At 38.8% G+C, this 144,179-nt stretch overlaps 5 protein-coding genes across 7 annotated transcripts; 1 reads left to right on the forward strand and 4 right to left on the reverse strand.

The window, feature by feature from the left end:
- The first annotated feature begins 8,975 nt into the window (after positions 1-8,975).
- Positions 8,976-96,998, forward strand: LOC128239861 (uncharacterized). Of its 3 annotated transcripts, none has more exons than XM_052956308.1 (3): positions 8,976-9,108; positions 58,359-59,354; positions 92,366-96,998. In XM_052956308.1, exons 2-3 carry the CDS (start codon positions 58,946-58,948, stop codon positions 93,325-93,327), a joined length of 1,371 nt encoding a protein of 456 aa, XP_052812268.1. In that variant the 5' UTR covers positions 8,976-9,108; positions 58,359-58,945; the 3' UTR covers positions 93,328-96,998. The 3 variants fall into 3 exon arrangements, with proteins under 3 accessions (XP_052812268.1, XP_052812269.1, XP_052812266.1); XM_052956309.1 differs by lacking the exon at positions 8,976-9,108 and adding an exon at positions 15,172-15,272; XM_052956306.1 differs by lacking the exon at positions 8,976-9,108 and adding an exon at positions 58,152-58,236.
- LOC128240925 (mucin-5AC-like) lies at positions 28,455-29,672 on the reverse strand. Its single transcript, XM_052957919.1, has one exon. It carries the CDS (start codon positions 29,670-29,672, stop codon positions 28,455-28,457), a length of 1,218 nt encoding a protein of 405 aa, XP_052813879.1.
- Positions 47,999-48,919, reverse strand: LOC128240926 (uncharacterized). Its single transcript, XM_052957920.1, has one exon. It carries the CDS (start codon positions 48,917-48,919, stop codon positions 47,999-48,001), a length of 921 nt encoding a protein of 306 aa, XP_052813880.1.
- Positions 52,830-53,366, reverse strand: LOC128240927 (uncharacterized). The gene has a single exon (XM_052957921.1). It carries the CDS (start codon positions 53,364-53,366, stop codon positions 52,830-52,832), a length of 537 nt encoding a protein of 178 aa, XP_052813881.1.
- A 43,875-nt stretch (positions 96,999-140,873) lies between the features above and the next one.
- On the reverse strand, positions 140,874-141,833 carry LOC128240928 (uncharacterized). Its single transcript, XM_052957922.1, has one exon. It carries the CDS (start codon positions 141,831-141,833, stop codon positions 140,874-140,876), a length of 960 nt encoding a protein of 319 aa, XP_052813882.1.
- Positions 141,834-144,179: the final 2,346 nt, after the last annotated feature.

Here is a 144,179-nt window from a genome sequence, read left to right on the forward strand (position 1 = left end):
TCTCGTGGTTCTTTGTGGCTCTGGTGGTGTGGTTCGTTTTGTTTTCGAAATGTTTTATGGCTCATGGAGTTGTCGATTTCTTTTACTGGGATGCTCCATCTTGAAATAGAAATCCATTGTGATAGTTTTGACTGCTGACTTTTGTATTGTATTGTCGTAAATAAGATTGAACATTAACGCAAATCGAAAAGTCTTAATAGCCAAGTTTTCATTTTAATAAATCTTTTTCGGTCATATTCCTATGCCGAATAATTGATAGAAAAAGTGGTCGTATAAGTCGTTGAATGAGACGCCGGACAGTAAATTTAAAACGTTGTGATTGAAGTGCAATGATAACTTGGGCGTATCTCAGATTGTGATTTAGTTAGATGTGAATTAGATAAAAACAATCTTCTGGATTATATACCTAACATTTAAAAAGGGTGGTGGTTATAGGGTATTATTGCAAATAATGAAATCAACTTGGTAATTATGTTGTCTTATTATAAGGATAATATCCATTGTATTCTAACCGTTTTAATTTGTAGCATATTTGGAGCGTGTGAGAAATATGAAATGAGGAAATATAAGTTGATAAGTTTATTCACCGTAACCCATCTTGCATGACATGCAAGATATACTGATATACAATTACTGACATTCCTTAGCGATACGGTAAGTCGCATTGACAGTGAAAATGTGAAGAAAAAAAACTTATATTGGGTCATATATCATCACAAAATTACACCAAAACACCTCGTATTGTCGGCATATTTTGTTGATATTTGAATTTGAGAGATTTAACCTATTGTGGTAGTTTGTTCAAAAAGGGAAATTTGTCAACATCGAACTCCTTACGTGCAGCAGTTCGACGCTTACGAGATTCGTTTGTTCTTATTAAAACCAAGTTGCACGTGCAGGTGTCCGATGCTAAAGAGCGTTATTTGTCAACAATAACATTAGCCTACAGCAGTCCGACGCTTACGAGATTTATCTGTCATTACCGAACCCTTTCGGTACAGCAGTCCGACGCTAACGAGCGTTATTTGTCAACACCGAACCCTTTAGTACAGCAGTCCGGCGCTAACGAGCGTTATTTGTCAACACCGAACCCCTTAGTACAGCAGTCCGACGCTAACGAGCGTTATTTGTCAACACCAAACCCATTAGTACAGCAGTCAGGCGCTAACGAACGTTATTTGTCAACACCGAACCCTTTAGTACAGCAGTCCGACTATAACGAGCGTTATTTGTCAACACCGATCCCTTTAGTACAGCAGTCCGGCGCTAACGAGCGTTATTTGTCAACACCAAACCCATTAGTACAGCAGTCCGGTGCTAACGAACGTTATTTGTCAACACCTAACCCTTTAGTACAGCAGTCCGGCGCTAACGAGCGTTATTTGTCAACACCGAACCCTTTGGTACAGCAGTCCGACTCTAACGAGCGTTATTTGTCAACACCGATCCCTTTAGTACAGCAGCCCGGCGCTAACGAGCGTTATTTGTCAACACCGAACCCTTTAGTACAGCAGTCCGACTCTAACGAGCGTTATTTGTCAACACCGAACCCTTTAGTACAGCAGTCCGGCGCTAACGAGCGTTATTTGTCAACACCGATTCCTTAACGTGCAGTAGTCCGGCGCTAACGAGCGTTATTTGTCAACACCGATCCCTTTAGTACAGTCCGGCGCTAACGAGCGTTATTTGTCAACACCGAACCCTTTAGTACATCAGTCCGGCGCTAACGAGCGTTATTTGTCAACACCGAACCCTTAAGTACAGTAGTCTGACTCTAACGAACGTTATTTGTCAACACCGAACCCTTTAGTACAGCAGTCCGACTATAACGAGCGTTATTTGTCAACACTGAACCCTTAACGTGCAGTTGTCCGGCGCTAACGAGCGTTATTTGTCAACACCGAACCCTTTAGTACAGCAGTCCGACTGTAACGAGCGTTATTTGTCAACACCGAACCCTTTAGTACAGCAGTCCGACTCTAACGAGCGTTATTTACCAACACCGAACGCGTACTAATAATATATGTCATGTGTTTCCGTTCCGGATAGAAAAATCCGACCCGAGAGCACCTGCGTTGCAAGGTAACGAGGCTTGCCGAGTTACCGGCATCGCAGCGTGCCCGAGGGTAGGATTTTTATATCCGGAACGGACACACATGATAGATTTTTTTCTAGCATACTTAAAATCACATTGTTTTGTGAAAAAAAATACATAAATAGCGCATTTGTGTTCATTTCACTAAAAGCGCGTGCGATGAGGTTTACTGACGTCATGACGCGCAGTAATTTGTATAAATTTACTGCATACGTCAATAAGTTCCTAAGATATCACGTCTTTTAAGGGTTATTTTGTTTTGTTTTGAAGATATATTTTTGTCAAGTTAATGTTTATGGAACTTATCTATTGAAATCGCATAATAATGGTTAAATAAAGTGCATTATAAAATAAATAAAAAGTATTACGTCACAGCGCGTGACTCATCTGGCATGGGGGGGGGGTGCCAGATGGAATTTTCCAGCACGGCTAAATTCACCGGAAATGCCTATCTGGTGTGCTAGAAAATATTAGCCGACCGTTGTACATGGCAACGGTTTAAAAGAGAAACTGAACGTGTTCAAACTGCTTTGCATTCTCCATTCAGTTATTGTGTCGACTTTATGGCTAGTTTTACTTCTAAACTATAAAATGTTAATGTTATGAAAATGTAAATTGGTTTTAATTACTTTGAATCATGTGACTACATTATTTGCACCAATCCGCCTCCGTGTAGAACAATATATAAATCAGTTCAGCTGACTGACCTTTAAGGTGAATGGTTGCAGTTTCGAAAAAGGAGCTTAAGCGAGAAAACAAAAGCAACAATAGCATTCGAAATACAACATAAACATATATGTCCCGTATTTTAATATAGATTGTGTGTCTCAATTCGTTGTGTCTTTTCGAGTGTGTCTCGTATATTTGTGTGTTTTGAGGTATATATCTCGCTGTATGGTTTTCGTGATGACGTCGTTTGTATCGTTGGATGGCTGGTGGTGTCGTTTTCCTCGTGGTGTCGTTCGTTTCGAGGGATTACGTGTCATGTGGCCTTGTGTGTCTCGTTGTTTGTATCGTGGTGTCGTTTTCCTCGTGGTGTCGTTGGTCGTGAGGTAGTATGTGTCTTGAAGCCTGTTGTGTCTAATTATTTGTATCGTGGTGTCGTTTTCCTCGTGGTGTCGTTGGTCGTGAGGTAGTATATGTCTTGTAGCCTTGTGTGTCTTATTGTTTGCATCGTGGTGTCGTTGGTCGTGAGGTAGTATGTGTCTTGTGGCCTTGTGTGTCTAATTGTTTGTATCGTGGTGTCGTTTTCCTCGTGGTGTCGTTGGTCGTGAGGTAGTATGTGTCTTATAGCCTTGTGTGTCTATTTGTTTGTATCGTGGTGTCGTTTTCCTCGTGGTGTCGTTGGTCGTGAGGTAGTATGTGTCTTATAGCCTTGTGTGTCTATTTGTTTGTATCGTGGTGTCGTTTTCCTCGTGGTGTCGTTGGTCGTGAGGTAGTATATGTCTTGTAGCCTTGTGTGTCTTATTGTTTTTCTCGTGGTGTCGTTTTTCTCGTGGTGTCGTTGGTCGTGAGGTAGCATGTGTCTTATAGCCTTGTGTGTCTAATTGTTTGTATCGTTGGATGGCTGGTGGTGTCATTTTTCTTGTGGTGTCGTTCCTCTTGAGGGATTACGTGTTATGTGGCCTTGTGTGGTTCGTTGTTTGTATCACGGTGTCGTTTTCCTCGTGGTGTCGTTCGTTTCGAGGGATTACGTGTCATGTTGCCTTGTGTGTCTCGTTGTTTGTATCGTGGTGTAGTTTTTCTCGTGGTGTCGTTGGTCGTGAGGTAGTATGTGTCTTGTAGCCTTGTGTGTCTAATTGTTTGTATCGTGGTGTCGTTTTTCTTGTGGTGTCGTTGGTCGTGAGGTAGTATGTGTCTTGAAGCCTTGTGTGTCTAATTGTTTGTATCGTGGTGTCGTTTTTCTTGTGGTGTCGTTGGTCGTGAGTTAGTATGTGTCTTGTAGCCTTGTGTGTCTCATTGTTTGCATCGTGGTGTCGTTTTCCTCGTGGTGTCGTTGGTCATGAGGTAGTATGTGTCTTGTGGCCTTGTGTGTCTAATTGTTTGTATCGTGGTGTCGTTTTTCTCGTGGTGTCGTTGGTCGTGAGGTAGTATGTGTCTTATAGCCTTGTGTGTCTAATTGTTTGTATCGTGGTGTCGTTTTTCTCGTGGTGTCGTTCGTCTCGAGGTATTATGTGTCTTGTGGCCTTGTGTGTATCGCTGTTTGTATCGTGGTGTCGTTTTACAATAGTGTTTTGAGTCTCGTTGGCGTTGTGTGTATCAATGCGTTTTGTATATAGTGGCGTTGCCTGTCTCATTGTTTGTCTCGTGGTGTTTGGCTTCTAGCGGGCGTAGTGTGTCTTTTTGGCGTTGTGTGTCTAGTGGGCGTAGTGTCTTTTTGCGTTGAGTGTCATTTGGTGTTTCGTTATGTGTCCCTTGACGTTGTACGTCTAGCGGCGTTGTGTGTCTTTTTGCGTTGTGTTTCTAGTTGTCTGTCACATTGTGCGTCTCGTGGTTTTGTCTGTCACATTGTGAGTCTCTTGGTGTCGTTCGTCTCGTGGTGTTGTCTGTCATATTGTGCGTCTCGTGGTGTCGTTCGTCTCGTGGTTTTGTCTGTCATATTGTGCGTCTCTTGGTGTCGTTTGTCTCGTGGTGTTGTCTGTCATATTGTGCGTCTCTTGGTGTCGTTCGTCTCGTGGTGTTGTCTGTCATATTGTGCGTCTCTTGGTGTCGTTCGTCTCGTGGTGTTGTCTGTCACATTGTGCGTCTCGTGGTGTTGTCTGTCACATTGTGCGTCTTGTGGTTTTGTCTGTCACATTGTGCGTCTCTTGGTGTCGTTCGTCTCGTGGTGTTGTCTGTCACATTGTGCGTTTCTTGGTGTCGTTCGTCTCGTGGTGTTGTCTGTCACATTGTGCGTCTCTTGGTGTCGTTCGTCTCGTGGTGTTGTCTGTCACATTGTGCGTCTCTTGGTGTCGTTCGTCTCGTGGTGTTGTCTGTCATATTGTGCGTCTCTTGGTGTCGTTCGTCTCGTGGTGTTGTCTGTCACATTGTGCGTCTCGTGGTGTTGTCTGTCACATTGTGCGTCTTGTGGTTTTGTCTGTCACATTGTGCGTCTCTTGGTGTCGTTCGTCTCGTGGTGTTGTCTGTCACATTGTGCGTTTCTTGGTGTCGTTCGTCTCGTGGTGTTGTCTGTCACATTGTGCGTCTCTTGGTGTCGTTCGTCTCGTGGTGTTGTCTGTCACATTGTGCGTCTCTTGGTGTCGTTCGTCTCGTGGTGTTGTCTGTCATATTGTGCGTCTCGTGGTGTCGTTCGTCACGTGGTGTTGTCAGTCACATTGTGCGTCTCGTGGTGTTGTTCGTCGCGTGGTGTTGTCTGTCATATTGTGCGTCTCTTGGTGTAGTTCGTCTCGTGGTGTTGTCTGTCATATTGTGCGTCTCTTGGTGTCGTTCGTCACGTGGTGTTGTCAGTCACATTGTGCGTCTCTTGGGGTCGTTCGTCTCGTGGTGTTGTCTGTCATATTGTGCGTCTCTTGGTGTAGTTCGTCTCGTGGTGTTGTCTGTCATATTGTGCGTCTCTTGGTGTCGTTCGTCACGTGGTGTTGTCAGTCACATTGTGCGTCTCTTGGGGTCGTTCGTCTCGTGGTGTTGTCTGTCATATTGTGCGTCTCTTGGTGTAGTTCGTCTCGTGGTGTTGTCTGTCATATTGTGCGTCTCTTGGTGTCGTTCGTCTCGTGGTGTTGTCTGTCACATTGTGCGTCTTGTGGTGTTGTCTGTCACATTGTGCGTCTTGTGGTTTTGTCTGTCACATTGTGCGTCTCTTGGTGTCGTTCGTCTCGTGGTGTTGTCTGTCACATTGTGCGTCTCTTGGTGTCGTTCGTCTCGTGGTGTTGTCTGTCATATTGTGCGTCTCGTGGTGTCGTTCGTCACGTGGTGTTGTCAGTCACATTGTGCGTCTCGTGGTGTTGTTCGTCGCGTGGTGTTGTCTGTCATATTGTGCGTCTCTTGGTGTAGTTCGTCACGTGGTGTTGTCTGTCATATTGTGCGTCTCTTGGTGTCGTTCGTCACGTGGTGTTGTCAGTCACATTGTGCGTCTCTTGGGGTCGTTCGTCTCGTGGTGTTGTCTGTCATATTGTGCGTCTCTTGGTGTAGTTCGTCTCGTGGTGTTGTCTGTCATATTGTGCGTCTCTTGGTGTCGTTCGTCTCGTGGTGTTGTCTGTCACATTGTGCGTCTTGTGGTGTTGTCTGTCACATTGTGCGTCTTGTGGTTTTGTCTGTCACATTGTGCGTCTCTTGGTGTCGTTCGTCTCGTGGTGTTGTCTGTCACATTGTGCGTCTCTTGGTGTCGTTCGTCTCGTGGTGTTGTCTGTCATATTGTGCGTCTCGTGGTGTCGTTCGTCACGTGGTGTTGTCAGTCACATTGTGCGTCTCGTGGTGTTGTTCGTCGCGTGGTGTTGTCTGTCACATTGTTCGTCTCGTGTCGTTGTCTGTCACATTGTTCGTCTCGTGGTGTCGTTCGTCTCGTGGTATTGTCTGTCACATTGTTCGTCTCGTGTCGTGGTCTGTCACATTGTTCGTCTCGTGTCGTTGTCTGTCACATTGTTCGTCTCGTGGTAGCGTTCGTCTCGTGGTATTGTCTGTCACATTGTTCGTCTCGTGGTGTTGTCTGTCACATTGTTCGTCTCGTGTCGTTGTCTGTCACATTGTTCGTCTCGTGGTGTCGTTCGTCTCGTGGTATTGTCTGTCACATTGTTCGTCTCGTGGTGTTGTCTGTCACATTGTTCGTCTCGTGTCGTTGTCTGTCACATTGTTCGTCTCGTGGTGTTTTCTGTCACATTGTTCGTCTCGTGTCGTTGTCTGTCACATTGTTCGTCTCGTGGTGTTGTCTGTCACATTGTGCGTTGCGTTGTATTGTTCATTGTTTTGCCTGTCTAACTGTGTTTCGCGTGGTGTTTTGTTGCTCATGGGTTTCCCGTGTTATTGTGGTCTCGTGAGTATTTAGACTCCCAAGTTTTCATTTTAATAAATCTTTTTCGGACTTATTCCTATGCCGACTAATTGATAGAAAAAGTGGTCGTATAATTCGTTGAAAGAGACGCCGGACATTAAATCATTTATAAGCCAGTAAATTTAAAACGTTGCGATTGAAGTGCAATGATAAATTGGGCGTATCTGAGATTGTGATTTAGTTAGATGTGAATTAGATAAAAAAAAATATTCTGGATTATGTACCTCCCTTCTTTAAAGGGTTGGGGTTATAGGGTATTATTGTAAATAATGAAATCAACTTGGTAATTATCTGGTCTTATTAAAACAATATTAACCTTTTTTCTAACTGTTTTCATTTGTAGCATATTTGGAGCGTGTGTGAAATAGGTAATATAAGTTGATAAGTTTATTCACCGTAACCCATCTTGCATGACATGCAAGATATACTGTTATACAATTACTGACATTCTTTAGCGATACGCTAAGTCGCATTGAAAGTGAAAAGGTGAAAAGAACTTCAACTTTTAGTGGATCATATATCATCACAAAATAACACCAGAACACCCCGTATTGTCGGCATATTTTGTTGATATATGAATTTGAGTGATTTAACCTCTTGTGGTAGTTAGTGCAAAACAGCGATTTTTCTCCGAAACGTCCGATTCTCATTTCAGTGTGTATTACAGACCTTAAAAATGTAATCAAAATATAGTACATCCTGTAAAGGGGGTCGAAGGGTCTTAAGATTTGCTTAAACTACAAAACAAGGAAATTTCAGACAATATTATATATATCCATTCTGTTGTTCTGCACTTAAGTGTAGAGAAAATAGAGTAGTGTACAGTCCCCAATCTTGTCACACTGCATTGATTATGTGCTTGCTATTTCACGAACTGACCTACTAGGCAATAACCTCAGATGTTATAAACATGGCATTGTTTTCATAAAAGTATGAATGAAATGGTTATTCAACTTCTGTTTTCGAATTTCTTTAATTAAATTAATTGATTATAGTTTCAACATATATTATTAGTCTAATAGTTGTGGGCTTAGAGACTGATAAAACAATTTTTAAAAACATATTATCAATTAATAAAATATCGTCTACGTTCACATGAACACAGGTAAATTAAACAAGCTAGTTTTGTCACATGAAGCTTAACATAATCATGAAATCAACGACTGAATAACTGCAGTATAACTCCATAAATACATAACCCTGTGGCGATTACTTGGGGCATTGCATTAAGTATAAATAGAATAAACATATTTGAGTGTTATGATTGTATGGTATTCAACCATTATTCATATACTCATACATGAGTTTTGAAAAAAATTATGTCGCAAATTAAGGGTATAAAATAATTATAAGACTATTTCAGTGAAGTATGTTTTAGAATCAATTAACTAGGCTTTCAGTAACATAGAACGAAATATTCACTAATAACAGGCAATCGGAAAAAAATGAGTTAAAAATGTAAGCAAAATCACCTGGTCACCGGAAATCATTCGGTCTTCATCGATTGGGTCCGGAAATTTATCGGCGATTTTACGGACATTACCGATTTGGCGATAAGCATGCAAACCGCCGAGACATATATCAAATAAACAGCTGATTATTTATTTCGTACATTTTGTTTGTGGTTTCGGTTTATGAAAACACATGTATCAATATCTGTATTTGTCGTCATTTTTGCAGGCTACTCGGCCATATGAGTCTATAATCTTCTTGTAAATAAATGTTCTGATCTGTATAAACAAAGACATTTGCCAAAGATGAGAATGCCCCTTTAACAATAAATGGGTCTCATATAACAGTCGCGCGATAAAACTTAACATTTAACCGCATTTTAAAACTACTTTATCAGTGCGCCCTCGCCTCACATCTCTATATCATAACCGTGCTGAATGTACTCTAGCACTAGCATTTCTGGCTCGTCACTGCGTGTTTATTAAGTATTTGGATTCGAGTAGCAGGTATTACGTGATTTGACGTGGAATTACTGGACAACAACTGCTCTTGTGGATATTACGCTGCTCATTATGAGGTGAGTGTGACATCGTTATACCGTAATATACTGTAAATTAATATCCTCATATTTGACAATAACCAGAGCATTTATCTATATGTAGACCATTTCATTGACCTTCATCTCAACATGAAGCGGCTGTGAAGCTTAGCGTATAAATATGAATTTCCATTTTCCTGTTACGTTCTCATATAAATCTTGTTTTATAATAAAACGTTTAGTGTAAATCTACTCATTGCGAGATACCTTCTCATAACGTTATTACACTAAACTATGACAAACATTAAAGTTTCGAGGTCGTTCTAATAATGTTTATCACAAAACAATGACGATAACTTTCATTGGTTTGAAAGCATTTTTGCTCGATGTATTCGAACTCGGTGTAAAATATAAACAAAAAAGTACAAAGGCAAAACTACTACCTGTTTGATAATACAATGTAAACTACAGGGGCACACGTACTACCTGCTCGATAATACAATGTAAACTACAGGGGCACACGTACTACCTGCTCGATAATACAATGTAAACTACAGGGGCGCATGTACTACCTGCTCGATAATACAATGTAAACTACAGGGGCGCATGTACTACCTGCTCGATAATACAATGTAAACTACAGGGGCGCATGTACTACCTGCTCGATAATACAATGTAAACTACAGGGGCGCATGTACTACCTGCTCGATAATACAATGTAAACTACAGGGGCACACGTACTACCTGCTCGATAATAAAATGTAAACTACAGGGGCGCATGTACTACCTGCTCGATAATACAATGTAAACTACAGGGGCGCATGTACTACCTGCTCGATAATACAATGTAAACTACAGGGGCACACGTACCACCTGTTTGATAATACAATGTAAACTAACGGGGCACACGTACTACCTGCTCGATAATACAATGTAAACTAATGAGGCACACGTACTACATGTTTGATAATACAATGTAAACTAATGAGGCACACGTACTACAAGTTTGATAATACAATGTAAACTAATGGGGCACACGTACTACAAGTTTGATAATACAATGTAAACTAAAGGGGCACACGTACTACATGTTTGATAATACAATGTAAACTAACGGGGCACACGTACCACCTGTTTGATAATACAATGTAAACTAAAGGGGCACACGTACTACATGTTTGATAATACAATGTAAACTAAAGGGACACACGTACTACATGTTTGATAATACAATGTAAACTAACGGGGCACACGTACTACATGTTTGATAATACAATGTAAACTAACGGGGCACACGTACTACAAGTTTGATAATACAATGTAAACTAATGAGGCACACGTACTACATGTTTGATAATACAATGTAAACTAACGGGGCACACGTACTACAAGTTTGATAATACAATATAAACTAACGGGGCACACGTACTACAAGTTTGATAATACAATGTAAACTAATGAGGCACACGTACTACAAGTTTGATAATACAATGTAAACTAACGGGGCACACGTACTACATGTTTGATAATACAATGTAAACTAATGGGGCACACGTACTACAAGTTTGATAATACAATGTAAACTAATGAGGCACACGTACTACATGTTTGATAATACAATGTAAACTAACGGGGCACACGTACTACATGTTTGATAATACAATGTAAACTAACGGGGCACACGTACTACAAGTTTGATAATACAATGTAAACTAATGAGGCACACGTACTACATGTTTGATAATACAATGTAAACTAACGGGGCACACGTACTACATGTTTGATAATACAATGTAAACTAAAGGGCCACACGTACTACAAGTTTGATAATACAATGTAAACTAACGGGGCACACGTACTACAAGTTTGATAATACAATGTAAACTAACGGGGCACACGTACTACATGTTTGATAATACAATGTAAACTAACGGGGCACACGTACTACAAGTTTGATAATACAATGTAAACTAATGAGGCACACGTACTACAGGTTTGATAATACAATGTAAACTAAAGGGGCACACGTACTACATGTTTGATAATACAATGTAAACTAACGGGGCACACGTACTACAAGTTTGATAATACAATGTAAACTAACGGGGCACACGTACTACAAGTTTGATAATACAATGTAAACTAACGGGGCACACGTACTACAAGTTTGATAATACAATGTAAACTAAAGGGCCACACGTACTACATGTTTGATAATACAATGTAAACTAACGGGGCACACGTACTACAAGTTTGATAATACAATGTAAACTAACGGGGCACACGTACTACATGTTTGATAATACAATGTAAACTAAAGGGGCACACGTACTACAAGTTTGATAATACAATGTAAACTAAAGGGCCACACGTACTACATGTTTGATAATACAATGTAAATAAAAGGGACGCACGTACTACAAGTTTGATAATACAATGTAAACTAACGGGGCACACGTACCACCTGTTTGATAATACAATGTAAACTAACGGGGCACACGTACTACAAGTTTGATAATACAATGTAAACTAACGGGGCACACGTACTACAAGTTTGATAATACAATGTAAACTAAAGGGGCACACGTACTACAAGTTTGATAATACAATGTAAACTAAAGGGCCACACGTACTACATGTTTGATAATACAATGTAAATAAAAGGGGCACACGTACTACAAGTTTGATAATACAATGTAAACTAAAGGGCCACACGTACTACATGTTTGATAATACAATGTAAATAAAAGGGACGCACGTACTACCTGTTTGATAATACAATGTAAACTAACGGGGCACACGTACTACAAGTTTGATAATACAATGTAAACTAACGGGGCACACGTACCACCTGTTTGATAATACAATGTAAACTAACGGGGCACACGTACCACCTGTTTGATAATACAATGTAAATTACAGGGACGCACGTACTACAAGTTTGATAATACAATGTAAACTAACGGGGCACACGTACTACATGTTTGATAATACAATGTAAACTAATGAGGCACACGTACTACATGTTTGATAATACAATGTAAACTAATGAGGCACACGTACTACAGGTTTGATAATACAATGTAAACTAAAGGGCCACACGTACTACATGTTTGATAATACAATGTAAACTAAAGGGCCACACGTACTACATGTTTGATAATACAATGTAAATAAAAGGGACGCACGTACTACATGTTTGATAATACAATGTAAATAAAAGGGACGCACGTACTACATGTTTGATAATACAATGTAAACTAACGGGGCACACGTACTACAAGTTTGATAATACAATGTAAACTAAAGGGGCACACGTACTACATGTTTGATAATACAATGTAAATAAAAGGGACGCACGTACTACAAGTTTGATAATACAATGTAACCTAACGGGGCACACGTACTACAAGTTTGATAATACAATGTAAACTAAAGGGCCACACGTACTACATGTTTGATAATACAATGTAAATAAAAGGGACGCACGTACTACATGTTTGATAATACAATGTAAATAAAAGGGACGCACGTACTACATGTTTGATAATACAATGTAAACTAACGGGGCACACGTACTACATGTTTGATAATACAATGTAAACTAACGGGGCACACGTACTACATGTTTGATAATACAATGTAAATCAAAGGGACGCACGTACTACATGTTTGATAATACAATGTAAACTAACGGGGCACACGTACTACATGTTTGATAATACAATGTAAACTACAGGGACGCACGTACTACAGGTTTGATAATACAATGTAAACTACAGGGGCACACGTACTACATGTTTGATAATACAATGTCATCTTCAGGGGCACACGTACTACATGTTTGATAATACAATGTCATCTTCAGGGGCACACGTACTACATGTTTGATAATACAATGTCATCTTCAGGGGCACACGTTCTACATGTTTGATAATACAATGTAAACTAAAGGGGCACACGTACCACATGTTTGATAATACAACGTAAACTACAGCGGCACACGTTCTACATGTTTGATAATACAATGTAAACTAAAGGGGCACACGTACTACAAGTTTGATAATACAATGTAAACTAAAGGGGCACACGTACTACCTGCTCGATAATACAATGTAAACTAAAGGGACGCACGTTCTACATGTTTGATAATACAACGTAAACTAAAGGGGCACACGTACTACAAGTTTGATAATACAATGTAAACTAAAGGGGCACACGTACTACAAGTTTGATAATACAACGTAAACTAAAGGGGCACACGTTCTACATGTTTGATAATACAACGTAAACTACAGCGGCACACGTTCTACATGTTTGATAATACAATGTAAACTAAAGGGACGCACGTACTACATGTTTGATAATACAATGTAAACTACAGGGACGCACGTACTACAGGTTTGATAAAACAATGTAAATTAAAGGGACGCACGTACTACAGGTTTGATAATACAACGTAAACTACAGAGGCACACGTACTACATGTTTGATAATACAACGTAAACTAAAGGGGCACACGTACTTCATGTTTGATAATACAATGTAAACTACAGAGGCACACGTACTACATGTTTGATAATACAACGTAAACTAATGGGGCACACGTTCTACATGTTTGATAATACAATGTAAACTAAAGGGGCACTCGTACTACATGTTTAATAATACAATGTCATCTTCAGGGGCACACGTTCTACATGTTTGATAATACAATGTCATCTTCAGGGGCACACGTTCTACATGTTTGATAATACAATGTCATCTTCAGGGGCACACGTACTTCATGTTTGATAATACATTGTCATCTTCAGGGGCACACGTACTACATGTTTAATAATACAATGTCATCTTCAGGGGCACACGTTCTACATGTTTGATAATACAATGTCATCTTCAGGGGCACACGTTCTACATGTTTGATAATACAATGTCATCTTCAGGGGCACACGTTCTACATGTTTGATAATACAATGTCATCTTCAGGGGCACACGTTCTACATGTTTGATAATACAATGTCATCTTCAGGGGCACACGTACTACATGTTTGATAATACAATGTCATCTTCAGGGGCACACGTACTACATGTTTGATAATACAATGTAAACTAAAGGGGCACTCGTACTACATGTTTGATAATACAATGTCATCTTCAGGGGCACACGTACTACATGTTTGATAATACAATGTAAACTACAGGGGCACACGTACTACATGTTTGATAATACAATGTCATCTTCAGGGGCACACGTACTACATGTTTGATAATACAATGTCATCTTCAGGGGCACATGTTCTACATGTTTGATAATACAATGTAAGCTGCATGCAAAATCAGCTGCCACTTATTTGACTGTGATCTTTTAAAAAGGCTTACAGACACTGAACGACCTGTAAACAAACATTTCAAACGCGTATTGTATTTAGGTCACAGACACTAAACGACCTATATACCAATATAACAACCAGGTATTGCATGTAGGTTAAGGCTATTGGTATATTTTAAGAATGGCCAGTGAATAGCGGAGGGAATTGGTAGCGTTAAGCTTTTTAACAAGATTTAAACACCCACACTAGTCTGGATATTTATCAATGCGTGTTGAACCTCAGCGGACAGTATTGACTTGGTGAATGAAACCATACAATATATTAACTTATAAATCGATTTTAAATACCTCATAGGTAAGACATGTTGAGGGTAGTCTAGTGGTGTGTAGGGTTCGATTCCCACCAGAATAATATTTGTTAAGAGGTAAAAGTGACCGCCTCTTACCTACAAGGTAAACTGGTTCGATCCCCTCTAGGGTGGATGTGGTCTAGTGGTTCAGGTGTCCACCTCTCACCTATGAGAAAAAAAAGTTCGATCCCTACCACGGTGAGAGTAGTCTTGTGGTATAGGTGTCCGCCTCTCACCTATAAAGAAAATAGTTTCGATCTCCACCAGGGTGATATTGGTCTTATGGTGTGTGTGTCCGCTTCTTACCTAATAGGAAAACGGGTTCGATCCTCACCAGGGTTAGAGTTGTCTATGTGTCCGCCTCTCACCTACGAGGACAATGGGTTCGATCTTCACCAGGGTTAGAGTTGTCTAGGTGTCCGCCTCTCACCTACGAGGAAAACGGGTTCGATCATCACCAGGGTGAGAGTTGTATAGGTGTCCGCCTCTCACCTACGAAGAAAACGGGTTCGATCCTCACCAGGGTGAGAGTTGTCTAGGTGTTCGCCTCTCACGAAGGCAACAGGTTTGATCCACACCAGATGTGATTGTTAATGGCCTTTTATAGGGACCCAAGTGCTGGTTACTTTCTAGAAAACATACTCGCGCGTGCTGTCCACACAATCAATCACAAATAATTAAGTACGACCAAGGTTTCTGCCATCAGGACAGCGTGATAACAAACTGAATTGAAACAACGAGGGCTGAGGTCTAAGCTAAGTCCTTTCATTTCGGGGGTTCATAAACTTAAGTTGTTTCTTTATTGGCTTCAAAATACTTGTTCACTTGTTTTTTTGGCTTTGTAAACTGAAGTTATTTCTTACATAGTGCCAAAAACTAAAGTGTTTTTATCTCTTAGTCATATTCTGAAAGTTTTTCTTTCTTTGGGTCCCATACTGACGTGTGTTCATTTTGAGGTCACATACTTAAGTTTTTTCTTTCTTAAGGTCAAATACCTAACTATCATCATAAACTTAAACCCAGTTTGTGACACGAGACAAACATAATAGGTTGAAATTGATACCTTAGTTGCAGTATTAACCAAATCAACTAAATACATAGGTGGGTCAATCCGTCAACCCGGCTATGCCATTACAGGGCAATGACTATAAATACATTGCAGCTACTGTCGTGCATGTATCATTTTCATGACTTTCATAGACGATTCTGTATATATAATTCAAACATTTCAAGCTAATTTACATTTCAAACCATTACAGTTAATTGTTCATAAAATGCAATTGGTTGAAATGTATGTTTATTGCAAAACGATTGAAACTCTGAGTTATTTAATCTAAACATGGCTTATGCCTCCGTTCGTTGATTTTCCTAAATCATGACCATTACGTTTTTACTTTGCGTAAACAAAGGTTACTTTTTAGTACCACTCTTTACATAAATACTGGATGTCATTGTGACATGCAGCAATCCCATTGCGTGACAATTGGAATAAAGACTTCGTTTGTAACCCCCACGTGCTGATGTGGGCCATGGAGTATGTAATATAGGGAACAGCGAGCACAGCCGGTCTAATAAAACCATGAGGTTCAATAAATTTGATATAACAAAAAGCTTTGAAAAGATATTGGAGTATGTCAAAGAAAATAAAAATTGATTCTCGTTCCTCAGTATGAGTTACTCCATTCAAATATGTAGGTCAGGAATAATACTTCGTCATTATATTAGTTCAAGAGTTTAGCGATACATCTGTCCTCTCGCACAATGCTTGTTGTTCTCGACTCTGTGGTATTACGTCTACCAATACCGTTTTGTTCAAAAATCGGGCCTCTTAACAGTCGGCCACAGTGAAATTTAATTTACAGACTTTTTTAAATGCGACCAGGTTCGATGAAATCAAAAGATGAATACCTGAATGTATTTGTTTAAATAGTAACGTGATACAGGCAAATATCATGAAAACCCTTATCAATACAAGTGTCCAATTAAGTGGCTTTCTTCCCCGTTGTGGGGTCACTAAATTCCACTCGTGTTATCGCCTGACGCATTTTACTTTTCTTTATTTGTCAGTTTCGTTATCAATGATTTGGATTTCGCAATAAGTCATTCTATATAACGTTATGTCATGTAATGTAAAGTGATGATTGTGCTAAATTTGTTTTGTCCCTATCACTCAAAGCTCAGATGTTTTTTCTTGTAACATTAGTTGCATTATTGTATTGCCTATGTTATCAATTCTATAACTTCGATTAGTGAAGATAATATTAGACAAGAAGACAGACGGACGGGGTGGAAGGATGTTCCAACATTCCTTGCTTATTTGTTTTTTTTTTCCTTTTTTAAAAAAGATACTCTAAAACGTGTATTTTCATGTGTTTTATTTTCATAAGAAAACATGAACAAATAATATCCTAACCCTAGTAGACTCAACCCCTGAATAATGCTTTGTTGTCCTGGACGAACAGACGGGCGGACGGATTCACAAATTGTGTCCGGTCCGGTTGCATTTATTGCCTCATAATCATACACTATTTCTTGGGACATCCACTATTTGTCAAATGTCAAACCTTGTTTCAGAGGTGTGTATTAATGACTAATTATTTATTTCTATGATAGCGATATGATGCTAGTTGCTGATTTCAGTGAGGCCAGAAGGATGCTATTAAAAAGGACAGGGTGTAGCACCCTTCCATAAATCTTATTCTAAAAGCCTAAAGTAGAATACTTTGTACTGTTAATGTATAACCAATTTCCAAAGGCGATATATTATGGAAAACAATGAAGATTAAAAAGTATGTTACCCCTTTCAATTTGAACAATAATGTTTTAAAATGAGGAGATTAATGATGTCGCACTGCTATATTTTGCCTATCTTCTATATTGTTCCATTTTGAACGACTGGGGTCAATTATTTCTATTTTTGTTTCCTTTTAAATGTAAACATATAGATATATCTCGATCTTAATTTAAACTTTATCAATATGCACTTTTGCAATGTTAGCATTTGATTTCGATTCGATAGTCATACCAAGAGCGGCTATTCACCGTTCAACATCGGCTATCAGCCTTGCCAATAGAATTGTGAAGTTGAGTACTCAACAACTAGTTTAATCCCTCTGTGAACTATGGCTCAGCAATCCAGGGCTATAACCAACACATGGGACAGGACTGAAATTGAGTACATATAATCTAGGTAATTCCTCTGTAGTACTCATAAACTAGAACAATCCCTCTGTCAACTATGGCTAGGCATTCGAAGGCAGTTACCTTGTGGCGCTATGTCTGTCGTTGAGTGTTTATTGTGTTGTGATTGTGTTTCCCGATGTGTGACTGTTACGCTGTGTCTCTCGTTGAGTGTTGAGTTGTGTCTCTCGTTGAGTGTTGATTTGTGGCGTTGTGTCTCTCGTTGAGTGTTGAGTTGTGGCGTTGTGTCTCTCGTTGAGTGTTGAGTTGGGGCATTGTGTCTCTCGTTGAGTGTTGAGTTGTGTCTCTCGTTGAGTGTTGAGTTGTGGCGTTGTGTCTCTTGTTGAGTGTTGAGGTGTGGCGTTGTGTCTCTCGCTAAGTGTTAAGTTGTGGCGTTGTGTCTCTCGTTGAGTGTTGAGTTGTGGCGTTGTATCTGTCTTTGACAGTTGTGTTGTTGCGTTGTATTTCTCGATGTGTGTTGTATTGTGGCGTTGTATCTGTCGTTGACAGTTGTGTTGTGGCTTTGTGTCTCTCGTTGAGTGTTGAGTTGTGGCGTTGTATCTCTCGATGTGTGTTGTATTGTGGCGTTGTGTCTCTTGTTGAGTGTTGTTTTGTGGTATTGTGTCTCTCGTTGAATGTTGAGTTGTGGCGTTGTATCTCTCGTTGAGTGTTGAGTTGTGGCGTTGTGTCTCTCGTAAAGTGTTGAATTGTGGCGTCGTGTCTCTCGTTGAGTGTTGAGTTGTGGCGTTGTGTCTCTCGTTAAGTGTTGAGTTGTGGCGTTGTGTCTTTCGTTGAGTGTTGAATTGTGGCGTTGCGTCTCTCGTTGAGTGTTGAGTTGTGGCGTTGTATCTGTCGTTGACAGTTGTGTTGTGGTGTTGTATTTCTCGATGTGTGTTGTATTTTGGCGTTGTATCTGTCGTTGGCATTTGGGTTGTGGCGTTGTATCTCTCGATGAGTGTTGTATTGTGGCGTTGTGTCTATTGTTGAGTGTTGTTTTGTGGTATTGTGTCTCGTGTTGAGTGTTGTTTTGTGTTTTTGTGTCTCTTGTTGAGTGTTGTATTGTGGCGTTGTGTCTTTTGTTGAGTGTTGTTTTGTCGTATTGTGTCTCTTGTTGAGTGTTGTTTTGTGGTATTGTGTCTCTTGTTGCGTGTTGTATTGTGGCGTTGTGTCTCTTGTTGAGTGTTGTATTGTGGCGTTGTGTCTCTTGTTGAGTGTTGTTTTGCTGTATTGTGTCTCTTGTTGAGTGTTGTGTAGTGGGATTGTATCTCTCATTGAGTGTTTAATTGCGGCGTTGTATCTGTCGTTGACAGTCGTGTTGTGGCGTTGTATCTCTTATTGAGTGTTGTGTTGTGACACTGTACCTCTCGTTGAGTTTGTGTTGTGTTGTGGCGTTGTATCTCTCGTTGATTGTGTGTTGTGTTGTGGCGTTGATACTCTTGTTGAGTGTCTATTAGACGTTTACATATTGCCACTCAACTGATTCATCGTCAGGCCTAACAATTTTCGCTACTTATACTTTCCCTTTTCCCATTGTATAAATGTATCATTTGATATCATTAACATTATAAATTGCAGTCGGTCGATAAACCGAGTTCACACAATATGAACATATATAGTACAGGTGTAAGGTTTAGAACTACAAAGTGTAATATCAACTACAAAGCCTGCCTGGGCGTAGGTAAGTTTGGTCTGAGGTCGGCAAGTTAGATGAGATATTTTTGTTCCTGGTACTCCCGATTTACCCCGCAAGACTACACTTGCACAATATCATGCCAACGGGAATGGCTTAGTCTTAGTCAATATCACCTTCTTCATAACCGTAAAGCAAATAGAATTTCAACTAAAGACGCAAAACATTAATAATGGTTCGTGGTGGAATAATCAAAAGTCAACATTTTTATGTTAATATCAACACTTTCAGACAAACTATTGTTAATCGCGATCTTCGTCTGTACATTATAATATGATTGCCCTTCTTTTTGTCGCGCCGAGAGTAGCATCGCTGCATCGCCCCAAACTCAAATGACATGCTTTTTTTATTCACAAACGATTGAATAGAATGCCGAGAATGTGAATTAGCTCCTTGCAAAACAGATATGCATCCAAATTAAATGATACTAACGCTGCTGTTACCGAAGGCTTGTCTTTGCATACGGAGTAATTTATGCGTACAAAATGGTTATGTCACCAATTCAAACGATTGAAAAACTGTAATATGATATGGGATACAACTCTTTGTGGTGAGATGTGGCGGACTTGAATTAATGTGAACAAAATGCAAATTGACACCTTAATAAAAACCATCTCCTGATGCAGTTATTTTGTTACATGTGCTGTGAGAGTAAAAACTTGGTCAGGGGACTTTGGTTCCAACGTTTTAAATATGTCATTGATTGCAAATATGTATGCATTCCAGAAAGTATATTACTGTATTGCTATTATTATATTTTGACATCTTGTCTTAAAAGTATTTTCCGTTAAGTTTCGACATGTAAATGAAATAAAAAGCAAAAACCTAGCTTAAAAGCCATATGTCAGAATAACAAATAAAAAACACACAAAAAAGCAACATCATCAACAACAAGATTAACAATACAAACAGGCAACAACGACATGCATCGACAATCAAGATAAAATAAGCTCTATAAGAACTGAAATATACCGTCAGTCAGTTTCAGAGTCTTCGTTTAATGGGACCAGACTCTATAATGGCGCATATTGTATTTACTGATGATGTGATGATGTATTATGGGACAGTATATAGTATATACTGATGATGTGATTGTGTAGTATGCAAGCGCATATAGTATATGCTGATGATGTGATTGTGTAGTATGCAAGCGCATATAGTATATGCTGATGATGTGATTGTGTAGTATGCAAGCGCATATAGTATATGCTGATGATGTGATTGTGTAGTATGCAAGCGCATATAGTATATGCTGATGATGTGATGATGTATTATGGGATTGTATATAGTATATGCTGATGATGTGATTGTGTAGTATGCAAGCGCATATAGTATATGCTGATGATGAGATTGTGTAGTATGCAAGCGCATATAGTATATGCTGATGATGTGATTGTGTAGTATGCAAGCGCAAATAGTATATACTGATGATGTGATTGTGTAGTATGCAAGCGCAAATAGTATAAACTGATGATGTGATTGTGTAGTATGGAAGCGCATTATACTGATGATGTGATTGTGTAGTATGGAAGCACATATAGTATATACTGATGATGTGATTGTGTAGTATGGAGGAGTATATAGAATATACTGATGATGTGATTGTGTAGTATGCAAGCGCATATAGTATATACTGCTGGTGTGATTGTGTTGTATGCAAGCGCAAATGGTATATGCTGATGATGTGATTGTGTAGTATGCAAGCGCATATAGTATATACTGCTGGTGTGATTGTGTTGTATGCAAGCGCAAATAGTATATACTGATGATGTGATTGTGTAGTATGCAAGCGCATTTAGTATATGCTGATGATGTGATTGTGTAGTATGCAAGCGCAAATAGTATATACTGATGATGTGATTGTGTTGTATGCAAGCGCAAATAGTATATACTGATGATGTGATTGTGTAGTATGGAAGCGCATTATACTGATGATGTGATTGTGTTGTATGCAAGCGCATATAGTATATACTGATGATGTGATTGTGTAGTATGGAGGAGTATATAGTATATACTGATGATGTGATTGTGTAGTATGCAAGCGCATTATACTGATGATGTGATTGTGTAGTATGCAAGCGCATATAGTATATACTGATGATGAGATTGTCTATCATGGAGGCGTACTGATGATGTGATTGTGTAGTATGCAAGCGCATATAGTATATACAGATGATGTGATTGTGTAGTATGCAAGCGCATATATTTTTTACTGATGATGTGATTGTGCAGTATGCAAGGGCATATAGTATATACAGATGATGTGATTGTGTAGTATGGAAGCGCATATAGTATATACTGATGATGTGATTGTGTAGTATGCAAGCGCATAAAGTATATACTGATGATGTGATTGTGTAGAATGGAGGCGTTTATAGTATATACTGATGATGTGATTGTGTAGTATGGAAGCGCATAAAGTATATACTGATGATGTGATGGTATAGTAAGGAGGCGGATATAGTATATACAGATGATGTGATTGTGTAGTATGGAGGAGTATATAGTATATACAGATGATGTGATTGTGTAGCATGGAGGAGTATATAGTATATACAGATGATGTGATTGTGTAGTATTGGATGAGAATATAGTGTATACAGATGATGTGATTGTGTAGTATGGAGGAGTATATAGTATATACAGATGATGTGATTGTGTAGTATGGAGGAGTATATAGTATATACAGATGATGTGATTGTGTAGTATGGAGGAGAATATAGTATACACAGATGATGTGATTGTGTAGTATGGAGGAGTATATAGTATATACTGATGATGTGATTGTGTAGTATGGAGGAGAATATAGTATATACAGATGATGTGATTGTGTAGTGTGGAGGCGTATATAGTATATACTGATTATGTGATTGTCTAGTATGGAAGCGCATATAGTATATACTGATGATGTGATTGTTAAGTGATTGTATAGTATGAAGGCGTATACAGTATATACTGATGATGTGATTGTGTATTATGGAGGCGTATATAGTATGTACTGATGATGTGATTGTGTAGTATGGAAGCGCACAAAGTATATACTGATGATGTGATTGTGTATTATGGAGGCGTATATAGTATATACTGATAATGTGATTGTGTAGTATGGAAGCGCATAAAGTAAATACTGATGATGTGATTGTGTAGTATGGAGGCGTATATAGTATATACTAATGATGTGAGTGTGTAGAATGGAAGCGCATATAGTATATACAGATGATGTGATAGTGTTGTATAGAAGTGCATATAGTATATACATATGATGTGATTGTGTAGAATGGAAGCGCATATAGTATATACTGATTATGTGATTGCATGTAAGCGCATATAGTATATACTGATGATGTGATTGTGTAGTATGGAAGCGCATATAGTATATACAGATGATGTGATTGTGTAGTATTCAAGCGCAAATAGTATATACTAATGATGTGAGTGTGTAGTATGGAAGCGCATATCGAATATATTGATTATGTTATTGTATAGTATTGAAGTACATATAATATATACTGATGATTTGATTGTCTGGTATGAAAGCGTATATTGTGTGTACTGATGATTTGATTGTGTAGTATGGAAGCGTATATTGTATATACTGATGATGTGATTATGTAGTATGGAAGCGTATATTGTATATACTGATGGTGTGATTGTGTAGTATGGAAGCGTATATCGTATATACTGAATATGTGATGGTGTAGTATGGAAGCGTAAATCGTTTATATTGAATATGTGATGGTGTAGTATGGAAGCGTATTTTGCATATACTGATGGTGTGATTGTGTAGTATGGAAGCGTATATCGTATATACTGAATATGTGATGGTGTAGCATGGAAGCGTAAATCGTATATATTGAATATGTGATGGTGTAGTATGAAAGCGTATGCTGTATATACTGATGGTGTGATTTTGTATTATGGAAGCGTATATCGTAGATACTTAATATGTGATGGTGTAGCATGGAAGCGTAAATCGTATATATTGAATATCTGATGGTGTAGTATCGAAGCGTATATTGTATATACTGATGAAGTGATTGTGTAATATGGAAGCGTAAATCGCATATACTAAATATGTAATGGTGTAGTATGGAAGCGTAAATCGTATATACTAAATATGTGATGGTGTAGTATGGAAGCGTATATCGTATATACTAAATATGTGATGGTGTAGTATGGAAGCGTAAATCGTATATACTAAATATATGATGGTGTAGTATGGAAGCGTATATCGTATATACTAAATATGTGATGGTGTAGTATGGAAGCGTAAATCGTATATACTAAATATGTGATGGTGTAGTATGGAAGCGTAAATCGTATACACTGATGATGTGATGATGTAGTATGAGAGTGTGATTCTGCACACGTTTTGCATTATTATCATTTATATCAGTTACATTTACAATTCTTTTATATTTTGTGTTTTAGGCGATTTAACTTAAATTCTATGAAAGACTTACTAGTCTAGTCGAACGAGATAAAAAAAATAATTAGTGTATGGTTAAGTGAAAAAGAAAATTAAGTCATGTTATACATCTACAAAAACATGTTTGTTAATAATTATGTATTTTCCATATTACATATACGTTCATATTTCGTTCCACCACGAGGCTGAAACCTTATAACGTGTCTAACACCATGTTCCTCATGAGTCATCCCCTCCTTCTGGCATTTTATGAATGGTTATGCAAATTACCAGCTCTGTCTTTTATACGCGACGCTCCTTTATTGGAAAATTCTGTTAAAAGATCCGTTTCAGCGCCTATTCAAATTAAGAAATACCCTATGGGTACGCTAGAAGTCGCGTCCAAAACCATCTGCATCATCTCATCGCTTATCATATATAGAAGCGTACATAATACATTCATATTATGAGACGTAACTCGCGGTATGTTATTCATTATTGCTCGACTTTCAGAAGAAACAAAAAAAAACACGTTTGCACTTTAGATGTCTTGAGCGCCTTTATGGTGTTGTTATCTTGAAAGGTCCATGCCAAAGTATTTCCGTGTTCAGCGCCATACGGCTGGTAGGTTTTTGGCTTTCGAAACCAATAAAACTTGTTTTGAAAATAAAGATACTGCCAGCAAAAGTCCATTTATAAAGCTAACATAATAATGAAGAAGGATTAGAAGTAAAAAAAAATAAAACATATACAGGTCTAGATTAAGTAATATAGTTTTTGGAAGTTTTTACACTAACGGCCAGCCTTTCTTGGCGGTTTCAGAGACGTGGAATACTAATACACTGCACTTGTTTTGAAACTGGAACTTGTTCTGTATCATCCTTTTCAAGTAAATAATCAGTGATTACTCTTAAAGCTGCACTCTCACAGATATATTTTTTTTCCATTTTTTTTGTCTTGGAAGAGCATTTTTTTGCGTAAATATCTGCAAACCAATGTTATAAGATTGCTGACCAAAATCAGATCGTAGATTTTCATATTCCCGTTCGAAAATTAATGTTTTATGGCTTTAACCGTTACTAACGGTTTAAGAAAAATGCATAAAAAATCATTTTTTTTAACTTAAATATAGAAATCTGCGATCTGCTTTTTGTCAGCAGTCTAATATAACTGGTTTCCATGGATTTTCGCTAAAATTGGCTCGTTCCAAGACAAATAATAAAAGAAGTTGTCAAAACGTTCAATCTGTGAGATTGCAGCTTTAACATACGTTCTTATTTTTAAATCGATACAGCCTATTGAGTGAGACATTAAATTATTTATCCTCCTCATTTGTGCTGACGTTTGTGCATTGTGTTATAACAATCAATTAATCTAAGCTCAGTATTTTTGTTTTGGTATCCATTGTGTAATTTTCTTATTTAAAAGAGTTTTTAGAGTTTTAAAGCTGCACTCTCATAGACTTACGGTTTTGACAACTTATTTACTTGAAATGAGCTATTTTTTGTGCAAATATCTACAAACTAGTGATATAAGACTTCTGACGAAAGATCAGATCGCATTGTTCATATTTACGTTCGAAAATGTATAATTTATGGGTAAAAGCGTTACTAACGTTTTCATAGATTAAACGTTTTGACAACTTTTCTTTTGTCTTGGAACGAGCCAATTTTTGCGAAAATCCATGGAAACAAGAGATATAAGACTGCTGACAAAAACATTAGATCGCAGATATTTATATTTAAGTTAAAAAATTGATGTTTTATGCATTTTTCTTACACCGTTAGTAACGGTTTAAGCCATAAAACATTAATTTTCGAACGAAAATATGAAAATCTACGATCTGGGTTTTAGTCAGCAATCTCTTACATTGATTTGCAGATATCTACGCAAAAATTTGCCCTTTCAAAGACAATTTTTTTTTTAAAGTTGTAAAAAATGGTAAATCTGTGAGAGTGCAGCTTTAATAAAAATGCTTATTAAAATATCAACTTTTGATCATGATTGAATTTTCGCAAAAATTGGCTCCTTACAAAACAAAACATAAACAAGTTGCCGAAACGTTCAATCTGTGAGAATGCAGCTTTAAGACTTGCTTTAACGAAAATCTCATGATAAACGCATTGTGTTATGTAAAATCAAATACACGCATGTTATAAGCCTAAATAAAGTATTAAAGCTACTTAAAATGGTTGTTTTTAAGATTTTTCAAGAACTTAGGACCAGTGAGTTTATGTTACCCGATATGTGTTCTTCTTTCTGTTCTATTCATTAACTTCCATATATAGATTCCTGATAACATTATACTCATATTCTATAAATAGGTGTTACGTAAAACTACGCAATTCGTGCATGCTAGGAAACGCAGATTCATGCTGTAGTCATTCATTGAGTAAGCACGGTGTTTGCTAATGTTAAAAATGTTAATAGAGGAAAGACGGTTGTCCAGAATGGGAGTGATCAAGATTATGTTTCAGAAGTTTCCTTTTGAGTCTTAAGCTTGTATAATTATCATCATCGTATTCGCTGCCAAACAAATAAATAGCACATGACACAGTCAAATATTGTTCCATACTATGATGCTAAAGTATGGTTAACCGAGTGGTCGAACCTTTCACCAGAATGGCGCTATAACGATCATGCCTAAAATGTGACAGTGTTGCCTTCACAATTACTGCCAATCTACAGCTTACAGTTTCAATTAAATGCCCTCGCCTGATGTATCTCTATTTTATATTGAAGTGTTACAAATCCATAGACACCGACCAATGGGAAAAAAACCCACCATACCTCTTCAGGGCCAAAACCAAATCACAAGACTTCTTCAATAGGTTTTATATTTATAATTAAAGCATCGCATTCATCAAAATAATAGTTTGCTTTAATTTACACAGAGGAAGGCACATTGCAATATTTCCGAAAGTACCAACACTATTCTAAATGAACTATATCTGCATTTAAATTCTATCTGTTCTCAAACTTTTAATTATGCAATGAAAACTACAGGGACAAGCCCAGAGGTCAATATTCAAATATGAGCGTATCACAAAGTGACCAAACACTCATCAAAATAGCTTTACTGATAAATGATGGGATTACCGCCCTGGACCGCTCAGTAATACACGAGTTCACTTGTCCACAAGTGAAATAGAAGAAAACATAACATGCAAACTGATAAAGTTATATCAGGTAATCAACGACTCAAGTCGCCAACCAACTAGAAACTAGAAATGATGCATGTTTATGCTGTTTACTCATATGCAAAAAAACACTTCTTGCAGATCATGTATATGCATGTCATAAATTACATACACGTGATAAATCTATCAGAACCGCTGCCAAAAGTACTTATCTGCAGGGGTTGTATTCACTATTCAACTTAAGTATCTTATGGTCATACATCATTGATCCCATTCACTGTAAATGTCCCCTATTTATAACACGTTATCCGATTAGCTACATCGTTCTTAATCCAAGAATACCTTATATTAGGCAATGTAAATATCATATATCTCTTACAGGTGTATGTTAGTTTTTAGATCTTTTTCTAAATGTTAACTGCATTTGTAGATGGAATGGGTAATCAAATAATAGGTCCAAATACATGGTTCTTGCTAAACTGCAACATTCAGTTTAAGCAAACGTTTCGTTGAAAGGAATGCTGCACCATATAAAGTCGATTTTCCTTTTGTTTTAATGATACTCCACATATGTCTCATTCTATTATTACGGAATCCCTGGAACGGTTCTGAAGAAACACGTTCTGAAAGATACTTCATTACATCATGAACTGTTTGGGCTAAAGGAGCAATTTGCTACACAATGATCTCCCTTGGAGAACAAAGCGACGTGGAGTTTAGCTTTCCACTGTTTATGTAACTAATTTCATCTACAATATTGAATGTTTTATAGGTGCTACGAATAAGAAATGATTGTATTTGAATTATTTGTTTTTCAAGATTTCGATAGCAGTCACAGGATTTTTATTACCGTCATTACATATTCGGGGGTTTTCCGGGGACTTTCATCAGTTAAGATTGTACTTTATGAGACATAAGAACACAGCTTACATTTCTCAGCCAATGAGCTTGCAGATAGGTAATCATTAAGTTCTAAGTTTTGCGGCTGTTTAAAAGTCATCCTACTGCCACTCATCCGATAAACACTGATGCATTTAAACAGGAAAATAATTAAATTTAAGACTTTTTGGCTTGCAAAATTTTCCCTGTAGTTTTCATTGTTTTATTCAACTAGGACTTGCAAACAAGGGATGTAAAAAAGAAAGCACACATAATGTTAGTCAAAACAGAACTGATCTTGTACATGAGTGATGTGTTAGACCGCCATGAACTAGCCTCCTGAATACTCGATCTGACATATATGTAAACACGTTGTCAAACGTCTAGTATTAAACCACATAAACTGCATTCACATCAAAACGTCATTTATATCATTTGTTGGGGTTATCGTTATGGAACGGGCATTGATATCATAAGTTATAACAGGCGTTGAAGTAATCGCCGTTGAAAATGCATTGATATTATGAGTAATGTGATATGCTGGGGTTACTGCCGTGAAACGGGCATTGGTGTCAGGGGCAGTAATAGTTGTGGGGGTTACTGCCGTGAAACGGGCATTGGTGTCAGGGGCAGTAATAGTTGTGGGGGTTACTGCCGTGAAACGGGCATTGATGTCAGGGGCAGTAATAGTTGTTGGGGTTACTGCCGTGGAACGGGCATTGGTGTCAGGGGCAGTAATAGTTGTTGGGGTTACTGCCGTGGAACGGGCATTGATGTCAGGGGCAGTAATAGTTGTGGGGGTTACTGCCGTGAAACGGGCATTGATGTCAGGGGCAGTAATAGTTGTGGGGGTTACTGCCGTGAAACGGGCATTGATGTCAGGGGCAGTAATAGTTGTGGGGGTTACTGCCGTGAAACGGGCATTGATGTCAGGGGCAGTAATAGTTGTTGGGGTTACTGCCGTGAAACGGGCATTGATGTCAGGGGCAGTAATAGTTGTGGGGGTTACTGCCGTGAAACGGGCATTGATGTCAGGGGCAGTAATAGTTGTGGGGGTTACTGCCGTGGAACGGGCATTGGTGTCAGGGGCAGTAATAGTTGTGGGGGTTACTGCCGTGAAACGGGCATTGATGTCAGGGGCAGTAATAGTTGTGGGGGTTACTGCCGTGAAACGGGCATTGGTGTCAGGGGCAGTAATAGTTGTGGGGGTTACTGCCGTGAAACGGGCATTGATGTCAGGGGCAGTAATAGTTGTTGGGGTTACTGCCGTGGAACGGGCATTGGTGTCAGGGGCAGTAATAGTTGTTGGGGTTACTGCCGTGGAACGGGCATTGATGTCAGGGGCAGTAATAGTTGTGGGGGTTACTGCCGTGAAACGGGCATTGATGTCAGGGGCAGTAATAGTTGTGGGGGTTACTGCCGTGAAACGGGCATTGATGTCAGGGGCAGTAATAGTTGTGGGGGTTACTGCCGTGAAACGGGCATTGATGTCAGGGGCAGTAATAGTTGTGGGGGTTACTGCCGTGGAACGGGCATTGGTGTCAGGGGCAGTAATAGTTGTGGGGGTTACTGCCGTGGAACGGGCATTGATGTCAGGGGCAGTAATAGTTGTGGGGGCTATAGCCATTGAAAGGGCATTGCTAAGGAGTAAATGTATGTGCTCGGGTTATCGCTTTGGACGGGCATTGATATGAAGAGTAAATATCTGTGCTGGGGTTATCGCCTTGTAAGGGTATTGATATCAGGAGTAAATATATGTGCTGGGGCTATCGCCTGTGACGGGCATTGATATCAGGAGTAAATATATGTGCTGGGGCTATCGCCTTAGAACGGGCATTGATATCAGCAGTAAATATCTTTGCTGGGACTATCGCCTTGTACGGGCATTGATATCAGGAATAAATATCTTTGCTGGGACTATCGCCTTGTACGGGCATTGATATCAGGAATAAATATCTTTGTTGGGACTATCGCCTTGGACGGGCATTGATACCAGGAGTAAATATCTTTGCTGGGACTATCGCCTTTGACGGGCATTGATATCAGGAGTAAATATATATGCTGGGGTTATCGTCTTGGACGAGCATTAATATCAGGCGTAAATATCTGTGCTGGGGCTATCGCCTTGGACGAGCATTAATATCAGAAAAAATATATATGCTGGATATATGCTGGGATTATCGCTTTGGACGGTCATTGATATAAAGAGTAAATATCTGTGCTGGGGTTATCGTCTCGGACGGGCATTGATATCAGGAGTAAATATGTGCTAGGATTACCGCCTTCGATCGGGCATTGATATTATGAGTAATGTTATGTGCTGAGGTTTTCGTCATGGAACGGGCATTGATATCAGGAGTACATATCTGTGCTGTGGTTATTGTCTTGGACGGGTATTGATATCAGGAGTAAATATCTGTGCTGGTGTTATCGTCTTGGGCGGGCATTGCTATCAGGAGTAAATATAAGTGCTGGGGCTATCGCCTTGGACGGGCATTGATATCAAGAGAAATACTATGTGCTGGGATTACCGTCTTCGACCGGGCATTAATACTATGAGTAATGTTATGTGCTGGCGTTACCGTCTTGGACGGGCAATGATATCAAGAGCAAATATATATGCTGAGGTTATCGCCTTGAACGGGCATTGATATCAGGAGTAAAGATTTGTGCTTGGGATATCGCCTTGGTCGGGCAATGATATCAGGAGTAAATATCTGTGATAGGGGTTATCGCCTTGGACGGGCACTGATATCAGGAGTACATGTATGTGCTGGAGTTACCGTCTTGGAACGGGCATTGATATCAGGAATAAATAATTGGCTGGGGTACCGATTTGGAGCGGGCATTGATATCAGGAGTAAATATATGTGCTGAGGTTACCGTCATTGAACGGGCAATGATATCAGGAGTAAATATATGTGCTGAGGTCACGTCATTGAACGGGCAATGATATCAGGAGTAAATATATGTGCTGGGGTTATAACCAGCGACGGGCATTGATATCAGGAGTAAATATATGTGTTGGGATTACCGTCTTCGATGGGGCATTGATATTATGAGTAATGCTATATGCTGGGGTTACCGATTTGGAGCGGGCATTGATGATATCAGGAGTAAATGATTGTGCTGGGGTTATCGTCTTGGAACGGGCATTGGTATCAGGACTTATTATTTGTGCTGGGGTTACCGTCTTGGAACGGTCAACGATATCAGGAGTAAATATCTGTGCTGAGGTTATCGCATTGGACGGGCATTGATATCAGGAGTAAATATATGTGCTTGGAATACCGTCTTCAATCGGGCATTGATATTATGCGTAATGTTAAGTGTTGTTTTTGTCTTGGAACGTACATTGATATCAGGTGTAAATATATGTTTTGGGGTTACCGATTTGGAGCGGGCATTGATATCAGGAGTAAATATCTTTGCTGGGTTATCGCCTTGGACTGGCATTGATATCAGGAGCAAATATATGTGCTGGGGTTAACGCCTATAGACGGGCATTGATATCAGGAGTAAATATATTTGCTGGGGTTATCGCCTTAAACGGGCATTGATATCAGGAGTAAATATCTTTGCTGGGGTTATCGCCTTGGACGGGCATTGACATCAGTAGTAAATATATGTGCTGGGGTTAACGCCTATGGACGGGCATTGACATAAGGAGTAAATAAATGTGCTGGGGTTAACGCCTATGGACGGGCATTGATATCAGGAGTAAATATATGTGCTGGGGTTAACGCCTATGGACGGGCATTGACATCAGGAGTAAATATATGTGCTGGGGTTAACGCCTATGGACGCGCATTGATATCAGGAGTACGAAAGTGAAGGAGTATGTGCTGGCGTTACCGCTTTGAAGCACATGTTTTAATCATGAAGGGTCATCATGTTTAAGAGACGTCAAAGTCACACCAATTACAGTATGTAAAGCAAAACGAAACATCTAAGGCTCATCGGGAACAAAGTGAGATATTTTTATGAAAACTCAAAACCCGAATGTTCTAACCATTGGCATGGGTTGCTTTGTTTTCATTTCGAACATAGGATAAGGAAAGTAAGTCACATTACAGGTAGCCAACTAAGATACGTCATAAGGCATAGTCATACCTTCAGCATATTAAGTAAACTTATTTTTTCACAGACATGGACGCCACATAACGGCGAAACCTCATTTAAATATCAATGTGCGAAAATTGTTCACATTCATTGATTTGAAAAAAGAAAAGTTCATTTCAAATTATTTATGAGTTCCTTGCATCATTACCTTTGTTATAATGTCATTTACGGTGTGAAAGCTAACACAGAATGTTATGCTACGTTAAAGTGTTGTGTTTTTTTTTGCTTGGTCGTTGTTTTGGTTGTTGTTGTTGCTGCTGCTGTTGTTGTTGCTGCTGTTGTTGTTGTTGCTCCGGCTATTCATATCTACAAGATACATGACGTGCATTTTTGTCCATGTCATGGCGCCATTAAGTCGATTATCATGTACCAAGTGATAAAGAAATCACGGAACAGATCCCCTCAAGACCTTACATTATATCTTATTTTTTAAAAACACTTAACGTTCATTAAAACAGCACATTTTTTATTTGCGAGCTAAATGTCGTATGAAATATTCATACACAAAGCACGCTCTTGACTTTGGTGAACTAAAAATGCAGATTGATGAGTAACCTGACCTTGATTAAGGCCGAGGTCACTGAGTTGTGAAGGTATGGAGTGCTTTGGCCCAATGCCCGATAAAAAGTTGAATTTGTGCACAAAAAAAAAGAAAGTTTAGTTTCCAAATACGTCTTCATTTGAAGTCCTAATCGAGGACCAGTCACGATTTATTAAGGCTGATTGCAACCTTTAGGCGTTGAAAGTAAACAACCCCACGAACTGGTTCAACTTTGGGCACTGAACAACTCGAATGGGCGTTCTCACAGTATAAGGAGTGTGTGTGATTTAAAACGGCAATTTTGATCACGATCAATTACAAATTTGGACAGGTTGCGTATCTTGTAATAACAAAGGGTGGATAAACTCTTTTAACATTTGAAAGAAGTTGACATTTTATGAGCAGAAATAGCGCTTGAATCATGCATTAACCATTCGAGTGTACATCTTGTATCTTCGCAGGTTAACGGGTACGTTAGAACGACCATTTCCTACTTACTTTAAATGGCGGATTGCTCAACTTGATTCAAACGGATTATACCTAGTGAATGTAACCGTTAGCAAACGTGATTGGATGAGAAACAGCTAAGCACTTGGAAATAAAACAAGGAAAAAAATCCGGAAGGCAATCCAATAACGCGTTGCTAAGTTAACCACTCACATTTAAATGATTTCATTGGTTAGAAGTATGTTTTATTACTATTGGTCAATCAATGAACACTTTGAGCAAACCAAAGAATTAATTTGTTTTATACAATTGGCCTCTGTAATTTAAAATGTAGCCAAGCTCTTGATTAAGGTCACAATATTTATTAAAATGACACTCTTATTCAAATTCAATGCAAACACATTTATAACAAACATAAATTTTGAGTGATGAATCTTTAACTTCTTACTTAATAATGCATTTATTGAAAATATTAATTGCTGATAACAAGATTCTAACCGTGTATTTTAAATAGCAGAAAGCGCTAAAATAATATGTAAATGATTGGTGAATTGCTAAAAGATTTACTATGGTTAACTCTTCTCTCATGAGGTAGAAATACAGTGTTTTATGCTCATTTCTTTCAAATTAAACTAGGTATCTTCCATAAGAACCATTGTTTTCGACATTTATTCATCTTTTTTTAATATTAAAACAATAGTGTTAATTGTGGTAAATCTTATTTGGGAGTAAAAGTGCATCTTTAAGCTGACCAATTTTGCAGCATTGCTCATGGCGCGTCGTGGTTTGCGACTAGTAAAGGATGGGGGGGGGGGAGTGGCCATACTCCACGAAACTACAAGTCTGTGAATCTCTCCTAGATTTGGAAAATACATGTATACGTATGTAGTTTAGAAATGAAATAATTGGAAGAAAGGAAAATAAAAAAGCGCTTGCAAAAGACGTCGACCAAACTTCTTCCACTTGACAAAATCAAGTACTTTTATCACTTAACAATGGTGCTGTCAAATCAAGAGTTATGTATATAAATAAATACATTTCATAATCACTGCAGATATTAATGATTTTATTGAAAATTTGAGATACTTTGTCTTACAGCTGTCATAACAAACATTTCACGTAAAACACATTATTTAAAAAAAAATAGATGCAGTTTTACACTGCTTTACCCTTTATTCACTGTTCGTAGCAAATGATTCATTAAGCAATTGTTCACATTACTAATGAGATCTATGGAAGAAAATATTGGCAGTCAGTATTTTACAAAATTTAGATAGTTCTCTATTTAAGCGTATTCCTGACTTCTGTTTTTTTAGATTGAAAAAATCCGAACCCTAAATCGATGAAACAATAGTTTAAAAAAGGTAAATTGTAATTCTACAGAAAACATGATAATGACGGTTTATCAAACTGCAAGATTTTATTTTTGTAATTACTAGCATCTCCAAGCGCCTGCTATGTAAGCATGCTACTTTAAGGTTAAAATGACATTGCTTCGTTAAATCGGAGCACCTCGGCCACTTTCCATCGTGGAAAAATAACACCAATTCGGAAGTTCCTCCCCATTGTTGCAGCCTTTTTTAATTGACACATGACAGTTTAGTTTAAACATATTTATTTTACAACGATTGTGAAACAAGTTATTACAACATTATATTAATCACTCTCGTTGGCACGATTTTACGCGAGAATGTGGTCTTGTGTTGTGGGGGGAAACCGGAGAACCCGGAGGAAACCCACTTGTCCGGCTTGGTGACCACAAACCAAGCTCACATGCGCCTAAGCCGGGAATCGAACCCGGGTCGCCTAGGTGAGAAGCGAGTGCGCTAACCACTGCGCTAACCAGACAACCGATAGTGAATCAGCGCCTGATCATACCTCATATCTCAGACCATTGGCCTCCTTCGATATTTATAGATTTTGAAGCTGAATGGTTTGTGAATTAAAAAAACAGGCTGAATATGCTGGATCTTCTCCATCTAGGGGTGAGAGTGGTCTAGTGGTATAGGTATCTGCCTCTAACCCAAGAGGTCCTGGGTTCGTTCCTCACTAGGGGTGCTTTCTAAAAGGACATAGTACTGGTTTCTGCCCAGGAACCAGACTCGAGAGTGATTCTTTTAGCTGTCAGCTTTCGTCACAATCGATTTTAAATAAATTAGTATATACTACTTGACCTACTTGTTATTGTATTGTTAGTCATCGTACATCGGATATAGTCAATTCACCAAATACAGAGTGGTTACGTTCAATCAATTATATTTCTTAAGAGAAACTTTATTCTTTTCTAACTCTGTTAAATGTTTAGTAAGCAAGGGGAGTCTCACCCCGTATCGTATGTTGGGGGTCTCGAAGTACATGAAATCTGTGTAATATTGCATCCAAATTGCTCAATTGACGAAAGAATATAAGGGACCTTCATTTAATGGCGTCTTACCTTTAAAAATAATTTTTGAGTTTTTTTCCCAAGGGTGCTTTGCTTAGTGTTTTCTACAACTTTTTTCCTTTTCTTGTCTAGTTGGAACCTGACGCTAAAATGGAATCAGTCTGGAATGTTTCATACTTTGGGGTGGGGAGGGGGAGGGGAAGCGGGAGGGGGAGGGGGAGGGGCAGGGGCAGGGTGATTTAAGTGTTATTAACCTATTTAATAATACTGATTTGCTGTTTAATGTGGATACACGTTCTACTAGCTTGGTATACCAATGATTACAGTATACATGTTATATGTTCAGCAGATTAATTTGAACATTCTATCCCGCATTAAAAATGCTGACTACCATGATGCATACAATTACATAACTTTCTGGTCGAGGGATAGTAATAGCAAATGTTTACGAATGGTGGTAATACGTATTATATCTAGATGCTGCGCGTGGGTATGTACTTCATAATAACCGCAAAGCCACTTGCTGATACCACACTATTTAAGGCTATTAAAAATGAATATAAAAAATGACAGTGATAACATCTTCAAATATGTATACATACACTTAAAAAAGGATGCACAACGCCCGTGTCAGTGTCATAGTTTCCGGATTTGAATATTTCGCGGTTTTACCTATCCCATGCTTCCGTTTCCCTTTTAAACATCGCGTGCCAATATGACAGGCCCAGGAGCCAGAAGCTTGCTGTGGATTCCATTACTCTTACACTGCGTGCCAATACGATTCTAGTGAATAATGACTTCTGTGTTTGCTGTGTTCAAAGGGTTAGCCCCAACAATGTGGATGCGGGGATGGTCAAATGTTTCTCTATTGTGAGGATGGTGAACTGTGAGTTTTTAGTGCGAATGGTCAGGAGTGTCCATTTTGTCTATAGGGGAGGTTTAGGCTTTGAGTATTTCCCCATTAAATAATACCACAGCACGTTTTAAAGGCGCACACTATAGGTCAAATTAGTTAAATATGATGCGATTATTTAATGCATTATCGTATTTAACTAATTTGACTTTAATGAAAAAATAAGCATAGGAATTGTTTACAGATAAAATAAAAGCTATGTTTTGGCGCTTTTTATGGATAAATTTGTGGTGTAACCACGTAGCTATCATTTAAAAAACATTTATAAATGGTTTTATAATGTTTCTATCTGTAAAAACATCATGTTTTTGTTGTTGTTTTTATCAATAAAGTCAAAGGCGGTAAATATGATAACGCATTAAAAGTTAAAACTAAAATAAAAAGATACTATTAGCAGTCATTTTCTTCCGTCCTGGCACGTCATAAAACAAAGTCAATGCAAGCATATGCATACGGATGTAAATTTTAAATATATGTGGTACATATAAATGTTATCAATTATGTTATGTTTGGTATATTGGCGAGATAGACGTCCGTTTGCCCTACTACTTGGCCTTGTCCATAAACACGTGCTTGATATCGCGTTGCATGTTAATTTAATCAATTAAGTATGACATCTGGCTTCTAGTCTTGAAGGTAGCGCCTCTTGTTTGAATACTGTATTGTCTTCAAGTTGATAGTGAATGCAATGCTTCTGTTTAGCAATATAAGGACAAGAGTGAGATTGAATCCTGGTTAACCGATCCGTAAACCGGCCATTAACCGGTTTAAGCCCGCTGTGACGTCATGTTGAATGTTGCGATAGGTTTGTTATCTTGTAACAGTATGTGTCTCTTGTTCGGGGGTGTTTGACCTGGATTCTTGTACAAGGATATATTTTATTTAGCTTCTGCCTGCACTTTCCTTCCGTTGTATTTTTATGAGGTACGGCGCAGGGTATTAAGCCGCCTTTCCTTGTACATGCTGTTGTTTCTATTGATGTATGGGTGTAAAGTATATCATATATCATAATTGACGTCACCATAGTTGGAACAACGTCATTATAATAAAATTATATGTTTGATATGTAACTACTAAACTAGTCGAGTAAGTTTTAAATTTATCCCATGAAAAGTACTTGTACCATCACCTCCGTGATCGTCCAATATGAAATTTATCAACCCCTTTACTAAATGATACTCGCAAAGGCTCGTGTTTTTTTCATAAAATTTGGAAGCCTCGTTTCCGTGTTGAATAACCACGCATGCAACATCCCCTGCGTATACATATCCAACCATTATTTTTTTTACAACGAGTGGGCAGAAAGGTATATGACAATCATGCTACGTCACGCTCGTGGTAAATGCTGCGCGAGGTTGTGGTCTTGTGTTGTGCAGGAAACCGTACACATATTCGCCGAGGCCGGGAGTCCAATCCGGGATGCTTGAGTGCATTCATTCAATGCATAACTCATATGGCTTTCTATGGTTACAGTTGTTAATACTTTGATACAAATATATAGAGGATATTTGTTTGTTTCAGTGTAAGATCGTATTTTATTTCACGAGTGTCATAGAAATGCATATTTTCACGAGTGGCGAAGCCACTTTTTCTATGATCAAGAGTGAAATTAAATACGATCTTACACTGAAATAAACAAATTTTCTGTTTCTTTTATGCTTATTTTCGGAGTTTTATTAGTTTTTTTTATTTATTTCTGAATTACCCCCTTTTTTGAAAAGGGTGGTTTTTACGCCACTACCCGTGGGGCGCCCCTCATGCAAAAATATAACTGTCAACTTTTCTATTTTCGGTTTGCTGAGAAATAGTTCTCTGCTATTCATTCTTATAGCTTATTATTCGCTCGTTTTTTAGTGCAAAGCTTTTATGAACAGTAAACAATGAAGTTTTATAAGTGCACACATGTTCCAAAAAATAATGAAAACACTTTAATTTTAAGTTGGGCATGAATACATAACCAAATTACTACGCCGCTATTTAATGAATGAAAATTTGGAAGGTCAAATGTGTTAGCAAAACAAATGCGGATACTCATTGGATTTTAAACATTCTTCTTAGTTTATGACTGCATGTGTTTCATAGTAAATTAATATTCAGCCATCTTACTGTCAGAGACCAGTCTGTTTCGCTTGAAAGCAGGTTTTTTTCCAGATAAAGAGTGAATGCCACGCTAGTTTGTTGACAAATTTTGAGGTGTGGGTGGGGTAAAAAAATATCGGATTATCTGTAAATTGTTGTGTGAATTTTCCAGGAAGCTTATTTTACGTACTACAACGGCAAACAGTTCAAAATACATTTGAACGATGATTTAAAATTGTATTTATGTTCGAACAGTTGTTTTTGTTTGTAATTTGTTTGGTATGAAAGCAAATGTTCGAACATTAAGGTTCAAAGATCAGGAAAATGTTTGAAAAACGGGATAACCGGTATTAAACGGAAAGTTGTAATTTCCAAATATATATTTATAAAACATTTCTTTACTTTTTAAGCATTTTTTTTTGACAAAATTTACTGGTTCAAAGTCCAGTGTTCTGTTTTGATCAAGGCAAGTAATTACAAACGAATTTAAAAGTAGTTCTGAAAGTTGATATTTTCACTCCTTATTTTGCAGTAAAAATATCAAATTGATATTTTTACTGTTGTTATTCCACTGTTTTAACACCATATTTCATCGTAAAGCATGATAGAAACTTGTTTATAGTTTAATTTATATTTTAGATATGATATGTATATCAAATTCTATAGATACAGCTATTGATACTATTATACAAATTACTTGTTTACAGTTTAATTCATTTATTTTTATGATACTAGTATCATAATGTATATCAAATGCAATTGATACAGTTCTTAATACTAAAATTTAAAAATACTTGTTAATAGTTTACATGTTTACTATTTGTATACGTAAGCCATTTTTTTCTATGAACTTGACCATGGGTCATATTGGCCTATTTCAAATATATATTATGTGTTATATTTCCTTGAATAAACTTTCTCCTACTTCTTCACTGCCCTTACCACAACGAAAGCCTGTTCGCCAGTTACATGGTTCTAATCTAGCATTAAAACCAACATTTATTGCGCTATACGAACAGGACATCACAAAAAATGAAAAAAAAATCCATTCTTAGTGTGTTTGTCTTTGAATTCGAAACTAAGTAGGTCATTGCAACACGTTCCTTAGGATAGTCTATGTTTTACTTTAACCAGCTCAACTGCGTTCATATGCTCGATTATGACCTCAATCACGCAATTCATTACTTACAAATATATCAATAGTTCATTTTTTCTTTACATATTTGTTTTAAACAAATACTTCATTTCACTTCAAATCACTTTAAACGTTAAATCGAAACGCTAATGACAACAATACATTTAATATATATTAAATTGACACTGTCTAACACGTTGATTTTAGTTTCCGTGCTATGTTGACACAATACAAATACTAACAAGATCAGTTTTCAATTAACATGTATAAAGATAAGCGATCCAAACATATCCGAAGATATTGTGTTCAGCGGAAAATATTCGCAATTGCCTAAAGGAAGCTCATTTAAGGAATGAAAATTGAGGTGAAATATTGACATTTGTCGAACTAGCTCAACATAAATGTAATGAATGTTAAAAGGCGTCACGTTCGTTTACTCATTGTCAAATAGCGTTTGTTGAGCCTCCTGTACAATCATTTGCTGAATGTAGTTTGTTGTTGATAGAAGCAGCTCAACTTCTAATGTTGACTGTTGTTTGTTGAGCCAGTTTGACATTCATTGTCTGTTTGTTTGTGTCAATGACACCATGATAAACATTATCGTTGAAATCATTGATACGATGTAAGTCATTATTTCTCCCGCATTTATACGATGAACATCATTATTTCTCCTGCCAAAAGTACGATGGAAACCGTTATTATTTATCGAAGTATTGAAGCATGATGCCGTTTCTTTGAAATAAGATAGCATACATATAACACGACGGTTGTGGTTTATGTGAGATTCACACTTAATCGAGATACGCGCTGAAATAACCATTCAACCCCAATTGCGTACGCAGTGATTTTCCTGGAAGAGCAGCGAATAACCATGCCACCAGATTCGTACAAAGCTGGAATTCAGCTATAAATTCTCGTTTGAAAAATAGATTTGTGCACACATATAACGACTGAGGAAAGTAACTGTTGAACGGAGTTTCATTCAGCCCGTGTGACACTGTTTTATTCTGCATGTTTGACCGTTTTTGTGTTTGACCGTATTTGTGTTGGATTCACCCCGTGTGACACTGTTTTATTCTGACTGTCTGATCGTATTCGTCTTTGATTCACCCCTTGTGACACTGTTTTATTCTGAATGTTTGACCGTATTTGTGTTGGATTCACCCCGTGTGACACTGTTTTATTCTGACTGTTTGAACGTATTTGTGTCTGATTCAGCCCGTGTGACACTGTTTTATTCTGACTGTCTGACCGTATTTGTGTCTGATTCAGCCCGTGTGACACTGTTTTATTCTGGCTGTCTGTCCGTATTTGCGTCTGATTCACCCCGTGTGACACTGTTTTATTCTGACTGTTTGACCGTATTTGCGTCTGATTCACCCCGTGTGACACTGTTTTATTCTGACTGACTGACCGTATTTGAGTCTGATTCACCCCGTGTGACACTATTTTATTCTGACTGACTGACCGTATTTGTGTTGGATTCACCCCGTTTGACATTGTTTTATTCTGACTGTTTGACAGTATTTGAGTCGGATTCATCCCGTGTGACACTGTTTTATTCTGACTGTCTGACCGTATTTGTGTTGGATTCATCCCGTGTGACATTGTATTATTCTGACTATTTGACCGTATTTGTGTTGGATTCACCCCGTGTGACACTGTTTTTATTCTGACTATTTGACCGTATTTGTGACTGATTCACCCCGTGTGGCACTGTTTTATTCTGAATGTTTGACCGTATTTGTATTGGATTCACCCCCGTGTGACACTGTTTTATTCTGAATGTATGACCGTATTTGTGTTGGATTCACCCCGTGTGACACTGTTTTATTCTGAATGTCTGGCCGTATTTGTGTTGGATTCACCCCGTGTGGCACTGTTTTATTCTGACTGTCTGACCGTATTTGTGTCTGATTCACCCCGTGTGACACTGTTTTATTCTGACTGTCTGACCGTATTTGTGTCTGATTCACCCCGTGTGGCACTGTTTTATTCTGACTGTTTGACCGTATTTGTGTCTGATTCACCCCGCGTGACACTGTTTTATTCTGACTGTTTGACCGTATTTGTGTTGGATTCACCCCGTGTGACACTGTTTTATTCTGTTTAACCGTATTTTAATAACGCCGCTAACAATGGCATACCAGATACTGGCTGACACGATGGTATTTACAGGTATCGGATTCCACTGTAGGCAGGCATTTAATAGAGTGTGGCTTTTGATATTTAGCTATTATAGAAGACAAACGTTGATCCTCCCAGCTCGAATTCCACCGACATGTCTTTTATTTAATAAGCCAAGGCATTGATGACGGAAATAATTATAATCATATTGTTTTAGCGTAGGCAATGCACTTAATCGAAATCCCAATAACGCTAACCTTTACGCCAATTTATACAATTATCCGCCCGCGTATGAATACACGGTTAAACCTTCATATCATGATCGGTCTTAATCTCGATAATATCTCTACATTTGGTTTAATGATTCGTTTGACGTAGTAGTTAGTTCCGTAAAACGGTGTTAAATCATTGAATCATTCTTTGATGCTGTTTAATGTGTGTCAAATAGTAAATCACCATTCATGTCATTGCTTTCTTGTTATATAATTATGTTCGTGCAATTTCGACTCGGGTCAATAATTGTTAGACCAAAAATGAATAAATGTTAGTTCCCACTTACATCTTTAAAAAGCAAAATAGTAGGTAGGTAGGCATTCTCTTTTTTCTATTTTTTCTTGAGAACCGAGATTCTGTATCACACCCCCGGACCTATATCAGGGACCATCCTTATTGTAGAAAAGTTTCTATATAAACTGTTCAAAGTTAAACATACTTATTCAAATAGACTCCACATTTTTGTAATAACTAAAAATATTTTGTTCAAATTGAGAAAGTGTAGGATCGGGTTGAACGGATTGAGCAGAAAGGGCGTTGTCAGTCACTGCCTTACATGGGTGGCACCTCACCTAACAACTATTGCCCCACCCCATACTTTTCCCTGCCATACCAGCAAACAAGGACTTTGACTCAATCAAATATGAATCCCTGTCTGCAATTCATATTGTGTTTGGATGCATATATGTTTCTTTTTATTTTGCCTTTGTGTTGAAAAAAAAGTAAACAGAATCGTCCTCCCGTTGTCAGGATTGGAAAAATATCCCTCAATTATAAAGGAGACCGATTTATATTTATTATACAACAGAGTACCGAGAGCATACTGAAACGAGCTTTACAGTATCAAATAAGAAATGATAAACGTTTTCAACAGAACAAAATTAATGCTTTAAATACGCTAATCCTTTTCTCGTATTTCCCAAGACAAAAAACATTAGGACAATCTTAACCAAAAAGGAAGAAAAATCAGATTAAAATTTGCCTTTTAACCGCTTCATGCCCTGAGTGATTTGATTCAATAATTATGATAACCTTGGTCTTCAACGTTAATGTATATTTCTTTTTACTGTATATTCTTTTTTTGTTATATTGTTTAAGTTATTCTGTTGTTAGTCTAAAAGTCTGCAGGCTTAAATATACGCATTTTGTTAACACTGAAATGGGTGAAATTTAAAACCTCTCCATTTATTAATATAAACATGTTTCTTATGATTACGTAATTGCTTAATCTTTTGACCTGGAAACTTTGGGGGAAAAAGCCAAAAGTCGCGAAATGAAACACAATGCAAAATGAATACCCTCTTCTATATGACCTTGGTGCACTACAACTATATTTGGGAAAATATGTTCTCGTCTTTCAGAGGTTAAAATTTGATCGGGTGTTGTGTATTTTATTTAAATGGCTGTTGAGGTAGCGTTCAGTGCATCACAAGTTTATGAAAAAAAGGGAAAATGTCAAACTATATATTTTGAACAGGTGTTTGGAAAAATGTCAAACTATATATTTAGAACAGTCCTATTTGCACTGATATCCAGATGTTCCTCAAATACTGAAATAACTCGTATGTAAATAATGTCACAAGTGTCCTATTTGTGACAGAAATTTAAAAATACTTGCTTTTTTGTTGCGCAACGCTTCAGTTTCTAAAAATCTGTTGTAATCATTTTTACAATAAGGTATCTATGACGATATCACATCACTATCAATCTGTAAATGGTACGGTCATATATTATATTGGAACGCAGGAAAAGATCTCTCTTTCTCTTCGTACTGCTGGTATTAAGTGATGATTTTTAAACTTTAATTGTCCACTGTACCTTGTCCATAAAGTAATGATATATTTGCATAGTCCTCGGGGTGATTCCATATGACTTCGTGTTTAGGCGCATGCCTCCACCAACGGGAGTGCCTGACAAATTCACATTTATTTAATTATAAGATTTCTGACAAACATAATAAATATTAAGCATATGATAACCGCCAAATATCCATTCACACAAGAAAATGAAGTCATAATTCGGTTTATTTAAGTGAGCATTTAGACGCTCGCACATGCGCAGTAGCTTAATAAAAGGCTTTCACAGGGCATTTCCTGCTGAACACTTAGAAGATAGCATTACCTTTTTGTCTTCTTAACGGGCCTGGCGCTCGGACTTCCGACTTGATTGTTCAGAAGACCAAGAATAAACACTTACTCATACCTAGTGAATGTTATTACCTAGTGACTGCTGGAGAAATATAAAACAATTGAAGACCTTACTTATGGGCGTTAAAACAATCTGATATATAAACTTGGCTTTACGTCTGCGTAAGAGCTCTTGGTTTATATTCCAGAAACGTCCTCATGTAGAAATGACTTTATTTCACCTCGACCTTCAGCGAATACCTAATAAGTCGACGACGTTTGGCCTTCAAAATAGTTTACATGTTTCAACTACCTAAAATATCAACACATTAAAATGAGTACAGAATTAGAAGCGTGTACGTTATATCTGAAGCACTCCTTGCTTCAAGAATGGAAATCCAAGTTAGTTTACCCATATGTGTGGTTCCCAGTAATAAATATTTCAGATAACAAGCATTTACACTCATCAGAACCGTTACGAGCAATTATGGGACTTCTTATCCTGTTAAAGTTACGTTTTAGACGACCATTGGACAAATGCAAATGCAGCGTAGGAGTGATCTGTGTGCTTAACAAGCTGCCTACGTCATCATATTGGTGTTACAAAGAACGTTTGCGACCAGAAATCCTTAACATTTTAATTCATGATGTTTGTCAGTTAATTAAGCAAATTTATCGGCGTCAATCGAAGATCCATGAATGACACACCGCATGAGAACGCTACTTCATCATCGATTACAAGCATGCAGTAAAAACTTTATGGACACGACAAATCATCCCCGGCTTACATACGTAAAGATATATAGATTTTTTTAGTAGTTTTTGTTCCGAGAAAGCATTGTCAGCAGAAAGAGGGAAACTGACAGAAAGTCAGTTTTCTCTTGCATTCGAAGTTTTTGATAAAAGTATATAAGTTCATGGATAAACACTCATTATTTAGGTTTATCTTACCATATAATGTTCGGTAGCCCATGGTATAACATTGTATAACACTGGTTAAATGTTAGGGATGGTCAAAGTTATTCAAAATAAGACGCAACCGAATAACTCAAAAGCATGTGTTAATATATAACTCCAAAAATTATAAACAATTCGGGACGAGTTAGAACACTGCGGACTATCTAAAGATGACCTTGGCAATTGTGTGTTATGCGATGAATTGACGCTTATTGTCATGTCCGAAATCTCATTAAGTACAAGTAAAGATATGCATACTTGTTATTTCAAATATAACAATTGATATACCATGTTACACGTATTTGCTAGCGGTCGCTGGCAATGTTACACCTAGTTAGAATGTCAATGAACTATCTTGGTACTTAACATGCAGTTTTAACACTGAAACGTATTTCCACATTAATAATTTATGCTTGATCAAGTTCATTCATAGTAAATGTTAGACTTTATATATGAAGTAAACGTGCAAGGGCATTAACTCCATCTACAACAGTTCGATATCCGTGAAATACGCGTGCAGTATAAGGGAATAATTTTCCCATGCTAATGTAACGTCCGAATCATCTGCATATGCGCAATATGGAGCAATGAATAACATAAACCATGCATGTGTGCATCGTAATTGAACGTCTGCCGTTCATCAAAATAAGGCTAAAACTCCCATTGGGGTCTACTTCGTTGAAATATAGTTTAACAATATCTGCGTATTTAAATTAACTCCGACATACCACTTTTGAAACAATAATAAACCGATATCATTGACTGTACCAGAATGTCAATGAGATTCCGAAACTGGAACTCATAACCATAGCGGGAAACACGGGTTGTCAGGTACTAGAACTCATGATCATAGCGGGGAACACGGGTTGTCAAATACGGGAACTCATGATCATAGCGGGGAACACGGGTTGTCAGGTACTAGAACTCATGATCATACCGGGGAGCACGGGTTGTCAAATACGGGAACTCATGATCATAGCGGGAAACACGGGTTGTCAGGTACTAGAACTCATGATCATAGCGGGGAACACGGGTTGTCAAATACGGGAACTCATGATCATAGCGGGGAATACGGGTTGTCATATACGAGAACTCATGATCATAGCTAGGAATACGGGTTGTCATATACGAGAACTCATGATCATAGCTGGGAATACGGGTTGTCATATACGAGAACTCATGATCATAGCTGGGAATACGGGTTGTCATATACGATATCTCATGATCATAGCGGGGAGCGCGGGTTGTCATATACGAGAGCTCATGATCATAGCTGGGAATACGGGTTGTCAGATACGAGAACTCATTATCATAGCGGGGAGCACGGGTTGTCATATACGACAACTCATGATCATAGCTGGGAATACGGGTTGTCATATACGAGAACTCATGATCATAGCTGGGAATACGGGTTGTCATATACGAGAACTCATTATCATAGCGGGGAGCACGGGTTGTCATATACGAGAACTCATGATCATAGCTGGGAATACGGGTTGTCATATACGAGACCTCATGATCATAGTGGGGGGCACGGGTTGTCATATACGAGAACTCATTATCATAGCGGGGAACACGGGTTGTCATATACGAGAACTCATGATCATAGTGGGGGGCACGGGTTATTATATACGAGAACTCATGATCATTGCTGGGAGCACGGGTTGTCATATACGAGAACTCATGATCATAGCGGGGAACACGGGTTGTCATATACGAGAACTCATGATCATAGCGGGGAGCACGGGTTGTCATATACGAGAACTCATGATCATAGCGGGGAGCACGGGTTGTCATATACGAGAACTCATGATCATAGCGGGGAGCACGGGTTGTCATATACGTGAACTCATGATCATAGCGGGGAGCACGGGTTGTCATATACGAGAACTCATGATCAAAGCGGGGAGCACGGGTTATCATATACGAGAACTCGTGATCATAGCGGAGAGCACGGGTTGTCATATACGAGAACTCATTATCATAGCGGGGAGCACGGGTTGTCATATACGAGAACTCATGATCATAGCGGGGAGCACGGGTTATCATATACGAGAACTCATGATCATAGCGGGGAGCACGGGTTGTCATATACGAGAACTCATGATCATAGCGGGGAGCACGGGTTGTCATATACGAGAACTCATGATCATAGCGGGGAGCACGGGTTGTCATATACGAGAACTCATGATCATAGCGGGGAGCACGGGTTGTCATATACGAGAACTCATGATCATAGCGGGGAGCACGGGTTGTCATATACGAGAACTCATGATCATAGCGGGGAGCACGGGTTGTCATATACGAGAACTCATGATCATAGCGTGGAGCACGGGTTATCATATACGAGAACTCGTGATCATAGCGGGGAGCACGGGTTGTCAGATACGAGAACTCATAATCAAATCGGGGAACACGGGTTGTCATATACGAGAACTCATGATCATAGCGGGGAGCACGGGTTATCATATACGAGAACTCATGATCATAGCGGGGAGCACGGGTTGTCATATACGAGAACTCATGATCATAGCAGGGAACACGGGTTGTCAAATACGAGAACTCATGATCATAACGGGGAGCACGGGTTGTCAAATACGGGAACTCATGATCATAGCGGGAAACACGGGTTGTCAGGTACGAGAGCTCATGATCATAGCGGGGAGCACGGGATGTCAAATACGATAACTCATGATTATAGCGGGGAGCACGGGTTGTCAAATACGGGAACTCATGATCATAGCGGGGAACACGGGTTGTCATATACGAGAACTCATGATCATAGCGGTGAGCACGGGTTGTCAGGTACGAGAACTCATGATCATAACGGGGAACACGGGTTGTTATATACTAGAACTCATGATCATAACGGGGAACACGGGTTGTCATATACGAGAACTCATGATCATAACGGGGAACACGGGTTTTCATATACGAGAACTCATGATCATAGCGGGGAACACGGGTTGTCATATACGAGAACTCATGATCATAGCGGGGAGCACGGGTTGTCATATACGAGAACTCATGATCATAGCGGGAAACACGGGTTATCATATACGTTAACTCATGGTCATAGCGGGGAGCACGGGTTGTCATATACGGGAACTCATGATCATAGCGGGGAGCGCGGGTTGTCATATACGAGAACTCATGATCATAGCTGGGAATACGGGTTGTCATATACGAGAACTCATGATCATAGCTGGGAATACGGGTTGTCATATACGATATCTCATGATCATAGCGGGGAGCGCGGGTTGTCATATACGAGAGCTCATGATCATAGCTGGGAATACGGGTTGTCAGATACGAGAACTCATTATCATAGCGGGGAGCACGGGTTGTCATATACGACAACTCATGATCATAGCTGGGAATACGGGTTGTCATATACGAGAACTCATGATCATAGCTGGGAATACGGGTTGTCATATACGAGAACTCATTATCATAGCGGGGAGCACGGGTTGTCATATACGAGAACTCATGATCATAGCTGGGAATACGGGTTGTCATATACGAGAACTCATGATCATAGTGGGGGGCACGGGTTGTCATATACGAGAACTCATTATCATAGCGGGGAACACGGGTTGTCATATACGAGAACTCATGATCATAGTGGGGGGCACGGGTTATTATATACGAGAACTCATGATCATTGCTGGGAGCACGGGTTGTCATATACGAGAACTCATGATCATAGCGGGGAACACGGGTTGTCATATACGAGAACTCATGATCATAGCGGGGAGCACGGGTTGTCATATACTAGAACTCATGATCATAGCGGGGAGCACGGGTTGTCATATACGAGAACTCATGATCATAGCTGGGAGCACGGGTTGTCATATACGTTAAATCATGATCATAGCGGGGAGCACGGGTTGTCATATACGAGAACTCATGATCAAAGCGGGGAGCACGGGTTATCATATACGAGAACTCGTGATCATAGCGGAGAGCACGGGTTGTCATATACGAGAACTCATTATCATAGCGGGGAGCACGGGTTGTCATATACGAGAACTCATGATCATAGCGGGGAGCACGGGTTATCATATACGAGAACTCATGATCATAGCGGGGAGCACGGGTTGTCATATACGAGAACTCATGATCATAGCGGGGAGCACGGGTTGTCATATACGAGAACTCATGATCATAGCGGGGAGCACGGGTTATCATATACGAGAACTCATGATCATAGCGGGGAGCACGGGTTGTCATATACGAGAACTCATGATCATAGCGGGGAGCACGGGTTGTCATATACGAGAACTCATGATCATAGCGGGGAGCACGGGTTGTCATATACGAGAACTCATGATCATAGCGTGGAGCACGGGTTATCATATACGAGAACTCGTGATCATAGCGGGGAGCACGGGTTGTCAGATACGAGAACTCATAATCAAATCGGGGAACACGGGTTGTCATATACGAGAACTCATGATCATAGCGGGGAGCACGGGTTATCATATACGAGAACTCATGATCATAGCGGGGAGCACGGGTTGTCATATACGAGAACTCATGATCATAGCAGGGAACACGGGTTGTCAAATACGAGAACTCATGATCATAACGGGGAGCACGGGTTGTCAAATACGGGAACTCATGATCATAGCGGGAAACACGGGTTGTCAGGTACGAGAGCTCATGATCATAGCGGGGAGCACGGGATGTCAAATACGATAACTCATGATTATAGCGGGGAGCACGGGTTGTCAAATACGGGAACTCATGATCATAGCGGGGAACACGGGTTGTCATATACGAGAACTCATGATCATAGCGGTGAGCACGGGTTGTCAGGTACGAGAACTCATGATCATAACGGGGAACACGGGTTGTTATATACTAGAACTCATGATCATAACGGGGAACACGGGTTGTCATATACGAGAACTCATGATCATAACGGGGAACACGGGTTTTCATATACGAGAACTCATGATCATAGCGGGGAACACGGGTTGTCATATACGAGAACTCATGATCATAGCGGGGAGCACGGGTTGTCATATACGAGAACTCATGATCATAGCGGGAAACACGGGTTATCATATACGTTAACTCATGGTCATAGCGGGGAGCACGGGTTGTCATATACGGGAACTCATGATCATAGCGGGGAGCGCGGGTTGTCATATACGAGAACTCATGATCATAGCGGGGAGCGCGGGTTGTCATATACGGGAACTCATGATCATAGCGGGAACACGGGTTGTCATATACGAGAACTCATGATCATAGCGGGGAGCACGGGTTGTCATATACGATAACTCATGATCATAGCGGGGAGCACGGGTTGTCATATACATTAACTCATGATCATAGCGGGGAGCACGGGTTGTCATATACGAGAACTCATGATCATAGCGGGGAGCACGGGTTGTCATATACGAGAACTCATTATCATAGCGGGAACACGGGTTGTCATATACGAGAACTAAAGATCATAGCTGGGAATATGGGTTGTCATATACGATAACTCATGATCATAGCTGGGAATACGGGTTGTCATATACGAAAACTCATTATCATAGCGGGGAGCGCGGGTTGTCATATACGAGAACTCATGATCATAGCTTGGAATACGGGTTGTCATATACGTGAACTCATGATCATAGCGGGGAGCGCGGGTTGTCATATACGAGAACTCTTGATCATAGCGGGGAGCGCGGGTTGTCATATACGAGAACTCATGATCATAGCTGGGAATATGGGTTGTCAGATACGAGAACTCATGATGATAGTGGGGGCACGGGTTGTCATATACGAGAACTCATGATCATTGCTGGGAACACGGGTTGTCATATACCAGAACTCATGATCATAGCGGGGAACACGGGTTGTCATATACGAGAACTCATGATCATAGCGGGGAGCACGGGTTGTCATATACTTTAACTCATGATCATAGCGGGGAGCACGGGTTGTCATATACGATAACTCATGATCATAGCGGGGAGCACGGGTTATCATATACGTGAACTCATGATCATAGCGGGGAGCGCGGGTTGTCATATACGAGAACTCTTGATCATAGCGGGGAACACGGGTTGTCATATACGAGAACTCATGATCATAGCGGGGAGCACGGTTTCTCATATACGTTAACTCATGATCATAGCGGGGAGCACGGGTTGTCATATACGTTAACTCATGATCATAGCGGGGAGCACGGGTTGTCATATACGAGAACTCATGATCATAGCGGGGAGCACGGGTTGTCATATACGAGAACTCATTATCATAGCGGGAACACGGGTTGTCATATACGAGAACTAAAGATCATAGCTGGGAATATGTCTTGTCATATACGATAACTCATGATCATAGCTGGGAATACGGGTTGTCATATACGAGAACTCATGATCATAGCGGGGAATACGGGTTGTCATATACGAGAACTCATGATCATAGCTAGGAATACGGATTGTCATATACGAGAACTCATGATCATAGCTGGGAATACGGGTTGTCATATACGAGAACTCATGATCATAGCTGGGAATACGGGTTGTCATATACGATATCTCATGATCATAGCGGGGAGCGCGGGTTGTCATATACGAGAGCTCATGATCATAGCTGGGAATACGGGTTGTCAGATACGAGAACTCATTATCATAGCGGGGAGCACGGGTTGTCATATACGACAACTCATGATCATAGCTGGGAATACGGGTTGTCATATACGAGAACTCATGATCATAGCTGGGAATACGGGTTGTCATATACGAGAACTCATTATCATAGCGGGGAGCACGGGTTGTCATATACGAGAACTCATGATCATAGCTGGGAATACGGGTTGTCATATACGAGAACTCATGATCATAGTGGGGGGCACGGGTTGTCATATACGAGAACTCATTATCATAGCGGGGAACACGGGTTGTCATATACGAGAACTCATGATCATAGTGGGGGGCACGGGTTATTATATACGAGAACTCATGATCATTGCTGGGAGCACGGGTTGTCATATACGAGAACTCATGATCATAGCGGGGAACACGGGTTGTCATATACGAGAACTCATGATCATAGCGGGGAGCACGGGTTGTCATATACGTTAACTCATGATCATAGCGGGGAGCACGGGTTGTCATATACGAGAACTCATGATCATAGCTGGGAGCACGGGTTGTCATATACGTTAAATCATGATCATAGCGGGGAGCACGGGTTGTCATATACGTGAACTCGTGATCATAGCGGGGAGCACGGGTTGTCATATACGAGAACTCGTGATCATAGCGGGGAGCACGGGTTGTCATATACGAGAACTCATGATCATAGCGGGGAGCACGGGTTGTCATATACGAGAACTCATGATCATAGCGGGGAGCACGGGTTGTCATAAATACGAGCTTATGATCATAGCGGGGAGCACGGGTTGTCATATACGATAACTCATGATCATAGCGGGGAGCACGGGTTGTCATATACTAGAACTCATGATCATAGCGGGGAGCACGGGTTGTCAGATACGAGAACTCATGATCAAAGCGGGGAGCACGGGTTGTCATGTACGTTAACTCATGATCATAGCGGGGAGCACGGGTTGTCATATACGAGAATTCATGATCATAGCGGGGAGCACGGGTTGTCATATACGAGAACTCATTATCATAGCGGGAACACGGGTTGTCATTTACGAGAACTAAAGATCATAGCTGGGAATATGGGTTGTCATATACGATAACTCATGATCATAGCTGGGAATACGGGTTGTCATATACGAGAACTCATTATCATAGCGGGGAATACGGGTTGTCATATACGAGAACTCATGATCATAGCTAGGAATACGGGTTGTCATATACGAGAACTCATGATCATAGCTGGGAATACGGGTTGTCATATACGAGAACTCATGATCATAGCTGGGAATACGGGTTGTCATATACGAGAACTCATGATCATAGCGGGGAGTGAGGGTTGTCATATACGAGAACTCATGATCATAGCGGGGAATACGGGTTGTCATATACGAGAACTCATTATCATAGCGGGGAGCACGGGTTGTCATATACGAGAACTCATGATCATAGCTGGGAATACGGGTTGTCATATACGAGAACTCATGATCATAGCTGGGAATACGGGTTGTCATATACGAGAACTCATTATCATAGCGGGGAGCACGGGTTGTCATATACGAGAACTCATGATCATAGCTGGGAATACGGGTTGTCATATACGATAACTCATGATCATAGCGGGGAGCACGGGTTGTCATATACTAGAACTCATGATCATAGCGGGGAGCACGGGTTGTCAGATACGAGAACTCATGATCAAAGCTGGGAGCACGGGTTGTCATATACGAGAACTCATGATCATAACGGGGAGCACGGGTTGTCAGATACGAGAACTCATGATCATAGCGGGGAGCACGGGTTGTCATATACGAGAACTCATGATCATAGCGGGGAACACGGGTTTCAGATACGGGAACTCATGATCATAGCGGGGAACACGGGTTATCAGATACGGGAACTCATGATCATAGCGTGGAGCACGGGTTGTCATATACGAGAACTCATGATCATAGCGGGGAGCACGGGTTGCCAGATACGAGAACTCATGATCATAGCGGGGAGCACGGGTTGTCATATACGAGAACTCATGATTATAGCGGGGAGCATGGGTTGTCATATACGAGAACTCATGACCATAGCGGGGAGCACGGGTTGTCATATACGAGAACTCATGATCATAGCGGGGAACACGGGTTGTCATATACGAGAACTCATGATCATAGCGGGGAGCACGGGTTGCCAGATACGAGAACTCATGATCATTGCGGGGAGCACGGTTTGTCAGAGACGAGAACTCATGATCATAGCAGGGAGCACGAGTTGTCATATACGAGAACTCATGATCAAAACGGGGAACACGGGTTATCAGATATGAGAACTCATGATCATAACGGGGAGCACGGGTTGTCAGATACGAGAGCTCATGATCATAGCGGGGGTGCTAGGGTTGTCATATACGAGAGCTCATGATCATAGCGGGGAGCACGGGTTGTCATATACGAGAGCTCATGATCATAGCGGGGAACACGGGTTGTCATATACGAGAGCTCATGATCATAGCGGGGAACACGGATTGTCAAATACGAGTATGTTTAACTAGCATTTATTGTTATATACTGTGATAAATGCGTGGTTGAGCGCCCGAATGTCGTCTATGACGGTTACCCAAACACTTCACTGACAGTTCTAAGACAGTAACCGTAATGTTGCGCTGAACGTTGTAAGAAGATAACCCCAACATATTACTTATTAACGATGTCTTTATAGATATACTGACTGTGTGATAATTCGTTGTTTGTATCACTACGATGTTTAACAGGGATCATATAGGCTATATGACATCTCTGTAAGAGTCACCAGGCCCATTGTCTGCACAACAGCTAGTGTGGTTCGTTACCGTGCTCTTCTTGATAAGAATCGTTCTTCATTTCCGGTCTTTCTTTTTCCCGGCTTCTTATCCCGTATACCCCCGTACTGGTAGTTACCACTTTTGACACATGTGTCGTCTGCTTACCTTTGGTCTTTGCTCCTTCTGTTTAAAAAAAAATGGCTACTGGGTGTGTCTGTGTTAATTTAATTGTAGTTTGTTTATCTGATGGGCACAATTGTAAATAGTCAATATATCTGATACTGTTTGAAACGGTGCCACACCTAACTTATACAAATATTTAATAGAAATCATCCAATGCAACCGTATGTGAAGCCACATTATTGAATTTCTGTTGTTCTTTTTTTGGACTATTGACTATGTCTAAAGGATTGCTGAAAATAGAATGTTGTTTAAGTTTGTGCAAGGAGTTGTTGGCATTCATTTTAAACCCCAGAGAACTCCTGTCTCGACGACTGTTCCGGTGCGATTACCCCTAAATAACACCTGTTTCGACGACTGTTCCAGTGCGTTTACCCCCAAAGAACACCTGTTTCGACGACTGTTCCAGTGCGTTGACCCCCTACGAACTCCTGTTTCGACGATTGTTCTAGTGCGTTTACCCCCAAAGAACACCTGTTTCGACGACTGTTCCAGTGCGTTGACCCCCTACGAACTCCTGTCTCGACGATTGTTCTAGTGCGTTTTCCCATCAGAAAACCTGTTTCGACGACTGTTCAAGTGCGTTGACCGCCAAAAGACACCCGTGTCGGCGATTGTTCCAGTGCGCCGACCCCCAAAGCAGACTTGTTTCGACGACTGTTCCAGTGCGTTGACCCCAAAAGAACACCTGTTTCGACGACTGTTTAAGTGTGTTGACCGCCTTCGAACTCCTGTTTCGACGATTGTTCTAGTGCGTTGAACCCCAAAAGAACAACTGTTCCGACGACTGTTCCAGTGCGCTTACCCCCTACGAACACCTGTTTCGACGACTGTTCCAGTGCGCTTACCCCCTACGAACACATGTTCCGACGACTGTTTAAGGCGGTGAGCCCAAACAAACACATGTTTCGCGGAACTCTGTGAATACCTGTTTCGCACTTTTTTTCTACACAGTTACCCTTGTGATTACCCGTTTCGCAAATCTTTTTAAGGCGATTACCCCTGTGAACACCTGTTTCGCAAATCTTTCCCGGCGGTTACCACTGTGAACGCCTGTTTCGCAAATCTTTCCAGGCGGTTACCCCTGTAAACACCTGTTTCGTAATTCATCCAAGGCGTTTACTCTTGTGAACATCTGTTTTTCAAATCTTCCCAGGTGGTTACCCTTGTGAACACCTGTTTTTCAAATCTTCCCAGGCGGTTACCCTTGTGAAAACCTGTTCCGATAGCTAATATAAAGCGTTAACCCCAAAATATGTTTATTTAACATTGCGGGCTTACCTCTACTGTTCGATTGCATTATTTAATTCGTTTAATTGCTTCGAAAGTTCGCTAAAACGACTCATTCCTTGCGACATATTTTTGTATTTTTATGAACGAACTTTAGAGACTACGACAAATGGAATGCATATAAAAAATGTATCTGTATTCTGACTTCAAATATTCGGCATTGAACCAGGGGCCTGACACACATGTGTCTGTTTTGTCATTAATTTGATCGCGCTAAATAGACTTCGCATTGTTAACCCCTGCATTGAAATCTTTGTCAATATCTTGACAACTGTGAGCTTCCAATTATGATCTGACAATGCCTTCAAATGTGCTGATCTGAAGCTTTCTTACAGACCTATGCCTTTTGTGATATACATGTAATTAATACCATTGTCATTCTGAATGTATAGCTCGAAATCTATCGCTTCAATCTTGTTCGCTTTGGGCTTGTCAGAAGGTTGTTATCAAAGACTTCCCGTAGATCTTGCCTGTTGGTAGGAGTATTATAGCAATGTAGTTGGAGGACCAAACGGCTTGCATGCTTTAATCCGTGGTTAGTAAGTGGCTCACACGCCATAAATATAATTCATCGAGGGAGGGAAATGCCAAGTTATTTAGGTGTCAGCTGTTCTTTGCCTGCTATCGTGTAAGGTTATTTTGTTATTCCAAATCCGATTCCTTAGATATTGCAGGTTTCTGCTTTCTGACAGTTCGTAAGCATTGAAAACGACTAAGTTTAACCCCCAGTGACCCCTCTAATTTCGCTAACAGTTCCATGACGGTAACCACAACATTATTTTATATGGGAGTATGTTAATTTACATGCTTTTGCCAAAGTTCTTATAGCGGGTCCAATATATTGGAAGTGGTTCTTGCAAAATTTAAAACCGCTAAGGGTTGTACTAGGGAGCAGGCCGGACCTAGGGAGTAGGTCGGTACTAGGGGGCATGCCGGCACTAGGGCGTCAGGCCGGTACTTGGAGGTCAGGCCGGTACTTGGGTACATATCAGTTCTAAGGGTGAAGTCCGTAGCTAGGAGGTCAGGCCGGTACTTGGGTACATATCAGTTCTAAGGGTGAAGTCCGGAACTAGGGGTTCAGGCCGGTTCTTGGGGTTAAGGCCAAAAGTAGGGGGTCAGACCGGTTCTCGGGGGGCAGGCCAGTACTAGAAGTTCAGGCCGATACTAGGGGGTCAGGCTGAAACTAGGGGGAAGGGACAGGCCGGTACTTGGGGGTCATGCCGGTAAAAGGGTGCAGGTCGGTACTATTGGGGAAGGCCGGCTTAGGTTGACAAGCCGGTACAAGGGGCCAGGTTGGTACTAGGGGGTACCCCAGTATTTGAAGGGCATGTCTGTACTAGGGGACGGGTCGGTACAAGTACTATATCATTTTCATGCGTTACTTTTCAAATCGATTTACAAGTATTTTTTTTCAAGATCGAACTCCGTCATTTGTCGGCTCCATAGCAAAACCAAGCATTTTTTTTAAATCAATGTTTAATCCTTAATCATGAGATATCAGTCTGCTATAGATTCTGAACAGAGTTAATATAGCTTTGTTTGTCTTCATTAACCCATAAATTATATATTAAAACAAAATCGATGTCTGGAAATATCTTATTATGGCAACCATTCATCGCGTACATATGCGTTACACCAGCGCTGTATTTATTATCCAGAGTTCAACTATTTAAGATAATTCTCTACCTGACATTGGCGATACTTAAAATAAACATTCGAGCAGGGTTAAAAAGAATACATTGAGAGCACACTATAAAAGGGTAATGATCTCTTAACCAGCGACTCACAGCGTGAATGATCGATTGATTAACCGGTAATTCATGAACAATATATTTATATTTGTTCTCAAGAGCCTATTAAGATATGGATATCCACGATTTCATGAATGGAGTAATCTCCACCATGTGGGAATACAAACTAAGTTCGTGAGAATCGCACGTGGTTTTAACCGACTCTGATTGGCTGAAAGTAGAACACAGTGCTCCCACACTTGTGAATGAAACTCGGGTCGTACTTCATTCGTAATATATAGAACAGAAGATAAGTGGCGAAATGTATATGCAAATTTCACGTGTTAAGATCTTTATTTAGACGAACAAGGAGTGTTAAATTAATGGAATTACTCCATTCCATAAAGTCTAAGACGTCGCGAAAAGAGAAAAAAAAGTTTGAATATAAATCGTGATCGGAAATCCCGGAGCGAGAAGGTACAGTTTCGGCAATAGAGCGGCTATTTATTGGGAATTCTGATCCTGCTGACTGCATTGGATAAATTCCGATATCTTCAAGTATCTCTTTTCTTCTAAATATTTTTTTTTTTTATTTCTAGGAGGGTGATGACCAGTGACGGCCGCTCATATTGGAGGCGCACGCAAATTTTGAGACTCGCTACATATACAAGCGTCTGACAGTGCGCGGCTGCATCAGTATCCACAGAGCGCTTGAAGAGAGAATATCTTTTCTCACTCATAGGAAAAGTTTTAAGAAACGAGCTAAACCAACTCAAAGCTGACATTTTGAAGACTAAATGCGCTGAATTAAAACGACATAAATCAAGACGAATACACATAAAACTATTCATTAACATTTTTTGTGGACGTTAAATTGATGCAAAAACGTAAAACAAAGAATTTAACTGATTCTGATAATAAAAATAAACTCGTCAAATTTATCGAGTTTATTTAACATCAATAAAATACAAGCTTGAATTAGGAGCTGAAAATTCCTTCCGTTGTTAAAAGACGTTATCGACAAGACATTTAGTATAGTACGTTGTCATTGTGGGACAATCATACGGACTAATTAATTGAGAATAAATTTAAACTGCCGGTAACCATCTGTCTACACTGTATTTGATATCATATAGTATGGCATTAAGTTGTACACTACGTTAAGTATCAGCCTAACAGTGAGTGAATGAGACGAGAAAACGGTTCTAACAAGTACAGGGTTGTCATCATGAATACACGGAGAGGGGTGATTGTAATACTATATTCTGCCTGGATTATTTGCCTTTCTTTGGGCCAGGAAGTCGGTAACATTGAACGGCAGGTACAGATAGCGCGACAGACTGAGATTATTAAAAACAAAATTCTTGCTGAGTTGGAACGAAACGAAGCTAAGCTTCCGAGGGACGATTCAAACATATTCGGAGATTACAACAGTTTTCCGGAAATAAAGACTAACTTGAACATGTTGCCACCGCCGACCAAAGAAGAGCGACTTCCGGTGGCGTCTCCCATTGTCCCACCTGTCAATGAGGTGCGTGCAAATCCTCCACCAAAAAAGGTCGAGCCACTCATCATTCTAGGAGAGGAAACATCATGTAAGTACCCTTACTTTTCTATGTAAGTACCTAACTTTTCTATATAAGTATCTAACTTTTCTATATAAGTATCTTACTTTTCTATATAAGTATCTTACTTTTCTATATAAGTATCTAACTTTTCTATATACGTATCTTACTTTTCTATAGAAGTACCCTTAATTTTCTATATGAGTTCCCTAAGTTTTGCTATATCAGTATAAATTCACCTTAACGCAAATGATTTTATTCATACTCGCAATGAATAAATAGGTAAAAACAACTCCATTCATTATTTTAAGTAATCAAGATTACAAGTAAAATACTATAATACATTCATCATTTTTCTATATCGGATTCCGCACTTTTATGTTTAAGTACCAAAACATTCTTATAGTTAAGTGCAATTACTATCCTAATTACTAACTAGATCATTTCACAAATAACAAAAATGCAGTAACACAAACATGACAGTATGGTTTCGCATGAAATTGCAAAGATTATATTTCATGACGATATCATCTCTTAAAAGGATCTAAGTTGGTCACTGATCCTGTGAATTTCCAGTATTTGTCGTATGCTGTGGAACGCTGGTGTTTAATGCATACACGTTCCTCTCTCAGCACAAAGGAGTATATCCTTCAATACTTCCAACAAGCATCGTCCATTATCCGCCTGCATCGTTTTTCTGAACAGATAAATGGTTGTCACAAATTGTCATGTAAAGTAATGGTTCGTTTTTGACAAATTTGTTCATCATGTAAAGATATCAGAGAGGATCACGTTAGTATCAGCATTTTAAATGTAAATGATGTTAAGTTGAAAACCTGTGTTATTAAAGCTACATGTAATACAACTATTTTATACAAGTAGTTTATGCATGCAGATACCAATATCATTATCGTGTCTAATGTTCTAATCATCTCGGCTATATGTCTTAATTTCTTCCACATCGGTAAGAGGCCTAAGTTAAGATTGACAGGTTGAGTTATGGCAGAACAATCGATTCGTTATAAATGATACAATATTTGATTACTTCGTAGTGGCCTCATGTGCTTAGCCTGTGGTTGCAGTGGTTTCTCATATTTTTTTATGAATGCTTACTTTTTATTTGTTATTTTGTCTCCTACTAAATTCCCTCTAGAAACATAATACGCCGTTGAGAGCTACGAAAACATGAAACACTAAAATGGCTAAAGAATGTCTGTCATTTTTATTACATTTTTATGCTAAATAATGACTATGTTTGTATACAACGAACAGCGAGACGTACTCATTCATTTTGAACGGAGTAGATTCTATAAATCAATTTAATACACCAATTTTCTGTAGCTGTTTTCGCTCCATGGACTTGATTCAGTTTCCATTATCACATTGTTACATGTGTGTGTGTGTTTGCAAGTTCACTACAGCTTTAACAGATGTTGCTTCATTCACGATTTAATATCAAAACTACTTCACTAAAACTTGCACCGCGATGACAATATTAGGACATTGATAGCTATGTATGTATTTAACAAACATAAAAAGACCTAAGTATTTTCCTCGACCTAAATCCTAAAATAAAGCTTCTTGTCTAAATACGGAATCTATGAATGGTAATAAATAATTATTGCCATGTCGAAGGACAATGTACAAGTACTTATGGCGTGATCTTAAACCTCCTCAATTTAAACTTTTATTAGGCAGACAATTTTCTTCAACTACTTCGACGGTGAATGCGATATGATACTCAGTTACAATGATGTCGGCTCGTTAAAATAACCCCAGCACAATGTTCAAGAGTATAATTACCATAATAAAGCGACCAAATCAACTAGACATTATCTTTAATTAACTAGTTTATGTTGAAAGAGCTAAATTGCTTCTGTAGCATTTGAAGGCCATAAACTGAGCCCATGTGTTAAAGTGGGATCTGGTTTCCAGTCGCGAATCCTCTCCCTCTGATCTATTGTCTCGTGTGTTAATTCACCACACACCGCAAGTATTTTAATCAATGGCCTAGTGAAGTCTGTATTCGTGATAGAATTAGGCCGTATGTGTTTTTGATTGTTTTGGATAACCTGACCCTGCCTTATAAAAGCCGCCAACCAAAGTATTTTTAATTTAAAAAGGGAAACCCTGCAAGATTGTGATCTTGTCAGAAAGTATATAAAAAAGTAAAGAAAAACAAATCCCTACCTACCCTGGATGACTACCCTACCTAGTAAGTTTTGGCATGTTACCCGAAAAAAACTATATTTTGTTTTAACCTTAAAATAAATGTATAGAGTCTCCAAGGTGATATGACCCCTTATATGCGTTCTGGTCTTTTTCTTACTACTAGAACTCAAACAGCTAAATGAAACTTTTTTTCCGCACGCCTCTCCGCTCATCAAGGGAGATCACTGCGTAGGCTCTTGGTCACTGATGTCCAGCACTGCTCTGCAAACATAGCTTAGAAACAAACAAACCAGGAATACTTGTGATATTTGAGGATTTAAACAATAAAAACAAATACCGAGCAAACCAATTAGAAACACATAATACAAGTTGTATATCTTACGTCTGATATAATCAATAAAAATAATAATTATGTATTGTGACGCAACAGCGATACCAAGCAAGACAGTTTGCAAAATTAGCTAATTTGCGCGACTGTTGGTCTAAACTGAACTCAGGGCTTGTGCTATTAAGATGACTTCACTATTTCTTCAACATTTTAAATGAAACATAGCGCAGTCTATGCCGCTTACGGAGCCCCGCCTTCGGTCTTTTACCAGAGTTTGATTGAGAGTTTAGTTTCTTAAAAACACTTAGACAAACCTTTTCACAATACGGCCGTCTAACGGAGCACGGTCAAATCATTATTCGGGATAAAGGTTTGTCGAAGTGTTTGATGAATCTAATGGTCTTATCAAATTTCGGTAATAAAACAAATGCGGGGCTTTATAAGCAGCATAGACTGCCCTTTGTTTCATTTAAAATGGAGTTGTAAAAGAAAAGTAATCTTTGATTTAAGTCTTCATTTTAACCAAAATGTTGCCTTCCGACGTAGCATATATGACGTTATTTATCACGTGGTATACACATACTGGATATGCATACACTTTATTCATTGGGGGAGATAGATCGTTTAGAAAATTTAATGAAATATCCATCGTTACAACAGAATAACCTTCCAGAAATACTTCATCAAAATTATCATGGTTGGCCTGCGATAATATTTTTTAAGTTTACCAGTTGAATAATGTCTTTCAATTAATATATCCAGTAATACAAGTTTGTGGGTTTGTGTTTCTTTGTCTGATACTGTTATTTAAGAGTACAGAGATACATAAACCGCTAGTTTAGAGATAACATATTATCTTTTTATAAGACGCAAGGGGTAGAATTACGCTGACAGATATCGGATATTTGACAATCGAAATAGCCTTCCCTGATATATTACCTATACACACAAAGGTTGCATACGCAATGCAGGCGCAAGGTAGCTGTTGAAACAAATAATATATCTATAGAAACTTGATCTCTTAACTGTTCGGCATTTAAGAAACTACTGAACGACACCCAGCACGTGTGGAGTGTATTTGCCGTAGGTTGCACCGAGTGACTTACTGTGAACAGTTAGTACAAACACTGAATTTACCATTTTGTGCTTGTAACTGAGTGAACATTTGAACCATTATCAAATCAACTTGTACTCGTAATAAAATATAAAATGTCACCTATGACTAAAATTCAGGGAGCCGTTTCTATAAAGGATTTTATGCACCAGTCAATTGTAACCACGGCCCCCCAGGTCCGGGGGTATACCGGGGATAGCCAGGGAAATGGGCCGTGTTTTTACCTTCCAGGTGGCCCCGCAGTGCCGGGTGAATGCGGTGGTTTTGTGTTCGCAAAAATATAGCGGGAAATGGGCCTAACCTCAGGTCCCTTGGGTGCGGGGGCAGTTGGTGGGGGTTTTACCATCAGTTCGTCATCAGGGCGGGGATTTTACCCGGGTTTGGCTGGACCGAAAGTCAAAGTCCCCGCTATTCCCCGGACCTGGGGGGGGGGGCGTGGTTACAATTGACTGGTGCATTAACTTTAATAATCTTAAATCTGTATAAACACGTCACAAATGGCAACACATTGAATTTTATTTCCTCAACATTGTGTTCATTTTTGATTATTGTTCAAGTTTCATTTTTTTCGAATTTGTAACAACTTAGCAAAAAAATAAGGCAGATAGATAATTTCAATCTACGACTATTTATTGACCCCCCCCCCCTCCCTTAAGTCAACTCAACTCAACTCGACAACTCAACCTTCTTATATTTCACTTAATTTCAAGATTAAAAAGTGTTTTGATTGGATTGTAAAACTAACTGGCCATGGGACTGAATGGTAACACTGGTACAAGCTTAAGGAGAAGGATTAGAATATATTGAATACGGTCCAGTACTTTTTCCATATTTAAGCAATGTGCCTCCAGGCCTCCGGGATCATTGACATTGTATTTTTGAATACAAAATGTCGGTACAAGGTGACAACAACCATATAATGCTCTCAATGAAAGTTTTAAGATCAATAAATTCATATTTTTTTGCTTGGCAGGGATTTCCATTATTTGGGCTGTTCGTTATGACGAGTCATATATATTTATATTATACCTCACATAAATTTGTCTCTTCTTTATATATATAAACTCGATCGGTCCGTATAACACTGTATTTTGATGAAAATCCAGTTTAATGACGTCAGCGGTCCATATTATATTTTTGGCCATAACACACCACTTCGGGCCATATGGCATTATAAGGAACGGTCATTCAGCCCCCGAATGTGAATATACACCTTCGGTGACTGACTGGCCGGTCCTTATAATGTCATATGACCCTTAGTGGTGTGTTATATTTCATTAATATGAATCAGTTTAACCGCCATTAAGTGCATCAAGTTCCATTTAATTATCAACTAGGATTATCAACTTTTATGATTTTTGTTATATACCGGTTCGCGCATGCATGGCTAGCATAGAGACATTCGAGCCAACACATAGTTTATACATACTAACAACCTTTTACCATTACATAGCAGCGACGTCTACGGTATTTTGTTTGCCATAATCAATCAAAACAGAAGCACAATGGACAACTTACACGTGTCCGAAACCGGCTTAACATAATTGAAACAAAATAAGTCAACATAGAGCCTATTTAGTGTTTTTGTTTTTACTTACCTAATGCAAGTCATTCATGCTATTCTGTGTTGTTTTAGTTCGCGTTTGTAATATCAATTGTGGCTCATTAAGCAAACGCTTCTCTGTTATCCCAGCGATCTATCTACAACTTTTGAAAATCAAAACCACATTTTTAAACTTGTTCTATATAAATGATTGATCTGTCAAGGATGTCAAGGATTTATTGTAACTGCCTTGCAAGCAGTTAATAATTTAAGGTCATGTAAGTTCGCTAATTTATTCGATGTAATGTCACTATCTCTTTGTGAACTGCTCAAAACAAGTCAATATTTTTACAACACGAAATAACCATCTATTGAACTTAACAGATATAAAATCACAAATTTGAAATGGCGTGTTCATGAGTGTTGGGTTTAAAACATGTTTGTAGCATGATTGTATCGTATGAAAGAAATGTTAGCACTATTGCTCCGACTGTATTCCTTGAGCTAATTTTTAAGTTGAAAAGTTGTTTGTTTTTTATTTATACTTTTAAAGTCGTCATCCTCTAGTGAACTCCTGTTGATATCTCGTCAGACTCTAGTGAACTCCTGTTGACATATCATGATATCCCACAATTCTCTAGTGAACTCCTGTTGACATATCATGATATCCCACAATCCTCTAGTGAACTCCTGTTGATATCTCGTCACACTCTAGTGTACTCCTGTTGACATATCATGATATCCCACAATCCTCTAGTGTACTCCTGTTGACATATCATGATATCCCACAATCCTCTAGTGAACTCCTGTTGATATCTCGTCAGACTCTAGTGAACTCCTGTTGACATATCATGATATCCCACAATCCTCTAGTGAACTCCTGTTGATATCTCGTCACACTCTAGTGTACTCCTGTTGACATATCGTGATATCCCACAATCCTCTAGTGAACTCATGTTGATATCTCGTGACACTCTAGTGTACTCCTGTTGACATATCGTGATATCCCACAATCCTCTAGTGAACTCCTGTTAACATATCGTGATATCCCAAAATCCTCTAGTGAACTCCAGTTGACATATCGTGATATCCCACAATCCTCTAGTGAACTCCTGTTGACATATCGTGATATCCCACAATCCTCTAGTGAACTCCTGTTGATATCTCGTCACACTCTAGTGAACTCCTGTTGATATATCGTGATATCCCACAATCCTCTAGTGAACTCCTGTTGACATATCGTGATATCCCACCATCCTCTAGTGAACTCCTGTTGACATATCGTGATATCCCACAATCCTCTAGTGAACTCCTGTTGTAAACTGCTGTTGATAAATCGTTAGCCTCTAGTGATCTCATGTTGATATATTGTAACCCTCCAGTGAAGTTCTGTTGATATCACGTAACCCTCTAGTGAACTCATGTTGATATCTCGTTACCCTCTAGTGAACTCATGTTGATATCCCACAATCCTCTAGTGAACTCCTGTTGATATATCGTAACTCGTATTTCTCAAGTGAACTCCTGTTGATATTCCGTAACCCTCTTGTGATTTCATGTTGATATATCGTAACCCTCTTTTGTACTCCTGTTGATATTTCGCAATCCTCGATTAAACTGCCGTTGATATATCGTAACCCTCTAGTGATCTCTTATTAATATATCGTTACCCTGTAGTAAACTCCTGTTGATAAACCGTAAGCCTCTAGTGATCTCATGTTGATATATCGTAACCCGCTAGTGAACTCCTGTTGATATATCATAACCTTATAATGAACTGATATGGAATTCTCGTAACTTTTAAGTAAACTCCTGTTGTGATTTCCCTCAACATTTAGTGATTTTTTTGTGAGATCTCGTACGTTATAGTTAACTCCTGATGAGATATCGTACCTTGTAGTGAACTCCTGTTGAGATCGTGTACCTTGTTGTTAACTCCTGTTGAGATCTCGTACCCTGTTAGTGAACTCCTGTTAAGATCGCGTACCTTGTAGTGAACTCCTGTTGAGATCTCGTACCCTGTAGTGAACTCCTGTTGAGATCTCGTAGCTTGTAGTGAACTCCTGTTGAGATCTCGTAGCTTGTAGTGAACTCCTGTTGAGATCTCGTAGCTTGTAGTGAACTCCTGTTGAGATCTCGTACCCTGTTAGTGAACTCCTGTTAAGATCGCGTACCTTGTAGTGAACTCCTGTTGAGATCTCGTACCCTGTTAGTGAACTCCTGTTAAGATCGCGTACCTTGTAGTGAACTCCTGATTAGATCTCGTACCCTGTTAGTGAACTCCTGTTAAGATCGCGTACCTTGTAGTGAACTCCTGTTGAGATCTCGTACCCTGTAGTGAACTCCTGTTGAGATCTCGTAGCTTGTAGTGAACTCCTGTTGAGATCTCGTAGCTTGTAGTGAACTCCTGTTGAGATCTCGTAGCTTGTAGTGAACTCCTGTTGAGATCTCGTAGCTTGTAGTGAACTCCTGTTGAGATCTCGTAGCTTGTAGTGAACTCCTGGTGAGATCTCGTAACTTGTAGTGAACTCCTGATGAGATATCGTACCTTGTAGTGAACTCCTGTTGAGATCGTGTACCTAATTGTTAACTCCTGTTGAGATCTCGTACCCTGTTAGTGAACTCCTGTTAAGATCGCGTACCTTGTAGTGAACTCCTGTTGAGATCTCGTATCCTGTAGTGAACTCCTGTTGAGATCTCGTACCCTGTAGTGAACTCCTGTTAAGATCGCGTACCTTGTAGTGAACTCCTGTTGAGATCTTGTACCCTGTAGTGAACTCCTGTTGAGATCTCGTAGCTTGTAGTGAACTCCTGTTGAGATCTCGTAGCTTGTAGTGAACTCCTGTTGAGATCTCGTAGCTTGTAGTGAACTCCTGTTAAGATCGCGTAGCTTGTAGTGAACTCCTGGTGAGATCTCGTAACTTGTAGTGAACTCCTGATGAGATCTCGTATCTTGTAGTGAACTCCTGTTGAGATCTCGTAGTTTGTAGTGAACTCCTATTGAGATCTCGTAACTTGTAGTGAACTCCTGTTGAGATCTCGTAGCTTGTAGTGAACTCCTGGTGAGATCTCGTAGCTTGTAGTGAACTCCTGGTGAGATCTCGTAGCTTGTAGTGAACTCCTGTTGATGCAAGCCCAGTATTTGTTTAGTTTTAGCCTCATACTATTATACAATGAAAACTACAGGAACAAGCCAGGGAGTTACTCAATACTTGCCATTAAGTACAAACCCAGTGGGCAAAGAATGAACAATAGCCCTGAGTAGAGGTACAAGGTTCAAGATCTAGCAGATACTTGACGAGAACACACAACAATGCAATATATAACACGAACAAACCATTGATAAATGATTGGGATGTGGCGAATCAGTGATCTAGTGGTAACACACTTGACTGTAAATCCAGGGGTCGCAGGTTCGATTCACCGTCGAACCACTAAACAAATACTAATCGTCTTCCGGTAGGAACGTTAAATGGGGGTCCCGTGTGACAATGTTATACACTGGTGCACGTTAAAGAACCAGGGTAGCTCTAGCCAGGGTTCATTCTGTCTGTGCACTTTGATCGAAAAAACATAAAATGACTAACAATTTTATCGGAGCACTCGCCGAATGGGCAAGGCCCGAGTGCGAGTCTAAATAAGGTTACACACCACCATGTTTGGAATACCGATTTGTAACGGACAACGAAACAAGACTGTGGATGGCAAATCAAGACCTTTCGATACTGTTAAACCTAGATGCTCACCTCTCTTTTTTTTTTATAAAAGTGTCCTTTATACATTGGCCAAATGAAATAACCAATGTATGAATCTCAATGAATTAACACGGTAATGCATGATGACGATTTCGTGTAAAACAATGAATTGAGAAAAAACCATTTCCTCCCGAATACAAATAATTTTACAATGAGTTGCCAAAACGATGGTTAAGAAAAAAATATCATTTAATGTCATATTATTGTCATCGCATTGCAAACATTTTTGTTCGATGTAAAGTAAAATTATGAATGAAGTCATCTAACAGAATATGTTCTGTTTGTAATTAATCATACATTTTGACATGTCATTTCTCTTCGCATTTTTAAGCATATCCCGCGCATGGAGACAACCTTATTCAAATGCTGCAGTTTTTATCCGGACTAACATGTCCTCATCGTTCATTCAAGTCAAGCATCGTGAGTTATGGGACATAAACATAATCGTATCGTTTTTTATGAACGTATGTCTTCTTAGATGTTGAAACTGCGACCTTGAGAAAAATAATGTGTTTACATCATCCTGATTGATCAATACTCACCTATTATCATCAGTTTTAAGATTTCATGGAACAGAGCAACTGACAATATTAAATTATTACATTAGTGTTGTGGTTTTTTTTAAATACTTTGGGATTGAGAAGTAAAAAACCTGTTTGCAAATGCCTGTAGCTGTGTGCATGCCGACGGTTACCCTATGTTTGATTGAATAATAGAATCCCTATTTAAAAATAATACTCGAATACCTATTTAAACCTCTAGCTGTTATCAGCTGAATGTCTTCATGGGGAACCCCAACGTTGATTGTGATATAACTCACAGTCGTGTTAAACATGTAGAGTGTTTCCTCTGCATTTAGCCTAAACATTCTAAGGCTGTAACTCAAGTTTGTTTCAATCAAGACCCTCTGAAGTAGTACTCGGATACATATTAAAACATCTAACAGTGTTTTCGCTTGGTTCCCCTGACAGATTTCATGTCGGAACCCAAACGTCGATTGAAGCCCTATTTAACCTATAGCAGTGTTTCCTCTGCATTTCAAATGAACGTTCTAAGGCTGTAACTGAAATTAATTTTAATCAGGTGCCTCTGTAGCAGTACTCGAATACCTCTCCGTGTTTCTTATGAATATTCTAAGGCGGCAGTCCCAATTGTAATTAAATCCCTCTGAAGAAGTACTAAAATACCTATTTAAACACATATCAGTGCGTATATTCCTATGTTGTAGTTGTAATCGGAGCTCTGTTTAATCGGTTTCCCTGTTTTCGCTAGCCTTTCTTATTGAATTCCTCTGTATTACTAGTATGTACTTGAATACATGCCTAAACCTCTACTAGTATCTCTATGCTAACCGTTCAAATGTGGTTACCAAAACTAACTCTTAGTTTCAGAATTCCTCTGTATTACTAGTATGTACTTAACACTCTGTGTTTCTATACTCGATTACCTTTTCAACCTCAAGCAGCCTATCCACTGTGCTTTAATTAACCCCTGTAAGGTGGTAACCCAAAATTTAATTGAATAACATGAACCCTGTCTGAACTAACTGACCGTTATCAAGCGGAAACCCAACTTTTATCAAACACGCCTGCAGTACATGTACTCGATAACCTGTTTTACCTCTTGTAGTGGATTCCTCTGTGTTTACGTGTTGTAATATTACTATTGGGCTTGTCCCTGTAGTTCCCATTGTAATATCGCTACTGGGCTTGTCCCTGTAGTTTCCATTGTAATATCGCTACTGGGCTTGTCCCTGTAGTTCCCATTGTAATATCGCTACTGGGCTTGTCCCTGTAGTTTCCATTGTAATATCGCTACTGGGCTTGTCCCTGTAGATTCCATTGCAATATCGCTACTGGGCTTGTCCCTGTAGTTTCCCATGGTAATATCGCTACTGGGCTTGTCCGTGTAGTTTCCATTGTAATATCGCTACTGGGCTTGTACCTGTAGTTTCCCATGGTAATATCGCTACTGGGCTTGTCCCTTTAGTTTCCCATGGTAATATCGCTACTGGGCTTGTCCGTGTAGTTTCCATTGTAATATCGCTACTGGGCTTGTCCCTGTAGTTTCCATTGTAATATCGCTACTGGGCTTGTCCGTGTAGTTTCCATTGTAATATCGCTACTGGGCTTGTCCGTGTAGTTTCCATTGTAATATTGCTACTGGGCTTGTCCGTGTAGTTTCCATTGTAATATCGCTACTGGGCTTGTCCGTGTAGTTTCCATTGTAATATCGCTACTGGGCTTGTCCGTGTAGTTTCCATGGTAATATCGCTACTGGGCTTGTCCGTGTAGTTTCCATTGTAATATCGCTACTGGGCTTGTCCGTGTAGTTTCCATTGTAATATCGCTACTGGGTTTGTCCGTGTAGTTTCCATTGTAATATCGCTACTGGGCTTGTCCGTGTAGTTTCCATTGTAATATCGCTACTGGGCTTGTCCGTGTAGTTTCCATGGTAATATCGCTACTGGGCTTGTCCGTGTAGTTTCCATTGTAATATCGCTACTGGGCTTGTCCCTGTAGTTTCCATTGTAATATCGCTACTGGGCTTGTACCTGTAGTTTCCCATTGTAATATCGCTACTGGGCTTGTCCCTGTAGTTTCCCATGGTAATATCGCTATTGGGCTTGTCCGTGTAGTTTCCATTGTAATATCGCTACTGGGCTTGTCCGTGTAGTTCCCATTGTAATATCGCTACTGGGCTTGTCCCTGTAGTTCCCATTATAATATCGCTACTGGGCTTGTCCGTGTAGTTCCATTGTAATATTGCTACTGGGCTTGTCCCTGTAGTTCCCATTGTAATATCGCTACTGGGCTTGTCCGTGTAGTTCCCATTGTAATATTGCTACTGGGCTTGTCCCTGTAGTTCCCATTGTAATATAGCTACTGGGCTTGTCCGTGTAGTTTCCATTGTAATATCGCCACTGGGCTTGTCCCTGTAGTTTCCATTGTAATATCGCTACTGGGCTTGTCCCTGTAGTTTCCATTGCAATATCGCTACTGGGCTTGTCCGTGTAGTTTCCCATGGTAATATCGCTACTGGGCTTGTCCGTGTAGTTTCCATTGTAATATTGCTACTGGGCTTGTCCGTGTAGTTTCCATGGTAATATCGCTACTGGGCTTGTCCCTGTAGTTTCCCATGGTAATATCGCTACTGGGCTTGTCCGTGTAGTTCCCATTGTAATATCGCTACTGGGCTTGTCCGTGTAGTTTCCATTGCAATATCGCTACTGGGCTTGTACCTGTAGTTTGCATTGTAATATCGCTACTGGGCTTGTCCCTGTAGTTTCCCATGGTAATATCGCTACTGGGCTTGTCCGTGTAGTTTCCATTGTAATAGTGCTACTGGGCTTGTCCCTGTAGTTCCCATTGTAATATCGCTACTGGGCTTGTCCCTGTATTTTCCATTGTAATAGTGCTACTGGGCTTGTCCGTGTAGTTTCCATTGCAATATCGCTACTGGGCTTGTCCCTGTAGTTTCCATTGCAATATCGCTACTGGGCTGGTGCCTGTAGTTTCCCATGGTAATATAGCTGCTGGGCTTGTCCGTGTAGTTTCCATTGTAATATCGCTACTGGGCTTGTCCGTGTAGTTTCAATTGTAATATTGCTACTCGGCTTGTCCGTGTAGTTCCCATTGTAATATCGCTACTGGGCTTGTACCTGTAGTTTGCATTGTAATATCGCTACTGGGCTTGTCCGTGTAGTTTCCATTGTAATATTGCTACTCGGCTTGTCCGTGTAGTTCCCATTGTAATATCGCTACTGGGCTTGTCCGTGTAGTTTCCATTGTAATATCGCTACTGGGCTTGTCCCTTTAGTTTCCCATGGTAATATCGCTACTGGGCTTGTCCGTGTAGTTTGCATTGTAATATCGCTACTGGGCTTGTCCGTGTAGTTCCCATTGTAATATCGCTACTGGGCTTGTCCGTGTAGTTTCCATTGTAATATCGCTACTGGGCTTGTCTGTGTAGTTTTCATTGTAATATCGCTACTGGGCTTGTCCGTGTAGTTTCCATTGTAATATCGCTACTGGGCTTGTCCGTGTAGTTTCCATGGTAATATTGCTTCTGGGCTTGTCCGTGTAGTTTCCATTGTAATATCGCTACTGGGCTTGTCCGTGTAGTTTCCATTGTAATATCGCTACTGGGCTTGTCCGTGTAGTTTCCATGGTAATATTGCTTCTGGGCTTGTCCGTGTAGTTTTCATTGTAATATCGCTACTGGGCTTGTCCGTGTAGTTTCCATTGTAATATCGCTACTGGGCTTGTCCGTGTAGTTTCCATTGTAATATCGCTACTGGGCTTGTCCGTGTAGTTTCCATTGTAATATCGCTACTGGGCTTGTACCTGTAGTTGTCCGTGTAGTTTCCATTGTAAAATCGCTACTGGGCTTGTCCGTGTAGTTTCCATTGTAATATCGCTACTGGGCTTGTCCGTGTAGTTCCCATTGTAACATAGCTACCGGGCTTGTCCGTGTAGTTTCCATTGTAAAATCGCTACTGGGCTTGTCCGTGTAGTTTCCATTGTAATATCGCTACTGGGCTTGTCCGTGTAGTTTCCATTGTAATATCGCTACTGGGCTTGTCCGTGTAGTTTCCATTGTAATATCGCTACTGGGCTTGTCCCTGTAGATGCCATTGTAATATCGCTACTGGGCTTGTACCTGTAGTTTCCATTGTAATATCGCTACTGGGCTTGTCCGGGAAGTTTCCATGGTAATATCGCTACTGGGCTTGTACCTGTAGTTTCCCATGGTAACATCGCTACTGGGCTTGTCCGTGTAGTTTCCATTGTAATATCGCTACTGGGCTTGTCCGTGTAGTTTCCATTGTAATATCGCTACTTGGCTTGTACCTGTAGTTTCCCGTGGTAATATCGCTACTGGGCTTGTCCGTGTAGTTTCCATGGTAATATAGCTACCGGGCTTGTCCCTGTAGTTTCCCATTGTAATATTGTTACTGGGCTTGTCCCTGTATTTTCCCATGGTAAGAGTGCTACTGGGCTTGTCTCTGTAGTTTCCCATGGTAATATTGCTACTGGGCTTGTCCCTGTAGATTCCCATGGTAATATCGCTACTGGGCTTGTCCCTGTAGATTCCCATGGTAATATCGCTACTGGGCTTGTCCCTGTAGATTCTAATGGTAATAGTGCTACTGGGCTTGTCCCTGTAGATTCCCATGGTAATATTGCTACTGGGCTTGTCCCTGTAGTTTCCCATGGTAATATTGCTACTGGGCTTGTCCCTGTAGTTTCCCATGGTAATATTGCTACTGGGCTTGTCCCTGTAGATTCCCATGGTAATATTGCTACTGGGCTTGTCCCTGTAGTTTCCAATGGTAATATTGCTACTGGGCTTGTCCCTGTAGATTCCCATGGTAATATTGCTACTGGGCTTGTCCCTGTAGTTTCCAATGGTAATATTGCTACTGGGCTTGTCCCTGTAGTTTCCCATGGTAATATTGCTACTGGGCTTGTCCGTGTAGTTTCCCATGGTAATAGTGCTACTGGGCTTGTCCCTGTAGTTTCCCATAGTAATATCGCTACTGGGCTTGTCCCTGTAGATTCCCATGGTAATATCGCTACTGGGCTTGTCCCTGTAGATTCCCATGGTAATATCGCTACTGGGCTTGTCCCTGTAGTTTCCCATGGTAATATCGCTACTGGGCTTGTCCCTGTAGTTTCCCATGGTAATAGTGCTACTGGGCTTGTCCCTGTATTTCCCATGGTAATATTGCTACTGGGCTTGTCCCTGTAGTTTCCCATGGTAATATTGCTACTGGGCTTGTCCCTGTAGATTCCCATGGTAATAGTGCTACTGGGCTTGTCCCTGTAGTTTCCCATGGTAATATTGCTACTGGGCTTGTCCCTGTAGTTTCCCATGGTAATATTGCTACTGGGCTTGTCCCTGTAGTTTCCCATGGTAATAGTGCTACTGGGCTTGTCCCTGTATTTCCCATGGTAATATTGCTACTGGGCTTGTCCCTGTAGTTTCCCATGGTAATAGTGCTACTGGGCTTGTCCCTGTAGTTTCCCATGGTAATATCGCTACTGGGCTTGTCCGTGTAGTTTCCGTAGTTTCCCGTGGTAATAGTGCAATTGGGCCTGTCCCTGTAGATTCCCATGGTAATAGTGCTACTGGGCCTGTCCCTGTATTTCCCATGGTAATAGTGCTACTGGGCTTGTCCCTGTATTTCCCATGGTAATAGTGCTACTGGGCTTGTCCCTGTAGATTCCCATGGTAATAGTGCTACTGGGCTTGTCCCTGTAGTTTCCCATGGTAATATCGCTACTGGGCTTGTCCGTGTAGTTTCCGTAGTTTCCCGTGGTAATAGTGCTACTGAGCTTGTCCCTGTAGATTCCCATGGTAATATCGCTACTGGGCTTGTCCGTGTAGTTTCCGTAGTTTCCCGTGGTAATAGTGCTACTGGGCTTGTCCGTGTAGATTCCCATGGTAATATCGCTACTGGGCTTGTCCCTGTAGTTTCCCATGGTAATATCGCTACTGGGCTTGTCCCTGTAGTTTCCCATGGTAATATTGCTACTGGGGTTGTCCCTGTAGTTTCCCATGGTAATATCGCTACTGGGCTTGTCCCTGTAGTTTCCCATGGTAATATCGCTACTGGGCTTGTCCCTGTAGATTCCCATGGTAATATCGCTACTGGGCTTGTCCCTGTAGATTCCCATGGTAATATCGCTACTGGGCTTGTCCGTGTAGATTCCCATGGTAATATTGCTACTGGGCTTGTCCCTGTAGTTTCCCATGGTAAGAGTGCTACTGGGCTTGTCCCTGTAGTTTCCCATGGTAATATTGCTACTGGGCTTGTCCCTGTAGATTCCCATGGTAATATTGCTACTGGGCTTGTCCCTGTAGTTTCCATTGTAATATCGCTACTGGGCTTGTCCCTGTAGTTTCCCATGGTAATATCGCTACTGGGCTTGTCCCTGTAGATTCCCATGGTAATATTGCTACTGGGCTTGTCCCTGTAGATTCCCATGGTAATATTGCTACTGGGCTTGTCCCTGTAGTTTCCAATGGTAATATTGCTACTGGGCTTGTCCCTGTAGTTTCCCATGGTAATATTGCTACTGGGCTTGTCCGTGTAGTTTCCATTGTAATATCGCTACTGGGCTTGTCCCTGTAGTTTCCCATGGTAATATCGCTACTGGGCTTGTCCCTGTAGATTCCCATGGTAATAGTGCTACTGGGCTTGTCCCTGTAGTTTCCCATGGTAATATTGCTACTGGGCTTGTCCCTGTAGTTTCCCATGGTAATATCGCTACTGGGCTTGTCCCTGTAGATTCCCATGGTAATAGTGCTACTGGGCTTGTCCCTGTAGATTCCCATGGTAATATTGCTACTGGGCTTGTCCCTGTAGATTCCCATGGTAATATTGCTACTGGGCTTGTCCCTGTAGATTCCCATGGTAATATCGCTACTGGGCTTGTCCGTGTAGATTCCCATGGTAATATTGCTACCGGGCTTGTCCCTGTAGTTTCCCATGGTAATATCGCTACTGGGCTTGTCCCTGTAGTTTCCCATGGTAATATCGCTACTGGGCTTGTCCCTGTAGTTTCCCATGGTAATATCGCTACTGGGCTTGTCCCTGTAGTTTCCCATGGTAATATTGCTACTGGGCTTGTCCCTGTATTTCCCATGGTAATATCGCTACTGGGCTTGTCCCTGTAGTTTCCCATGGTAATATTGCTACTGGGGTTGTCCCTGTAGTTTCCCATGGTAATATTGCTACTGGGGTTGTCCCTGTAGTTTCCCATGGTAATATCGCTACTGGGCTTGTCCCTGTAGTTTCCCATGGTAATATTGCTACTGGGCTTGTCCCTGTAGTTTCCCATGGTAATATTGCTACTGGGCTTGTCCCTGTAGTTTCCCATGGTAAGAGTACTAGGGCTTGTCCCTGTAGTTTCCCGTGGTAATAGTGCAATTGGGCTTGTCCCTGTAGATTCCAATGGTAATAGTGCAACTGGGCTTGTCCCTGTAGATTCCAATGGTAATAGTGCAACTGTACCTGTCTCCACAGTTCCGTTTTCATTACGTTGTTGACGTTATGTAACGACAGAAAATGGAGTTAATTATAAGCGATTTCGCGGAAGTTGTTATTATGGGGAACACGACATTTATTGTTAAACATTATATTTTATTGCAAAAACACATATTTCGGTTGTAGTTTCTATATTAATTCGAGCGTTATGATATATAGGATCTTTTTACTGCTTTATGTTATTTAAAGATAAAAAAAATCGTGTACATGTGTCATAAATGTGAGCAGCTTGGCCTTTTTGTTAAGACGTTCAACCTTGAAATGTCAAATACCAAAAAGCCGACCGGCTCAAGTGTTGTTATTTTAAAATTCATAATTGCAATTAGATGTTTTTTGTTGAGATGCAAAAAAAGAGCTAAAACCAAAATGTTCTGTCCTTGGCCCTGAGTTAAAAGTAGACAACATTCGATGAGTAACATAAACACGTTTTGTCGTTGGCATTGAGTTGAATGAACGCAAAGGAACGCACGTAATTTTTAACATTTCACCGATGTGACATGTCGCGTCATTTTAGGATTGATGTGTTCCTGCTTTACGAACACGTTAGGGCAAACGAGAATGATCAATGAAATTCATCGTACCCTTCGTCGTTCATACCGCTGGAAAACGCGTAAAGTTATACCTACATTGAATATATCGTTAAAAATGAATATTGTTTTTTAAAGCTGCACTCTCACAGATTGAAAGTTTTGAAAAAAAAAATTGTCTTGGAACGAGCCAATTTTTGCGAAAATCCATGGAAACCAGTGATATAAGACTGCTGACAAAAATCGGATTGCAGATTTTTATATCTAAGTTCAAAAATTGATGTTTTATGCATTTTTCAGAAAGTGTTAGTAACGGTTTAATCCATAAAACATTATTTTTCGAACGGAAATAAGAATATCTACGATCTCATATTTTGTCAGCATTCTTATATCATTAGTTTGAAGATATTTACGCAAAAAATTGCTATTTCCAAGACAAAAATTTAAAAAGTTGTTAAAATAGTCAATCTGTGCAGCTTTAAAGCAAGGTTATCGACAACATACGTCTAGAAATATAGCCGATAACTTTGACGTCATAAGTTATAGATTAACTTAAGTTGCATATAAAATTCCACCCCAGAACGTGATGTTAGGGAAAATACTGCATTGTAAATTGTTGGTCTCTCATGTTGCATGACTTATATATTAGTAATTAGCAAGCACTTTCCTTTCAGGTGATATCATCATTTATATCACGTGGCGTATCAATATAAACTTTCGCCAATGACTCTAAAAATCATGAAACATGGGAAGCTAATTGTATTAAACTGGTTAGGTTATACACAGACTATCCTCTGGCCAGTTTAAGCAGCGCTTTGATTGGTCAACAGTTTTAAGCGATAAGTATACCTTTATAGTTGTTCAGCGTTTCAACCTATTACGGTTTTAATTTGTTTTAAACTGCTGCTTTAATAGTATACACGTGTAACAGGGGCAGTCGGAGAGTTTACAACAAATCATGTTCAATAGACTCTTGAAATAAATCATTTCAAACTAAGAAATTTCGGAAATTAAAAAGGTTCGATAAAAGGTGTGCAGACCATTTGAAGTGTATTTCCATTCCTGTATTTAGTTCCGCCATGTGCCTGACCCATTGACATTATTTCCCTAAGGTCATATAGTCCCTTCCACTTAGCCACTATCGCGGCCTATTGACCCACATACCAGATTGTGCCTCTGACGTCAGTGAAGCGCCATATACGTTCAATCAATTTATATTTCGGCGTCAAGTATTAAACCATGGGCCGATTTCTGTAAATCCCTGAGTTCGATTGTTTCTATAAATGGCTGTAAACAACTGTTTGTATATTTGCCGACTTCTTTCAATCCTTGGTAATTGAGCATGAGTTGCGTCACGTGACCAGGAATGGATATCAATTTTCCTATAACAGAAGGCATTAAGGAAAGCCCGGCGATATATGAAGTTATTCATGAGATATTATAAGGTATTGGATATTAGATACAGATACAAATAAGAATACAATACTATTTGTATCTATCCTAAAATAGGCCATTCAAGTATGTGATTGCTTCTTGTAAGGAATGAATCTTTAAAACATGTCCATGTAACGCAGGGGTGGTTCCATGAGTTTATGTTAGAGGGGTCGTAAGTTAGGGGCGCAACCTTTTTACATGCGCCCCTCCACCAGTTCCGAAACCATTTGCCACTCACTGTTTGCATGACGGTTTTGTGTTAACCCCTCAAGGAAATATTTAACATTTGTAGTCGAAAATGGTGCATTTTGAAAGTATTCTAAAAAAAATTCCAACAGGCGGGCACGCGCCGTGTGCGCCTCACCTCAAAATCCGCTAGTGTAACGGGACCAGTATTACAATCTAATGTGTATTATCGCGAGACATTTGTATTTACCTTGTACTTAGGTGATTAAAAATTAATTTCTAAATTGTCATCTCCGCCCCCCCCCCCCTTTTCTGCCGCCTCTTCAGTTTTGCTGACTCAAATAAAAGTATTGAACTGGGCTCTTTATTTGCGTATCGTTACGGTTCTGTCCTGGGGCAGCGTTTATTCATACTAGTCGGTGTCGATATAAACATTTACGTGGGAAAAAGAGAATTGTTACGATGTTGTTCGTTGCTCCTCTAGAAACACATGTATATGGTCCTCGAGCAATAAGAAAGAGCATGAACACATATTCAATGGTAAAACAGTTATCTAAGAAAAAGCATTTAAAAAAGTAATTGGAATGAAAATCTAGCAACTGATTTATATTCGCCTTTCTGATCGTCAATCAGAATAGTCCACAGGCGGGGTTATGAGCTAACAGGATCACAATCTTTCACGTGTCCTGATATATTTTTTTATGAATAGAAAAACGAAAATAAGAAAACAAAAAACCCTGCTGTGGTATTCAATTAAATGCAACTTATGTAAATCGTATACTGACCAATCACTGCAAATGTCCGTTATTTATATCATGTGATCCGATTGACTATATCTTCCTTGGATCAATTTACGATCAATATTGAATATCACACATGTGCGCGTCATCGGGGCTGGCGTCAACGTAATGGCCTTCTACAATTAAACAAAATGGTGGGGAAGGTCTAAACTTCCCCTTTCCTTAAGTCTTGAGGTACAATCTTTCGCAAAGGTAAATATATTCGTATGTAGGTGCAGTTATAAAATATAGGAATGAGACGTCGAAGGGAAAACTCTTCTGGTTTATTAAGTATCTGTATTGTATCGAAAAATATCGTATTGGCAGATAGTTGTATCGATATGTATCGTATCGGAAAGTATCGTATCGACATGTAGTTGTATCGATACTGTATCATCTCATTCTTTATATAAGTAGCCAGGAGTAACATACTATCAGAGATTTGTGGCGATTCACTTTACAGTAAATGAGTCCAGCCGGAGTAACTAAGATGACGTTCTCAATGTAAGAGGACACTTATCATACACTGCACCGTACAGCAGCTTTTATTATCACAGTACCACTAGTAGTGCAATTTGTCTCTAAACTAATTCCAATTTCATAATAGTATTTACAAGTGCAAAAGCGAAATGGCATGTCATGATTAACATGACACATCCATTTGGCGCTCGTACTGCTTCCTGCCAAATATAAATATATAAAACGCAATAAGTTGTAAACATATCCTTTAAATGACCTACCAAAGACACTTTAGGGGCTTTATTTACGCATTGGAATGATGATTCTTCTGGTGAGACATGTTCTGTTGTTCTGTGATTGCCATATAGGGATTGATGAATAAGCTTGGCTTGGTTTATCAGTGAATTTTCCATTATGATCAAAGCCGAAGAAGTGTTAGTTTATCTCTATAACTGGTGAATATCGTTCCTTTGAATATCATAGATGAAGTTATTTCCATTCCTTATTTTAGGAACGCCAAACATATCCATTCCTTTGACAACTGCGCATTACTCTTTGAAGGTGACGAGTCTACAACTGACATTGTCTCTTTAACAAACCATTGAAATAAAAGCTTAATTTCGATGACCTGTTACCCCATAACATGTTGCTAACATTTGAAAAGTATTTGTTTGCTGATGACTTATATGTAAATATATGACCAAAGTTTGCTCCTTAGTTTAACTATCAGAGGTAAAAAAAACATGAGTAAGACTTGTTTATTAGATTAAAGTGACACTCGTATTTAAAATCAATACATGCACGTGTATAACAAACATAATTTTTGAGTTGTAAACCTTTAACTACTCGCTAAAAAATGCATTTATGGAAAATATTAATTACTGACAGAAAGATTGTAACCGCGTATTGAAAGGCTGAAAACGCACACATATTAAATAATTGGTGAGTGCTAAACGATTTACAGTGAACAACTATCGTCTCATAAGTTAGAAATACCATGTTTTCTGCACCTTTCTTTGAAATAGAGCACGGTATCCTTTATAAGAACCATTGTTTTCGAAAACAATTGTAATTAATTGTGGTAAATCTTATTTGGGAGTAAGAGTGAATCTTTAAGTTCTTCTGGTTAACACTTTCTTTTTTGTCTCACAAACTCTTTCCAAATGATATCTAGATACTATGGGTCCACCATGCAACTATGATTCACATTTCTGTGGGTCCACCATGCAACTATGATTCACATTTCTGTAGGTCCACCATGCAACTATGATTCACATTTCTGTGGTCCACCATGCAACTATGATTCACATTTCTGTGGGTCCACCATGCAACTATGATTCACATTTCTGTGGTCCACCATGCAACTATGATTCACATTTCTGTGGGTCCACCATACAACTATGATTCACATTTCTGTGGTCCACCATGCAACTATGATTCACATTTCTGTAGGTCCACCATGCAACTATGATTCACATTTCTGTGGGTCCACCATACAACTATGATTCACATTTCTGTGGGTCCACCATGCAACTATGATTCACATTTCTGTAGGTCCACCATACAACTATGATTCACATTTCTGTGGGTCCACCATACAACTATGATTCACATTTCTGTGGGTCCACCATGCAACTATGATTCACATTTCTGTAGGTCCACCATGCAACTATGATTCACATTTCTGTGGTCCACCATGCAACTATGATTCACATTTCTGTGGGTCCACCATGCAACTATGATTCACATTTCTGTGGTCCACCATGCAACTATGATTCACATTTCTGTGGGTCCACCATACAACTATGATTCACATTTCTGTGGTCCACCATGCAACTATGATTCACATTTCTGTGGGTCCACCATGCAACTATGATTCACATTTCTATGGGTCCACCATGCAACTATGATTCACATTTCTGTGGGTCCACCATGCAACTATGATTCACATTTCTGTAGGTCCACCATGCAACTATGATTCACATTTCTGTGGTCCACCATGCAACTATGATTCACATTTCTGTGGGTCCACCATACAACTATGATTCACATTTCTGTGGTCCACCATGCAACTATGATTCACATTTCTGTGGGTCCACCATACAACTATGATTCACATTTCTGTGGGTCCACCATGCAACTATGATTCACATTTCTGTGGTCCACCATGCAACTATGATTCACATTTCTGTGGGTCCACCATACAACTATGATTCACATTTCTGTGGGTCCACCATGCAACTATGATTCACATTTCTGTGGGTCCACCATGCAACTATGATTCACATTTCTGTGGGTCCACCATGCAACTATGATTCACATTTCTGTGGGTCCACCATGCAACTATGATTCACATTTCTGTGGGTCCACCATACAACTATGATTCACATTTCTGTGGGTCCACCATGCAACTATGATTCACATTTCTGTGGGTCGGATACGCTAAATTTTCATATGTGCTAAATCTATTGCTTTATATGTAACTTTTACCAAGCTAAACTCGTCTGTCGTATTTCGGCCTTGGAATACACATACGTCACTGCAGATCTGGACGGTAAATATTTATGAAGACGTCATGCCATGGATTAATTCATATTACGTTAGCAATTCTTTAGTAATCAACGATTATATTGACTGTCTGTGACCTCAGAGCTATGCGCAAACAGAAGTTCATGTTTATTTTGGTTGGTATTTTTCTCATACTATTTCCATCCAACATAACTCGTCTTTACCGGGTAATGTTTAAGGCTCAGGGGATACAGACTTTCTTTTACGTTATGTTATTAAAATCCATGCGGGAATGTTCCAGGGAATCGAAAATCCTTTGGGAAATCTTACCAACTCCTACATCCCGCCTGTGGCAAATCACCTGCAGTCTATAAAATCACCGTTATGCGCAACGCTCCCAACCCCATTCCCCCCGCGCTTTGGAAAAATATCATACTCGTTCGAAATATTGGCTCAAAATCCGCGAATAAATAAATGCGGTCTGATTATCTAACTGAATACTTGTTTTTTTGTACGAATATTTGGACATCAAGATAGTAGATCCTTGATCATTCCAGGACATAAAAATGTTAACAGGTCAATGCCATTTGGCCTTTGTTTTGTTCTCATTTCCGACTTAAACCTAAGCCAACCCATGATGAACAATGCCAAAATAGCCTGATTACTTATTTCCTGGTAAGTGTAACATGAGCTTTGTACTTCTTCAGCCCCCATGTCAGACAGAATATCGGTGTTCAGGTGCAAAAAAGTAAAGTCTTAAAACATGATCTCTTTTTCTATAATTCTTCTTTCAAATAAACCTGAACATGTTTATCAAAACATTTGCATAAACTAACTTGGTATAAGTTCACATTACCTGCTTCGTAGTGATATTTTAAGTGCTTGAAGATCGAGTCATCTTATGGATGCGTACAAACATTCCATGTATGAACATACAGGTAGCACTGGCAGTATGCTGTGACATTCATGGTGAGTGCAGTAATGTCCACGCCATCTAGGCAATCGAATCACCTCGGCCATTATCCAATTAATATGACCTCGGAAATAATACGGGTCTTTAAAAATGTCCATTTAGAGAGCGCCCGTATTGAAATTGTGTTGAATGTGTTTACCCGCCTGTGCTTGCCGGAGATGGCCGAGTTGTTACGATTGACCCTCTAGGGTAATATGAGGTATTCTTATTCCGAGAGACATTCAATCACATTTGCTGACCACAAAGGAAATGACTTAAATAGAACGGCCTCGAAACAAGTGTGAACGCCTGGGTATAGCGATGAATAATACGTCTTAGAAGAGGGCCAGGATGAGATTGATCTTTGGTATTGCGAATGAAAGTCTCTTCCTTTTACTGTGCCTCAATGTTTTGGTCAAATTTTCAATACAGTGATTCCTCCGCCCAATATTTTTCGAGATTGTTAGGCCACAACAAGTTGTCCGTCGGATTGACCGAAATGCAAAAGAGTACTTAAATTATTTTGTTGCACCTACACGTAACATCTTGCCTAGGCTGACTATTCTTTCGTAGTACTTCTTGAAATGTTTACAAAATAAATGTTAAATATATGCTTTAAATGTTCTGATAAAAAAACTATTAATGCCTGGGTTTTTTTTAAAAAAAAACATGCAAGTGTTGTTTTCAAGAAGTGAATAAACTTGCAAAGTTCATCAACCTCGGCGGAAACGGAAGTCGATAATCTGAGAATATCAACATTAAAAAATCGGGGGGGGGGACGCATTTTCATTAAAAGAACGTATTTATCAAACTGTCTGTGTGTTTTAACACATGTAGATTGTACATAATATCCTTAAAGCAGCTTGATTAAGACCATGGTATAGCAGTGAATGTTATTTTAAATAACTGGCATTCATTTCGGACATGTTGAGTTTTCGGATATTATTTTACGATTCGACTTAATATGACTAACAGCGGATTATTTTCCATTTTATTTCATAAGGCAAACCTAGAAAAGGAATTTTAACCACTCTGAAGGCAGAAAGTGTGATTGTGCTAAGCAGTTTCATAATATTTTCTGCTTCTTGGAACATCATCAAGAAAACAAATAAGATGGGGAAATTTCCCAATTATGGCAGTAAACAAATCGTACTTTAAAATATAGGGTGGAGAAAGTACACTACGATTTGACCATGAACCAATCTCTGGAAACAATAATAAGATTGGCTATCCAGATACTAGCCCAGTGATTGACAACTGTTCTTTGGTACTCTACTTCTGCCTCCTGCCTCCTGAGTTAAAATATTGTGTTAACAACTTCAGCTTTCGACGACTTAATTTGTAAGTGGCATGTTAGAGAAGTAGATTATTCAGTCTTGTAATAATGTATACATCTATATTTCACTAATGTCAACTTCTCAATGTATAACAATGTATAAAAGCATTACACACGGTGGCGTGACATCTGTTTACAACAGTATAATTAGTAAAGTTTTCTTACAATTCCATATGCACTGTTCATGTAAAACTACTGCTATGATGATTTGATTTTATGCTAGAAATGCTTACAAAACCTTGATACATCCGAGTAAAACGTGTTTTGCATCAAATAGGTGAAGATTAATAATATATACATTTCTTTTCGCTCGCCTTCAGAATCAAAATCGCCCTTTGCCGCTTTTTATATCCTGGAAATGGAAAAGTATTTTATAAAATTAAAAAAAATCGTGCTATCGCCCTGAAAACAATCTTGAAAATCCGTAGAACAGAAACAAATATTGTTAGGCCTTATATTTAATCGATTGGAATATGCAATCACGTGCAATTATTTACTCAAACATTTGGTTATATCATCGGTGTACTAACTGTCTGACAAAACGCTGAACAAAAAAAACACGTTTACGAACGCTAACTAATACGACATAGTTGCAAAGTTGCGTGTGTCATGTTTGTTTGTTCGGTAGCATTTGGTCCTTGTACCATAAAACATATAACAAGTCTATATAACAAGTTCTCAAGAACGGGCGTGCGGGATTTTTTTCAATCGTTGGTTACGATAAAAAATAAATTGTGCTAGCATTGATGGATAGTAATGAAAGTTGGTGTGTATGTAGCTGATGTGAAGAGCTAGGTTTGTAATGCTTTTTAGGGGTGGAGTTAAGGTCAAGGTCACTGTTACTAAAATAGAATAAATGTTTCCGCCCAATAACTAAAATAAATATTGATTGAAAGTGATATTGATGGATAGTTATAACAAATAGTGTGTAGGTTGCTAGTGTGAAGAGCTAGCCTGGGATTGCTTCTGATGGGGAAGGGGTCAAGATCAATGGAAATGTTACTAAAACAGAAAAATGGCAGAAACATTTGTTTCCGCCCGATAAATTAAGCTACCAATGATTGAAATTTATGAAATTTGGTGTGTATGTAGCTAATATTTAGAGCTAGCTTTGGGATGCTTATGAAGGTCAAGGTCAAAGTCACTGTTACTAAAAATACAAAAACAAAGTTTCCGCCAAATAACTAAGCTAAGAACTGATGGACAGTGGTGAAAAATAGTTTGTAGGTAGCTTATGTGAAGAGCTAGCTTGGAATTGCTTTTGAGGGGGTGGAGTCAAGTTCAAGGTCACTGTCATTAAAAATAGAAAAATTGGTTTCCGCCCGATAACTACGGAGTGATGGATATTATTTGAAGTTGGTGTGTAGGTAGCTTATGTAAAGAGCTAGCTCGAGATTACTTTTGAGTGGATGGGGTAAAGATCAAGGCCAATGTTACTTAAAATAGGAAACGGTTTCCGCCCAATAATAAAGGTTAGTATTGATGGATAGTTATTAAAGTTGGTGCGTGGATAGCTTATATGAAACGCTTGCTTGGAATTGCCTTTGCAGGGGGGAGACATACAATTAATTAATTGGCTATTATTTTTGATTGCTCATAGGAAAAAAACTGGTTTTGTCGCATTGCGGCATCTCTGGTTGAACCATAGCATGATGCTATAAGGAAAATTCATATTGCATTCCTGCTGAAATCAGTTACAAAAAAATGAACATTCTGATATATGATGAGATAATTAGAACTTTATGCTAATATAAGGAAATAAAAATCTTTGACCCGTACATAAGATGGCAGTATCATTTAAAATATATTTTGATATTTGCATCGAAAGTACACGGTATAAATATTTCGAATTCTTAAAGTCTATAATTTATTCATTGAGACAAATAAATAATAGTATATTCATTGAGTACCTACTACGAAAACACCTATTTGATACCCAAAAGCCAAGACTAAAATAGATGGAAATGCTCATAACTTCTTGTGTCATTTTGGTCGACATCTTCAAATAATGCGGCCACAGATTTCGGATATACTAGTAATTAGGCTTCTTTCATTTATTGGCTGTGACATTGACCTGCAAGTCAAAGGTTTTAGTAGTATCTAGTGATAAACTACTCACGGAATTCGTAATTGATGCCTCATTCCTCATACAGAACAGAAAAGGGCAGAGCTGTTCTGCTGATCTCGCATACACTGCGGTCGCCGACCAGAGCATAATTGTCTATGTTTATTTATTTTTATTTTGCTTATGGTAGGTCTGACTATTTTTAATTGCCATTGAAAATAAAAACGGTTTTGCTTGGGGGGGGGGTACGGCTACAGGACATATTGTAATGCTATATTATTTAAATATAAGATCTCGTTGAGGGCGCTAGCAAATGCTGTAAACCCGATAATTGTTATGCCAACCGAAGCGTTAGTAACTTATCCCAAACCCGATATTTAACGTCAACTACTGGTCATTGGCCATATTTAGAGCCAAGTCCACACAGCGGTTACTTCCCATTGTTGTATATTTGGGGTATGTCAAGATAAAACCTCCCAGCAGTCAAAATATTACATTGACAGACGTCTGAATGTGCGATTGGCAGCAGTCTAAATATACCATTGACAGCCGTCTGAATGTGCGATTGGCAGCAGTCTAAATATACCATTGACAGCCGTCTAAATGTGCGATTGGCAGCAGTCAAAAAAGCCATTGACAGCCGTCTAAATGTGCGATTGGCAGCAGTCTTACTAAATATGCCATTGACAGCCGTCTAAATATGCGATTGGCAGCAGTCTAAATATGCCATTGACAGCCGTCTAAAAGTGCGATTGGCAGCAGTCTAAATATGCCATTGGCAGCAATCTAATTACACCATTGGCAGCAGTCTAAATATGCCATTGGCAGCCGTCTAAATATGCCACTGACAGCCGTCTAAATGAGCGATTGACAGCCGTCTAAATATGCCATTGACAGCCGTCTAAATGTGCCATTGGCAGCCGTCTAAATATGCCATTGGCAGCCGTCTAAATGTGCGATTGGCAGCAGCCTTAATTTGCCATTGACAGTCGTCTTAATATGCGATTGACAGCAGTCTAAATATACTATTGACAGCCGTCTAAATATGCCATTGGCAGCAGTCGTAATATGTCCTTGGCATCCGTCTAAATATGTCATTGACAGCAGTCTTGATATGCCATTGGCAGCCGTCTAAATATGCCATTGGCAGTCGTCTAGATATGACATTGACAGCCGTCTAGATATGCCATTGGCAGCAGTCTAAATATGTCATTGACAGCAGTCTTAATATGTCCTTGGCAGCCGTCTAAATATGTCATTGACAGCAGTCTTAATATGTCATTGGCAGCCATCTAGATATGCCATTGGCAGCCGTCTAGATATGCCATTGGCAGCCGTCTAGATATGTCATTGGCAGCAGTCTAAATATGTCATTGACAGCAGTCTTAATATGCCCTTGGCAGCCGTCTAAATATGCCATTGGCAGCCGTCTCAATATGCGATTGGCAGCAGTATAGATATGCGATTGACAGCAGTCTAAATATGCCATTGGCAGCCGTCTGAATATGCGATTGGCAGCCGTCTAAATATGCGATTAGCAGCATAGATATGCGATTGGCAGCAGTCTAAATTTGCCATTGGCAGCCGTCTGAATATGCGATTGGCAGCAGTCTAGATATGTCATTGGCAGCCGTCTGAATATGCGATTGGCAGCAGTCTAGATATGTCATTGGTAGCAGTCTAAATATGCGATTGGCAGCAGCCTAGATATGTAATTGGCAGCAGTCTAAATATGCGATTTGCAGCAGTCTAGCTATGTCATTGGCAGCAGTCTAAATATGCGATTGGCAGCAGTCGTGATATGTAATTGGCAGCAGTCTAAATATGCGATTGGCAGCAGTCTAGATATGTCATTGGCAGCCGTCTAAATATGCGATTGGCAGCAATCTATCTATTTCATTGGTAGCAGTTTAAATATGCCATTGACAGCAGTCGAAATATGCCATTGACGTCCGTCTTAATGTGCGATTGGCAGCCGTCGAAATATGCCATTGGCAGCCGTCTAGATATGACATTGGCAGCCGTCTAGATATGCCATTGTCAGCCGTCTAGATATGTCATTGACAGCAGTCTTAATATGTCCTTGGCATCCGTCTAAATATGTCATTGACAGCAGTCTTGATATGCCATTGGCAGCCGTCTAAATATGCCATTGGCAGTCGTCTAGATATGACATTTGCAGCCGTCTAGATATGCCATTGGCAGCAGTCTAAATATGTCATTGACAGCAGTCTTAATATGTCCTTGGCAGCCGTCTAAATATGTCATTGACAGCAGTCTTAATATATCATTGGCAGCCGTCTAGATATGCCATTGGCAGCCGTCTAGATATGCCATTGGCAGCAGTCTAAATATGTCTTTGGCAGCAGTCTAAATATGTCATTGACAGTAGTCTTAATATGCCCTTGACATTGGCGTCAGCGCATTGTTCAGCCATACCTTTTTGCTGTTTCACATTTGTGTTGGTCTTTGTTTCTACTTCATTACTTTGTTAGGTTGGTTTTATGGTATATCGTTAACATAACTTTCATTTGGTTATCCTTACTGTTTTGGTTTAAACAACCACGGTAAATAATGAGGCTCAACATCACTGTCCAGTGGGTGTCAAATATTACAAGTTGTAGTCCTATCTCTTTTGCATATAAACGTTCCTGAAAATGATAAGCTAACGTTTTTTTTCCGGCGACATCGATGCTATCTTATTTATCTTGTTCAGTGGTTGTTTTTATTTGTAGATATCAAACATCCTTCCTCGTGCATAAGAGCCATTTAATATTTACAGTACATTTAGAGCAATGATATATTGGTTATCGATCTGTGTACTTTGTGAATTTTGGTGAGTCCATATTTCCTTCGAGGTCAGCACAAGACAGCACTATTAAGATATTTAAATGAATTTGTGTATGTATTGAATCGTTTGAAAATAGAACATTGCATCATATCTGACTAAATTTATGTCTGAAATGCAATTATGACTGTTTTAAGAATTATAAATGAAATAAACGTAGGTATTAACAGAAAACAATACCCTTCGACTGGCAGTATATATACAAACCTAGATGCTTTTTAAATAACATGTAATTCAACTGTGGACTTGACAGGTATTCACAATATCTGCTCATGCAGTTAATTTTTCATGTCAGGACTTCTTAAATAGCAATTTAAAAGGTAAGGTTGTGCTGAAAGTAGCATAAGTTTTTACATATATGTAAAGGATTTAACGACGAACAATTATTATAAGATAGTCTGTTTGGCGTTGGAATGTCATCGAAATTCGTCATTTATAAAAACACACGTTTATTTGACGGTTCCGTGACGTATAAGAAGGCGTGGATGCATAGGCCTTTCAGTGACAAGTATTCTTAAATTGATTTCAGCAACATGATGAAGCAAAAACTGCTATTGAAGGCGTGAAAATCAATTGCAATTGAATTAATTTGAATGATTGTTATTCGTTATCAGATTCAAAAACACTCTTGCTACAAATGATCATTAAAACCTACTTTAGTACTTGTTTTGTGTCCAATGCACAAGATTACGCCTAGGTTTGATCTATTATCTATGGCATTAAACCGTTATTCTAATGATAAATTTCAAACTGAAAGAGCAAGCCAACGCTTCATAAAACACAAACAAAAAACAATATTTGTGCTGAATTGGTTAACATTTTGTAAAATATGTTAATGCTAGTTTTCATACCATGCCAATAAGTGTTATTCAAATATTTTGACTGTAAGCTTTGATAGACTATTTGATGTGAATTGGTGATAAAATTATTAAACCGAGAAGTCAAATTCGCTTACAACATATGTCTTGGATTTTTTGCTATTGTTTGTAGCATGTGATGTCTGTCTGTGTGCCTGTTTTTCTGTGTATGTGTGCGTGCCATGCGTGCGTGCGTGCGTGCGTGCCATGCGTGCGTGCGTGCGTGCGTGCGTGTGTGTGTGTGTACATGTCCGTGTACCTGTCTGTCTCTCTGTGAATCTGTCTGTATGTCTGTACATCTGTTTGTGAATATGCCTGTCCGTCCGTCCGTCCGTCTGTCTGAATGTAAGTGTATTTGTTCAGAACTTGAAGTTTATTTTAAGTTTGTCAAAATTGTTTGACCTAATACAATATTGTGTTGAAGTTGATGTGGGTTCCGATGTGGCTTAAATTGTCTATACGGCTATCACAGATAAATCTTGGCACAGGAACAAGATAAAGTATTTATACACTTGTTAAACTGATGAACTCCTGCATCTTGGATCGTTCCGGGCGATAACCTTAACCTGTTTGCGGTGTCAAGACGTTGTGTGACACTCTTTAAAGCAGCACTCCCACACATTCATTGTTTTTACAACTTTTTTATTTTATTTTTATGTCATGGAATGAAGCAATATTTGCGTAAATACCATACAAAACGTGATATAAGACTGCATTTAAAAAAAATCAGATCGCAGTTTTTCATATTTACGTTCAAATGTTAATGATTAATGGTTAAAAGGCGTTACATAAGCTTTAGGAAAAATGCATACAACATCAATTTTTTCGGACATAAATTTGAAAACCTTTGATTTGCTTTTTTGTCCACAGTCTTATACCACTGGTTTACATGCATTTTTGCAAAACAAATGGCTCATTCTCAGTCATATAATAAATAAAAGTTGTCAAAACGTGAGAGTGCAGCTTTAAAGGCCCGTGAACTGTGTGCTTCTAAACTAGGGGAAAAGTTACGTGCTAGCTACTGGGTTTGTCCATGTAACTAGTTACCTTTGTATTTGTGTGAGAAAAGTATCAGCTTGGCATCCTATCATTTCAATGGGTTGTTATAATTCAGTTGGGTTTTTTTGCTTTAAAGTTTGGATTAAATGTTATATAAAAAACAGTCACTTTGCCAATTTGACAGTTCATTAAATATAATCTTGATTTACAACACTAAAAAACTGACCGAAATTGGTAAAAAATAGTGTATTATATGACATTCAATAGAAGTAATTAATTTTACTTGGCAAATTTAGAATCTGTAACACCATTTTTTTATCTTTGAGAAATAACCCATTTGCGTCCCTTAAGGCCGGTTAATCTTCGAAGGTTTGTAACCAAAACTTTTATTGAAACCGATATGATCGTATCAAGGCAATCTGTCTGTTACTTGTGTCACTTGGTATCTCTGGTTTGATATTCTACTTTGAACTGTGCGTCTCTAAACTAGGCCTTTGTTATTGTGTAATCTTTGCCCCCAGGATTGTCCCTAGAGTTTTCATTGTATTATTGAATCTAGGGTCTCTAAACTAGGCCATTGTTAACAGATGGCTCGTTTGATCGTCCTTGTAGTTTTCATGGTATAATTGAATCTAGGGTCTCTAAACTAGGCTATTGTTAACAGATTGCTCGTTTGATCGTCCTTGTAGTTTTCATGGTATAATTGAACCTAGGGTCTCTAAACTAGGCTATTGTTAACAGATGGCTCGTTTGATCGTCCTTGTAGTTTTCATGGTATAATTGAATCTAGGGTCTCTAAACTAGGCCATCGTTAACAGATGGCTCGTTTTATCGTCCTTGTAGTTTTCAAGGTATAATTGAATCTAGGGTCTCTAAACTAGGCCATTGTTAACAGATGGCTCGTTTGATCGTCCTTGTAGTTTCCATGGTATAATTGAATCTAGGGTCTCTAAACTAGGCCATTGCTAAATGATGTCTCGTTGGATCGTACCTGTAGTCTCCAATGAATTATGCAAAGTCAAAGTAGAAATGAAAATAACTTCCTGTTTTATACATCTGTTTCATACGATGTAGAATTGGTGTTTTTATTCCCACAAGTTTATTTCCTTTTTTATATTTTCAGCATCGAAGCGGAGCAAATGTTTGGACTTCAAGTTTAGAAAAGCCCAGAGTCTCACTCCCCATAAACTACCATTGTACGTGTATATACGGAAAACACGGGGTAAGAAAAAGCGAAAACGCAATGAGAGTGACGTCACTTCCGTTAAAGACGCACGCCGTCTGCGAAGGAGTACAGAAGTACAGAGTACTGAAGATAAACATAAGCGGAGAAAAAATAGAAGGAAGAGAAAAAATAGGTTCAGGCGAATCAAGATCTTTATCACTGATGGGAAGACTTTAGTGACATTGGTGAAAACAAAGAGGAAAATTCCAAAATCAGATTGGTACAGTTTTGATCTACCAATCTCTCATTTCCCAGATGTGTTTGGTGCAAATGACACATATACATTATGCTTTAAGTGTAAAAAGTGTAATAAGAAAATTAAATTGGAACTTTTTGGAAAACAAAAGAAAAGAACACTAGGGAAAACATATATACCATTTATTCATGTAGATTTTAAGCCACCACTACCTCAATCTACATACAGACAAAAACGTTCGATTGACATTCGAACAAAAGTGGAGAGAGTTGGTGTTGATAATTTAATGACCTCACAAGACGGGCATTCATCATTTAAACCTTGCTGTACACCAACGGTGGTGTCTCAAAACTTATCTTCATCGTTTTCCAGTATACTTTATCCAGCTGTTGTAAACATTACAGTGTGTGTATCATCCAAGTCGGCACCGATTCTATCTCATGACGTCACTGGACAAAAATCCGAATATGAGGTCACAAAACAGACATCTATCTCGAATGACATCACGAGTGGAATTTCGAAAGAATATTACAGAGTTGTTTGTGAACCGAACGGCTATTCCGACTTTAGTTTTGTTCTCATGGACAAGTATTTAAATGTCAAGCACGCCACCATTAAAAACTTGTTACCAAGTCAGTGCACGTGTCGACTAGTGTGGTCGTGATTGAAAAGTTATTAAAATACATTTATTTTTACTAGTCCGTATATTTTAGTGATGCGTTTAGCTGTGCGTCTTTATTCCAAATATTTAAGCGAAATGCTGTGCATTGATATTGGTCATACATTGCTTCATCAATTCGTTTCGTATATTTAAATTAACGCCACATTTTAACACTTATTTGTTTGATATTTGCATACATATTGGTTAGAATTCATACAGGAAAATTCTTTATTGGATGGAATTTCTTTTTCCGTTCTAACCGACTTAGATATTGAAGAGTATTTAATTTTCATTGGCAGAGTCAATGGAACACGCTATTTAAGCTCCGTTTTTATTTGACAGTCAACATTTTTTATTGAAATAAAGCCATCTGATTGGAAAGTAGTTTTTAAAAGCCATTTAACGAGCTCCATGCAACGTTACTAACTGACAAAGAAAAACACACGCGCGTCAAAATGTTTATAATAATAAATATAGGGGTCACCGCCTCGGGACGGTCTCGACCAACACATATCTTAGTCTGGAAAACAACAACATGTTTTTGAAACTATGATCATTTCTGTTTCCGAACTTCCCACATGTGTAAAATTTCTGAGGGTCGTGTTGTTTTCATATTCCATAAAGTGTTTGTTATGTATCATAGCGATGTTGAACGGCACGGGTAATATATACAATTGATCTGAAGGTTCTATTTCGGTGCATTTTTGAAAATATAAAGCATTGTAAAGGTATCCGACCCTTTAATATGTGAATTTTGGATGCGTTGTACCTATATACTTGTTTGGTATCATTTTATGGTAATTTTGAAGGGGTACAGAAAAAACCCGAAAAAACCCACCTGCAAATATGGAAAATTAATTTGGTTTAATTGCATTACATTATAATTATCAGCAATTATTTACCTTTCTCATGATACTGAACTTTTATGGGGCACCAGACATCAAAATTTAGCATTTGGTAAATGTATTTGATATTTATGGGTCGGATATCGTAATATATGTATGTATGTTTTATCAGCTTTATGACTCCGTTCGTGTGTGGGTAGACGTATGGCATCCAATAACCACATTGTTGCAAGTTTTAGAATTGTATGTGAAATATGTGAATGTATTTGTGAATGTTTAAATCATTTTGTACAAGCACTATGATAATCGGCAAAACTGGTAATCGTTGGGCCACGCAAACAGGAGTAAAGCCCCTGTATAACATGTATAAATATGTTACTATTATTATTGCAAGGCAATAAACAGTTACAGCTATTACAGTTAAATGTTAATCATTGCCGATGCATATAACATGTAAGAGGGTTCAAAATCTAGTCAAACAATGTTCTTTAATCATAAAAAAGAAATAATGTTTGACCTCTGTAAAACCTCTAAGTTATATTAAGAAGCAAAAATCCTTGATACAGGTTAAGCTAATTGATATCCAGCTAATTAGTATGAATTGCATTAATGTGACTTTTAAACACAATCTGTATATCACACCTGAGTCTGTTGGAAGAGAGATGGGGGCTTAGTAAAGCACAAAGTGATGTGTTTAAGAAACACATTTTCAATAGAATAGGAAGTAGACGCGCGTTTCAGTGAAATTAGGGTAATTTAATTTCAGTGGCATGCATGTTTTGAAACACGTACAATACATCGGTATGTGACCTAATAAACAGGATGGCGTGTTATTAATTTACGGATAATTTGAGATATGCATGTTTTACAGTATACTTACCGTGAGCGAGTTGAACAATTAGGCCAAAATTGCTTGATTTTCATCCAAATATTTTTTAAATATTCAGATTTAGGATGTTTGTAGTAACGATTAAGATCCTTTAATGAAATTATTTGATTGACCAATCATAGTAAGGCAAACCCACAATATATGAATAACACACTAAGCAATGGTTATTGCTGGTCTTAGTCGTTTCGTAAAACTGGCCCAATGAGATTTATTTTACAAATTGTCAATGTAACTCAACTTTAAAGTCCACGAATGAAGGGCGGATCTCGACGCACACGTTTCAAGATGAATGACCGCATTTGAACGTTCTCCGTGTGCACGAATTGCACCTTAATCGTGATAACAGCAGTTTTAGTCTTGACAGCAATGACAGGTGAAAATATCAACACCTCCTTTCAATAGTCGAGTGGTATTCTGTTTTCAAGATGCACCATCTTTCGCAACCCCGGTAATTTGTTTCGCTAACATTACTTGAGCACCGTGAGAAAATCATCCAAGAAACTCTTGTTTTCATGAATACTAATGAGGTAGGGGATAAAACTATTCTTCCAATGAAATCGCCTGTTACAATGTACTACTCTTCAACTTAGGGTATTACCCATGAATGCACATGACGTAATATAGGGGTTTGTTACTAAATATAGAAAATAACATTATTGTTTAGATTCCGAAGAGCAACCATTCGGCACCAATGAAACCGCGTCATTAATTATTAATGATAACTAAATGTTCAGGGTACTAAGCTGGGTGCGCAACCGCCTGCTATCAATGACGGCAAAATAGTAGATTCTTCGTATAAGACAAGCTATTTTTATTGAGATATGATATAAGTTAGAATAAAAAGTTAATGCCGATATCAATGCTTAAGAACATATTTATTGGTATCTGTAGCGCCCATATGTGTATGTGTATGAGGTTATGTTATTTAAAATGAAATGTTTAGCATGAAGTGGTAATCAATCGTATTACCTAATAATCTTTTGAGTATACCATGATGATGTTCATCAATTATTATTATTATTAATATTATTATTATTATTATTATTATTATTATTATTATTATTATTATTATTATTATTATTATTATTACAATTAGTCTTTACACTAGTGAACTGAAACTGTAATTGTTGCAACTATCGATGTTTCGATCTCCGGGGCCCACAAAAAAGATTAAGACAACATTGAAATTGTATTGACTAGATCCCATTTCTGGAGAAGGAATATTTTTTTTAATCCCTTGGAACAGGGATGTTATAGGCATTCAAAATCCTTCGAAAAAACTCCCGTCAAGACTCAATCCTGGATAGCGATGAACCACCGGGTTTATTAAAATTCCGACTGTCAGGTTACCATCCGTTTTCAAAATTCCCTTATTAACCTGCCCCCTCCCCGGACTGGTAATCAGTTTTGATAGGTGCACATTTTAAATATGAAACATAAACATATTGTAACATTTTTTTTATTTTAAAATGAAATACGTTTCAGAAATGTTATTTTTGCAAATATCTGATTAATCAAACTTAAAAGTGGTTTAATTTATATTTTTTGACGAACGCCCTACAACAATACAACAGAAGCAAATATTTTTGTTGAACGGTTTTCCGTACATTTTATTATTTTGCCCTACTAAGTCGTTTAATGTCGTGTACTAATTCATGTTTTGTGAATCGAGTGGTAGGTTTGTTTATGATACTGCTGTAATGGTTATTATTTTGATAAATGTTCATTAACAACAATAATTTATACCGGTGTTCCATTTCATTATTGTTTATATATATGTTAGTGATGTATTAAACCGGTGAACTAGTAAGATGCATTTCAAACGTTTATGATTGTCCGTTGTACCGTAACATTTTATGCTTTTTTGTTTTTGTCGGTATTGTTCCATTGTTACTATAAATTAGGTCATTATTTAATTCATTATAATTTATGTAGTACATTAAAACAATACCTCTTCAGCGTTGTTTCTTAATTCCTTGACAGAGTCACTAATGTCCTTATGTCTGATGCACACGGGCGTTGTACTTTGACATATACTCAAGTGTCATGTCTGATGCACACGGGCGTTGTACTTCGACACATACTCAAGTGTCATGTCTGATGCACACGGGCGTTGTACTTCGACACCTACTCAAGTGTCATGTCTGATGCACACGGGCGTTGTACTTCGACACATACTCTAATGTCTAGCAAGTCCTCCATAGCTTAAGGGCACGAGCTTTTGTAATATAATTACCAGAAAAATGTTAAAGTTAACCATTTGATGGTTGTTATAATAATTAATGAAAAGGCGAGCTGTATGCTTAAATGTTAATGTTTTTGTAAGCACTCTTTTTTACTATATAGTTTTCATCTTTGATAAAATACAAATGATTCGCAATATGATAACTATCATTTAACTCCTGAAATACGTTGCTAAAATTCTTATTAATTAAAATGCCGAATAACGAAACTCCTATATCCGAGGACTTTCCTTCGCAGACAAAAGCCTACAGCGCAAACCAGAAGCCTTTTAGTATATGATAACTTCAATAGTTAAATGACTGCTCCCTTGCTCCTATAATGGTAGGCAATTCCTTCACATGGACGCCTCTAGCTTATATCTCAAACGACTCTGCAAAGTCCTCCTCCCAAGAATACAACAAATAAAACACCCACAATCACACCATCCCATTCAGCAGAGGTTTGATAATGATAAATCAACGCGTAGAATCATCACTCTGGTGAACAAGAATGCAATCACACAGGAGAACTGACTTCCCCCGCTATCACACAGGAAGTCTGACTTCCCTCGCTATCACAGACGAGGTCTGACTTCCCCCGCTACACCACAGGTAGTCTGACCTCACCCACTTTCACACAGGAGGTCTGACTTCCCCCCTATCACACAGGAAGTCTGACTTCCCCCGATATCACACAGGAAGTATGACTTCCCCCGCTTTCACAGAGGAGATCTGACTTCCACCGCTACAACACAGGAAGTCAGACTTTCCCGCTATCACACAGGAGGTATGACTTCCTCCGCTATCACACAAGAAGTCTGAATTCCACTGCTATCACACAGGAAGTCTGACTCCCACCGCTATCACAGAGGAGGTCTGACTTCCCCCGCTACAACACGGGAAGTCTGAATTCCCCTCTATCACACAGGAGGTCTTACTTCCCCTGTTAACACACAGGAGGTCTGACTTCCCCCGCTTACAAACAGGACGCCTGAATCCCCCCGCTAACACACAGGAGGCCTGATTTCTCCCGTTATCACACAGGAGACCTAACCTCCCCCGCTAACACACAGGAGACCTGACTTCCCCCGCTATCACACATGAAGACCTGACCTCCCCCGCTAACATACAGGAGGCCTGAATTTCTTCGCTATCACACAGGAGGCCTGACTTTCCCCGCTAACACACAGGAGGCCTAACTCCCCCACTAACACGCAGGAGGCCTGACTTCCCCCGCTATCACACATGAAGACCTGACCTCCCCCCCCCCCGCTAACACACAGGAGACCTGACTTCTCCCGCTATCACACAGGAGACCTGACCTCCCCCGCTAACACACAGGAGGCCTGACTTTCCCTGCTAACACACAGGAGGCCTAACACGCCCCGCTAACACACAGGAGGCTTGACTTACCCCGCTATCACACAGGAGACCTGACTTCTCCCGCTAACACACAGGAGGCCTGACTTCTCCCGTTATCACACAGGAGACCTGACCTCCCCCGCTAACACACAGGAGGCCTGACTTTCCCCGCTAACACACAGGAGGCCTAACACGCCCCGCTAACACACAGGAGGCTTGACTTACCCCGCTATCACACAGGAGACCTGACTTCTCCCGCTTACACACAGGAGGCCTGAATTCTCCCGTTATCACACAGGAGACCTAACCTCCCCCGCTTTCACACAGGAGGCCTGACCTCCCCCGGTAACACACAGGAGACCATACTTCCCCCGCTATCACACAGGAGGTCTGACTTCCTCCGCTATCACACAGGAGGCCTGACTTCTCCCGTTATCACACAGGAGACCTGACCTCCACCGCTAACAAACAGGAGGCCTGACTTACCCCGCTATCACACAGGAGACCTGACCTCCCCCGCTAAAACACAGGACGCCTGACTACTCCCGTTATCACACAAGAAGCCTGCTTTCCCCCGCTACCACACAGGAGGCCTGACTTCCCACGCTAACACGCAGGAGGCCTGAATTCCCCCGCTATCACACAGGATGCCTGACTTCCCCCGCTATCACACAGGAGGCCGGACTTTCACCCGCTAACACACAGGAGGCCTAACTCGCCCCGCTAACACGCAGGAGGCCTGACTTCCCCCGCTATCATACAGGAGGCCTGTCTTCTCCCGCTACCACACAGGAAGTCTGACTTTCCACGTAATCATACAGGAAGTCTGACTTCCCCCGCTACCACACAGGAAGTCTGACTTCCCCCGTTATCATACAGGAAGTCTGACTTCCCCGCTATCACACAGGAGGTATGACTTCCTCCGCTATCACACAGGAAGTCTGACTTCCACTGCTATCACACAGGAAGTCTGATTCCCCCCGCTATCACAGAGGAGGTCTGACTTCCCCCGCTTCAACACGGGAAGTCTGAATTCCCCTCTATCACACAGGAGGTCTTACTTCCCCCGTTAACACACAGGAGGTCTGACTGCCCCCGCTTACACACAGGACGCCTGAATCCCCCCGCTAACACACAGGAGGCCTGACTTCTCCCGTTATCACACAGGAGACCTAACCTCCCCCGCTAACACACAGGAGGCCTGACTTCCCCTGCTATCACACATGAAGACCTGACCTCCCCCGCTAACACACAGGAGGCCTGAATTCCTCCGCTATCACACAGGAGGCCTGACTTCCCGCGCTATCACACAGGAGGCCTGACTTTCCCCGCTAACACACAGGAGGCCTAACTCCCCCGCTAACACGCAGGAGGCCTGATTCCCCCGCTATCACACATGAAGACCTGACCTCCCCCACTAACACACAGGAGACCTGACTTTTCCCGCTATCACACAGAAGACCTGACCTCCCCCGCTAACACGCAGGAGGCCTGACTTTCCCCGCTAACACACAGGAGGCCTAACACGCCCCGCTAACACACAGGAGGCTAGAATTACCCCGCTATCACACAGGAGACCTGACTTCTCCCGTTTACACACAGGAGGCCTGACTTCTCCCGTTATCACACAGGAGACCTTACCTCCCCCGCTTTCACACAGGAGGCCTGGCCTCCCCCGGTAACACACAGGAGGCCATACTTCCCCCGCTATCACACAGGAGGTCTGACTTCCTCCGCTATCACACAGGAGGCCTGACTTCTCCCGCTATCACACAGGAGACCTGACCTCCCCCGCTAACAGACAGGAGGCCTGACTTACCCCGCTATCACACAGGAGACCTGACCTCCCCCGCTTACACACAGGAGGCCTGACTACCCCCGCTATCACACAAGAAGCCTGCTTTCCCCCGCTACCACACAGGAGGCCTGACTTCCCCCGCTAACACGCAGGAGGCCTGACTTCCCCCGCTAACACGCAGGAGGCCTGATTTTCCCCGCTATCACACAGGAGACCTGACCTTCCCCGCTAACACACAGGAGGCCTGAATTCCCCCGCTATCACACAGGAGGCCTGACTTCCCCCGCTATCACACAGGAGACCGGACTTTCAACCGCTAACACACAGGAGGCCTAACTCGCCCCGCTAACACGCAGGAGGCCTGACTTACCCTGCTATCATACAGGACGCCTGACTTCTCCCGCTACCACAAAGGAAGTCTGACTTTCCAAGTAATCATACAGGAAGTCTTACTTCCCCCGCTACCACACAGGAAGTCTGACTTCCCCCGTTATCACACAGGAAGTCTGACTTCCCCCGCTACCACATAGGAAATCTGACTTCCCCCGCTAGCACACAGGAAGTCTGACTTCTCCCGCGATCACAGAGGAAGTCTGACTTCCCCCGCTACAACACAGGAAGTCTGACCTCCATCGCTATCACACAGGACGCCTGACTCCCCCCGCTAACACATAGGAGGCCTGAATCCCCCCGCTGACACACAGGAAATCTCACTCCCCCCGCTAGCACACAGGAAGTCTGACTTCTCCCGCGATCACACAGGAAGTCTGACTTCCCCCGCTACAACACAGGAAGTCTTACTTCCACCGCTATCACACAGGACGCCTGACTCCCCTCGCTAACACATAGGAGGCCTGAATCCCCCCGCTAACACACAGGAAATCTGACTCCCCACGCTAACACATAGGAGGCCTGAATCCCCCCGCTAACACACAGGAAATCTGACTCCCCCCGCTAGCATACAGGAAGTCTGACTTCTCCCGCGATCACACAGGACGCCTGACTCCCCCCGCTAACACACAGGATGCCTGAATCCCCCCGCTAACACACAGGAGACCTGACTTCTCCCGCTATCACACAGGAGACCTGACCTCCCCCGCTAACACACAGGAGGCCTGACTTCTCCCGCTATCACACAGGAGACCTGACCTCCCCCGCTATCACACAGGAGGCTTGACTTACCCCGCTATCACACAGGAGACCTGACTTCCCACACTACCACACTGGAGGTCTGACTTCTCCCACGATCACACAGGAAGTCTGACTTCCCCCGCTACAACACAGGAAGTCTGACTTCCACCGCTATCACACAGGAGGCCTGACTCCCCCCGATAACACACAGGAGGTCTGACTTCTCCCGCTTTCACACAGGAGACCTGACCTCCCCCGCTAACAGACAGGAGGCCTGCCTTACCCCGCTATCACACAGGAGACCTGACCTCCCCCCCTAACACACAGGACGCCTGACTACCCCCGATATCACACAAGAAGCCTGCTTTCCCCCGCTACCACACAGGAGGCCTGACTTCCCCCGCTATCACACAGGAGGCCTGACTTCCCCCGCTTTCACACAGGAGACCTGACCTCCCCCACGAACACACAGGAGGCCAGACTTCTCCCGCTTTCACACAGGACTCCAAATTTACCCAGCTATCACAGAGGAGGTCTGACTTATCCCGCTACAACAGAGGAAGTCTGACTTACCCCGCTATCACACAGGACGTCTGACTTTACCCTCTAACACGCAAGACATCTGACCTTACCCGCTAACACGTGGGAGGCCTGACTCCCCCCGCTATCACACAGAAGGTCTGACTTCCCCCGCTAACACACAGGAGGCCTGACTTCCCCCGCTATCACACAGGAGGTCTGACTTCCCCTCTTACCCACAGGAGGTCTGACTTTCCACACTACCACACTGGAGGTCTGACTTCCCCCGCTAACACAGAGGAGGCCTGACTCCCCCCGCTATCACACAGGAGGCCTGACTTCCCCCGCTAACACACATGAGGCCTAACATCCCCCGCTAACACGCATGAGGCCTGACTTCCCCCGCTATCACACAGGAGGTCTGACTTCCCCTCTAACCCACAGGAGGTCTGACTTCCCACACTACCACACTGGAGGTCTGACTTCCCCCGCTAACACACAGGAGGCCTGACTCCCCTGCTAACACACAGGAGGCCTGACTCCCCCGCTAACACACAGGAGGCCTGACTCCCTCGCTAACACACAGGAGGCCTGACTCCCCCGCAAACACACAGGAGGCCTGACTCCCCCGCTAACACACAGGAGGCCTGACTTCCCTTCTTACACACAGGAGGCCTGACTCCCCCGCTAACACATAGGAGGCCTGACTCCCCTGCTAACACACAGGACGGCTTATTTCCCCCGCTATCACAGGAAGGCTGACTTCCCCCGATAACACACAGGAGGTCTGACTTTCCCCGCTAACATACAGGAGACCTGACCTCCCCCGCTAACACAGAGGAGGCCTGACTTCCCCGCTAACATACAGGAGACCTGACCTTCCCCGCTAACACAGAGGAGGCCTGACTTCCCCGCTAACACACAGAAGGCCTGTTTTCCCCCGCTAACACATAGGAGGCCTGACTTCCGTTGCTAACACACAGGAGAGGCATGGGCAGTATTCACAAAGCTTATAAAAAATATATACAAAGTTTTAGCTTGTTTTGTCTTATTTATTTTCTTTAGCAAAAATATAATTTAATCTTTTTAATTGTTTTTCTTTCTCAGTTAAAGGTGTCATGCTTTTCTTAATTCCCGGGAAAGAACCAATTATCATCGGTAAATCCTGACCCTGTTCACAGATCATATTGGGTGTATTTGATGAACATAACGCGCAACATACATGGTGCTTATGACGTGCTTTTTGGGGGGTCTGTCATTAGTGTTAATTTGTTTGTTTTAAAATCATTGGCCACCCATTATAAACTAGTCACCACATGGCGACATGTCGAGCTCGTTAAAAGAGCCTTTGACATGTTCTTTCATGCAATTGCAACACTTAATAACATTGAGTTGAACAATAAGCAGATAATTAGTTGTGGCATGGTGAATATACGGCCCGGAAAAGGTTCAGTCCGGACGGACGGACAGACACACTGGCGCACCTACTGGTGACCTGCTACACTCTTCATAGGGATCCTCCATTGCAAGTGTTTTGAAACTCGTATAATGCCACAACAAGTTTATCATTTGTTCGTCTAATAGGCCGCTACCAAAAATAATAAACGATTTTTTTAAAAGTTGCGCCCGAACATATATATTGACTGCGCCGAATTATTTTTGTTAACTTAAAAATGCCCCTATTTCCTGAATTTGTTTTACTTAGAATTTAAACCTGCAATGTAGGCTTTGGATTTGTATTAAAAGTTTTTTCCAGTCTGTACATTCTTCGCTTGCAAACGTTCATAAAATATCTCTCCTCTGATTCGAGTAACCACAAAATCTTTTGTCGGGAATATTTTGCAGGACGCAGCGTTGTTATTATTTTTGCCGGAATAAATTTGCACTTTACTTTCAGATTTCGTTATGTAAAATACACGTTTTACGTGGAAGTTAGGGTCAAAGTAAATGAGTTATAGTCTGTGTAAACAACAGCCGTTTCACAGCGCCGAAGGAAATATTTATCTAAGTGTGTTATAATTATCTCAATGTTTTGTACTCAAAATTTAGTGCTAAATAATGACTTTATTATATTTTAGAGCAAAACGTATGTTCAAATACACGGACACACGAGTAACAACTATTTTAAACGTGTTTCGTGAGTTATTTTTTAATTCTTAAATGCACTGCTCGGTATTTATAATCTTATAAATGTTATAAACTGATACAAAAATTAGGAAAAACTTGATAATGTTTTAGAAATTGTCTTATTTACACATAAACTATAAAATAGCATCATTAAAGGCAGAAAAAACTTTTATAAGTAAAATGACGGTGTTTAAATGTTCCCAATTTTTTTATCGCTTTTATTTTCTGAACTGATTAGACACAGAAAGAACATTGTTACTATTGTCCTCTTAGCGTTACCTTGACCTTAAAGATACAGCCTAGGTATTGTGTGCAACTTCATCAAGGTGAACCTTCATGGCACGTTTTTTGAAAACAATACTTAAATTTATGATCAAGATACAGCCGGGACAAGAATATGTCCGGACGGACGCATGGACGGACACATTGACGCACTCATACACGGAACCGCTATTGTGACAACTATGTTTTGCTCACCTCATACAGGCTCGCCACAAACACAACAATCTGTTTACATCTTTTACATCATTGTAGCTAGCTAAATTATCTAGTCACATGTTTTAATCCAAAGGCAGTAGGGAGAGTAGTTCCCCTTTAAATATTTATGCAAAAGGGCTTTCAAAAACCGGTCGAAATCAACATAAGCTTCCGATTTCATCCATTAAAGAACTTGTGGAAATTTAAGGCATTTCTCTTGGGTTCTTATATTTTACTTAAAATTTGCCTTTGGTGTCAAGATCTCAAAAATGTCCTTATCTAGTAAAGTAAAGTATATGAACGGCTTTTAATTTTCATAATGCACTAGTCAATTGTAACCACGGCCCCTCCAGGTCCGGGAAATAGCGGGGACTTTGACTTTCGGTCCAGCCAAGCCCGGGTAAAACCCCCGCCCTGCGGGAACGAACTGATGGTAAAATCCCCGCCAAATGCCCCTGCACCCCAGGGACCCTAAGTAAGGTACATTCCCCGCTATATTTGGCGCGAATACAAAACCACCGCATTCATCCGGCACTGCGGGGCCACCGGAAAGGTAGAAACACGGTCCATTACCCCGGCTATCCCCAATATACCCCCGGACTTTGGGGGCCGTGGTAACAAAGGACTGGTGCATAACAAACTTAAAATTTGTCAATACGACCCAGAGACCCACAACGTGAACTCATAAGATTCGCTAAATAAGTGAGTCTCACTATTGTTCCAGCGAAATGAATTGTCTGAGGTTCCATTCTAGAAAGGAATTCTGCCATACATCGCCAACACAGAAGTGATTCAGGGGCTGTATTCAATACCTATCTACCTTAGATTAACCTTAATTTTAGATTGGGATCCAAGTGTTTTGATTGGTCTTTAAAAGTTATCTGACCAATGGGGTAAGAGAAATCAATGAGGCATGTCCAAGGATAAGGATAAGAAATATATTGAATCACTTTACACGTAACTCGTTAAAGAGATCTCACTTATTCATTGCAATTAGAAGAAATGGAACGTATTGTGTTATACATATTTACTTGATGTACGTAACGGTGCGAAGGATCAATGTCATCGTCATTAAAACATCCCTGTGACTGTCCTTTGACGGCAATAACATATTTCACCCTTGTCATTGATGTGTCAGATCGTTTATTAAACCCGTCACTGATATGTTTGTCAGAGCAAACTTATAATAAGTCAAGGACAATGTTTTCAATTCTGCAGGCATAACTTAACTGTTCTTGTCTATTAAAGATGTGCCTTGCTAACTGATAATACGGCATGTTTTCGTACCGACACTTGGCGCATGTTTCATTGCCACATTTGTGCTGATCGCTAACGTGAAAGCGTGACAATGCGAAAATGCGCCATGTGGCGTAGCAAAAAGGCGATATGTGGTGTAACGAATAGGCGGTAAGTGGCGTAGCGAAAAGACGGTAATGCAAAAATGCTCTATGTAGCGTAGCTTAAGGGCGACAAGTGGCGAACGAAAAGGCGGAAATTCGAATATGCTCTATGTGGCGAAGCGAAAGGCGGCAAGTAGCGAGGCGAAAAGACGGTAACGCGAAAATGCGCCATGTGTCGTCGAGAAAAGGCGACAAATGGCGAGGCGACAATGCGAAAAAGCGTCATTTGGCGTTGCGAAAAGGCGACAAGTGGTGTAGCGAAAAGTCGACAATGCGAAAAGGCGACAAGTGGTGATTTTCTTTTTCCCACCAGCAATTGTCAGATTCTTCACACTGTCGCATTTCACCCCTTTCACCGCGAAAATGCAAAATAAATGTCCGAAATCAGGCAGTTTACATTTTGGATGAGACATCTTATTCTAAACACAACACTTTATTAAATTGAGTTTCTGTACAATTAAAGAAAATACAAATAAAATAAATCTTACATGTTATAACAATACATTTACTTTCAGGCTGTCCATAAAACATTGAACAATGATTCTTATTTCGCTTATGTTTATACAATGGTAGACCTTGAACAAACATTGACAAAGAGAAAATAACAATCACAACCAGAACAAATTTGCGGTCAATCAAAAGCTTGTTTACAAAATAACCACATCCGGGGTGTAAATGCACAATTCCATTAGCTTATCTATGAATCAACGGTACGTGAGAGTTTTTCTTTGTTCTTTATGAAACTGGAGACTGAACCTAGACTTACACTGTGTTATAAAGAATCAATCAAATCTAAGTTTATAGTGTTGCCCCCGTGTTGAACAGCTATTATTGTTTGCTAAGATGTTTTATTTTCTTTACCAAACGACCCATTGTTATATATAGATATGGTTGAGAAAACTAAGGTACTTAATTTTAGGACCAACTCATAAATTGTGTGGTCGTTTAAATATAGCTGTAATAGACTACACAAATTGCTATGTGGACCTGTCGGGATTCGAAATCACGACCTCTTGCTCTGCAGGCGGACACTCTATCGCGTCGCTATAAACGCTAGCTCTATAGCTGGACATTATAAGAGCCGCTATATACATACGAGTATCGAATAGCCGGTTACATAGCATACCCGTATTGGACAATTTAAAGAAACAAATGAAAAAAAAGCGCAATAGAATGAACCGAGAAGCAAGGTACAAATCTGGTTATCACATAATTCAGACATTAGGGTGGATGGATTCCCGACAGGCAGCATTTTGACGGGACCGGTGAGACCGCCATCCGGGAAATACACGCTGCCGCATTAAAGGGATTTTGATGCATAGAACACATCCTAACCAAGGATGTTTGAAACATGTCCCTGCTTCAACAATCAATTTGCAAATTGTGGTATCCATTTGTGTGCACAGCAGTCGTATTAATAAAATACTCGATGAAACATATTCAAGGAACAGCATTCACTTGAAAATATATGAGTCTAGAAGAACATCCTACAAAGTCAGATGCATCCATTATTTTGTTCATAGTCTGGTTATATATATATGTCTACACAGAATCTTGTAATATTTCAATCATTGTTTCATGAAGTCTGGTTATATCTAAATTATATATTCATAGAGTCTGGCAATGAATGACATATTGCACAGCTAAACCGGAAAGGAAAAGAAGACATGGGTACAAGCAAAGATGATATATAATGATCGTATATGTGAAATATCGTCGAGAATTCTTCATACTGCAGCTGACAACACATTCTTATATTCGAACGGCTATTATTGCAACGTTGCGTTGTATCAGTCCAAGTCAAATTACCATTTTCATATTAAAGATTATTCCATAAATACAGTTTGTGTGTGTTTTAGGAACAATGCTTAGTATTAAGATACTGGTACTGAAAAGTATGATCAAATAATTAATTTCTGCATTTCCTTACGACAGTAGAATTATCAATTAGCAATTAGAATACACAGAGGATCGCAATATATCCATCGCTAGAACACCAACAGTTATCTTTCAATATATATTAACTTTTGTTGTTCACGTGATGAAATTCATTGTGATCTAACACCGAGACAAATAGTTTGTTTTTGTTTTATTTCATACCTAAAATGGATATGAAGAAGACAGCTCATTATATGCGATCGTAATGCCATTTCGACAATAACATGTTTTAAATTGTTATCAAGCCCAGTGTGCTTACGTTTGATTTGAAAGAAAGAATGGGTTTAAATTTAAAAAAAACAGTGGAAAAATATAAATTTGTTATTCACTGTTTGAAACAGTGAATTAGCAGTTTTATTTCACTGCTTAATCTCCATAAAGCACCGGAAATCATCTCATACAACAGTAGTCATATATCGAGGAAAGACACCATTCATGAGGCATACTCTTATTGTTCTTTGGGTGCTTTGATTTTGAACATATCGACGGAGAGCTTCTTGACCGAAATTTTATGTGCGTCTGTATGGTGAGTCATGGATAATTTTTAGTGCAATATTTCCTATATCCTTTCTGGAATAATGGACATCGTTGATAGAAATAATTTTGTGTAAACAGTTCAACATATTTCAACAAATATTGTCAAATAATCATCGAAACATAGACACTAGCCTACTAGGTAAATCAAAGACCATCAATTTGGGGAATGAAAATAATTGTTCAATTACATTTTTCACAATCTTTATTCAAGGCGAGCTGCCGAGATTTTAGAGGATTAAATTTAACAATTGTTTATTCTATTAAATCGTGCATTATAAAATATACTAATAATTCAAATGAATTTGCAAGCACAAGCCGGGCCCGACCAGCTCGTCTCTGTAATTGATATTGCATCATCAATGGCGCTGTGTGTTTCTCACTGAGTGGTTTCCCGCTAAGTGAAACCATGTGCTCATTCGTATTAACCTAATCAACCAATGACGATGTGATATCCCAGGTTGTTATTGGATACTCCCTCAAGAATTTGTAATACTACTATTAATGTAAATTTTGTGTTTGCTTTATGTGTGAGCGTATGACAATCAATGTTTTTTAACTTTCCTGTTCATTATTTTTTACGTAAATGGATTCTAACGAATTCACCAACAAACATCAAATAAGTTAAAGCTGCACTCTCACAGATATACCATTTTTACATTTTTTTATTTTTTTGTCTTGGAAAGAACATTTTTTTGCGTAATTACCTGCAAACCAATGATATAAGATTGCTGACAAAAATCAGATCAAAGTTTTTCATATTTCCGTTCGAAAATTAATGTTTTATGGCTTTAACAGTTACTAACGGTTTAAGAAAAATGCATAAAACATCAATTTTTGAACTTAAATATGAAAATCTGCGATCTATTTTTTTTTTTGTCAGCAGTCTTATATAACTGGCTTCCATGGATTTTTGCAAAAATTGGCTCGTTCCAAGACAAAAAATAAAAGTTGTCAAAACGTTCAATCTGTGAGAGTGCAGCTTTAAGGTCCTTTTTGACTATCTTAAGAATTAAAGGCGAGCTAGACCCTAACATAACATACACTGGAACATTCCATTATCAAAATTACTAAAACCCACAAAATTGTCCTGGAGGTTACGTTTTGCATTTATATTATGGGACGATCTATTTTGCTTTTTCCGCAAGTCATGACCGAGTTTCAATGTATGATTAATGTTAAAACATGTTTGTATAGTGAAGCTGAAAATATGTAAATATATTGAAAAGCACACTGACACAAACTATTAAAGCAATATGAAAAATGTATTTTGGGCATGTGGCTGTAATATTGTGAGATTCATTTGATCATTGCGTGAACAGAGACAGTGCTTAAAATTCAATTACTGCGTTCATTGACAGCGATGTACTAAACATGAATAAACAGTTTAAAGCTGCATTCTCACAGATTTACTGTTTCAAATAATATTTTCGTGTGAAAATTAATGTTCTATGGTTAAAAGCGTTACTTACGAGTTAAGAACAATGTATAAACTATCAATTTTCAACTTAAATCTGAAAATCTGCGATCTGATTTTTGTCAGCAGTCTTATATCACTGGTTACCATGCATTTTTTTGCATCAAGTGGCTCGTTCCAAAACAAAACATGTCAAAACGTTCAATCTGTGGGAATGCAGCTTCAACGCAAGTCTTCATTGTTGTTAGATACAATGAATGTATTTTATTGTTCTGAATGGTATCTCCTCCTAAAATATTGACAATGTAAATATAAAGACACTTCTAAATAGCTGAAGACGAACAAAGTCCTTTAAAGTGTTACGAATCATTCAATAATATCCGTATCGCTAGTGGGACTAAGCCATAGCTTGCCTTGTTATTGATGAAATAATATTAACATTGGGTGACCGCCTTGCACACTTAATGTCTGTAATTGACGAAACATCAAGGCTTAACGTTCCCAATGGCAACAATCCGGTAAAGCCACGATGTAAAATATAGTTTATCAATGATCACGAGTGAAATAAAATATGATCTTACACTGAAATAAACAAAATTAATGTTCTGTGTCTTTTGTGATTATTTTCTGAGTTTTATTAGTTTTTAATGTATCCGTATTTTTCTTAATACTCTATTTTTTGAAAAGAGTGTTATTTACGCCTCTACCCGTGGGGCGTCCCTCACGCAAAATTATATCTGATGATGTAGCTGTCAATTTTCTATTCCCGATTGGTGAGAAAAAGTTGATATTCTTTTTTATATTGCTTATTATTGGCTCGTTTATTTAGTGCAAACATTTTCTGAATATTAGTCAATGAAATTTTATGAGTATGTCTAGGTTTCAAAAAATAATGAAAGCACGTTTATGTTAAACTGGGCATGACTACATAACCAATTGAGTACGCCGCCATTTATTGAATGAACATTTGAAAGGCCGAAAGTGTTAGCAAAACAATTGCGGATAATCATTGGATATAAAACATGTTTCTTCTTTTAAGAGATTGTTTAATGATATATGGATATTCAGTCATCTCACTGTGTCAGTGACCAGTCTGATTCGCTTGAAGACAGGTCGATTTCCAGGTAAAGAGTGAAGACCACGCTAGGTTGTTAGCAAGTTTTGAGGCGTTGGTGGGGTAAGAAAACATCAGTTATTCTGTTAATTCAATGTAATTGTTGTGTGAATTTTCTGTGAAGTTCGTATGACATTTTACAACGACAAACAGTTCAAAATATATTTGAATGATGATATTACATTCCATGCAGCAGTAGTCAAGTTGTCTGTCCTTTTTAAATCGAGTCATAAGAACTCATAATGCATCCTTTCGTACAAATCATAGTGTGATAATAGGGTTTAGTGGAAAAGCATTGAACTCCTAGAAGGACTACACGAATGAGCAGATAATAAGAAGTCCAAATTCTCGACACCATCCAAACAATAATGTGCTGTGCGAAAGCTTCTATCTTTAGCAATTCTGTACTTGTTTTAATATATTTGCTCTTTAAAAGAATAAAATCACAATGTCATAGGATATTGTTGAAAGAATAATCTCAACAAATTTTAACATTTTTGAAAGAAACAAATTCATGCAAGAAAAAGGTTGATGCATAGCATCAAGTCGGCTCAATGAAATTAGAAGAAAAACGTGCATGCAGATAACCAAAAATAGTTATTATTTCAATGATAATATTTTTTATGTTGGGTGTACATGTGCTCGAAGGACATTATGGTTGATAATAGTGTTACAATAGTTAAAGCCCGGAATTATAGATATTATTTTGTTTTTTCCCAAGCTAATCCTCCGGTTAAAACTAAATTATAACAAAAATAAACATACGTTTCTTCGAAAGAAATAGAGTCAATGGTCTAATACATAGATTTCAATAGCATGAAATTCACCTTTTATTTGTACCGGCATGTATGTGAATTCCTTGCTTTATATTTTGTATAAGTTTTTGTAACACATTTCACTCATATGAGTATATAGAACGGGGATAAAAATACTATACATCAAGAGGGAATTATCTGGAGTTCATTCTTTGGAATGACATTTTCAAAACAAACAACAATTAAGCTCAAGATTAAATTTTCAAAACTCGGCATTTTTGCTGTCACCAAGGGAGATTACTGCGTAGGAGGTTTACAAACATAAAGGATATTGTAATAGTACCGTGTAACCTTCATCTATTTGTGCGGAAGTTGATATCAATCGGAACACCTCGGCCTGTATCTATCTCGGAGATGGCCGAGTTGTTACGATTGAGTTGGTATTTAAAATCAAAATTTTCAAAATGATAAGCAGGGCTATTATAATTAAAGGTTTCATTTTCAATTAAAGTGTAAAGTTTTATAAAACATACTAAACTTCATATTTTATCATGCAACGTAAACACTATTGAAAGCATTGTTCTGCAATTTATGAACTAGTCCCTAAGTTGGAATATTTCTAAAATAATATCAAATATAGTCGGCGCCCTTCTGGGCGCCGACTAATAATTGTTTATATATTGTGTTTAGTTCGCAACGAATTATGATAAAATATTGATAATTTCTTCGTAATATTTGCGCATCATCGTTTTACACCAAACGTGTGGTAAACTATCAAGCATATTTTGCTATTGTGCTCTGCAATAAATTTTGGTCTTTCCAACTTGTACCTTGACAGAGCCTTAAAGAGCAAACAAGTCTTATGTAAATATTATCCGCTCAACATGTTTAAACAAAATCTGTACAGGAGCAACATGCATCTTTGAAACAAACAATCAGCAAGAAACACACAAGCCAACACATTCAGTCCAAATGTTTGGCTTACACGGTCATCTGTCATTAAATGATATGTTTACCGCGTTGGAACGCTCAGCGAAAGAGCTAACTATTAAAGTAAGGCCACTACTTTTATATAAATTGGTTTACAAAACCGGCGGGTCTAATTTTCCGAAAAGTACAAAAAAAAATAAAAAGTATTTCACTTTTTTTTCCAAATTATTTTCCCGACCGTATTGATTTTGGTGCGAAACGAAAGAAAAACGAACGTTAAGAGTACGAATGAGTACTGATGTGGTAATTTGCTGCAAGATTTGAATTTGAAATGGATTTGGTGAACATCCCTTGGTAAATATCCCGGTCCGAAAATATCCGGACTTAGCATGGATCGGGTTACACACAACTAGGACTCCTCATGGTAAAGGTTATATATACTCAAATCTAGGTCTAGTTTGGTTTTTAGTTTTTCAGGAATTGTTTTCGCAATATTAAAGCTCAAATGTCTTTATAAAATGTTACCTCCTTATTTACATAATTGGTAATTATTTCACTTAATTGACATTTTCCAATATTAAAATAACTTTAACAATGTTTAGAAAATGTTATGTATTGTTTTAATACAGTGCGATTTTTGTGTATTTTAATGCGTAAAATTCGCCTCCTCTTTTTTTTCAATTTAATATTGGTAAGTTTTAAAGTGTTCTGCATTCACTTTTGCTTTAGCATACCCTTAAAGCTAAACAAATGTCTTGCTGAGTGATATTCAATGTATCTTTGATTAAAAGTGTAGTTTATACATGTAAACATGTTTTATAGTCAATATCATTGATGTTTTATATGTACAGTATGTAAGATTTAAACTGTGTGTTTAATAAGAACAAACTGCTAGTAAATTCCCCGTAGTATAATGCCTCCGCATCACATCCCCGCTATTTTTGGCGCAAAACAAAACCACCGCATTCACTTAGCTATGCGGGGCCACATGGCAGGTAAAAGCACGGCCCGTTTTCCCCGCTTTCTCCGTACCTGTGTGGCCGTGGTAACAATTGACTTGTGCATAATCACTATGGATAACCATACACCGGATCCGACAGGTGCACTATCGAGACGTAACAATGCGACATGGCAATATTTATGTATACAACAGGTAGGATTTTACATCATATATCTACTTATTGTTACTTTAAAAGATAATAAACATTGATATTAATCACATGTTTTATCTAACCAGTAAACATGCGATAGCTACAAGATTTGTTTTGAAAGCAGTTCAATTTGTGTTTGAAACTTAACAGCTTGCTCAAATCTACACACGTGTGTAATATATCGGATTACACAAATTTCTGAATTATACGAATTATTCATTTACACTGCTGGTTGTATGTATATAATTAACAGGAAATGATATTTTGCTTCGTCATTATGCTTCGAATGGGGACTTAAAACAAAGATAACTTTTATTTTTCTTCACCATTTTAAATGAAATAAACGGCAGTTTATACCACTCAAAGAGCCGCGCCTTCCTTTTACTACCGAAGTTTGAGAAGGTGATTAGTTTTCTCAAATACTTTGACAAACTTTTGTCAAAACAATGTTGTGACAGTGCTTCATCAGCCGGCGGTTTGTGGAAAGGTTTGTCGAGGTGTTTTTAAGAAACTAAACTCTCAATCAAACGTTAGTAAAAGACCGAAGGCGGGGCTATGTTAGCGGCGTAGACTGCGCTATGTTTCATCTATAATAATGAATAAATGGTGAAGTTATCTGTGTTTAAAGTCTTCATTCGAAGCCTATTATTGCCTTCCGACGTACCGATTTGTAACGTGGTATACAAAAGCTGAGTAAAGTGAAGCCGCACTTCTATTCAGACGTTATATTTGTGAATTGCTGTTTTCCAGAACAAGATGAAATAAGGTAAAACATACGCAGGTCTATAAGTTCCACATCGTCACCGTAGTGCATTTGTCACAATACTGTTCCGTTTATTACAAAGTTATAGTATTATTCCATTAGTATTCACAAAGCACTGTTAATAGGGAGAAAAAAAAGTAAAATCACAAAGTATGGTGCATATTCTTTCTGTAACTTCAATTCTTTAACTAGGAAGGCTTAATATCAACACTGTGATGAGATACTCATAAAGCGCATGTCAATGCCACAACTATCCCCTTTCATTGTCTTGTTATGCCATATTGTCTTCTCATGCCGTCTTGTCATGTGGTATTGCCTTAACATGTCGCATGGTATTGTCATGCCGTATTGTCTTGTCATGTCGCATGGTCTTGTTATGCCGTATTGTCTTGTCATGTCGCATGGTCTTGTTATGCCGTATTGTCTTGTCATGTCGCATGGTCTTGCTATGCCGTATTGTCTTGTCATGTCCCATGGTCTTGTTATGCCGTATTGTCTTGCCATGCCGTATTGTTTTCTCATGCCGTATTGTCTTGTCATGCCGTATTGTATTACCATGATTTTTGGTCTTGTCATGCCGTATTGTCTTTCCATGTCGCATTGTCTTGTCATGCCGTATTGTCTTGTCATGCCGTATTGTCTTGTCATGCCGTATTGTATTACCATGCTTTTTGGTCTTGTCATGCCGCATTGTCTTGTCATGTCGTATTTTCATGCCATTCCGTATCATCTTGTCATGCCGTATTGTCTTGTCATGTTTTGTTGTCTTGTCATGCCGTATTATCTTGTCATTCCTTACTATCTTGTCATGTCATGTCGTATTATCTTATCATATCATATTGGCTTGTCATGATTTATTGTATTGTCTTGTCATGCCGTTTTGTTTTACCATGCTGTATTGTCTAGTCATGCCGTCTTGTCATGCCGTCTTGTCTTGTCATACCGTCTTGTCATGCTGTATTGTCTTGTCATGTCGTTTTGACATGCCGTATTGTCTTGTCATGCCATCTTGTCATGCTGTTTTGTCTTGTCATGTCGTATTGTATTGTCATGTCGTATTGTCTTGTCATGCCGTATTGTTTTACCATGCTGTATTGTCTTGTCATGTCGTTTGTCATGCCGTATTGTCTTGTATTGCCGTCTTGTCATGCTGTATTGTCTTGTCATGCCGTCTTGTCATGTCGTATTGTCTTGTCATGTCGTTTTGTCATCCCGTATTGTATTGTTATGCCGCATTTTATTTAGTAATGGAGAGAAGACAATAACAAGAGTGTAACTTTCAACCCAAATCAGCCCTTAAACAAAGTGTTGTTGTATGTAGCAATCGTATAATATATTTTTGGACTCTGGTTTGTGCAAGTATTTACCATTGGAAATGATGCCGAAAGCCGCCATAATACAAAGCACTTTGTCAGTTTTGCTTCAGTTCAAATATATCAAACGATGAGTAATATCTCAACTGTCATTTGAAAAGACATAGGAAACATTTTGCAAGTCTGACATATGACAATTTTCATTTGTGCATTTACTTCCAGAATGCTTTGCTGGCAGGGGCGTACCTTAGCATACTCCGATAGGCTTGGGCGAATAAGTCATTTTTGGTTGTCCCCGAAATTGCAAACGATTCAGGAAATCAGGAATAACTCAAAGCAGTCTATGAGGTGTATTTATACATGCTACCTTTTATTTGTTTCAGTATGTCGTGATACGTTAAAAGTTGGCGTTGAGAATGCTAGTGAAGTGTTATTTCCAATCTGTATTTTTCCAAATTGGCAGCGGACACTGCTCCCGCTTCAACCCAATACAACACATTGAGACAAAACTATCGAAATACTTCAGATATTGAAAGCTCGCTCATTGTACATTCGTAGGTCAGCTGTATCATTATACTGTATAGGTACATCTATTAACATGTGTGTAGTTTCATTCACACTGATATAACGTACATCTGTGAATATGTCTATATCTATACACAGAAAGACAAATATAATGTGATTATTTGTGTTATATCATACACACTGAAAAGTATATGTGTGTACATATGTGTAGTATCATAGACACAGTAAAGACACACACATGTGTGAAGATGTCTGTATTATCATGTTTTTAATACCAATAACATAAAAAAAGGTCATTGAAATGTTGTAGCAAATCAATAAACAGTTAATTATAAACGAAAAAAAATCATCAATTTGATGTTATCACGAACGTCAACAACTCACCAGTAATTCACCGGAATGCAACGGAAATCTATAACTTATGGAACACGTTCGTGGTTTAAGCAATTCTCTGTTAGCGTTTATCGTAAGGAATTGTACCATTCTTCTCTGTTTTGTAAATCGTTACAATTTTGAACACAATGTTTTTTTTAAACGTTTTTCACCAATATATGTTTAACAAAGATAATTTTTATATTTCAGCAATGAATTCTACATAATTTTATTTTGTTACAGGAAATAGTCGACAGTCACTGGTGATGATGAAAAAGATCAATTCACAGACAATTGTTCGCTTGAAGAAATGAAGATATTGATACGCAAGTGAATATTTAAATTTATTTCATGCCTTTCAATGAAATATGGAGTTTTATCAGTGAAATAACAACAGTGAAAATATCTCATTGCAAACTTAGAAATGAAAATATCAAGTTATTAAAGAACTACTTACCGTTTATTAGAAAAAAAATATAAATGAAATAGTGTGTGTTTTCTTTTCAAATGTTTTCTTGTGCTTTGAAGCTGAACAAAAGGTCGAACATAAATTGGATATTATACCATTGTTCAAATATGTTTTGAACTGTGTTGTTATCAAACATAATACGAACTTCCCGGAAAATTCACACACCATTAAATATATTAACTGAATATTTGTTTTACCCCAACCACGCCTCAATAATTGTCAACAACCTAGCATGTTCTTCACGTTTTACTTGATATACGACCTGTCCTCAAACTAATCAGACTTATCTTTGACAGTGAAAGACGATAGAATAACCATCTATCATGAAACAAACTCAATAAAATGTTTTATTCCTATGATTATCCGCAATTGTTTTGCAAACACGTTCGAAATTGTATTCAATAAATGGTGGAGTCGTAATTTGGTCATGTATTTATGCCCGGTTTAATTTTCAAGTGCTTTTGTGCATAAACTGTTATTTTTTGGAACAATGGAAAATTATTTTTTTTAAAAAGTAAAATGTTTGCATATAAAAACAAGTGAATAACAAACTTTAAAAAACAAATTCGGAGAGCTTTTTTCACGAACCGGATTCAGAAAATTGTCAGCTACGTCGTCAGCTATAATTTTGCGTGAGGGGCGTCCCACGGGTAGCGTTGAACTCGTGATCATATAAAACTTGTGAAATAAAATACGATCTTCGACACTGAAATGAACGAATATCTTCACTATATATAAATTGGTAAAACGGACTTATTAAATGAATAAAGTAAGATGTCACATACTTTACGGTGCGAAGTTAAGATACAGGTTGTTTAGAATGAGCATAAAGCTGTAAATTCATTCGGAGCTCCTCGGCCATTTTTTATCGAAACAACCTCGGATGTATATGGACGGTTTACATACTCAGAAATCGGTATGTTTAAGTCCGCTGCAAGTAGATCGCGTAGTAATTTAATTTAGTAGTTAGACTTAACGACTTAACTCTTGGAAATCTTAGTTATATATTGCAATAATACATTTCACTGGCAATCAATTTAAACTTAGATAAATAAATACAAGCTAAAATACTACATTTAATTACTGATCTAATTAAAAAATTAGGAACTACTTCTACTGATGTACCGGCAAACATCCGATGTTGTTTTCGATAAAAATGGCCGAGTAGTTACAAATGGCTGTAAATTTTGCAACAGTGTATTTTATTTGGAGCTCCTCGGCCATTTTTATCAAAAACAACCTCGGATGGATATACATCCGATGTTGTTTTCGTTAAAAATGGCCGAGGAGTTCCGAATGCAGTGTATTTGGGTTTACCGTTGCAAATTAAACAGAGTCAGTCTATCTGATCGCAGGAAGTGCATCCAGTGAATACAAATATCATTTGAATTTGCCTTGAAGAAAATGTCTGGAAACAGTATATGAACATAAATATTGTTATTTAAACCAGATGCCTGCAATATCCAGATACTAGCCGCCAAATACTACGAAATGAAAGTCCGGCGAGTAACAAAGCGCTACAATTGTGCTTTTGCGGGCAATATATCTGTCTGCAATATAATAAAACACTAAACAAAAATAAGAGAGACCAAAGAAGGTTGTTTGGAGAGACTATGAGTCATCGGGCACAATCTATCTGCGGTACGGCCTATCAGAACTTATGAAATGACGATTCTGTCTGTAATATTGGCAATTCCGGCATAAATCTCGGACATTTGAGTCATCGGTTCTCTGGGGATAAATAAACATGTTTGTTTTATTAAGTTAACGTCCTGGACGAGGGAATTTTCTTCGATGGAATAGACTAAAAGTTGTACATTTATCGACTTAAATTATATTAGATGACAAAACGGCATTTTTTTTGTCTCTATGAGATCACCCTTATTACTTGTGAACAGAATAGATACCGTGTGGCTTATCATGCTCTTAAATGATGTCCGCTAGCACAATTCTCCAATTATGCAGCTATTTCGGTTCTATTCTGTCAATTAAAATGGAGCAATTTACAATTGAAAAATATTTAAAGAAAAGTTAAGTGTTTAATCACGTGTTTAGTAATTGACATTCTGAGTAAATACCCATGAGCTTTAACAGCAATATAGAATAGAGGGCTTGCAATGTACAACTTTTACGGGTACGTGTTGGGTACTCTTTATGAACTACGTCATCCGGGTTTGCGCATTACATCATCAAGGTTTGTGCATTACGTCATCAAGATATGCATTCGGAGCTCCTCGGCCATTTTTTTCAAAAACAACCTCGGATGTATTTGGACGGTTTACATACTCAAAAAGAGGTACGTTTAAGTCCGCTGCAAGTAGGTCGCGTAGTAATTTTATTTAGCAGTTAAACTTTATGTCTTAACTCTTGCGAATCTTATTTATGTTTGCAATAATACACTTCACTGGTAATCAATTTAAACTTAGATCAATCATTACAAGTATATAACACTAAATTTAATTAACGATATAATTCAAACAAATACGAACTACTTCAACTGATGTACTGGCATACATCCGAGGTTGTTTTAGAAAAAAATGGCCGAGGAGTTCCGAATGCAAGATATGTGCACATTGTTCAAGTAAAACATGAAACACGCATATGAACACGTTCATGTATTGTTTAGCAACCTTTATTTTAACTCGATGGAGGTACAATTCACCTTAAAATGGATGGCCAAGGATTGAGTGGCAGGTCAACTATTATGACGTCATCAGAAATTACCGCATTAAGGATATCTCACCTTCTTTTCAGATTTAGATCAAACGGATTTTATTTAAGGCAAGTATTGAACTTATCCTAAATCAGCATTATTATTATAAAAGTATACGCTTAATTCCAATAATAAATAAGTACTCATTTAATGATATCAAACTTAAAATTCTGAACATTTATAATAACTAAGAAAGTAGGTTTGGAATATGTGTTTCACTATACGTTATCTATGAATAAGGTCTTATTAAGTATAATTATTTCTACCCCCTGTGCATCAAGAAAAGCGTTCACGTTAAGATAAATATAAACAATATGGTGTTCTTAGCATTAAAGATGCACTCTTACTACCAAATAAGGTGTACCACAATTAATGCAATTGTTTTAATTCATCCAAAAGGATGAATGCATATCAAAAGAAACGGTTCTTATGAAAGATACACGGTATTTCTACATTACATGAGACTATAACAGATCGCTGTAAATCTTATAGCACTCACCAATCATTTAATATGTTTGCGTTTTCAGCTTTTAAATACACGTTTACAATCTTTTTATAAGTAATTCATATTTTTCATAAATGCAATATTTAATAATTATTTAAAGATTGAGCACTCAAAATTAATGTATGTTATACATGTGTATGTAATGACTTCAAAAAAGAGATTCACTTTAAGAAAGTCAAGTGATATGCAAAATTCGTAATGACGTTGTGCGCGCTTAATATAGACTATATTTATTGATCAAACATTTAAATAATGTCAAAAAGTCTCAGAGAAGTTATTTGGATATGCAAGCACACTGTATCAATGTACCTCAAACTTGGTATGCTGGTGAACCGCATCTGCTTCCTTTTAGTCATGTTTCAAAAAACATTCACGGCATATTTGATGCTTGGAATCAAAATAAGTCTTGTTATATTGTGGGACATTGTATTTTGACATAACTATAACTAAAGCTTTGCAGAACTGTAAATTATACCATAAACATAAGTATGGCTGAGAAAAGTTGCAGCAATGTGTTGATATTCAATTCAACCAACAGGGTTATCGAGAGCACACAAATATGCACTTACGTACAACCGAAATATGGACAAATGTACTTTTAACTAACATTTAACATATAATATTTAACTGTTGGAATATTGTGTTTATTCTTTGTATAATTTGCCAAATCTGTAACCTTGACGTCGCGTCTACGATACGTATTTCCGAACTGTCAAACTTGGGTAATAAATCTTTACCGTGGAACGCTGGTAAGTTTGTTTGGCTATAAAATATGTGGTTATACAACAAACACAGTCTAGACTGGTAGTCTACCGGATAGATCACCCACATCAATCATAATCGCAAACAAGAGGGCCAACATGGCACTATATCGCTCACCTGATTGGACAACAGGTTCTAAAGTTATTGATCAGACACCTTATTGGACGCCTCCCGCCCGTACGCCGCAAGTGAAACTATAATACGTCCCGTTTATATTTAAATGGGCTTATAAAAATATGAAAAACATGTATTTGTTTAAAATGTTACAAAGGGCCATTACTCTTACAAGATTTAAGCTCGAGTTATAAAACTTGTCAAAAAGAGCACATTGATACTGTGAATAAGTTCATGACGTTTGACGTTTCTATCTTCAGTGATTATAAAACAATAGGGAAATTATAAACAAATAATATATATTAGCCCCTGGTTCTTGAAGAGAAGTTTTTCAAAGTTTTCCATTTTTTATCTGTGCCAGTAGCTTCTGAAAAGATATATAGACATACATTGAAAAGTACTCCTGGTGGCATGTTTTTGACGAATCAAGATAGGATAAAGCAATTTGATAGAGGGTCATCTAAGAAACATTTCTGTGAAAAAAATCGGACTGGCGGATTTTAAGCAGAAAATTATCAAAAGTTTTCCATAAAAATCGGACGAGCGGATTCTGAGGAGATTTCCATATGGTGAAATTGTAGCCCATCCCCTTGGCAGCCATGTTTTATTTCGAATCAACATGGGGTGAATGAATTCGATAGAGGGTCACCTACGGATCGTTCCTGTGATTTTTTTCAATCGGACCAGCGGATTCAAAGGAGAAGATTTTCAAAGTTTTCCATATAGACATATAAAGTGAAAAGTAGCCCCGCCCCCTTGCGACCATGTTTGTTTACGAATTAACCTGAGGGAAAGGAATTTGATGCAAGGTCATTTCTGTGAAGTTAAGTTGAAATCGGGCCATCGGTTTCTGAGATGATTTTCAAAGTGTTTCCTTTAGGCTGCCATAAGAACCAGAGTTCTGCATACAACCACTTTTATTGAAAGAATCTGGAAAATGATCACCAAAGGGACATTTTTGTGAAGTTTGGTGGAAATAGTCCCAGTGATAAAGGAGGAGATGCTGTTTAAAGCAAAATGTTGACGACCGACGGACGACGGACGGACAACGAACGGCGACGGACGACGGACAACCATCCTATCACAATGGCTCATGCTGAGCACTCTATGCTGAGGTGAGCTTAAAGACGAGTAGATATTCAAATGTAGCAAAATTCCGCTTTTTACACACTGTTCCCAATAGTAAACAACAGTCCACTGTTTCCGAGTTGTAGGCCAAAAGCCTCTGCGATTTAAGAGAATTCCAGAACGCCCCATTACGGATTGTATTATCTAACGTGTCCATTATTGACGGGGCTATCTGGTCTTTGGCATCAATCAAACATCATAAATGTTTGCTCAGTATTCTTCCAATGTCTAGACCATTTTGTTCAAGGCCAAAAAATGCCCTGTTACAAAGAGAGTCGGTTAATTTTGGTTCAAGGTTAAACGATTGAGCTACGAATCTCATAGAGGAGTACGTGCGCATCAGCATCAATACACTGTGGAACCGAAACCAGGACCGTCCTATAAAAGTGTCACGCTTTTATGACCACCTATCTCCCCCGACCAAGCGCATCCCGCACCCCCTTTAACTACGATCTACCTCTGTAACCAGACGGTCAGACAAAGATGCCACGGGCGTAAGACACATACTGCACGACTAACCAGTACCCTTTGCCAATCACCAAGTGTCAAAGTACAACAAACGCCTTTGAAATTGCATTCAAAATTGAACAAAGCACGTTCTTTCAATCTGGTCGGCTGTTAAATGAGCAGAGCAGCATATGAACTACAGGCTTCAAAAGTGGCTCTGTTGGTCTTCATGAAAGTGTTTTATTTTTATTTCACCTATCTATGCCGAAAGACGCCCTTAAACGATTTACCTTGTATAATTTCGCGCTTATGTTGGCCCTCAACACTTCTGCGGTTCTTCAGTGCTATGCTTTTATAACGAGTCCCTTTAACAGTGTCACTTGACAGTGTATAATAATTGTTTTCTCATTTACTTCAATATCCTATATATTGCTCATCGCATGTATTGTTTTTTACACTGTGATTCTCGTATTGATCGTCTGTAAGGCTTTACACCATAACGATTGTGCTATTAAAGTCAGCTTTACACTTAACAGTTGTCCTATTAAACAAGATAAGTCTGGTATACACAATAACCATTGTGCTATTAAAGAAAATAAGTCAGCTTTACATTATAACCATTGTCCTTTTAAGTTATAACCATTGTCCTTTTAAGCTAGATAAGTTAGCTTTACACTTAACCATTGTGCTATTAAAACATAAGTCAGTTTTACACTTAACCATTGTGCTATTAAAACATAAGTCAGTTTTACACTTAACCATTGTGCTATTAAAACATAAGTCAGCTTTACACTTAACCATTGTGCTATTAAAACATAAGTCAGCTTTACACTTAACCATTGTGCTATTAAAACATAAGTCAGTTTTACACTTAACCATTGTGCTATTAAAACATAAGTCAGTTTTATACTTAACCATTGTGCTATTAAAACATAAGTCAGTTTTACACTTAACCATTGTGCTATTAAAACATACGTCAGTATTACACTTAACCATTGTGCTATTAAAACATAAGTCAGTTTTACACTTAACCATTGTGCTATTAAAACATAAGTCAGCTTTACACTTACTTAACCATTGTGCTATTAAAGAAAATTAGTCAGCTTTACATTATAACCATTGTCCTTTTAAACTAGATAAGTCAGCTTAAACTTAACCATTGTGGCATTAAACAAGATAACAGTCAGCTTTACATCATAACCGTCGTGTCATTAAACAAGATAACAGTCAGCTTTACCCCATAACCATTGTCAGTGTGTGTATACCACGTGATAAATTAGGTCACATATGCTACGTCGGAAGGCAACATTTTGCTTAACATGAAGACTTAGATCAAAGATAACTTTTCATTTAGAACACCAATTTAAATGAAACAAAGGGCAGTCTATGCCGCTTTAAGAGCCCCGCATTTGTTGTATTCCCAAAATTTGATGAGGTTTCCAAAATAATGTTTTGACAGTGCTCCGTCAGACGGCCGTATTGTGAAAAGGTTTGTCGAAGTGTTTTAAGAAAGTAAATCCTCAATCAAATGTTGGTAAAAGACCGAAGGTGGGGATCCGTAAGCAGCGTAGATTGCGCTATGTTTCATTTAAAATGGTGAAGAAATAGTGAAGTCATCTTTGTTTAAAGTCTTTTTTTTCAAATAAAAATATTGCCTTCCGACGTAGCATTTATAACGCAATTTATAAGGTGGTATACACACACTGTGTAATTAAACAAGATAACAGTCAGCTTAACCTCATAACCATTGTGCCATTAAACAAGCTAACAGTCAGCTTGATATCATAACCAGTGTGCCATTAAACAGTATACTAGTAGCAGGAAAGCATAAGACAGGTGTTTGGCTGCTCGGGTTGCCACATTATATAACTGATGAGTTGCCATCATGGCGACCGGTCAATGTCCTCATTCGAATGAATAAATCCAGAAACCAAAACAACTGCCCATAAATAACCGTTGTTCATAAAAACGCTTTATATGGATAATTGTAAGGATTATAAATAAAAATCTGAACAATAAATTGACTAGTATTTATATCTTTTAGCAATGTCTGACATTTTTGGTAAACCCCAAGAGGTCATTTGATCGGCCAAATGCCAACTAGCTCACCCACATTAGTTGTAAATCAAGGATGAATCTATTTATGGGATGAAAGTAGAATGTCACGCGTCCGAAAAAGAGGGTATGGGGAATACAACCTGGTACAGCGTTGAAATGCCAAGGATGAGACCAATGATTTAGATATATTTTAGGTGCAGGGAATATTCCCTTTTTATTAGTAGTCATTTTCAAATCACATGTTGACAAATAATTGAAATTTAGATAAATCAACTTCTAGAATGCATCGTTTTTAACATCTACAACGGTTTAAATTAAAATACATATTTTGCATATCTGTGAATTTTAAGACGCATTGAATTTGATCTTTAAATAGTCTTTTTTCAGACTTTTGAGGGAACGCAAACGTATGCAAAACAGGAGTTATAACAATATTCTTATATTCTGAAAGTAATACAACAAAACGCCGTAAGTTAACAAGGCCCTGAATAAAGCATATTTCACAGGGGAGGGAGGCAATTTAAATGCACTTAATAAGTTAATAATTTATTAATGTAAATTACGCTCTCTTATGTAACTGAACATGCATACAGAATTACACATGTTGTGTTTGCAAAACCATGTAGAACAGAGGCGCATTAAAACTACAAGTATAAACGAGGTGTTTCGACATTACTTAATCATTGATATCTACAATGTCAATTGTATTTTCTATCCTCTATGACGTTGATTAACCGATGGCATTATGATATTAAATACACAAATGGAATCCGGTATTGTGCTGGAATCACAGCTTTGTATCCTTTGTCAGACTCGCAAAATGTTTCCAATGTCTTCCAAACAACTGTTTCGAGAACTGACTCATCGTTTGATACATTTCCAGTGAGACAAATCTGACAGTTTGCCAGAACGCTTTGTGTTATGGCGGCTTTCAACACTGTCAATTCCAACGGTAAATAAGTGTGCAAACAAGCGTCCGGGGATAAGATTCTACAATTCATACACACTATGATCGTCTGGTGTCTGGTTTAAAATTTATTGTTGATTTCAATACGTCTTTATTGTTGAATGCCAAGAAGTGAGCCGCGCAACTCTAGTCCAGTGCCAATGTGGCTGAAAATGCAAATAAAGGGGAAAAAATACACAGAAATGATTTTTGCCTCATGTTGTTTGATATCTGCAGTGTGGGGAAAAGAATTAAAGAAATATCCCACGGTGTAAAATGTGATTTTTGGGGGAAAATGGTGAAAATGTGAACAAAAGTAGGAATTTCTGGTATTTGTCTGTATCAAATTTACATTTAGCAGTTATACCAGAATAAATGTATATGATTGATATGCTACGGCCTCATAACATACCCAATGTATATATATAATATTTTATCATATATTATGAAATATGATTTTTTGGGTAAAACGTTAAAAAATGAAAACAAAAGTATGGATTTCTGGATTTTTTCTATGCCAAATTAATTCTAACAGTAATTTTGTCCAGTCATTGGCATCAGTAGATAAATAACAAGTCGTGGAAAGGAAGTGATGTCAACGTCATGTAATATTTAGAGACGGCATGTCGTTTAGGAGCTAAACTAATGACGTCGATATGAACAGAAATATAATATTGACATGTCAATATGGACGTAAAAAAAGTATTATGATATACAAGTGATACAAACAGCTATTAGAAATTGTGTAATAAAAACAAATTTATAGTCTAACTTGTGACAAATATGTGATTTTCTTAAATATAGAACGTTGAACGGTCTCAATAATAATATTCTATATGCTATTTAATCATGAGGACATAGTAATTGATTTTTAAATGCTAATGAGGAGTCTAAAGGTGTTTGTAGGTTTGACAAAGGTTCGGGGTATGAATGAAATTTAAAATGCTGTCTTGATTCTGTAATTACCTACATGCTCTGACATAAATGAGGCTATGCGGAGTTTTAGTGGTGTAATGTTTTCTACACGTGAACAGGAAATGGACACCAAAACAGCAACCCCCAAACTCGAGACAAAAATAACACAGAAAGTGTTCCACTGCACCCACGAGAAAGGAATCCATTTAAATGTGAGGCAGATACGAAGATTCTAACCAGTGGTGTTGCATGACACGCGAGTAATGCTGAGTGAAGCAAAAACAGATTGTTGAAAATGCTTTAGCTAGAATGGTTGGCGGAACTGTGAAAACATTCACGTTTTAAAGAAAGACGCCGTTCTTCCAATGAATGCCAAAACTGGAGTCAAACGTGATGATATAGTACTATGAGCTCAGTTAAGTTCCACAGTGTGCGGATATTTCTTCAAATTCAGGAATGAAAATGACATACTGTTTTGAACTCGCTAGAATGTGGTTGGGAACAAGTGAATAACACACTATATCCAATGAGAACTGAACTATCTCCAGTTCATTCATATATCATGGAAGTTGTACGGTGCACTTGTCCAACTGGGTGCCAAACAATAGCATGCAGCTGCAAGAAGGTTGGATTTCATTGTGTTCGGCCTGCTTCGCATGCAAAGAAGTCAGCTGTGAGAATGCCATCAGCGTGTGCATATCTTATGCTACATTAAGACTCTGACATTGTTCTCTAGTCAACTAAAAAACAGTTATTCGAGAATATCATTGTTCACGTATAAACTTACCACCGTGGTTCTTCCCATGGTGGGATATGTTTCACACTTATTTCATCCAGCTGTACTTTTTATGGCATTTATCACAAAAATCGCATAATGTTGTGAACTGCTTGACAATGACAACAATTTTTGTTACAAATATGTATGTGCATTTAATCATGATATTTGCAGAATATTTAAGTTCTGAAGTGAAATGATTGTGTGTGGCATTTCTTTTTCTTTGTTATGACCATCAAGGTAGTATACGTAGGCCTGAAAAATCAGAGATCGTCTAAGCCTTCATTTTAGTGGAAGAAGAAGTCGTACTTTAAAATATTGTGACAGCTTTTGCGGCATTCGGCACTCCTATGGCCATTTTGATCGAAAACAACATCGGATGTATAACGGTACATCAGTAGTGCGTAAATATTTGAATTATATCACTAATTAAAAGTCGTGTTTTAGAGTTGTATTTATTTATCTAAGTTTAAATTGATTGCCAGTGAAGTGTGTTATTGCAAACATATTTAAAATTACCAAGAGTTAAGTAATAAAGTTTAACTGCTTGATAAAATTACTACGCGATCTACTTGCAGGTGACTTAATTATGCCGCTTTTTGAGTATGTAAACCGTCAAAATACACCCGAGGTTGTTTTCGATAAAAATGGCCGGGGAGTTCCGAATGGGTACAATCCTTCAGCAGTTATTTGTTATTCTATCAGGTTTGACTTGACTTTCATTTTGCTGACCGTCCAAGGCGGAACTCAACGAGCCTTGATAAACAATTAAACACCCCTAGTTGTATACATTAAATATGTTTTGTGTTGTTTGTTGATGCATGTGTTGTTGTTGTTGTTGTTGTTGTCGTCGTTGTTGTTCTGTGTTCATGGCTTTACCTTGTGTCATTGAATTGGGTTAACACAATGAACACAATGATTCTTATGAAGACTAGCGAATAAACTTTGAAATAAAGGTGCAGAAAACACGATATTTCAACCTTATAGCACTCACCAATCATTTATTATTTTTCCATGTTCAGCTATTAAATACACGGTTACAATCGAGTTCATTTAGTAAGTAGTAAGTAGGTTTATCACTCAACATATATATCTGTTACACATGTGTATGTATTGATTTTGAGTGTCACTTTTGGCTTTCGACTACTGAATTTGCTTTTCTAATTTTCATATAAATATTGACTCCTCCTTTTTTGTTAATTTCTTTGCTTAAATGAATGGAATTTCCAGTTTCATTATCAATGTCCCATTTTAGTATTATCTTAATAATAAACCATTCTCTATGTTGGTCTCTGAAATATTAAAATTGTGCATACAAATGAAAAGCAATAAAAGAAAGATGAATGGATGAGATACGGTAAAAATGCAGGCAAAAACGGTCTTTGAAATTTCGCGGACCTTTTTAGGTCTTAATGGCAGTTTTACGATTCATTCTCATGCAGAATGATGTTTGCGCTGATAACAATTATTGAGGAAAGCTATGCAAAAAATATGCAATGTTATTTTATGCGTTTCAACTAGGGACTATCTGTACATAGTGTTGTTTGTTTTCGTTCAAGAAACGCTGGTGGGTTTGATCCCGCCTAATGCGGTCCCTTAAGCCTAAAAGTGTATACAGTACTCACTCAAATCGTGAGTAAAATAATTATTTCCTGATCAAAATAGTCAAATGTGCCATGGTAGTCAACGCCTCCATCCCAGGGAGTTTTCATAATCCAGTAAACCGTCATGGAAACGTTCACCCGAAAGACGTCACGTGACTTGGAAACACTAAGATATGAGACAAGAATACCAAACTTTTCTAACTGAAACGAAACTGAACGCTAATATAAGAATTGTGAAAATGGAAGACCAGAAGTAACACTTTCTGCTTCCCCGAATTATAGCTTAACTTTCTGTGAAGGAAAACAACTCAACTTTCGATAATAAATGACCATCAAAAATACCATAGACGGCGGCGGGGGCTTCGACATTCATAGATAAAACGCCATTTGCTGCCAAAGATAAAAACGCGAATGGCACAGCCACGCCGCCGACAACCTTATATACTACCCCTGCACGAGAACCCCGTACCTTCCCGCCAATATTCATACGCCAGTCGACAACTTACTCACAAGCAGACGACCGTCGTGTAATTAAACAAGATAACAACAGTCGGTTTGACATCATTACTATTGTGACATTAAACAAGATAACAGTCAGCATTACATCTTACCGTCGTGTCATTAAACAAGATAACAACAGTCGGTTTTACATCACAGCCATTGTGCTATTAAACAGAATAACAATCAGCTTGACTTCATAACTATTGTGGCATTAAACAAGATAACAGTCAGCTTTACATTATAATCACTGTGGCATTACAGAAGATAATAGTCAGCTTTACATTATAATCATTGTTGCATTACACAAGATAATAGTCAGCTTGACATCATAACCATTGTGTCATTACACAAGATAACAGTCAGCTTTACATCATAACCATTGTGTCATTACACAAGATAACAGTCAGCTTTACATCATAACCATTGTGACATTAAACATGATAACAGCCAGCTTTACATCATAACCATTGTGACATTAAACATGATAACAGCCAGCTTTACATCATAACCATTGTGTCATTAAACAAGATAACAGCCAGCTTTACATCATAACCATTGTGTCATTAAACAAGATAACAGCCAGCTTTACATCATAACCATTGTGCCATTAAACAAGTTAACAGCCAGCTTTACATCATAACCATTGTGACATTAAACAAGAAAGTCAGGCTTCTGATCTTAACCAGTGTACCATTAAACAGTATAACAGGAAAGCTTTAGACCAGTGTTTGGCTGCTCGGGTTGCCACATTATATTACTGATTTGTTTCTATCATGGCGAACGGTCAGTGTCCTCTTTCGAATGAATAAATCCAGAAACAAACAAAAACTGCCCATAAATAACAGTTGTTTATAAAAAACGCTTTATATGGATAAATGTAAGGATTATAAATAGAAGTCTGAACAATAAATTGACTGGTATTTATATCTTTTAGCAATGTCTGACATTTTTGGTAAACCCCAAGAGGTCATTTGATCGGCCAAATGCCCACTAGCTCACCCACATTAGTTGTAAATCAAGGATGAATCTATTTATGGGATGAAAGTAGAATGTCACGCGTCCGAAAAGAGGGTATGGGGAATACAACCTGGTACAGCGTTGAAATGCCAAAGATGAGACCAATGATTTAGATATATTTTAGGTGCAGGGAATATTCCCTTTTTATTGGTAGTCATTTTTAAATCACATGTTGACAAATGATTGAAATTTAAATGAATGCATCGTTTTTAACATCTACAACGGTTTAAATTAAAATACATCTTTGGCATGTCTGTGAATTTTAAGACTCATTAGCATTGTATTTGGTCCTTGAATAGTTTGTTTTGTAAGAGAACGTGAACATATGCAAAACAAAAATAATAACATTATTCTTATATTCTGAAAGTAATACAACAAAACGCCGTAAGTTAACTAGAGTCATCACAGGTTGTGAGTAAGGCCCTAAATATAGCATATTTCACAGGGGAGTGAGGCAATTTAATAAGTTAATAATTTATTAATGCAAATTACGCCCTCTTATGTAACTGAGCATGCATACAAAACTACACATGTTGTGTTTGCAAAACCATGTACAACAAAGGCGCATTAGAACTACAAGCATATACGAGGTGTGTTTTTTTTCCTTTCGACATTACTTAATCATTGATATCTACAATGTCATTTATATTTTCTATCCTCTATGACGTTGATTAACAGATGGCATTATGATATTAAATACACAAATGGAATCCGGTATTGTGCTGGAATCACAGCTTTGTATCCTTTGTCAGACTCGCAAAATGTTTTCAATGTCTTCCAAACAACTGTTTCAGGAACTGACTCATCGTTTGATACATTTCCAGTAAGACAAATCTGAAAGTTTGCCAGAACGCTTTGTGTTATGGCGGCTTTCAACACTCAATTCCAACGGTAAATAAGTGTGCAAACAAGCGTCCGGGGATAAGATTCTACAATTCATACACACTATGATCGTCTGGTGTCTGGTTTAAAATTTATTGTTGATTTCAATACGTCTTTATTGTTGAATGCCATGAAGTGAACCGCGCAACTCTAGTCCAGTGCCAATGTGGCTGAAAATTCAAATAAAGGGAAAAAATACACAGAAATGATTTTTGCCTCATGTTGTTTGATATCTGCAGTGTGGGGAAAAGAATTAAAGAAATATCCCACGGTGTAAAATGTGATTTTTGGGGGAAAATGATGAAAATGTGAACAAAAGTAGGAATTTCTGGTATTTGTCTGTATCAAATTTACATTTAGCAGTTATACCAGAATAAATGTATATGATTGATATGCTACGGCATCATAACATACCCAATGTATAGATATATCATATATTATGAAATATGATTTTTTGGGTAAAACGTTCAAAAATGAAAACAAAAGTATGAATTTCTGGAATTTTTCTATGCCCAAATTAGATATAACAATAAAAACACAAGAATTACTGTATTTAATGGATATTTGACAACACCATAACAAACTTTTGAGATTTTAAGCGTAAAGTTTTGGAAAAATAAACAATTTTCAGCGGAAATTCCTGGAGTTTGCCCATAACAGGAGAATATTTAATGCAAAAAGAATCTTTTCAGTAATTCTGTCCAGTCATTGGCATCAGTAAATAAATAAAAAAGTCGTAGAAAGGATGTCAACGTCATGTAATATTTAGAGACGGCACGTCGTTTAGGAGCTAAACCAATGACGTTGATATGAACAGAAATATAATATTGACATGTCAATATGGACGTAAAAAAAGTATTATGATATACAAGTGATACAAACAGCTATTAGAAATTGTGTAATAAAAACAAATTTATAGTCTTACTTGTGACAAATATGTGATTTTCTTAAATATAGAACGTTGAACGGTCTCAATAATAATATTCTATATGCTATTTAATCATGAGGACATAGTAATTGATTTTTAAATGCTAATGAGGAGTCTAAAGGTGTTTGTAGGTTTGACAAAGGTTCGGGGTATGAATGAAATTTAAAATGCTGTCTTGATTCTGTAATTACCTACATGCTCTGACATAAATGAGGCTATGCGGAGTTTTAGTGGTGTAATGTTTTCTACACGTGAACAGGAAATGGACACCAAAACAGCAACCCCCAAACTCGAGACAAAAATAACACAGAAAGTGTTCCACTGCACCCACGAGAAAGGAATCCATTTAAATGTGAGGCAGATACGAAGATTCTAACCAGTGGTGTTGCATGACACGCGAGTAATGCTGAGTGAAGCAAAAACAGATTGTTGAAAATGCTTTAGCTAGAATGGTTGGCGGAACTGTGAAAACATTCACGTTTTAAAGAAAGACGCCGTTCTTCCAATGAATGCCAAAACTGGAGTCAAACGTGATGATATAGTACTATGAGCTCAGTTAAGTTCCACAGTGTGCGGATATTTCTTCAAATTCAGGAATGAAAATGACATACTGTTTTGAACTCGCTAGAATGTGGTTGGGAACAAGTGAATAACACACTATATCCAATGAGAACTGAACTATCTCCAGTTCATTCATATATCATGGAAGTTGTACGGTGCACTTGTCCAACTGGGTGCCAAACAATAGCATGCAGCTGCAAGAAGGTTGGATTTCATTGTGTTCGGCCTGCTTCGCATGCAAAGAAGTCAGCTGTGAGAATGCCATCAGCGTGTGCATATCTTATGCTACATTAAGACTCTGACATTGTTCTCTAGTCAACTAAAAAACAGTTTCATGAATGCAAAAAAATCAATTGAGCATATGTTGTTACAAAATATAAAATGTTAAGTCTCTTTTTTGAAAACATGGAATGTTCAAATTCACTTTTAGTATAAAACATGAAATAACAAAGAGCTACTTAATTTGGTTTGTAAATCAAATTCCGGATAACGAATTTTCGAATTGAATTTAATTAGGCATGTTATACTGTAATATAGTTTAAACATATTTATTTTACAACGATTGTGAAACAAGTTATTACAACATTATATTAATCACTCTCGTTGGCACGATTTACGCGAGAGTGTGGTCTTGTGTTGTGGGGAAAACCGGAGAACCCGGAGGAAACCCACTTGTCCGGCTTGGTGACCACAAACCAAACTCACATGCGCCCAGGCCGGGAATCGAACCCGGGTCGCCTAGGTGAGAAGTGAGTGCGCTAACCACTGCCCTAACCGGACAACCTATACTGTAATATAATATCTACTTGTATTACATTTAGACGCCCAGTATTTTGAACTTCGAAATATAATCATTGGAATTAAAGATTGAAGGTATTTTTTGTCACCATCAACAATGATTCGAACAACATGCTAGTTTAAATGTGCTGTCAGAGTTTAAATGTTAAGCCATGTTGCTTGGTAACGGGTTTTCTTTTATAGTTTCAATGTGTTTTTTTTTTATTTTATCCTGATATGAAATTTTTAGTACAGTTTACTTGCTGCAGTAGTTTGTCGGTGTATAATAGAAGTTAATGGAGACATCCGAAGTTTTGGTTTGCATTAGGCGGCTATGGTAGCGGAAAGGATATTAAAAAAATAAACATCTATAATATTATACTCTGTCTATACAGGTTATTCCTAAATTGTATCGACATTTCATCTTCTGCTTTTATGATGGTCACAAGATATGAAATAAATTAAATACAACAAATGCTCATCAGAAATTAGTATATTGTTCAAAGACTACAGTGTACAAATAATGAATGCAGAAATATATCTAACCATCTGGAAACTGCAGTAAACATTATCAGGCAAGCCATTATTGGACGTGAGTGGGTAAGTCAGATAGTATTATATAATGGTAAATACAGACAATACACAAACCGGAGATTAACTCGATCAGTAAATAGAATCAGAAATATAAACTTGGAATATATCAAGGTTGACAAGATATTCGAGAATATCATTGTTCACGTATAAACTTACCACCGTGGTTCTTCCCATGGTGGGATATGTTTCACACTTATTTCATCCAGCTGTACTTTTTATGGCATTTATCACAAAAATCGCATAATGTTGTGAACTGCTTGACAATGACAACAATTTTTGTTACAAATATGTATGTGCATTTAATCATGATATTTGCAGAATATTTAAGTTCTGAAGTGAAATGATTGTGTGTGGCATTTCTTTTTCTTTGTTATGACCATCAAGGTAGTATGCGTAGGCCTGAAAAATCAGAGATCGTCTAAGCCTTCATTTTAAGTGGAAGCAGAATTTGTACTTTAAAATATTGTGACAGCTTTTGCGGCATTCGGCACTCCTATGGCCATTTTGATCGAAAACAACATCGGATGTATAACGGCATATCAGTAGTGCGTAAATATTTGAATTATATCACTAATTAAAAGTCGTGTTTTAGAGTTGTATTTATTTATCTAAGTTTAAATTGATTGCCAGTGAAGTGTATTATTGCAAATATAATTAAGATTACCAAGAGTTAAGTCATAAAGTTTAACTGCTTGATAAAATTACTACGCGATCTACTTGCAGGTGACATAATTATGCCGCTTTTTGAGTATGTAAACCGTCAAAATACACCCGAGGTTGTTTTCGATAAAAATGGCCGGGGAGTTCCGAATGGGTACAATCCTTCAGCAGTTATTTGTTATTCTATCAGGTTTGACTTGACTTTCATTTTGCTGACCGTCCAAGGCGGAACTCAACGAGCCTTGATAAACAATTAAACACCCCTAGTTGCATACATTAAATATGTTTTGTGTTGTTTGTTGATGCATGTGTTGTTGTTGTTGTTGTTGTTGTCGTCGTTGTTGTTCTGTGTTCATGGCTTTACCTTGTGTCATTGAATTGGGTTTATGCTTAAAGATGCACTCTTACTCCCAATAAAATTAAACACAATGAAAACAATGATTCTTATGAAGACTAGCGAGTAAACTTTGAAATAAAGGTGCAGAAAACACGATATTTCAACCTTATAGCACTCACCAATTATTTATTATTTTTCCATGTTCAGCTATTAAATACACGGTTACAATCGAGTTCATTTAGTAAGTAGTAAGTAGGTTTATCACTCATCATATATATCTGTTACACATGTGTATGTATTGATTTTGAGTGTCACTTTTGGCTTTCGACTACTGAATTTGCTTTTCTAATTTTCATATAAATATTGACTCCTCCTTTTTTGTTAATTTCTTTGCTTAAATGAATGGAATTTCCAGTTTCATTATCAATGTCCCATTTTAGTATCATCTTAATAATAAACCGTTCTCTATGTTGGTCTCTGAAATATTAAAATTGTGCATACAAATGAAAAGCAATAAAAGAAAGATGAATGGATGAGATATGGTAAAAATGCAGGCAAAAACGGTCTTGCAAATTTCGCGGACCTTTTTAGGTCTTAATGGCAGTTTTACGATTCATTCTCATGCAGAATGATGTTTGCGCTGATATTAATTATTGAGGAAAGCTATGCAAAAAGTATGCAATGTTATTTTATGCGTTTCAACTAGGGTATCTGCACATAGTGTTGTTTGTTTTCGTTCAAGAAACACTGGTGGGTTTGATCCCGCCTAATGCGGTCCCTTAAGCCTAAAAGTGTATACAGTACTCACTCAAATCGTGAGTAAAATAATTATTTCCTGATCAAAATAGTCAAATGTGCCATGGTAGTCAACGCCTCCATCCCAGGGAGTTTTCATAATCCAGTAAACCGTCATGGAAACGTTCACCCGAAATACGCCACGTGACTTCTAACTGAAACGAAACTGAAGGCTTATGTAAGAAGTTTGAAAATGTAAGACCAGAAATAACACCTTCTTAGTTCCCCGAATTATATAGCTCAACTATGAGGGAAAACGACTCGAAACTTTTTTCGATAATAAATGACCCTCAAAAATACCATAGACGGCGGCGGGGGCACCGACATTATAAATTAAAACGCCATTTGATGCCAAAGATAAAACCTCGAATGGCACAAACAAGCCGCCGACAACCTTATATACTACTCCTGCACGAGAACCCCGTACCTTCCCGCCAATATTCATACGCCAGTCGACAGCTTACTCACAAGCAGACGACCATCTGCCAATTTTGAAACGGAAATAATTAAAAAAAAATCAGTACTTCTTCTATTATTGACGCAGTCTCTACAAGGGACTCATAAATTAAGGCCACACCGTTCATATATTTATACTTATGTTGATATTGTCTATCCTATGTGGGCGTTCAAATCAAACAATAGAGTAGACAGTTGTATACATTAATTACTCCAACTCAGTATCTTAATGTCGAAAATATGAACTACAACAACAAATCGGCGTCCACACACACACACACACACACACACACACACACACACATATATATATATGTGATTTAGCTAATTCACTCATAGTAGAAATTTCTTGAACAACACGAGTGAGGGTGTATTTCTTAATCAATATGATTACAAGCACTACTGATTTATTATATTAATAAAACAGTTTAGCAATAATTTCATTCGTTACTTGCTTCGAACTCTTATGATGTGCTTATTTAATGTTTAGAATATGTTATTATTACCAAAATCTTAATGTCGCGGGTCTTGCGTTTCTTAGCAATATTCTAAAAGATCTGATCCGGAAACCAAGATGGCAACACCTTATATACCCAGCTACCTGACGATGGTCGTTTATCCATTTTCGGCATAAATTCGGTAGATTCTACCCAGAAAAGACTACCAAGAATCGGTCTGAAGTTTGCACAAAACTTTTACCCTGCCATGGTCGCTACCCGAATTAGGTCGATGACGTCAGCGTTATATCACGAGAGAGTTGGCCGCCATGTTGGTATTTGAGAAGTGCAGAAAATGGAATGTTTATATACGATAATAATGAAATCTACGTTTGAATGTTGTCTCTTCATGACTGAATCTAAACAGTTTATTCCTGTACATATAGCATTAAAAATACACTGGCCATACTTTAATTCAAGGAAGTAACAGTGTAAGGCTTTTTAGTTTCTCAAAATCGGATAGCATGCTCCAGATCAACACAGTCACATACTCAATACTATAACGCTAGCATAAAGGAACAAAAACAAAAAAACGTGTACCAGTGGTTGGAATATGTGTTAAGTTTTATTTGATGCGATATATACTTTAGTCTAGTACATCATTTGACAAGATGACGATCAAGCGAATAATAGCTATCAGATTGTAAGTCGTGATTTCATGAATACATTCCGAAAGCAAAGTACATTGATGTGGACGCGACAGCAATATAACGAAGGCATGCTTGGAAATAAGCGTCGTTTTGGGGCGGGCCACACAATTGCAAGAATGCTTTCGTATATCACACATTAGAATAATCATGGTTCTAAACCAATGATATGATTAATGATCTCATATTAAAAGATTCTTCTACTATAATAAAGTTATTTGCCCTTGTTTAAAAAGCACAATTTTTGAAATTTAGTAATATATTATTATATATTTCTTTTGCAAATATATGGTAGTGAATAATGGTAATCAATCAGATGTCATTTTAACCTATTGCCACTTATGTAATGCATGATGCATTTGCTGAGACAATGACTTATATGTGCTTACATGCAAAACCTTAACCAAGGTGTGACACCGACGCCGACCCAAGGGTGAATAATATAGCCCTCCTTCGTGTTCGAATAGTCGAGCTTTGCCATGCAAGGTTTCCAGATGTTCGTGATACACGCCAAAGAAAACTGAAATAGCACGGAACAAGAAATAACTGAAATAGCACGGAACAAGAAATAACTGAAATAGCACGGAACAAGAAATAACTGAAATAGCACGGAACAAGAAATAACTGAAATAGCACGGAACAAGATTTACACTTACTTGGTTGTTGTTGTTTTTACAACAAAATAATTTGATTCTGGTTGTAGTTTTATTCTCTTTGAAATATTTTCGAGAAAAAAAATCAAATAAATAAAAGTATTGTTTTTAAAGCTGCACTCTCACAGAGAAGGTTTTGATCTGTTTTATTTGTTTGTCTTAGAATTAGCTCATTTAAGCATCAGTGCCTTCAATTCAGTCATATAAGGTAACTCATAATAGAACGGATCTTAATCGTTTGGGAAACTGTCGAAAATTTCATTTTTCTTAAAGCGTTAGTAACGCTTTAAAGGTGCCCTCTCACAGGTATACCATTTTTACAACTTTATTTATTTTTTGTCTTAGAAAAAGCAAATTTTTGCATACATATCTGCAAACCAATGATATAAGATTGCTGACAAAAAATCAGATCGTAGATTTTCATATTTCCGTTCGAAAATTATAGTTTTATGGGTTTAAGAAAAATGCATAAAAGATCTCTTTTTTTAACTTAAATATAAAAAACTGCGATTTAATTTTTTTGTCAGCAGTCTTATATAACTGGTTTTTATGGATTATTGCAAAAAACTGCGCGTTCCAAGACAAAAAAAATAAAAAAAAGTTGTCAAAACGTTCAATCTGTGAGAGTGTAGCTTTAAGCAATAAAACATCAACTTTTAAACGTTAATATGAAAACTGCGAACGGCTGCAAAAATTGGCTAATTCCAAGACAAAAAAATAAAAAAGTTACCAAAACAATCAGCCTGTTACAGTGTAGCTTTAAAAGGTGTAGGAATAGAAACTAACGAAAAATAGCTCATTCTATTCTCGATAAACTCGAACGAAACCTGCTTTTGTATGTATAATACCACAAATAGTGATATCATTTTCAGCAGATTTGCATTGAAAACAGTCTTGCAACAGCTTATAAAGATAAAACTCTATTTTATATTATATTATTCATATATAGTAAACATGTAAGGAAAAAATCGCTATATATTGGGTTCGAACTAAAAGCTGACGTGTTAATCCTATTGCAGACTGCGTATGTTATATATTATACAGCGCCATTTCAATCATACATCTCATTCATCAAAGGTTTCAAACAGATAAATCTGTTGTATGCATAGCATCATGGCTTTGGTGGACGAGAATTTTACGCATAGCATCATCGCTCTGGTAGACGATAATTGTGCGCATAGCATCGTCGCTCTGGTGGACGAGAATTGTATAATTAGCATCATCGCCCTAGTGTAGGATAATTGCACGCATAGCATCATCGCACGGTGTAGGATAATAGCACGCATAGCATCATCGCCCTAGTGTAGGATAATAGCACGCATTGCATCATCGCTCTGGTTTAGGATAAAAGCACGCATAGCATCATCGTCTTGGTGTAGGATAATAGCACGCATTGCATCATTGCTCTGGTGTAGGATAATAGCACGCATAGCATCATCGTCCTGGTGTAGGATAATAGCACGCATTGCATCATCGCTCTGGTGTAGGATATTAGCACGCATAGCGTCATCGCTCTATTGTAGGATAATTGCACGCATAGCAAAATCGCTCTGCTGTAGGAAAATTGCACGCATAGCATCATCGCTCTGCTGTAGGGTAATTGTACGCATAGCATCATCGCTCAGGTGTACGATAATAGCACGCATAACATAATCGCTCTGCTGTAAGATAATAGCACACATAGCATCAACGCTCTGCTGTAGGATAATTGTACGCATTACATAATCGCTCTGCTGTAAGATAATAGCACGCATAGCATAATCGCTCTGCTGTAGGATAATAGCACGCATAGCATAATCTCTCTGCTGTAGGATAATAGCACGCATAACATAATCGCTCTGCTGTAGGATAATAGCACGCATTGCATCATCGCTCTACTGTATGATAATAGCACATAGTGCATCATCGCTCTGCTGTAGGATAATAGCACGCATTGCATCATCGCTCTGCTGTAGGATAATAGCACGCATAGCATCATCGCTCTGCTGTAGGATAATAGCACGCATAGCATCATCGCTCTGCTGTAGGATAATAGCACGCATAACATCATCGCTCTGCTGTAGGATAATAGCACGCATTGCATCATCGCTCTGCTGTAGGATAATAACACGCATTGCATCATCGCTCTGCTGTAGGATAATAGCACGCATAACATCATCGCTCTGCTGTAGGATAATAGCACGCATAACATCATCGCTCTGCTGTAGGATAATAGCACATATTGCATCATCGCTCTGCTGTAGCACGCATTGCATCATCGCTCTGCTGTAGGATAATAACACGCATTGCACCATCGCTCTGGTGTAGGATAATAGCTAGCATAACATCATCGCTCTGCTGTAGGATAATAGCTAGCATATCATAATCGCTCTGCTGTAGGATAATAGCACGCATAGCATAATCGCTCTGCTGTAGGATAATAGCACGCATAGCATAATCGCTCTGCTGTAGGATAATAGCACGCATAGCATAATCGCACTGCTGTAAGATTATTGCGAGCATAGCATAATCGCTCTGCTGTAGGATAATAGCACGCATAGCATAATCGCTCTGCTGTAGGATAATAGTACGCATAGCATAATCGCTCTGCTGTAAGATAATAGCACGCGTAGCATAATCGCTCTGCTGTAGGATAATAGCACGCATAGCATAATCGCTCTGCTGTAGGATAATAGCACGCATAGCATAATCGCTTTGCTGTAGGATAATAGCTAGCAAAGCAACATCGATCTGCTGTAGGATAATAGCACGCATAGCATCATCAATCTGCTGTAGGATAATTGTACGCATAGCATCATAGCTCTGCTGTAGGATAATAGCAAGCATAGCATAATCGCTCTGCTGTAGGATTATAGCACGCATAGCATCATCGTCTTGGTGTAGGATAATAGCACGCAAAGCATAATCGATCTGCTGTAGGATAAGTTTACGCATAGCATCATGGCTCTGCTGTAGGATAATAGCACGCATAGCATCATCGCATCGGTGTATGATTATAGCACGCATAACATCATCGATCTGCTGTAGGATAATAGCACGCATAGCATCATCGATCTGGTTAAGGATAATAGCACGCATAGCATCATCGATCTGCTGTAGGATAATTATACGCATAGCATCATGGCTCTGCTGAACGAGAATTGTACGCATAACATCATCACGCAAATGCACGAGAATTGTACGCATAGCTTCATCGCCCTGGTGTACGATAATTGTACGCATATCATCATCGCACTAATGCACGAGAAGTTTACGCATAGCTTCATCGCCCTGGTGTACGAGAAGTGTACGCATAGCATCATCGCTCTTGTGTACGAGAATTGTACGCAAAGCATCATCGCTCTGGTGTAAGCACAGCAACATCGCTGTGATGTACGCACAGCATCATCGCTCTGGTGTAAGCACAGCAACATCGTTGTGATGTACGCACATCATCATCGCTCTGGTGTACGCGCAACATCATCGCTCTGCTTTACGCACATCATCATCGGTATGGTGTACGCGCAACATCATCGCTCTGCTGTACGCACAGCATCATTGCTATGGTGTACGCACATCATCATCGCTATGGTGTACGCACAGCATCATCGCTCTGGTGTACGCAAAGGCATCATCACTCTGGTGTACGCAAAGGCATCATCGCTATGGTGTACGCAAAGGCATCATCGCTCTGCTGTACGCACAGCATCATCGTTATGGTGTACGCAAAGGTATCATCGCTCTGGTGTACGCGCAGCATCATCGCTCTGGTGTACGCAAAGGCATCGTCGCTCTGGTGTACGCGCAGCATCATCGCTCTGGTGTACGCACGGCATCATCGCTCTGGTGTAAGCACAGCAACATCGCTGTGATGTACGCACAGCATCATCGTTTTGGTGTACGCGCAGCATCATCGCTCTGGTGTACGCACAGCAGAATCGCTATGATGTACGCAAAGGCATCATCGCTCTGGTGTACGCATAGCATCATCGCTCTGGTGTACGCACAGCATCATCGCTCTGGTGTACGCATAGCATCGTCGCTATGGTGAGGGATCAATGCAATCTTAATTAACCGATGATATTTTTCAACGAGTTTTACAACAACAAAAAAACAAAAGATTGTCATTTTGATACAAAATCCTATTGCTCCAATTACACCATCAGTTGAACCATCATAGCAATTGTTTTGAAAATCCTTTAGAATACAACCTATATCTTAAGCCAATGGAATTGCAGATAGGCAGTCATTAAGTACTGGGCTTAATCATTAAGAATTTCAATTTTATCGGGTGTTTAAACCGATAACTGCCACTAATTCGATACACATTCCCTGTGTCAAAGACCATTTGTCAGCCAAAGAGGTTAGATGAAGTCAGTTAGATGGCCTGAAGTAACATCTTATTTATTAAGAAGGGCTCGCTCGCTACGCTAACTCATTCTGAATCATTTATATATTACTTCATCCCGTCTATTTATTTCTAAATGCACATTCAAGATACAGCCCGAACAAGGATCATTTCAACCCATGAACTCTGAGCGTGACCTTGACCTTTGAAATTCAGACCCGAGTCTTATTCGCGACAAACCACCTCATTATGGTGAACCTACATGGCAAGATTTTTGTAAATCCTATAACGCATCGCCAAGATACGACCTGGACGAGGATTATATTTTCTCCCACCTCAGATAAGTAGATCCAATAATTTAACCATGCTAGAAATTCTTATCTTGCCCACGGGCGAAGATAAAATGCCCGTATGGAACTCCTTTTTAATGGTCACCACATTGTAATTACCTCCCTGTCGTCTGTAGCATCATGGAAATTTTGTCTTGTGGCAATATAAAGAACGCTTATTAATTATTTCTCGCTCCAAATGTCACCATAAATCAGTTTTCACGCAGCTTTCAAGAAATAATTCTTCACTCTCCTTAGAACTATTTAAAGACTGATTTGACTTTTAACATAATCTGAATCACTGCGCGCATATCAATGACAACCACGAATTATCGCATATCCATACGGAATTATTTTCACTAAGCACAAAAGAGTTCCAGCAAAAAATACATTTTTACTTAATTTTGTTTAACTGAGGTGGGAGAAAAAGCATCTACCATAGCCGCTCGTGCAAGATAGGTTCATCCCGACCCTCGCGCAGGATGTTTTGCGGAAACTCGGTAAACCTCGTTTCCGCAAGACACCCTACGCTCGGGTCGGAATCTTACACTCTCGGCAATCGGCTTATAATATTTCACCCCTTAACGTCACCTTGACAGACCTGGTTCATGTGCGCGACACATCATGATGAACTAACATGACACTTTTCTTGAAAATCGTACTATGCGTGGTCAAGATACAGCCCGGACAAGAATCATTTCAACATTTGGCTTCTAAGCGTGACCTTGATCTTTGAGGTACTGACCTGGTTCTTGTTCGCGACAATACAATTATCATGGTGAACCTTCGTGCCATTTTTTTAAATCCTTAAATGCATGGTCGGGATACAGCCTGGACAAGGAGTATTTAAACCTTTGACCTCTCAGCGTGAACTTG

This window comes from Mya arenaria, chromosome 7 (genome assembly GCF_026914265.1).
Source record: "Mya arenaria isolate MELC-2E11 chromosome 7, ASM2691426v1".
NCBI lineage: Eukaryota > Metazoa > Mollusca > Bivalvia > Myida > Myidae > Mya > Mya arenaria.

Bases quoted from the DNA above. Each gene is read 5' to 3' on its own strand.
- LOC128239861 (XM_052956308.1), top strand. From the start codon at position 58,946: ATGAGACGAGAAAACGGTTCTAACAAGTACAGGGTTGTCATCATGAAT. The intron at 59,355-92,365 runs GTAAGTACCCTT...TTATATTTTCAG, and splicing joins TCTAGGAGAGGAAACATCAT to CATCGAAGCGGAGCAAATGT.
- LOC128240926 (XM_052957920.1), bottom strand. From the start codon at position 48,919: ATGACAACCCGTGCTCCCCGCTATGATCATGAGTTCTCGTATATGACA.
- LOC128240927 (XM_052957921.1), bottom strand. From the start codon at position 53,366: ATGACAACCCGTATTCCCAGCTATGATCATGAGTTCTCGTATATGACA.
- LOC128240925 (XM_052957919.1), bottom strand. From the start codon at position 29,672: ATGGCTATAGCCCCCACAACTATTACTGCCCCTGACATCAATGCCCGT.
- LOC128240928 (XM_052957922.1), bottom strand. From the start codon at position 141,833: ATGCGTACAATTCTCGTGCATTTGCGTGATGATGTTATGCGTACAATT.